The 144,179-nt window shown below is 45.9% G+C and overlaps 2 protein-coding genes across 3 annotated transcripts in view; both read left to right on the top strand.

Moving 5' to 3' along the window:
* The window catches only part of LOC144893223 (xanthine dehydrogenase/oxidase-like), a 268,917-nt gene extending 215,345 nt beyond the window's left edge, over positions 1-53,572 (top strand). The window contains exons 24-37 of the mRNA XM_078782951.1: positions 8,300-8,387; positions 10,955-11,041; positions 26,375-26,566; positions 26,701-26,846; positions 27,359-27,440; positions 35,975-36,070; positions 36,451-36,579; positions 42,643-42,717; positions 42,950-43,002; positions 43,152-43,266; positions 45,646-45,711; positions 46,415-46,603; positions 50,349-50,516; positions 52,693-53,572. Coding sequence (XP_078639077.1) covers positions 8,300-8,387; positions 10,955-11,041; positions 26,375-26,566; positions 26,701-26,846; positions 27,359-27,440; positions 35,975-36,070; positions 36,451-36,579; positions 42,643-42,717; positions 42,950-43,002; positions 43,152-43,266; positions 45,646-45,711; positions 46,415-46,603; positions 50,349-50,516; positions 52,693-52,743 — 1,537 coding nt within the window. The 3' untranslated portion in view covers positions 52,744-53,572. The remainder of the gene's footprint in view (positions 1-8,299; positions 8,388-10,954; positions 11,042-26,374; positions 26,567-26,700; positions 26,847-27,358; positions 27,441-35,974; positions 36,071-36,450; positions 36,580-42,642; positions 42,718-42,949; positions 43,003-43,151; positions 43,267-45,645; positions 45,712-46,414; positions 46,604-50,348; positions 50,517-52,692) is intronic.
* A 47,022-nt stretch (positions 53,573-100,594) lies between these two features.
* Positions 100,595-127,124, top strand: LOC137432194 (tetraspanin-18-like). 2 transcript variants are annotated; one of them, XM_078782950.1, is made up of 5 exons: positions 100,595-100,715; positions 105,849-105,947; positions 106,051-106,230; positions 115,965-116,048; positions 126,297-127,124. In XM_078782950.1, exons 2-5 carry the CDS (start codon positions 105,882-105,884, stop codon positions 126,342-126,344), a joined length of 378 nt encoding a protein of 125 aa, XP_078639076.1. In that variant the 5' UTR covers positions 100,595-100,715; positions 105,849-105,881; the 3' UTR covers positions 126,345-127,124. The 2 variants fall into 2 exon arrangements, with proteins under 2 accessions (XP_078639076.1, XP_078639075.1); XM_078782949.1 differs by lacking the exon at positions 100,595-100,715 and having other exon boundaries at positions 105,824-105,947.
* Positions 127,125-144,179: the final 17,055 nt, after the last annotated feature.

Here is a 144,179-nt window from a genome sequence, read left to right as displayed (position 1 = left end):
GGGACTCGCATCTCCCTACCGAACATCAACAAGGCGGGGTTGCACCGAGTGGTCGCATGCTGCGCGGTCCGGTATGCCATCAGTATAAAGGGGAGGTGCTCGTCCCAATCCTCTTGGTTTTCAGATGTAAAGAGGGCCAATTGTGTGAAAAGGGTCCGGTTAAACCTCTCCACCATCCCATCCGATTGAGGCCTAAGAGGGGTCGTCCTGGTCTTGTGAATTTGGAGGATCTTCTTACATCGACCGCAGGAGAGCGGATTCAAAGTTCCGGCCCTGGTCGGTGTGTAGCTCCCTGGGAATGCCAAATCGGGAGAAGAATCCCTCAACTAGTACCCGAGCTACCAGCCGGGTTTCCTGGTTGGGCAATGGGTAGGCTTCTGGCCACTTGGTAAAGTAGTCCATTGCCACCATAATGTACCAGTTCCCTTGGCGGGTGACTGGCAGGGGCCCCACCACATATACTGCCACCCGCTCAAGTGGTGCTCCTACGTTGTACACCTGGAGCGGGGCCTTGCACGCACTCTTCTTACCGCGGCAGAGGTCGCAGGATCTCATCCAATCTTGAATATCCCTGCCTGAATTCACCCAGTAGAACTTCTGCCGCAATTTGGACAAAGTTTTGGCCACGCCCAAATGTCTCATTGTCCTAGTCCCATGTATGTGCCCCATAACCACTTCCTTCAATTTGTTTGGTACAATTATCAACCAGGAAGCTACATCGCCCGTTGGTGTGACCCATTTCCTATACAAATGGCCATCTTTCAACCCCAACATCTGCCACTGTGCCCAATAGGCCTTTACCTGTGCCCCGAGTGGAGCAATCTCCTCCCAAGAAGGGCTTTTGTCCTCCTCTAGCCAATGGAAAAGGGCCCCCAAAACAGGATCCTCCCTTTGACTCTCTTGCCAATTCACATCGCCCAATTCAGGTGAGGGTTGTGGCAAAGTTCGCCTGGTCATTCTCGCTGCATATAGGCATGCATCAATTTGGTCCTGCCCAATTGAATACTTGGCTTCCTGCCTATTCCAAAATTTGCACTGTGCCTCCAAACAGGGGCGCCGAGAGAGAACGTCTGCATTGGCATGTGCTTTGCCAGGCCGATGTTGCACAGTGAAATTATACTGCTGCAGCCTCTCAAGCCACCTTGCAAAAGGTCCCTCTGGCTCTTTGAACCGAAGAAGCCATTGCAAGGAGGCATGATCCACTCGGATCACAAACTCCCTCACATAAAGGTAAGGGTGAAAGTGTCCAACTGCAGACAGTAGGGCCAATAGTTCTTTGCAGGAAACGCAATAATTTCGCTCAGGCCTCGAAAGTGCCCGACTGTAATACGCAAAAATGCTCTCGACTCCCTGTTGCATTTGTGACAACACAGCTCCCAATCCTTCCTGGCTCGCATCTGTGTCCAGGATGTAATCGCCATCATCCGTCGGGTATGCCAAAACTGGGGCATCTACCAGACGTTGTTTTAAGTGACTGAATGCCTCGATGCAGCTCTCTGACCAAATAAATCGGGCTCCTTTCTCTGTCAATTTGTGCAAGGGTCTTGCAATTTCTGCGAAATTTGCCACAAATCTCCTGGAGTAAGAGCAGAGGCCCAAAAATCCTCTGACCTCCCTTACATTTTTGGGGGCGGGCCACTCTTTTATCGATTTTACTTTTCCAGGGTCAGTGGCCACGCTGCTCTCGCTAATTACGTGACCCAGGTAAGTCACCTCTCTCCTGAAAATTTCACACTTGCTTGGATTCAATTTCAACCCAGCACCCCTTAACCTCTCAAATACCTCTGACAAATTTTTAGCAGCATGTTCAAATGTGGGAGCGTGGACCAATACGTCATCCAGATAGACAAGGCATGACTGCCATGGTAAGCCAATTAAAACACGTTCCATCAGACGCTCAAACATAGCAGGGCCATTGCACAATCCAAAAGGCATGATTACAAACTGCCAGAGACCCTTGCCTGTGGTGAACGCTGTTTTCTCTCTCGCCTCTTTATCCATCTACACCTGCCAATAAATCACCAATGGTAGATGCCACCGCCAATGTAGAAAACAATTTTGAGCCAGAAACGGCATTGAGGGTGTCATCAATCCTTGGCAGGGGTATGAGTCTTTGAGTGTCACGTGATTGAGCTGGCGATAGTCCACACAGAAACGAGTGGTCCCATCCTTCTTTTTCACCAGCCCAATGGGTGACACCCAAGAACTCACCGAGAGCTCGATAAATCCGGCTTTTCCATTTTGCTCACCTGTTCTTCTGCCTCCTCTTTCTTAGCGAAAGGGAGCCGCCTCGGCGGTTGGCGAACAGGCAGAGCCTCACCAGTACTAATTTGGTGCCTGACGAGGCTCGTGCGTCCAACATCCTCGGGAGAGAGAGAAAAAACATCCAAGTTCTTACCAACCAAATTGTGCAATGTCTCTACCTGCTCTGATGTTAGGCCCTCTTCAGAGCATGTCATCATGTCCCGCACTCCCTCTGGCCAATCACATTTCCCCAAATTTTCCCCTCTTTCCGGTTGTACTGGCAAGCATGTGGATACACTTCCTCCGGTGACCTCTACTACACAACTGCATTTGGATACGATGGCTCCACCCCTTACAGTGCGAGGGCTAACGGACAAGTTGAGCAGCCTAACTGCCAACATAGGCCCACGGGTGTCTCCAAGGGTGCAACCCACCATCAATCCCTCGGTCCCCTGCGAGGACCACGACTCCACTAGCCCCAGCTGGCCAATGGGTTGAGCAACTGCTGCTAACTCCGTCATCACCACTGTCTCAGACCTGGGAGGCACGGTCACAGTGCATGGCACCTCTAGCCACGTTCCCTGCACCTCCTCGTCATCCCCCAGTCCAACCAACTGCAGCCTCTCAGTGCCCAACCACATATGACCACGCCCGAGGTCTAGTTGGCAGTCGTGTTCCACCAGGAAACTCAATCCCAGCAAACACTGATCGCACACCTCCGCCACCCATGCCACCATGTTGACCTCTGAACCACCCATCTCCATCCTCACCACTCAGCGTCCCAATATTGGTGCCATCGCCCCTGTAGCCAGTTGGAGGCCGTGTCCTACTACCCTATCAATTTTATCCCAGCCTCCAACACTCTGGTCTAGCACACTCGGATTGATAATGGTGTCACTGCCTCCAGTATCCACCACGGCCTCACAAAACTCTCCTTCAATTTTGCATTTAACCCTTAGATTACCCGTGCCAATTTTTCTGCAATTCACTACTTTCACCAAAGGAGGGCGCTTCTCCACACACTTGCCAGCCGAGCATGGCCCCGTATGCTCGGCTCATTCTAGTTTCCCAAACACTATTCCGACAGGCCCAGGCCTAGGTAGTGGTCCTCTTTCTGGCACCTGTGCACCCACTGGGGACCCCCTCCTTTCTGGGCTGTGAAGCCTGTTAGGAGGTGGTTGCCAAGGTGGTTGTCTACAGTCCCTCTGCATGTGCCCTCTTCTCCCACATCTAAAACACGTTCCCATTTACGGACCCCTCTGGTACCCAGGTGGAGCACCCATTACTCCCGGCCCAACCCGATGAAAAGCAGGCCGTCCTGATGGCAAACATGGACCAAACTGCCATGACTCACCCACTGCAAATTTACCCCCGGTCAAACGTGTCAGATGGTGGCTGATCGGACCCCTTAACATTCGGCCTATTACATAATCTGACTTCTCCTCCTGATCCCGCACCTCTGCCTGCCATACCGTCACAGGTGCCCTCTCTGATGCGCGGTTCGACCTCCTCAAAAAGGTCAATCTCGCCGCGCATTCCGCCGCCCGGTGCACCGTGGGCGGGTCCTGCAACTCCACCAGCGTCCGGACGTCAGGGTCAGGAAGAGCAGCCATAATTTTCTCTATCGCCAGCTTGTCCCACGCCTGTGCTGGTAGGTCCTGGTATGCTATCTTCAGACTGGTAAATATCCTGGGCCATCTCCTGCATCGTCTTGTTAGGCTTTTGCCTGCGATGCAGCAGCTGTGCCCTGACCAGGTCGCACCTTGCACCTGTCCCATACCTGTTGGTCAAGGCCTTGCAGATGGCCTTGCTGGTCAATATTTCCTCTGGGAATACGTTTAGCACGTCTGCGGCTGACCCCCGCAGTCGCCACCAGATTCCCCATGCGCTCCCGCTCCCTCCAACCATTGATCTGAGACACGCACTTGAATTGTGTCAGGAAAGCCTCTAGACTCCCTGATCCATCAAAATGTACGAGGGAGATTGTTTTTCCAGAGACTCTATTCCCCGATTCCTCCCTGTCCAAATCCAGCCCGGGGCCAAAACACCCCCCCCCCCCCCTTCCTTCCCTGGTATTCAGTTTTGGAGCCTCTGGTGTCCAAATGTGGCTCGTGGTGAGGGTCTCCTGGGTCACCTTAATCTCGTCCTGGAGATGCTTAACGGACCAACTCACCTCTTCCCTTAGGCTTTCTTGGACCCGAGCCAGCTCTGCCTTGATGGTATTGTCCCAGGTCTCCAGTCGCTCCTGCATCAAATCACTCACTCGTTCATTATCCATTTGCGGTCCCCACAGGCCTTTTTCAATTAACCCCCGCTCCTGCTCGGTTACGCGGGCTTCCAGCCCCATTACCTCTTCAGCCAATTCACCCCCCTGTTGTTTAAGGAGTCCCCATTCCTCACTCTGTTGCCGCATTCTGGCATCCACGTGGCCCCGATAGCCCTCCAGGTCTCCATTTAACCACCTTTAGAGGCCATTTTTCCCCGCAAAGCGGGGGTTGGCCTTTTTCGGGAACCGTGGTTGTTGTTGTTTTTTTTGGTCCCCTTTTTGAAGCAATGTTTTACGACCGGATGCCCTTCCTGACGCCAACCCTTTTTGCCGCCTTTAACGACAAACAGGGAATTACCAGTGAACTGGTACTCAATTACCCGACCTCGGAAGGATGACAGGCTGAGTCAACCCCCCTGGCGTTAAATTCAGCAATCGACCGGGATTCGAACCCAGGATCCTAGGATCCTAAGCCGGCACCCTAGCCGCTAGCCCAACACCAGGGATCTCCATTTGCTTTATCAATTCTGGTATTCGTGGCCCCAATGCTATCTTCCAACTTTTCCCCCATTCGGACATCCTGGGTCATGCCCTCCTCTATTCTTGACATTAATTCTACCCGTTTAAATTCAATTTCCACCCCCATGGATTTTTCCATCTCCCCCACTTTAGTTTCTACTTTCGCCTCAAATTCCCCCAGTCCGTCCGTAATTTGGTTTTGCACTCTCCCTTCTATGCCATCAATTCGTTCCCCCAGCTGCTGTGCCATTTCCCCAATTTTTCCTTCCAATTGTTCATTCCTTTCCTCAATTTCATTCCCTTGTTCATTCATTTGCTCATTCATTCCCTCCATCTTCCCCTCCAATCCATCAATTTTATTTACCATTCCTTTAATTTGTTCTTTCAATCCCTCCTTCAATCCATCAATTTGCTCCTCCAATTCTCCCTTCAATCCTTCAATTTTGTTTTCCGTTCGCTCACTCCGAGCATCCATTTTGTTTTCCAGCCCCTTCATGTCTCCCCTCAATTAATTTTTCATTTCTCCCATCTGCTCACTCTGAGCATCCATTTTGTCATTCATTCCTCCCCTCAATTCATTTATATCTCCCCTCATTTGGCCGCTCAATTCATTACTCATTGTATCCATTTTATTTTCCATTCGCTCACTGCGGTCACTCTGAGCCTTTAATAAATTTACTATGGTCTGGAGATCTATCGGGACCATCTCGGTAGCGAGGGAAGTTCCATCCCTATGCCCCTCCCCATCGACAATCGGCTCACTTCGAACCTCGGCATTTCCCTCACGCGCGTCCAGGTCGGCATCCGCCATTACCCTGCTGGCTAACAAGCTTCCTGTTCGCGTATTTTACCTCAGGAATAAGACAAGAATTTAAATTTTCGAACCGCGATTTTGCGTTTCACACACTCCAATCGACTATTAGCAATTTTTAGTGCCTCCAAATTTGCGCCCGAATGCCGAGCGCGCAATGTATGCCCGACTGTGTCGATCTCCCGCCGCGGACAAAAAAATTGTCCGTCGGGCCCAAATCCTCACTTCCTGACACCAATTGTCGTGCGGACGCTCTGTGAAGACAGAACGTCCACGGATGGAATCGAGCTTAATGAGGTAGCAATCAAATCAATGGCAGATCATACACGAGAAGGGGAGTTTGGGGGAAATGCCGCGGCTTACCTTCAGTATTCACGGCCCCGACCATGTCTTCCCCTGTGGAAGTTAAACTCACACGAAACGGAATCTATGTGCGAAAGAACAAGGCTTTATTACCACGGATGCCAATAACAAGAACGCGCCGGTAATTAAATGTCCTAAATCGAGACGTCCCCACACCGACTTCAGATACAAAACAATGGAGGAATGAAACAAAGAAAACCTCGTGTTTGCGTTCGTGTTTGGGCTTATCTGTCTGGATGTGGTCGTCAGGAATTGTCCGGGATGGTCAGCTCCAAGAGCAGTCGTCCGACCGCGCTCCGGTTGGCGCGAACCGCTCGGGCATTGGCGCGAACACCCCTCGCTGCACGGTCCGTCCCGCATCACACAGCACAGCGCGCAGGCACCAGGAGAAAGAACAACAGGGGAGGATGATTGTCGGCGCTGGTCTCTCCACCAAAGTCCAAAGGCAAGAACAGGTCCAAGCGCAAAAGACGGCAAGGAGGGAAGAGAGGCAGAGGCGAAGAGAGAAATGTCGGTCTCCACTCTCTTTTATCGGATGTCCTCCGACTTCCCTGGCGTTTCCTCCTCCAACCAGTGCGTCGTTTATTGGTAGTCTTTCGCGCCTTCCGCCCTGATTGGCCATGGTGTCATCGGTTGGTGGCCAATCAGTGTGTCGCTCCTTCACCTTCCTTACCCCCAATAACGGGGAAGCTTTTTGTCCCTTCCCTGCCCAATCACACGTCCCTCCCTGCTCTGCCAATCGGTGGCCTGCTCTTTGCTTGCCCCTCCTTTGGCCAATCACGAGTTCTCCTGGGCGTGGCTCTCAGCCTGCCTGGTCAATGTGTGTTGCTATGCCAGCTGGAGATGTGGCTGGCTGCGGCCCCATCGGCGGTGCCCCGATCTGGCTTCCTGCCTCTTCTTCCTGTAACGTAAGTCTTATTGTGGGAGAGGGAAATTAATTAATGTGTGCAGCTCAGGGCCTAGCTAAGTGTGTCTATAAGAGTGCGTTGCCATACGGGACAATGGATTGATCACCAGGTCTAACACACAGGGGAGTTATCTTAGTCGCTATTCTACCTATCACCGGATCATCCTCGTATGATCACAGGTACACACCTGATCCGACAAACAAAGCTAACACTAACAGGACTTATTACATTGAGATCGTTCTAACTCGACAGACGAAGCATGATACCTATTCAGATCTACCTAAATCTATATATTCCCCTACCCCAAAATTAATCACATTATTATATATGTGTATGAGGGTGTACATCATGTTATTACAGGTGTATGAGGGTGTACATCATGTTATTACAGGTGTATGAGGGTGTACATCATGTTATTACAGGTGTATGAGGGTGTACATCATGTTATTACAGGTGTATGAGGGTGTACATCTTGTTATTACAGGTGTATGAGGGTGTACATCATGTTATTACAGTTGTATGTGGGTGTACATCTTGTTATTACAGGTGTATGAGGGTGTACATCATGTTATTATCAGTGTATGATAGTGTACATCATGTTATTACAGGTGTATGAGGGTGTACATCATGTTATTATCGGTGTATGATGGTGTACATCATGTTATTACAGGTGTATGAGGGTGTACATCATGTTATTACAGGTGTATGAGGGTGTACATCATGTTATTACAGGTGTATGAGGGTGTACATCATGTTATTACAGTTGTATGTGGGTGTACATCATGTTATTACAGGTGTATGAGGGTGTACATCATGTTATTATCAGTGTATGATAGTGTACAGCATGTTATTACAGGTGTATGAGGGTGTACATCATGTTATTATCGGTGTATGATGGTGTACATCATGTTATTACAGGTGTATGATAGTGTACAGCATGTTATTACAGGTGTATGAGGGTGTACATCATGTTATTACAGGTGTATGATGGTGTACATCACGTTATTACAGGTGTATGATAGTGTCTAGCACGTTATTACAGGTGTATGATAGTGTGCATTACATTGTTACAGGTGTATGATAGTGTACATCATGTTATATGTGTATTACAGGCGTTATTACAGATGTTTTTACACCTGTAATGACCCCACAATGTATGATACATGATAATATTGATTTATGTTTCAGACTTGGTTGTCCAGTCCGCTGTGAACTGGAAAGGGATGTGGATATGGTCGTCACTGGAGGCCGCCACCCGTTTCTGGCCACATACAAGGTAGAGTGTACCTGCTGTTTACAATGTAGAACAAAAATCATCTTGAGACAGTTGTGAGAATAATTTTTTTCACGGTGAGGATAAATTGTGTGAAAAGATCTCCAAAAGAAATGTATATTGTTATGAATTTTGGGGTAAAGTGATATATAGATCAGGTAGATCTGTGTAGGTATCATGCTCCGACTGTCGTGAAGAAGAAGATTCACCCCATGTAATAAGTAGAGGACCTGTTTAGCCCGAATGTCGGATTAAGTGTTTATTCGTCCCCATCACGAGGGGGCGGAGCTTGTTAACTAGATTAGGCTTAGGGCATAAGGGTAAATTATCCTTTGTAATAATTCTTATCCTATGTGATCTATCCTTTGGCTCTTTTGGCACTGCACCATAGACACTCGTGAGGAAGGCCCATTAACTACAACATAAATAATAATAAAACTCACCGGAAGTGCAGGCAGGAAGCGCCCACGCATTGCGCCAAGATGGCGATAAAACATCGAGCAAGCAGGCAATAGACACGCCCAGAGGAGCAGCGATTGGACGAGACACCACAAATAGGGAGACGAGGCAGGATGAAGCCAGCCGATTGGTAGAGGGAGGAGCAAGAAGTGGCTCGCTATTGGGCGTGAGTTGACCAATGGGAAGGGCGGAGTAAGGAAGGACTTGTGATTGGCCAGGGGCAGAGCAAAGACCCAACCCGCTGATTGGTAGGATGAAGCGACGGACTGATTGGCCACCGACCGATGGCATGAGAGAGAAGTGACGTGGCCATTGGTGGAGAGCTGAGCCTGTGATTTTGGCCAGCAGGGATTGGCAGAGAGAGAGAGAGAGATGACGTCACGAGGGGGTTGATACAAAGTGGAGAGAGACCGACATTTTCCCTCTGGTTCTGGATCCCTTCGCGCCCGGATGTCCTTCTCCTCGCCTTGGACTCTCTTCCCTTCTATCTCGATTGCCCCTTACGCCTTCCTCAGCCATTGACTCTCTCCTCTTGGTTCCGGACACCACGAGTGAATGCACGTGGACGAGGGCGGCTTGCCGCTGTAACACCACAAGGCCGGGGTGAGCGGGACGCCCGGTGAGGCCTAGCAGCGTGCGAACGAGGCGGATTGAGGCCTACTTCCCGCCAACACCGGAGTGCACGCTCTGACTGGACGATCGCTGCCAAGGTGCCAATTGAGCTGAGTGCACGATAACTTACACATTTATTTTCATTCCTTTTATTTTCCCTTCGTCCGTGTGATACGTCTGGTGTGGGAGCGCTCCAAATAGGAACCTTATTATTTACTGTGTTTCCTTTGTCCCGGCATTCCGTTGTAAATAAACCCTTATATTATTTTCCCCTATACATTTTACATCGGTTTTCGCTTGAGTTACTTTGCAGGATTGAATGCTGCCGTGCAGGACCGTCAGGTAAAAGCTGCCAGCTTCTTCTTCTTCTTTATTCTGCCCGCGCTTGTATAATGAGTCCGTATTTGATCGTCACCTCAAAGTAACGCTCGATTGTTATCCGTGATTTCCCGGTCTTCACTGAGGGGGATCACGCGACAATATGTATGTGGAGTGCAATTGATGTTTGGTGGAACATTTGCTCCTTTATACTCTGTCAAGTGCCCGAAACGTATGAACATGGATGATGCACCCTGAAATCAGGCAACATCACTGCATTAGATAAAAAGGTACAAGGCCCAATCCCTTTAACTGTTTAACTGCTGACTTATCAGCTTACTACCAATCATAAGAAAAGTCATGAAATCCATCATCGCAGTTTATATGAAATCCTTCCTTTTCTCCACCAACCTCATCGCAGATCACCAATTTGAATTTAGACCTGGTCACTCTACCTTGGACATGCTACTTTTCTCCCAGTAATTGATGGAGGCCTGCATCCCCCCTTGTTTTCCAAACTGTCTACCTATGGAATCCAAGGCCAACTCCCCTCTTGGATTACTGACTTCCTCCACTCTCGAAGAAAACATGTGGCTCTCAACGGAATCCTATCGTCTCTCCTTGTCAATGCTGGAGTATCCCAATGCAGTGTTCTCGGCCTCCTCCTATTCCTAATCTTCATCAATAATTAATCTCTCTGACTCTCTGGAAAATCCTCTATCACTTTGATAATGACTCCACTCTCTGCCAGTGACATCCTTCATCTTTCTGGCAGACAGATATCAGACTCTTCACCTCTCCTCCGATTTTGACAAAATCACAAACTGGTCAAACATTTGGAATATGTCTTTCAAACCTGACAAATCTCACACTTACACTATCTCTCTCTTCCCCGTAAGGACCATATGGCAAACACTCCCATCTACTTTCTTGACATTCCTCTTGAGGAGTGTTTGTCTCTCAAACTCCTGGGTCTCACTATCAGCCATGATCTTTCTTGAGCAAACCCCCCTTTAACCCCAACCTCCAAGCCCATCTCCTTTAAAATCTGCACTTTTTCCTTCATAAGAGTTTGCTTCTGTATCCATTTTGTCCACGTCTGTATTCATGCCCATTAAAAGCAAAAATTATATGCTTTTGAAGGGATGGCCCGTGACTAACTGCTTACTTCACCCTGTTAGGTTGGTTACCAAGGCGATGGACGAATTACTGCTGTCAACATTTCCCTGTACAACAATGGCGGAAACACGCTTGATATGTCCAGCAGTGTAAGAACGTGTTTATTTATTTATTTATTTATTTATATTATTACTTGGCTGATTACTGATGCCATCAGTCACCACTGTTTCAGAACCACTTCAATTTTGGTTTGTATAACCTTTCCGCATACAAGTTTGAGCTCTCATGTGCACACCAGAAACATGGTGAGATCGGAGTGGTGAGGGGGTGGCGGTGTTTGTCCCCTGGACATGTGGCTGTGGAGGATGGGTCCAGAGGATGAATTCCCCTACACCCACTTATTTTCACGAATATTTTCCAATTTTGAATTTATTTCCACTTAATTCAACGCGAATTTATACTTTATTATCCAACATATTTGCTCGTAAAGTATTTGTTTATTTATTTATTCAAAAAGTAAGTGTGAACCCCCACTGTTCCCCACACCATCTCCTCCTGGGTCTGCCTTTAAAATATTGTTTATGTCAAATCAAATCAAATTTCTGTTTAAATGAAAACACACAGAACAATTTGTCCAAGGACTAAAATAGTTCTGTTCTATCAAAGTGAAATACAATTAAATCGTAAAAAACGAAAAAATAGATACAAATAAGAATTGAGGAATCACATCCAAATGCAAATAACAATTGAGTATATACAAGACCGCTACAAATAAGAATCACACAATAAAATCAAACAAGAGGTAATATATTATAGTAAATGATTTAAACTATACACTAATCTAAAAACAAGCATCTAACAGCTGAACCATACAAGGGACAGTTGCTTGTTTGTATATCTGAGTTCTTATTCGAGCCTAATGTAGTTGTTGGAAGTTTCTGAGACTGCAACCGGACATAAGTCGACATTGGGGTCATTCCTCCCTTACAGTTGAGCAAGGATTTAGCGAAGCGGATGGAAACAAGTACAGATACATTCAAAGTACACCGCCCCTGTAGGAGGATGAAATCACTCCCCCTAGGATGAAATCACTCCCCCTAGGATGAAATCACTCCCCCTAGGATGAAATCACTCCCCCGAGGATGAAATCACTCCCCCTAGGATGAAATCACTCCCCCTAGGATCAAATCACTCCCCCTAGGATCAAATCACTCCCCCTTGCAGGATCAAATCACTCCCCCTAGGATGAAATCACTCCCCCTAGGATGAAATCACTCCCCCTAGGATGAAATCACTCCCCCTAGGATGAAATCACTCCCCCTAGGATGAAATCACTCCCCCTAAGATGAAATCACCCCCCCCCCCCCCTAGGATGAAATCACCCCCCCTAGGATGAAATCACTCCCCCTAGGATGAAATCACTCCCCCTAGGATGAAATCACTCCCCCTAGGATGAAATCACTCCCCCTAGGATGAAATCACTCCCCCTAGGATGAAATAACTCCCCCTAGGATGAAATCACTCCCCCTAGGATGAAATCACTCCCCCTAGGATGAAATCACTCCCCCTAGGATGAAATCACCCCCCCATAGGATGAAATCACCCCCCCTAGGATGAAATCACCCCCCCCCCTTGGATGAAATCACTCCCCCTAGGATGAAATCACTCCCCCTAGGATGAAATCACTCCCCCTAGGATGAAATCACTCCCCCTAGGATGAAATCACTCCCCCGAGGATGAAATCACTCCCCCTAGGATGAAATCACTCCCCCTAGGATGAAATCACTCCCCCTAGGATAAAATCACTCCCCCTAGGATGAAATCACTCCCCCAAGGATGAAATCACTCCCCCTAGGATGAAATCACTCCCCCTAGGATCAAATCACTCCCCCTAGGATGAAATCACTCCCCCTAGGATGAAATCACTCCCCCCAGGATGAAATCACTCCCCCTAGGATGAAATCACTCCCCCTAGGATGAAATCACTCCCCCTAGGATCAAATCACTCCCCCTAGGATCAAATCACTCCCCCTAGGATCAAATCACTCCCCCTTGCAGGATCAAATCACTCCCCCTAGGATGAAATCACTCCCCCTAGGATGAAATCACTCCCCCTAGGATGAAATCACTCCCCCTCGGATGAAATCACTCCCCCTAGGATGAAATCACTCCCCCTAAGATGAAATCACCCCCCCCCCCCTAGGATGAAATCACCCCCCCTAGGATGAAATCACTCCCCCTAGGATGAAATCACTCCCCCTAGGATGAAATCACTCCCCCTAGGATGAAATCACTCCCCCTAGGATGAAACACTCCCCCTAGGATGAAATAACTCCCCCTAGGATGAAATCACTCCCCCTAGGATGAAATCACTCCCCCTAGGATGAAATCACTCCCCGTAGGATGAAATCACCCCCCCTAGGATGAAATCACCCCCCCCCCCTTGGATGAAATCACTCCCCCTAGGATGAAATCACTCCCCCTAGGATGAAATCACTCCCCCTAGGATGAAATCACTCCCCCTAGGATGAAATCACTCCCCCGAGGATGAAATCACTCCCCCTAGGATGAAATCACTCCCCCTAGGATGAAATCACTCCCCCTAGGATAAAATCACTCCCCCTAGGATGAAATCACTCCCCCAAGGATGAAATCACTCCCCCTAGGATGAAATCACTCCCCCTAGGATGAAATCACTCCCCCTAGGATGAAATCACTCCCCCTAGGATGAAATCACTCCCCCTAGGATGAAATCACTCCCCCTAGGATGAAATCACCCCCCCTAGGATGAAATCACTCCCACTCGGATGAAATCACTCCCCCTAGGATGAAATCACTCCCCCTAGGATGAAATCACTCCCCCTAGGATGAAATCACCCCCCCTCGGATGAAATCACTCCCCCTAGGATGAAATCACTCCCCCTAGGATGAAATCACCCCCCCCCCCCCCCTAGGATGAAATCACTCCCCCTAGGATGAAATCACTCCCCCGAGGATGAAATCACTCCCCCTAGGATGAAATCACTCCCCCTAGGATGAAATCACTCCCCCTAGGATAAAATCACCCCCCCTAGGATGAAATCACCCCCCCCTAGGATGAAATCACTCCCCCTAGGATGAAATCACTCCCCCTAGGATGAAATCACTCCCCCTAGGATGAAATCACTCCCCCTAGGATGAAATCACTCCCCCGACGATGAAATCACTCCCCCTAGGATGAAATCACTCCCCCTAGGATGAAATCACTCCCCCTAGGATAAAATCACTCCCCCTAGGATGAAATCACTCCCCCAATGATGAAATCACTCCCCCTAGGATGAAATCACTCCCCCTAGGATGAAATCACTCCCCCTAGGATGAAATCACTCCCCCTAGGATGAAATCACCCCCCCCCCTAGGATGAAATCACTCCCACTCGGATGAAATCACTCCCCCTAGGATGAAATCACTCCCCCTAGGATGAAATCACTCCCCCTAGGATGAAATCACTCCCCCTAGGATGAAATCACTCCCCCTAGGATGAAATCACCCCCCCCCCTAGGATGAAATCACTCCCCCTAGGATGAAATCACTCCCCCTAGGATGAAATCACTCCCCCTAGGATGAAATCACTCCCCCTGGGATGAAATCACTCCCCCTAGGATGAAATCACTCCCCCTAGGATGAAATCACTCCCCCTAGGATGAAATCACTCCCCCTAGGATGAAATCACCCCCCCCCCTCTAGGATGAAATCACTCCCCCTCGGATGAAATCACTCCCCCTAGGATGAAATCACTCCCCCTAGGATGAAATCACTCCCCCTAGGATGAAATCACTCCCCCTAGGATGAAATCACTCCCCCTAGGATGAAATCACTCCCCCTAGGATGAAATCACTCCCCCTAGGATGAAATCACCCCCCCCTAGGATGAAATCACTCCCCCTAGGATGAAATCACTCCCCCTAGGATGAAATCACTCCCCCTAGGATGAAATCACTCCCCCTAGGATGAAATCACTCCCCCTAGGATGAAATCACTCCCCCTAGGATGAAATCACTCCCCCTAGGATGAAATCACTCCCCCTAGGATGAAATCACTCCCCCTAGGATGAAATCACTCCCCCTAGGATGAAATCACTCCCCCTAGGATGAAATCACCCCCCCCCCTAGGATGAAATCACTCCCCCTAGGATGAAATCACTCCCCCTAGGATGAAATCACTCCCCCTAGGATGAAATCACTCCCCCTAGGATGAAATCACTCCCCCTAGGATGAAATCACCCCCCCCCCCCCCTAGGTTGAAATCACTCACCCTCGGATGAAATCACTCCCCCTAGGATGAAATCACTCCCCCTAGGATGAAATCACTCCCCCTAGGATGAAATCACTCCCCCTAGGATGAAATCACTCCCCCTTGCAGGATCAAATGACTCCCCAGGATTATATCACTCCCCCTGTATATTTTGTGATTTAAACAATATTTATTGCATGGTAATGGCATAGAACCATGACAAAGTTAATGAATGTGAACATAAAATGATAAATGAATTGATAAACAGGGCAGAATGATGTCCTATGTAAACGTCTCTCCCGAAAAATAAAAATACATTGTCTAATCTAATAATGTCTAAATAATCTAATCTAATGTCTAATCTAATAATGTCTAAATAATCTAATCTAATGTCTAATCTAATGTCTAATCTAATAATGTCTAAATAATCTAATCTAATGTCCAATCTAATAATGTCTAAATAATCTAATCTAATGTCTAATCTAATAATGTCTAATAATGTCTAAATAATCTAATCTAATGTCTAATCTAATAATGTCTAATAATGTCTACATAATCTAATCTAATGTCTAATCTAATAATGTCTAATAATCTAATCTAATAATGTCTAATAATGTCTACATAATCTAATCTAATGTCTAATCTAATAATGTCTAATAATCTAATCTAATAATGTCTAATAATGTCTACATAATCTAATCTAATGTCTAATCTAATAATGTCTAATAATCTAATCTAATAATGTCTAATAATGTCTACATAATCTAATCTAATAATGTCTAATAATGTCTACATAATCTAATCTAATAATGTCTAATAATGTCTACATAATCTAATCTAATGTCTAATCTAATAATGTCTAATAATCTAATCTAATAATGTCTAATAATGTCTACATAATCTAATCTAATAATGTCTAATAATGTCTACATAATCTAATCTAATGTCTAATCTAATAATGTCTAAATAATCTAATCTAATGTCTAATCTAATAATGTCTAAATAATCTAATCTAATAATGTCTAATAATGTCTAAATAATCTAATCTAATAATGTCTAATAATGTCTAAATAATCTAATCTAATAATGTCTACATAATCTAATCTAATAATGTCTACATAATCTAATCTAATGTCTAATCTAATAATGTCTAATAATGTCTAAATAATCTAATCTAATGTCTAATCTAATAATGTCTAAATAATCTAATCTAATAATGTCTAATAATGTCTAATAATGTCTAAATAATCTAATCTAATAATGTCTACATAATCTAATCTAATAATGTTTAATAATGTCTACATAATCTAATCTAATGTCTAATCTAATAATGTCTAATAATGTCTACATAATCTAATCTAATAATGTCTAATAATGTCTACATAATCTAATCTAATGTCTAATCTAATAATGTCTAATAATCTAATCTAATAATGTCTAATAATGTCTACATAATCTAATCTAATGTCTAATCTAATAATGTCTAATAATCTAATCTAATAATGTCTAAATAATCGAATCTAATGTCTAATCTAATAATGTCTAATAATGTCTAAATAATCTAATCTAATGTCTAATCTAATAATGTCTAATAATGTCTACATAATCTAATCTAATAATGTATAATAATGTCTACATAATCTAATCTAATGTCTAATCTAATAATGTCTAATAATGTCTAAATAATCTAATCTAATGTCTAATCTAATAATGTCTAAATAATCTAATCTAATAATGTCTAATAATGTCTAATAATGTCTAAATAATCTAATCTAATAATGTCTAATAATGTCAAAATAATCTAATCTAATAATGTCTACATAATCTAATCTAATAATGTCTACATAATCTAATCTAATGTCTAATCTAATAATGTCTAATAATGTCTAAATAATCTAATCTAATGTCTAATCTAATAATGTCTAAATAATCTAATCTAATAATGTCTAATAATGTCTAAATAATCTAATCTAATAATGTCTACATAATCTAATCTAATAATGTTTAATAATGTCTACATAATCTAATCTAATGTCTAATCTAATAATGTCGAATAATGTCTATATAATCTAATCTAATGTCTCATCTAATAATGTCTAATAATGTCTAAATAATCTAATCTAATGTCTAATCTAATAATGTCTAATAATGTCTAAATAATCTAATCTAATGTCTAATCTAATAATGTCTAATAATGTCTAAATAATCTAATCTAATGTCTAATCTAATAATGTCTAATAATGTCTAAATAATCTAATCTAATGTCTAATCTAATAATGTCTAAATAATCTAATCTAATGTCTAATCTAAATAATGTCTAATAATGTCTAAATAATCTAATCTAATATCTAATCTAATAATGTCTAATAATGTCTAAATAATCTAATCTAATGTCTAATCTAATAATGTCTAATAATGTCTAAATACTCTAATCTAATGTCTAATCTAATAATGTCTAAATAATCTAATCTAATAATGTCTAATAATGTCTAATAATGACTACATAATCTAATCTAATGTCTAATCTAATAATGTCTAATAATGTCTAAATAATCTAATCTAATGTCTAATCTAAATAAAGTCTAATCCAATAGATTTAACTGATGTTAAATGTCTATGTCTTAACTCAACACTGACAATATTTATTGCATTTCCGGACTGTAAACGTCCCAATGTTTTAGTGCTCATTTCACTCATATGTATTTCATTGACATGTTTGCACTGTACATTTGTTTGCACCTGTGCTTTCATCAAATTGCATGGTGTACCTCACCAACTACAACGAACATTGTAATCGTGTAATACAGGCATAGTAATGTAATATGTGTAAGGATGGTATCTTTGATTCTTAATCTGCTAATCATTAATACAACCATAAAATTTAAATCAATGCTATTCGTAATAATCAATATGACAACCATGGTCTGAATGTGTCGATCATCGGTATGTCATTTCCTTGCAGTTGAGCATTGTATGCTATTGTGTTGATTGTCCCTTATTTTTATATGTTGACATCTTTGTCGCCATGGTAATACATTGTGTTGTTTAAACGACAATGTAAATATCTGTTTATACTACAGACCCATTCCATATTATATTTATACTAAGGCTTTGAGAAATCTTTACATATCACTCCAACTTATAAAGATCAGGGACACGAATTGTACTGTGTGCTATATGTACTTGTACATTGACGCGAGTGCTAATTTTTAACATGTTCATGTTATTATACAACTGGAGTCACATATTCCTATAAAATGTGCAGAGAAAATTGAGAAATCAAGTAATTTGATGTTGCAAATAGCCTCTCTCCTTGGCTTGTTCGAAGTTCATATCTATCACGTTAAAGGTTTAGCTGATTTAATTTTAATTTTCAAATGTCATCCTTTAGCAGTTGTATGATATTGTGTTGATTCTCCCCCATCTTCATATATATGAGGCACATGCTCACACGGTATACAACAAAATACATAGTAAAAGCTCTGTTGATCATTGCGACGATATTGAAGGAGCTGGGGCTCCCACGTCGATCGGAAGAATGGACGCGACAAAAAGCTGGAATTCATCCGAGTTGCTTTAATCAAACCAAACACTCAGGCACTCTGAAAACTCCGTTTATCGGGCAGCAATATATATACCTATCATCCCGGAGCGTTTGCCCAGGCCCGGCGAGAGGGAGCGTGGCCCAGCGTCCTGGCTGCGGCCTGGCAAGTTGAGGGCGAGCCTGCCCGGGCGTCCTGGACGAGCCCGGCATGGTGCTCGCTCCGCGTCCTTGATAGGTGCAAGGCGACTGTGAAAACCAGGCGGCAGCCGCTACACATGTCCCCCCAGAATCGACTTGCACCGGCAGGGTCAATTTGAGGGGGGTCCTGATGACCCGGCCGAAGCGACCCCTGGCGGGTCGTGGGAGGGGGTCCGGTGAGGTGGTGGGCGGTCGAGTGGGGGGCACCGTGGACGGGGGGCGGCCTCGCCGCGGCGGAAGGGCCACCCGTGGTGGGTGGTCGACGTCCACGTGCGCCGGCTTGAGGCGGTCCACCGCAATCCGGTCCGACCTGCCGCCGATGTCGATGATGAACGACTTGTCGTCCCGTCGCAGCACCCGGAAGGGCCCGTCGTACGGCGGCTGGAGTGGCCTCCGATGTGCGTCGTGACGCACAAAAACATACTCCGCTGTGCGAAGTGCTGGGGGGACGTAGGACTGGGGGTCACCGTGGTGGGATGTTGGCACGGGGGCAAACCGTCGGGCGGCCTCCTGGAGGTCCGAGCGCTGGTGAGCTGCGGACCAGGGACTGGTAGCGTCGGGCACGAATTCGCCCGGGACGCGTAGCGCCTGGCCAGAGACAAGCTCGGCGGTGGATGCCTGGAGGTCCTCCTTGGGCCTTCATGGAGCGGTGGAATCGCTCGCACAACCCGTTTGCTTGGGGGTGGTAGGCCATAGTACGGTGGAGCTTGACCCCCAGGTTGCGGGCGACCGCGCCCCACAGCTCGGAGGTGAACTGTGGTCCGCGGTCTGACGAGATGTCCGCCGGTGCGCCGAAGCGGGCGACCCAGGTGGCGATGAAAGCCTGCGCCACGTCGGCGGTGGTGGTGGAGACGAGGGGAACGGCCTCCGGCCACCTGGTGGTCCTGTCCACCATGGTGAGCAGGTGTGTGAACCCCCGTGACGGGGGGAGGGGGCCCACCAGATCCACGTTGACGTGGTCGAAACGTCGTTCGGGCAAGGTGAAAGGTGCCAGTGGGGCCTGGGTGTGTCGGTGGACCTTGGCCCGTTGGCAGGCCGTGCAGGTGCTGGTCCAATCGCGGACGTCCCGACGAAGGCCGTGCCAGACGAATCGCGCCGACACCAGCTTCTGGGAAGCTTTCCGGCCCGGGTGGGAAAGGCCGTGGAGGGAGGCGAAGATGCGGCGTTGCCAGGTGACGGGCACGATGGGGCGAGGCTGGCCTTGGGAGACGTCGCAGAGCAGGACAGTGTCCGCCCGGAGGGCTTGCACCGTGGTGTCGGTGGTTTGGTCCGCCGCCATAAGCGCAAAATCCACGCCCAGGTGGACCGCGTTCGCGCTGGCCCGGGAAAGACAGTCGGCCATGGCGTTGTTTTTGCCGGCGACGTGCCGGATGTCCGTGGTAAACTCCGACACGGCGGAGAGGTGGCGCTGTTGGCGGGCCGACCACGGCTCCGTGACCTTGGCCATGGCGTAAACCAACGGCTTGTGGTCGACGAACGCCGTGAAAGGTCGGCCCTCCAGGAGGTGGCGGAAATGGCGGACGGCCAGGTGTAGACCGAGGAGCTCCCGGTCAAACGTGCTGTATTTGAGCTCGTTCGGCCGGAGCTGCCGGCTGAAAAAAGCGAGTGGCTGCCAAACCCCGTTCACCCATTGCTCATGTACGGCGCCCACCGCGTAGTCGGAGGCATCCGTGGTGAGGGCGATGGGAGCGTTGAGCACCGGGTGAGCGAGCAGTGTTGCGTCGGCGAGGGCCCGCTTTGAGCGTTGGAAGGCCGCATCCATTGCTGCGGACCAGGCGATGTCGTGCTTGGCCGGCTTGCCCCGGAGGGCTTCGTAGAGGGGCCGCATGAGTTGAGCAGCGCGGGGCACGAAGCGGTGATAAAAATTCACCATTCCCAGGAATTCCTGCAGGGCCTTTATGGTGCGGGGACACGGGAACGTGGTGATGGCCTCGACCTTGGTTGGCAGCGGCACGGCCCCGTTCTTGGTGATGTGGTGGCCCAAAAAACCAACGGCCGTCGTGCCGAAGTGGCATTTGGCCGGGTTGACGATGAGGCCGTGCTCGCTGAGGCACCCGAACAGTGTTCGGAGGTGGAGGAGGTGCTCGGCCCGGGACGTGCTGGCGACGAGGATGTCGTCCAGGTAAACGAAAAGGAACGGCAGGTCACGCAGCACGCCGTCCATCAAGCGCTGGAACGCCTGAGCCGCGTTCTTGAGACCAAACGGCATTCGCAAGAATTCGAATAAGCCGAACGGCGTGATGACTGCCGTTTTAGGGACGTCGGCCGCCCTGACAGGTACCTGGTGATATCCCCGTATGAGATCAATTTTCGAAAAAATGACCCGTCCCGCCAGACGGGCGGAGAAGTCTTGGATATGCGGGATCGGGTACCTGTCGGGGGTGGTAGCGTCATTGAGACTGCGGTAGTCGCCACACGGGCGCCATCCACCCCCCGGCTTTGGCACGATGTGCAGTGGCGAGGCCCACGCGCTATCGGAGCGCCGCACGATGCCGAGGTGCTCCAACGCGTCGAATTCGGCCTTCGCCACGGCGAGCTTGGCTGGGTCGAGGCGGCAGGCCCTGGCGTAGACCGGCGGGCCCGTGGTTGGTATGTGGTGCTCGATCCCATGCCGTACTGCGACGGCCGAAAACGTCGGCCGTGTGAGGGCCGGGAACTCCGTGAGCAGGCGAGCAAACTCGTTCGCCGCCGGGACGGTGCATGCCAGCTCGGTCGGCGCGGAGCTGCTCAATGTGCATGCCAGGGAGCTGAAGGTTTTGGCGTTGATTAAACAACGCCGTTGGACGTCCACCAGCAGTCCGTGTGCGCAGAGGAAGTCGGCGCCTAGCAGAGCCATGGGCACGTTTGCGGTTACAAACGTCCAAGCAAAGCGTTGGCCGCCGAAGCAGAGGGTGACGTTGCGCGGGCCGAAGGTGCGGATGGTCGATCCGTTGGCCGCAACCAAGGAGGGGCCGCAAACCGCGGATTGCCTGTCCTGGTCAGAGGCGGGTATGACGCTCAGTTGGGCGCCGGTGTCGCACAGGAAGCGCCGTCCGGACGCTTTATCCGTGATGAACAGTAAGTTGCCCGTGTGGCCGGTGCTCATGGCTGGTAATGAACGCGGGCCCGGCCGTTTCCCGGCCTGCCGAAGGTGCCCGGTCGGCATGTCCGGGCCTTCTGTCCGAACCTGGCATGATAGTAACACCACGCTTGGTCAGGTGGAGGCCCCGGTCGTCGTGCTGGAGGTGGTCGGCTCGGTGTAGCGGCCGCCAATTGCGTCGGCAGTTCGGTCGTCGACCGTGCCGGGTGCTCGGGCGCCATGGGTGTTGCGTCGGACGGCGGTGGGTCCCATGTCGCCGCTGCGATGCGCTGTCCTGCGGCGGAGATCTTGTCGGCTTCTCTGGCAAGGGCCCGGGGATCTGTGATCGTCGTGCTTGCCAGGGCGAGGCGTACCGGGTTAGGCAGCTGACGGAGGAACAGCTCCCGGAACAGGAATGCCGGAGAGTGCTCGCCGAGCAGTGAAAGCATGTAGTCCATTCGCTCGGAAGGACGCGTGTCGCCGAGCTCAGGCAGGTCGAGCAGGCGCCGTGCGCATTCCGCCGATGGGAGGGCGAAAGCATCGAGGAGAAGCTTCTTAATCGCGCCGTATTTGTCAGCGGCTGGCGGGCTCTCGAGGAGGCTCAGGGCGCGGGTCGCGGTGGCCGAACCGAGCGCAGCTACCACATGGTGGAAGCGGGTGTCGTCGGCCGTGATGCCTCGCAGGGCGAACAGGGACTCCGCCTGTGCGAACCAAACCGCCGCGTGAGCCTCCCAGAAGGTAGGCAGTTTAAGGGCGACTGCCGTGTCCATGTCGGTAGGTCACCAATGAAGGAGCTGGGGCTCCCACGTCGATCGGAAGAATGGACGCGACAAAAAGCTGGAATTCATCCGAGTTGCTTTAATCAAACCAAACACTCAGGCACTCTGAAAACTCCGTTTATCGGGCAGCAATATATATACCTATCATCCCGGAGCGTTTGCCCAGGCCCGGCGAGAGGGGGCGTGGCCCAGCGTCCTGGCTGCGGCCTGGCAAGTTGAGGGCGAGCCTGCCCGGGCGTCCTGGACGAGCCCGGCATGGTGCTCGCTCCGCGTCCTTGATAGGTGCAAGGCGATTGTGAAAACCCAGCGGCAGCCGCTACAATATCTAACATCCTGCGAGTTATATTTCCAAAGTAACTAAATATATCTTTCCATTCTTTCTGTCTAACCCTGGTGTTGGGCTAGCGGCTAGGGTGCCGGCTTAGGATAAACCTAGGATCCTGGGTTCGAATCCCGGTCTGATCGCTGAATTAACGCCGGGGGGGTTGACTCAGCCTGTTCATCCTTCCGAGGTCGGCAAATTGAGTACCAGTTCACTGGTAATTCCCTGCTTGTCGTAAAAGGCGGCAAAAAGGGTTGGCGTCAGGAAGGGCATCCGGCCGTAAAACATTGCTTCAAAAAGGGGACCAAAAAAACAACAACAACCACGGTTCCCGAAAAAGGCCAACCCCCGCTTTGCGGGGAAAAATGGCCTCTAAAGGTGGTTATATATTTTTATATTCTTTCTGGGGGATTGACTTCATCCTAAAGGGGAGTGCTTTGATCCTGGAGGGAGTGTGTTGATCCTGACAGGGGGAGTGATTCTGTCCTAGGATAATTGCACTCTAGAGTGTGCCAGTCCTAGGATTAGTTCACTCTAGATTGATTTTATCCTAGGACAGAATCACTCTAGAGTGAGATTTTAGGGGAGTGAGAGAATCCTGCTACACCCCCACACCAAATAAATAAATAACATCCTCCAGCACGGTACATAGAGACTGTATTGTGTATTGGGAGGGAGACGTGTACAATGATTGACTGATTAATTGCATAATTAAAATCAATAAATACTGATCGTAAAATAATTTCATAATCAATTGGCTAATAGCATACCTCAACGACCAGTGTTTCATCTGAAGCTGTAACTTTTTGAAAAATAATTAAATAAGTCATTAATTAAATTTTAAAAATTGATTAATTGATTAATCAATAAATAATTCATCAATTAATTGATTGATGAATGAATCAAATATATCCTTTATATTTGAATAATCAAATAATCAAATATATCCAAATCACTTGGTCACTGTCGTGTCTGAATATGAGCTTAAGAGTTCAAAAGTTGCCTGAGATATTGCCCAGATGAGAAAGAAAATAAATAAGTGATTAATAAGGAAAATAAATAAACTATAATCGTAAAATATTTAAATTATTAATCAATTGGCTAATCGAATACCTAAACCACCACCATTCCATCTAAATCTCTAACTTAAAAAAATATTCATTAATCGAATTATTATTATTTATTTATTTTTTTGTATACAAGATCGAGGCTCGTGAAAGAGCAAACATTAATGACACAAAAAGTCAAACCGACACAAACCAACACATAAAACACAAAATAAGGGGAGCGGTAGACAAGATGGGGAGAGAGGGCGAAGGACACAAACACAACATTTGAGAGCAGGGACATCGAGAGAAATGTGGGAGGGAGAGGGCTTGCAAGGGTAGCAGTTAATGCTGCTCAATTAGCAGTTTAGCTCACAATCCATATGATGTGTGTTAGCCATTGTCCAAAAGAACGGATAGAAGAGGCACGAAAAGGCAAAAAGGAAACCTTACGAGGTTTAACAGATTGTATTCATTGATGTGGACAAAGAATGACAATATCATGATCACTCGTAGTAGATACCTGTGGAGCATGATCAATAGCATGATCACTGGTAGCAGATACCTGTGGAGCATGATCAATAGCATGATCACTGGTAGCAGATACCTGTGGAGCATGATCAATAGCATGATCACTGGTAGCAGATACTTGTGGAGCATGATCAATATCATGATCACTAGTAGTAGATACCTGTGGAGCATGATCAATAGCATGATCACTGGTAGCAGATACCTGTGGAGCATGATCAATAGCATGATCACTGGTAGCAGATAACTGTGGAGCATGATCAATATCATGATCACTGGTAGCAGATACCTGTGGAGCATGATCACTAGTAGCAGATACCTGTGGAGCATGATCAATAGCATGATCACTGGTAGCAGATACCTGTGGAGCATGATCAATAGCATGATCACTAGTAGCAGATACCTGTCTAGCATGATCAATAGCATGATCACTGGTAGCAGATACCTGTGGAGCATGATCAATATCATGATCACTAATAGCAGATACCTGTGGAGCATGATCAATATCCTGATCACTGGTAGCAGATACCTGTGGAGCATGATCAATATCATGATCGCTAGTAGCGCAGATACCTGTGGAGCATGATCAATATCATGATCACTGGTAGCAGATACCTGTGGAGCATGATCAATAGCATGATCACTGGTAGCAGATACCTGTGGAGCATGATCAATAGCATGATCACGAGTAGCAGATACCTGTGTAGCATGATCAATAGCATGATCACTGGTAGCAGATACCTGTGGAGCATGATCAATAGCATGATCACGAGTAGCAGATACCTGTGTAGCATGATCAATAGCATGATCACTGGTAGCAGATACCTGTGGAGCATGATCAATAGCATGATCACGAGTAGCAGATACCTGTGTAGCATGATCAATAGCATGATCACTGGTAGCAGATACCTGTGGAGCATGATCAATAGCATGATCACGAGTAGCAGATACCTGTGTAGCATGATCAATAGCATGATCACTGGTAGCAGATACCTGTGGAGCATGATCAATAGCATGATCACTGGTAGCAGATACCTGTGGAGCATGATCAATAGCATGATCACTAGTAGCAGATACCTGTGGAGCATGATCAATATCATGATCACTGGTAGTAGATACCTGTGGAGCATGATCAATAGCATGATCACTGGTAGCAGATACCTGTGGAGCATGATCAATAGCATGATCACTAGTAGCAGATACCTGTGGAGCATGATCACTGGTAGCAGATACCTGTGGAGCATGATCAATAGCATGATCACAAGTAGCAGATACCTGTGGAGCATGATCAATAGCATGATCACTAGTAGCAGATACCTGTGGAGAATGATAACAATCACCTAAATTGGTGAGAATCGTATCCAAAACAGCAGAACCCCTCGTGATCCTAACGATTTGTGACATTAAGGTGTGTTGTGTTAACAATCCCCTATCTAGGTCATTGAAATCACACATGATGATGAAAGAAACGTTATCCTGAGTGTTACGAATGTTATCATCCATTGAAATAATGTGATCAATTTGCTCATTTTATACTGAAACAAGGTGGTGAATAAAGAACACAAACAAAAATGCTTCTCAACAATCGAACAGAGCCAGAAGACCTTCGATGCACCCGCACCACACTCATACGTCTGCACCTGTGTTGGAAGCATTGTTAACCATCAAAGGTGTCACCATCTGTTTCTTCATTTGTGGACTTGGTTTTGAGTTGTTGTTTTTCAAACCGCCATCAGGTTATGCGAAGAGCTGTGGTTCACGTCGACAACTGTTACCACTTCTCCAACGTATCGATCTGTGGTCGTGTTTGTCGGACGAACTTGCCATCCAACACCGCCTTCCGTGGATTCGGGGCACCACAATCCATGTTCATCACCGAGACTATAATATCGCAGGTGTCTGCAGCCTGTGTGCTTCCACCGAAACAGGTAATATTGTTTGAACAGTGACTTGCTTTCTTCTCCAGAAGTAGCTTGGTCTGAGTATCAGAAAAGGCAGGATTGTCCAGCTTACCTGTTCCCAAGCCTTGCTTTGTCAAGCTAACCAGGTGTTCTACTTTCAGGTTAGAGAGATAAACATGTACGACGAGGGTGATCAGACAATCACTGGACAAGTGATGGAAAACTTTCCGATCCGCCGCTGCTGGGAGGAATGCCTGAAATCTTCAGATTTCTCTCAACGTCAAAATGCGGTCACAACCTTCAACAGGTAATCAGGCTTTTCGATAGGTAACATACTTGTTGATAATTATCTTATTTTAAAGCAATCCACACTTGATACACTATCTTTGTTCAAGTTATCGCTCTAATATAACCATTCCGACAATATAACCACAGCACTTGATTGCTTCTGCCATAAATTACACGCATTAACATTAAGAGTGGGAATAGTGCGTTTGGCCTGCTTTTCCCAAAATATATAAATGCGGGTGGGATTTTAGTGTGTGTGTGTGTGTGTGTGTGTGTGTGTGTGTGTGTGTGTGTGTGTGTGTGTGTGTGTGTGTGTGTGTGTGTGTGTGTGTGTGTGTGTGTGTGTGTGTGTGTGTGTGTGTGTGGTCGTGTGTGTGTGGTCGTGTGGTCATTCAAACCAATGATAAACTTATGTACTGCAATCCGACACCATTTGGCATAAAAGAGTATGCTGTATTAGAGGATTTCAAGGCATGTTTCTTCCTGATATAATAACAAATCTGTTGCCTTGTCAATCATCCTGACCTGCAGGCAGAACCGTTGGAAGAAACGCGGGATCAGTATAATCCCTACAAAGTTTTCTCTGGCCTTTAATGAATCCTTTCTCAATCAGGTACGATCAACTGTGGTGAATGATGCATATTACGAGGGTCAGCATCAGTTGGGATGAACCCAGAGCTGGGTTGGTGGGAATGAACAACTTATTGAGATATCCTGCTCTATATCATTTTTGGCCCTATCTTTCAATGGTGGAGAATCACTTTAAAATTATAGGATCCGGATCTTCCCCAAAATCCAATTAATTCGTCCTTGCCACACATCCAGTGTGTCCGCAAAATTTCTTCCGAATCCGCCCACAACCTTTTGAGATATCCTGCTCAAAGACAGACAAACAAGAAGGACGTGGTGCAGAGCACGGTACTTGCAAAATCCACCTCTTCCCCCCAAAAAAGTTGCCATTGATCCATCAAATTGTCCATTTCATTAAGAATAAAATTGAAGATCTTAATCAAAGCTGGGGTTAATCAGATTAAAATTGATGATGTTTCAGATGAAAATTGATATTAGAAGTTTGACCTTGAGTTAACCTTTGACCTTTTGACCTCAAAAGTAGTTGCTCTCCCAATTCAGTGATGCACTATGCAATTGCTTTATCATTTTCAGGTTCATCTGATGAAAATGGACGAATTTTCAGATGAAAATTGATGATTTTATCAGTTTGTCCTTGAGTTGACTTTTGACCTTTTGACCTCAAAATAGTTGGTTTCCCAATATAATGACTCAATATGCAAATGTTGTTCAATTTTATCGTCAATCGGATGAAAATGGCAATTTTATAAATTTGACCTCAAGCTGACCTTTGACCTCAAAATCAATAGGCATCTTCCTTATGACGAACTCTACCATCTGGTGAAGATTTGAGAAGATCGGTTTAAAATTGTGACCTGTAGGCGATTGATAAACAGACAAAGAGACAGACAGACAGAATAACGAACAAGACCAACCAATATACTTGAATAATCTTCGATTTTGCAAGTAACAAGAAAGAAGTACATTGCACGATACTTGTGAAATCTGAATAAACAATAGTTGCCATACAACAACAACAACATGCATTTTAAAGGCCATTTTCCCTGCTAGAGCGGGGGTTAGCCTTGCGGTCCCCATGACAATCTTCTCCATTTTGCCCTATTTTCTGCATCTCTCCTTGTTAACCCCCTTGCCCGCATTTCTTCTTCCACCATCTATAGCCAAGTCTTTCTCGGTCTTTCCCGTTCTCTACTTCCTTCTACAATAATTTCCATCACTCTTCTCAACCAGTCACTTTCATCCTTCCTCAACACATGACCAAACCATCTCAACCTGTTTCTCTTCACAGCATCCATCACAGGCTCTATTCCCATCATCTTTCGTAATTCATCATTTGTCTTCCTCTCTCTCAACGATACTCCACACATCCACCGAACCATTCGCATTTCCACCCTTTCCAGCCTTCGTTGCTGCTCTACGTTCATTACCCATGTCTCGCTCCCATAAATCATAACACTTCTCACACATGCAGCATAAACCTTTCCCTTCAGCTTCAACGACACTCCCCTCCTCATCAGCACGCCACTCAGTTCCCGAAACTTCTTCCGTGCACATCTCACTCCAGCAACCGTTGCCGAGTCTGATCCACCTTCTCCATTCAGCACGTCTGCGAGGTAGCAAAATGTTTTCACACCTTCCAGCTTCACGCCGTCTCCAAGATCCAACTCAACATTTCCTCCATCTGCAGCTCCCTCTGTGCACACCTTACACTTGAATATAGCTGCCACACTGGTTAATGACCCTCTCAGACCACTACATTTTTGATGAACCCACTCAGCGCACATTGTACATTGAATGGAGTTCACTCCGACACCCTTCCTACACACAGCACAGGGCCACTTCCCAGTTCTTTCCACCTCACCACATGCTTTACCACTTGCCGTCACCTTCGTCTTTCCGATATTCACCTTCAGACCTTTTGTCTCCATACATTCCTTCCACTTGTTCATCTTTTCCATCAGTCCATCCATACTTTCCGCAATCAACACCAGATCATCTGCATACAACAACTCCCACGGTAAACCGTCCTTTACGTTCTGAGCCAGCACCTCCATCACAGCTAGAAATAGTAGTGGACTTAGTACCGACCCCTGATGCACTCCCACCTTCACCTCAAACTCACCACTGTTCCCGTCCTTCGTCCTTACAGCTGTGCGCGCTCTTTTGTACATTGCCATCACTACTCTGATCAACCATTCCTCCACTCCTAACTTCCTCAATGCCCATGTCAATACTTTGCGTGGAACCCTATCGAATGCTTTCTCCAGATCAACAATCCCAAGAAACAACTTCTTCCTCTTCTCCATGTACTTCTCCTGCAACTGCCTCACAATGAAAAGCGTGTCTGTCGGTCCTCTTCCTGGCATAAATCCAAACTGCATTTCGTCGATCTTCACTTTCTTCCTTATAACATTTCCAGTTGCCATGGAAACAGCAATTTGTTAATTCGGAAAATTTAACCTCTGAAGTGTTTTACCTCATGGAATGTTGTGCATAACAAATTTGGTTGATACATTTTCTAATTTCCATCTAATAGGTGTTTTACATGTTTGGATGGCATTGACCTTGACCTTTGACTTATGTTACCCATATTTTACACACATGTACTACACATGCATACAAATAACATGTGTAAGTTTCAATCTGATATCTTGAAAAATTCCTTACGTTTGGCAATAATAAAATCACAAAATAATCCCTTTTGATTATAATGGGGAGGAATTGTCATGGATACCACTTTCTCTTTCAGTCCAGGGGCCTGTGTATTCCCTTGGGCCTGAAATGTTTATTTTGTTTCATGTGTATAAATATTTTATTTATAATGTCAGGTCAGGTATTCATGGCAGCGTGTCGCCGCATCCACTTTCCGATGGTACTCCAGGAGCCCCCTTCTCGCCATGCTCCAGGCTGATGCCTGGCCCATCCCTATCTCGTTGAGATACCGATCAAGTTTATAATTTTTATAATGTGGATAAATGAAAAAACATGGGTACCAATTTTTAAAAACTCATTCATGTAATTTTACTGTATGAAATTGACCAAAATGAAATCTAAATTCGATTACATAAGTAATCGAATTGTGAAAGATATTACACAAGTAATGTCAATATTGTGGGAAAATGAACTAGTACTACATACAATACTTAGTGATTTGGCTCAACAAGTGAATGTCAACATTCACTCTTCTCGACAATAAACAAACTCCTCCGCCCCCTGAACACCACCACCCAGTCATTCACAGTAGACAACTGCATCTCCTTCCTCTCTTTCTTCCAACGCAAAATTGACAACATCTACAACAGCTTGACCACCGCCGCACCCGCTCCCCCTCCAACCACCTGCCCCCCCTTGTCCTGCCATCCCCTGTCTCGGTTCTCCCCAATCTCTCCTACTGACCTCTCTGAACTCCTCATAAGAATGAAAACTGCCACCTGCACTCTTGACCCCATCCCCTCCAGCTTTGTCAAAGCCTCCCTCCCTGCTCTCTCTCCACTTATCATTGCAACAATAAACTCCTCCCTGTCTACAGGCATCGTCCCACCTTCCCTCAAAATTGCTGCTGTTACCCCCATTCTAAAAAAACCTGGTCTAAACCCTGACACCCTAAACAACTTCAGACCCATCTCCAACCTACCCTTTCTGTCAAAAGTTTTGGAACGCGCTGTAGCCACTCAACTCAAACATCATCTCTCTGCCAATAACCTGTATGAAACATTCCAATCCGGATTCCGCTCCAACCACAGTACTGAAACTGCTCTCCTCAAAATCACCAACGACCTTCTCCTCTCCTCTGACGCTGGCAACCTCAACATTCTCGTCCTCCTCGACCTCAGCGCTGCCTTTGACACCATCGATCACACTATCCTCCTCACCCGACTTGAATCCACCTTTAACGTCACCGGCACTGCCCTCTCTTGGATTAAATCATACCTCTCTGACAGACGCCAGTTCATCTCCATCAATAACTGCAAATCCCCCACTGCTCCCCTCCCCCAAGGTGTCCCCCAAGGTTCAGTTCTTGGCCCCCTCCTCTTCATCCTTTACCTGTCCCCGCTCGGTCACTTAATCCGCCGTCATGGTCTCCAATTCCACTGCTTCGCCGATGACATCCAGCTTTTCATCTCCACCAAGTCCGTCTCCACCGACACCCACTCTATCCTGACAAACTGCATCACTGAAATAAAATCCTGGCTTCAAATCAACTTCCTCAAGCTTAACTGTGATAAATCTGAAATAATCATCATTGGCCCAAAAACGCTCACAAAATCCACCCATAACTTTGCCCTCAACATCGACGGTATCCCAGTATCCACCTCCCCTCACATCCGGAATCTTGGCGTCATCTTTGACCAAACCCTTTCCTTCGACAAATACACTAAACAGATCACAAAGTCAGCCTTCTTTCACCTGAAAAACAATGCCCGTCTCCGCTCATCCCTCTCCTCCACGGCTGCAGAAACCCTCATCCACGCCTTCATCACCTCCCGTCTGGACTACTGCAATAGCCTCCTCTATGGTTCACCCTCAAAAATCACCAATAAACTCCAATACATTCAGAACTCCGCTGCCCGTCTACTCACTCATTCCCGGACCCGTGACCACATCACCCCCGTCCTTTACAAGCTTCACTGGCTCCCCATCCCCCAGAGAATCCAGTACAAAATCCTCCTCTTGACATACAAAGCCCTCCATAACCTGGCCCCATCCTACCTGGCTGACCTCCTCTCCAGACACACTCCCACCCGCAACCTCCGCTCTGCTGGTACCAACCTCCTGACCCCCTCCATCCGGACCAAATTCAGATCCTGGGGGGACAGGGCCTTCTCCATCGCTGCTCCCACCCTCTGGAACTCACTACCTCACACCATCAGAGACTCCTCCTCACTCACCACATTCAAAACATCACTAAAGACCCACCTGTTCAACGCTGCATTCAACATTCAACCCACAGCATTTAACCCCTGACTATCTCTTCTCCTTCTCCCTCCTTTTGCTTTAAATATTTCCCTATTGATTCTTGTCTTTTTGCAATTGTTGTTTTCATGTATTGTTATGCATTATGTTTTCCACTCTGTCAAAGCGCCTTTGGGCTTCTGGAAAAGCGCTATACAAAATAAATGAATTATTATTATTATTATAACATTAGATCGGCAGATGTACAAGCTCAAAGATTGTTTAAATGACCGTCAAATATCGAAAGCATCGGTGTTACGGGTCTTTCAACGACACAGTATGTATAGGCTTCATGCCTTCATGCCTCACCTTCAGGCCGCTTCAGACAAATTAGCCCAGGTTTCTTAATACAGTACCATCGTCTTCATAATAACAAGGAAGAGCAATCGGAGATTGCAGACCCTCGCCAGGACGTGTTTTTAGTGGTTTTTAAGGCTTTTGTGTTAAAACAAATATGGCGGCCGAACCACGTGACCCATGACGTCATCATTATTGTTTTTCTTCACCAATTTATCCAAAGATGATGCTCAAGAAATTTCATCTTGATCGGATGAAGTTTTGTACTTGTCGAATTATGACATCATAATGGAGGCACCTATGACATCATCATTAACATATGTTATTCCACATGGAGAGTTCTTTACAATGAGCCATAATAATAATAATAATAATGCATTTATTTTATATAGCGCTTTTCAGGAAGCCCAAAGACGCTTTGACAGAGTGCAAAACATAACGCATAGCGATTTTTTGTCTCGATTTTTTGTCTCCATGTCTCGATTTTTTCCTTGCAGCGCTTTCGGAGATTTTTTTTGTTTTTTGCTTCGGATAAGTTTTTCTGTTTTTCCAAAATGGTGCCTGTACCACGTGACCTATGACGTCATAATTGTCATTAAACCATTTTACAGGAGGAGGTGCACCTATGGTGAAAATTTCCCGTCAATCGGACCAACGGATGCAGAGAAAATCATATTTCTTCTGTGCGGACAAACAAACGGACAGACAGACAAAGAAACAAACAAATGCAATACAGTCTCCTCTGGCGAGGGTAAAAATAACGTTAATAATAATAATATCGTAAATATAATCGTAACGCTGCAATCTCTTTGTCGTGACTGCAAAGTTAGTGGATTGAAGCGGTGTATGGTTGGTTCATTGTTGACTCAATGTAGAATAAACCAGTGTCTCAATACAATATGTTCGTTTCCATGGTGACAGACAGATTGGAGACTTAAAGTACTTCGAAAATATTAATACTTACATTATTTGCTAACTGGTATCCTCACCCAGGTCACACTGTCCTCTTCAACTAAAGTATAAAACAAGGCTGGCTACGCCGCTCTTAGACTTTCGGTCTTGTTTTTGTAAATCTTGGGTGGTGGTGTCCTCTGATATCTCACCGTCGATCAGTCCTTGGTTGACTCTTCCAAGTAACTCTTTTTTTGTCTTTTATATATTTTAGGACATCAACATTGGGATCACATAAATATAGCAGATGGGCAATTAGTGTTTCCCAGATGGGGGCATGAGGAAAACGGAATCCACAACTTCCATTGCACCTGCAGGTGGCAGAATGCACATGGCTTTGAAGTTTGGTTGACTCTTCCGTGACTTCACATGTCTGATATCGGTCAATAAATTGACAGATTTCCTCATCAGTATTTGTACCAATGTGTGGTGCATTCTTCACCGAGATGGTATGGGCGTGTGGAGATCCTCTGGCCTGGAATTCAATCCGGATGAAGTAATCACTGACGTCACCCAACGGGCTGGCCTTGCCACACACATATTCATGGAGGAATGTGTCAAGGCGGTATTGGAATTGTCAGGCTGCGGTAACTGGATTAGTTCGCAACCACCTAGATTGAGTAGATCTAGCCATGTTGACGGGCAATGCTCTGTATAATTTCTGGACACGGCATGTCTGCTGCTGACAGTCAAAAACTGATGCTGATGACTCCACTCTCTGCCGCTCCATACCTCATCGCTCAAATCGGCAGTCTGCAGCCTCCTCACTCTCTGCAGACCTTGACCAAATCACAGACTGGTCAAACAAGTGGAACATGTCTTTCAATCCTGACAAATCGCACACTCTTACTATGTCTCTCCGAAAAGACCATCTGGAAAACCCTCCCATCTACTCTCTCAACAATCCTCTCCAAGAAGTTCTGTCACTCAAGCTTTTGGGTCTCACGATCTGCCATTATCTCTCCTGGGAAAACAACATGTCCAAGCTGGACTTCAAAGCCAGTCAGCGACTGGGCATCCTCCGTCGTCCTTTCTGGGCACACCTGGGCTCCTCACCACCTGCAAGGCTTTCATCCACAACTCAATGGAATACTGCTCTCCTCTCTGGGCTGGTGCTCATGCCTCACACCTAGCTCGGCTTTACGCTGTAGAAATCAAGGCTTTCAGGATCATTGAAATCTCCCGTGATTAAGCTGATTCTGAGGGTCTTTCACTCGCTCACCGCAGACAGGATGGTGGACTTTCTGTCTTCTACTGACTCCTCTCCGTCCTTGCTCCTCCTGGTCTCCCCTAAAAGTCTGGGCTCTGTCCCCCAAATACTCCTAAAGGACGCACAAGATCTGCCTGCAACCCTCTTCTGGTGAAATTGCCAAAATCAAGACTCTCTGCTCACCTTCACTCTTTCATTCCTCTTTTCTCCCGCCTCTGGAACAAACTCCCTCACTCTATTCAATCCCACTCCACCTTCCAGGTCTTTAAAACAGTTGTTCACCACCATCTCCCCCATCCAAAACCTTGATCTTTTCTACCCCTTTTAATGCTCCCCAAATGCACCTCCTTCAAATTCCATTTTCTTTCCTGAAAGTCTTAGTAGTGTCCATCTTGTTTATCCCGTGTACCACTGCCCAGCGCTCTCCCTTCCATAGATCTCCCGATGTCCCTGTTCTCTATTATTGATGTGCTTCCCTCTCTCCCCCCATATTGTCTACCGCTCTCTTTATTATATTTTCTATGTGTTCACTCTTATAAGAGCCTCGACTTAATACACCAAAACACCCTCGTTTCCATAGCAGGGTTTAACATATTAAAAAGTTCACTTCACTTGACTGACCCCCATATAATGACTCCCATATACTGACTCCCATATACTGACTCCCATATACTGACTCCCATATACTGACTCCCATATACTGACTCCCATATACTGACTCCCATATACTGACTCCCATATACTGACTCCCATATACTGACTCCCATATACTGACTCCCATATACTGACTCCCATATATTGACTCCCATATACTGACTCCCATATATTGACTCCCATATACTGACTCCCATATACTGACTCCCATATACTGACTCCCATATACTGACTCCCATATATTGACTCCCATATACTGACTCCCATATACTGACTCCCATATACTGACTCCCATATACTGACTCCCATATACTGACTCCCATATACTGACTCCCATATACTAACCCCCCTATATTGACTCCCATATACTAACCCCCCTATATTGATTCCCATATACTAACCCCCCTATATTGACTCCCATATACTGACTCCCCCCATATTTGGTATTTCTGATGTTGAGGAATCATTTTACTCTTTGTGTTCCATTTCAGGGTGGTGCTCTTGTTCACATTTACACCGACGGATCGGTCCTTTTGGCCCACGGAGGAATAGAAATGGGACAAGGACTCCATACCAAGATGATTCAGGTAGATGGTGCTAATTGAATTATTCAATGTGTGCAATTCCTCAACCTTCAATAAAACTGTCAGTGTTGCTTCCTTTTTTTATATCTACCTTCCCCCATTAACAAGTAACAAGTCGAAGGAAGTGCAACAAAAGGTGCAAATCTGAAGGAATGACCAGACATGACCCTATTTGAATACAATGTGCATCAGGTTTTACGTAGGAGCTACGATTGTGGTGGAGCCCTACCTTTTGTATGAGATGCACCTGTTTTCTTCCTCAGGCAGAGCCCAACGCTAAGGAAATGCAGCTGTTTTTCTTCACTAAGTGTGCATCATAACAGTTATACCTGGTAGGTAGGCAGCAAATGTTACCTTCATCATTTCGTTATCCACCCATTCAGGTAGCTGGGCGCTGTCTTGGATTACCTGTGAGTCGCATCCGGATTGCAGACACGTGTACAAATTCTGTTCCCAATGCCTCACCATCAGCTGCCTCCTTCAGTACTGACCTCTATGGAATGGCCCTCATGGTACTTTTATATTTTTGTGCTGCTAAGGTGAAACGAATGTTTAAAGTGTTGTGTTGTGGTTTAAAATCAGGAATGCTGAATACCTGACTCGTACATTTTATTAGCCCCGTTAGATTAGTCCGAAACGGGGGCTTATTGATTGGGCCTACTCCGTCCATGTGTCCGTGCGTCCGCAACCATATCTCGGAGATGTATGGACCGATTTCCTTCATATTTGGCATAAAGACAATACATGATGGTATGCATAAGCACATCATGTTGTTTCGTGATGCGATCAAAGATGGCCGACTGGCGGCCATTTTAGTTGTAAAAAAACCTGATGTTGAACACATCCTCAACCATTTCTCGGACATGCATTTACCGAACCTGTTCAAACCTGCAACTCAGACGAGGAATAATAGCTTACATATGCACGTAATTCTTTTTCCAAGATGATCTTTTAAATCTTTTAAAATTTAAAGCAAAAGTTCAGATCCAAGATGGGCGACTGGCGGCCATTTTGTTATTTAAACGTGTCCCCAACCATTTCTCTGCATGCCAGAACCTATTTTGTTCAAACTTGACACAAAGACAAAACATGAGAGTGTACATATACAGAAGATTTTGTTATGTAATCCGATCAAAGATGGCTGATTTACAGCCTTTAACTCTACAGCAAAATTACTAAAACCACAGGTGCTATGACGTTTTATTTATTTTTCGTTCTGTTATAATAGATGTAACAGACATTACCATATGCACCGAACATTCACATTTCTCAGAAATCCGTCTAGTCTAGAGATGCAATGAGGGGAGAGTGAAAGAGAGGGAGAAGGTGTGAGAGGAGGAGGGAGGAGTGAGAGAGGAGGGACACATAAATATTTTGTTATTGTGGCGGACACGAAAGCTCACTGGCGTTAGGGCATCATTCCACGCACCAAGTGGGCGGCGGCCACGCCCGAGGGGTAGGCGTGGCCGCGTGATATACACCGGGCGCGCGGCCCGGAGCGCGCCAGTGCTACAGTTGAGCTCGTTTAATAAAGACTCTTAAACTCACCGCGTTGTCCGCTTCCTTCTTATTGTACAAGCAAGCGCGCATAGCACCACGCTTCATTGGTGACTCCGACGTTCTGGTCAGCCTTCGCTGACCACCCGAATATGCCAACGCAATGGCAAACAACGCGGTCCAAATGAAACTCCCCGAGTTCTGGGAGACGCAAGCCGAAGTCTGGTTCCTGCAGGCAGAAGCCCAGTTCCGACTTCGAGGCATCACGGTGGATGAGACCATGTACTGCCACGTGGTCGCTTCTCTCGGGCCCGGCATGGCCGCCTGTGTCCTGTCGGTCCTGAGGAACCCACCGGCCGACGGCAGGTACGAGGCGATCAAGCGTCTCCTCCTCGCCACGTTCGGCCTCACAGTGGACGCACGGGCCGACCGCCTCCTGGACATCCCCGAGCTCGGTGACACGCGACCGTCGGTCCGCATGGACCACATGCTGTCATTGATGGGCGACGAAACCCCGAACGCTCTTTTCCGGGCGTTATTTCGACGCCAGCTGCCGGCACGAGTCCGCCTCGCGTTGGCCTGTTCTGTGACGACGGAACCCCGAGCGCTCGCTGCCGAGGCCGACAGGTTCTTCGCGGCTTTGGACGCGCAGGCGAGTTTTGGCGCGGCCGCCGCGCATCCCGAGGCTGACCCTGATGCTGATGCACCACACCTCGGGGATCCCGAGGCTGACGAACGCCGCGTGGCCGCCGCCACGCCCACCACCACCGCGAAAACCGTGGCCTCCGCCTTCACCGCAAACCTGGTGCCATTTCCACGCCAGGTTTGGCCACAAGGCGAGGAATTGTTGCCCGCCGTGCTCCTTCGGCAAGTCGGGAAACTACAAAGCCGGCGCTCGGTAGCGGCCCTGGGCGTCGGCCATTCCGGCAGCCTTCTTTTTATAACGGACACCTTGTCCGGGCGCCGTTTCCTATGCGATACGGGAGCACAGGTGAGCGTTATCCCTGCCTCTACGTCCAACAAGCACACCGCGGGCCGGGGCCCCGCGTTGCTTGCCGCGGACAGAACACCCATACGCACATTCGGGAAGTGCTGCCTCTCCCTGCGGTTCGGAAGGCAATGCTTCGAGTGGACGTACGTAACCGCTCGTGTCCCCATGGCACTACTCGGTGCGGACTTCCTCTGTGCACACGGGTTGTTAGTAGATGTGAAGAACAGACGTCTCGTCCAGGCTGAAACGTTCAGCTCGCTTGCTTGCGCGCTGAGCAGCTCGTTGAGCGGCTCACTGAGCGGCTCACCGAACGGCTCGCCAAGCGGCTTGCTGAGCGGTTCAGTCCCGGCGAGGTTAGTTTGCATGCTTCCGGCAGTGGACGACTTCACCCGCCTCCTCGCCAGCTTCCCGGCCCTTACGCGGCCCACCTTCTCGGCGGGGGCCGTCAAGCACGGGGTGGAACACCACATTCCCCACCGCCGGGCCACCGGTCTACGCCCGGGCACGCCGCCTCGAGCCGACGAAGCTCGCGGTGGCTAAAGCGGAGTTCGCTATGCTGGAGCGGCTCGGCATCGTGCGGCGCTCCGAGAGTGCTTGGGCGTCGCCGCTTCACATCGTGCCAAAGCCCGGCGGGGGATGGCGACCATGCGGGGACTACCGGCGCCTCTCATTATAACCATTTTCTTGTTCAGTCTTTAAATTATCAAAGAAAAATAAGTTCTTGAAGAAGCTCTTTTTTTTTTGTACAAGATCGAGGCTCATGTAAGAGCTCACATTAATCACAAAAAAAAACCGACACACAAAACATACAATAAAGGGAGCGGGAGACAAGATGGGGAGAGAGAGGGAAGTACACAAGTACAACAGCAAAAAACAGGGACATCGTGAGATCTGTGGGAGGGAGAGGGTGTGGGGGGAGAAGGCATGGGAAGGAGGTTTGGGGGAGGTGGGAGAGGTAAAAAAGGAAAAAACACCGAGACACTGCAAGGACTTCCAGGAAAGAAGTTGGTATTTCAAAAAAGTGTATCTGGGGTGAATTAGCGGGGGTAGAAAAGATCAAGGTTTTGGATGGGGGGAGATAAGAGATGGTGGTGAACAGCTGTTTTTAATACCTGGATGGAGGAGTGGTATTGAAGAGAGTGAGGGAGTTTGTTCCAGAGGCGGGAGAAAAGAGGAATGAAGGAGTGAAGGTGAGCAGAGAGTCTTGATTTTGGCCGTTTAACCATAAGAGGGTTGCAGGCAGATGTTGTGCGACCTGTAGGAATATTGGGGGGACAGAGCCCAGAGAGAGCTGGGTGGGGGGCGGGGGGCAAGGCCGGAGAGGAGGCGGTAGAAGACAGAAAGACCACCAACCTGCCTGCGGTGAGTGAGTGAGAGGCCCTCAGAGTCAGCTTCATCGTGGGAGATTCCAATGATTCTGAAAGCTTTGGTTTCAACATCGTGAAGCCGAGCCAGGTGTGAGGCAGGAGCACCAGCCCAGATGGGAGAGCAGTATTCCATTGAGCTGCGGATGAAACCCTTGTATGTGGTGAGGAGCTCAGGTGTGTCAAGGAACTCTGAACTCTTTTGATCGTTTCCCTGCCGAGAAATAAACACTTTACAGGTAGAGGGCCTCCACTCCATGTTCTTTGCCCATCGTACCTCCCCAGGCTAATATGGACTATTTATAGTTACTTTGACTTTGCCCTTTCACATTTTGACCCAATTATTAAATATTTTATTTTTGACCAGCAATACCTCTCTCAATTTCTCTCAAACACCTGCAGCAATACGAGCAGACATTTCAGGGCTATCAAGGTGCTATGATTGCATCAACTGAGAAAGGTCATTGAATAAGTGATAGTTGGGGAGACACTGAAAACGTGATTCAATATGAGCAACAGGCATTTTAATGTTTCAATGGGTAAAGCAACAGAATGCCAGGAATTGGTGATAGGCCTGGTCGAGAAAACCCTGAGGAGCGGCTGAGAGAGACCGGAAGGACCTTCTACATTAGAAAGGAGGAAATGCCGAGGGGATCTGATCGAGATGTTGAGATGACGAAAGGTAGAGACAAATGAAGTGCAGAATGGACACTGACAGGACAACGGAGCACAGGTTAGGAAGAAAGAAGAGTTAAGAAGAAAGGTCGTGACGGTGGTGAAGTAGAGGTCTGTGGTGTCCATGTCCAGAGACTCAAACTAAGAGAGTGATAAATGCATGGCATGATCTCCCTGCAGGTGTAGTGACAGGTGAGTCAGTAGATAGTTTTAAGATTGAGTGGGATAGGTATATGGAAGTAGTGAGGATGAGGTGTGGAGATATGAACATGTTGGCACGATTGCGCAGGGTTAATGTGCCTAATGGCCCCCTTCCTGCTTCCTGCTGCTTCGCCTAATTCCTGCTTCCTGTGGCTTCTCCTCCTTCCTGCTTCCTGCTGCTTCTCCTTCTTCCTGCTTCCTGCTGCTTCTCCTCCTTCCTGATTCCTGTGGCTTCTCCTCCTTCCTGATTCCTGTGGTTTCTCCTCCTTCCTGCTTCCTGCTGCTTCTCCTCCTCCCTGTTTCCTGCTGCTTCTCCTCCTTCCTGCTTCCTGCTGCTTCTCCTCCTTCCTGCTTCCTGCTGCTTCTCCTCCTTCCTGCTTCCTGCTGCTTCTCCTCCTTCCTGCTTCCTACTCCTTCTCCTCCTTCCTGCTTCCTGCTTCCTACTCCTTTCTGCCTTCCTGCTTCCTGCTGCTTCGCCTCCTTCCTGCTTCCTGCTGCTTCTCCTCCTTCCTGCTTCCTGCTGCTTCTCCTCCTTCCTGCTTCCTGCTGCTTCTCCTCCTTCCTGCTTCCTACTCATTCTCCTGCTTCCTGCTGCTTCTCCTCCTTCCTGCTTCCTGCTGCTTCTCCTCCTTCCTGCTTCCTGCTGCTTCGCCTCCTTCCTGCTTCCTGCTGCTTCGCCTCCTTCCTGCTTCCGGCTGCTTCGCCTCCTTCCTGCTTCCTGCTGCTTCGCCTCCTTCCTGCTTCCTGCTGCTTCGCCTCCTTCCTGCTTCCTGCGGCTTCTCCTCCTTCCTGCTTCCTGCTGCTTTGCCTCCTTCCTGCTTCCTGCTGCTTCACCTCCTTCCTGCTTCCTGCTGCTTCGCCTGCTTCCTGCTGCTTCGCCTGCTTCCTGCTTCCTACTCCTTTCTGCCTTCCTGCTTCCTGCTGCTTCGCCTCCTTCCTGCTTCCTGCTGCTTCGCCTCCTTCCTGCTTCCTGCGGCTTCTCCTCCTTCCTGCTTCCTGCTGCTTTGCCTCCTTCCTGCTTCCTGCTGCTTCACCTCCTTCCTGCTTCCTGCTGCTTCGCCTGCTTCCTGCTGCTTCGCCTGCTTCCTGCTTCCTACTCCTTTCTGCCTTCCTGCTTCCTGCTGCTTCGCCTCCTTCCTGCTTCCTGCTGCTTCGCCTCCTTCCTGCTTCCTGCTGCTTCTCCTCCTTCCTGCTTCCTGCTGCTTTGCCTCCTTCCTGCTTCCTGCTGCTTCGCCTCCTTCCTGCTTCCTGCTGCTTCGCCTCCTTCCTGCTTCCTGCTGCTTCTCCTCCTTCCTGCTTCCTGCTGCTTCTCCTCCTTCCTGCTTCCTGCTGCTTTGCCTCCTTCCTGCTTCCTGCTGCTTTGCCTCCTTCCTGCTTCCTGCTGCTTCGCCTCCTTCCTGCTTCCTGCTGCTTTGCCTCCTTCCTGCTTCCTGCTGCTTCTCCTCCTTCCTGCTTCCTGCTGCTTTGCCTCCTTCCTGCTTCCTGCGGCTTCGCCTCCTTCCTGCTTCCTGCTGCTTTGCCTCCTTCCTGCTTCCTGCTGCTTCGCCTCCTTCCTGCTTCCTGCTGCTTCGCCTCCTTCCTGCTTCCTGCTGCTTTGCCTCCTTCCTGCTTCCTGCGGCTTCGCCTCCTTCCTGCTGCTTCCCCTCCTTCCTGCTTCCTGCTGCTTCGCCTCCTTCCTGCTTCCTGCGGCTTCTCCTCCTTCCTGCTTCCTGCTGCTTCTCCTCCTTCCTGCTAAACACTTGTATATCCGAGTATTGTTGCTATTATATATTAATTACAGTAACTTTTTTTGAATGGCAGTTTGAGTAATATTCCAGATAACGTGATGTGGATTATTTTTTTCCCAGAATGCTTGCAATAAACTCATGAAGAATCTGGAGCCGTTCAAGAATGCAAATCCGACTGGGAAATGGGAAGATTGGGTAAGAAATAGGAAGTGGAATTACATTCGTGCAATATTTAGAAAGATTATTCCCATCAAAGTGGCATTTTCCAGTTTTTGCGAAAGACGTTCTTCCAGACTAAACAAAATGACTCCGCACGTCCTACTGTTGATCTTTGTAGTGATTAATAAGAATATTTACAAAATGTTATTTTTTCTGGATATCTTCATAATTTGCCCAAACTGCCGTTAACATCCTTTCCCGTGTGCAGGTAAATGCAGCTTACCTAAGCTGTGTAAGTTTGTCTGCAACTGGATTCTACAGGTCAGTCTGTCCGTCTGGTTCCGCTCTTCTTCCTCTCTTTACCTGTATCGTCACACCTTTCTGCATTTGCTTGATTTTGACCGTACATTTGACCTTTAACTGTATATTGCATGACCACATTTGAGGCTGCCATTCCTCTTTCTTCGCAGCGATCCTGAGCTTATGCAAAGAATGAAGGAGTGTTTTGGCAAAACCTGCCATTATTTTTCTTGTGGGGCTGCATGCTCGGAAGTTGAAATAGACTGTCTTACCGGTTCCATCAAGGTAACGCAGTCGGGTTCTTCTCCTGAATCGGGTCTGATAGGATCGTGCATAGGTAGCGCACTCACCTTAGTGCTGTCTCATCTGGTTTTATTCCAAATTCCACGATAAATTTCCGGATTGATGTTAAAATTCCCAACTCGATGATAGATTGGCAGTGTTGCATCACAAGGTGTCCCTTCCCTCAGAAGAATGTCAAGGTGGGGTCCAGTCTGCTACCTGCGGTTTGTGGACGTTATGGATCCCACGATGTCTTTCATGAAGAGTACTCGGACTATCACCAGCATTATGAGCGTCCCAAATTCCCAGCCAAAGCACCTTCAGTCAAACGGCAGGGCTGGCCTTGTGGTTCTTGAAAGACTTGGAACAAAATTTTTCCTGGCCGACAGCATAATAATGTGGGAACAATCATGATGGTTAAAGAAGTGAAGTTGTTCTGGCCCAAACAGCAAGTTAGTAAAATATAACACGGTATCTATATGTTTGATTTATTTATTTATTTATTCATGTTGTATTCAAAGTCGAGGCTCGTGTAATAGCTAACACATAAAACACATAAAACAGAAACAGAAACACACATGAAACATATAATAAAGGGGGCGGCAGACAAGAGGGGGGAGAGAGAGGGAAGCACAACAACAGTACAGAACAGGGACATCGGGAGATCTGTGGAAGAGAGAGGGCTGGGGTGGGGAACATGGGATAAACAACATGGACACTACAGGGATTTTCAGGAAAGAAAACGGTATTTGAAAATTGTGGATCTAGGGTGCATTAACGGGGATAGAAAAAATCAAGGTTTTGCATCCTGGAAGATAAAACATGGTGGTGAACAGCTGTTCTAAAGACCTGGAGGGTGGAGTGGGATTGAAGTGAGTGAGGGAATTTGTTCCAGAGGTGAGAGAAAAGAGGAATGAAGGAGTGAAGGTGAGCAGAGAGCCGAGATTTTGGCAGTTTAACCATAAGAGGGTTGCAGGCAGATCTTGTGCGACCTGCAGGAATATTTGGGGGGCAGAGCCCAGAGAGAGCTGGGGGAGCAAGGCCGGAGAGGAGTCGGGCGAAGACAGAAAGACCACCAACCTGCCTGCGGTGAGTGAATGAAAGGCCCTCGGAGTTAGCTTCATCGCGGGAGATTCCAATAATTCTGAAAGCTTTGGTTTCAACAGCGTGAAGACGAGCTAGGTGTGAGGCAGGAGCATCAGCCCAGAGGGGGGAACAGTATTCCATTGAGCTGCGGATGAAAGCCTTGTATGTGGTGAGGAGCTCATGTGTGCCAAGGAAGGATTTCGCACGACGGAGGATGCCCAGTCGGCGACTGGCTTTGGAGGCCAGCTTGGAAATGTGGTTTTCCCAGGAAAGATCATGGCAGATAGTGAGACCCAAAAGCTTGAGTGACAGAACTTCTTGGAGAGGATTATTCAGAAAGTGGATGGGAGGGTTGTCCAGTCGGTCTTTTTGGAGAGACAAAGTGAGAGTGTGAGATTTGTCAGGATTGAAAGACATGTTCCACTTGTTTGACCAGTCTGTGATTTTGTCCAGGTCTGCAGAGAGTGAGGAGGCTGCAGACTGCCAATCTGAGGGATGAGGAATAGAGCAGCAGAGAGTGGGGTCATCAGCAAAGAGATTGAGAGAATTTTCTAGAGAGTCGGACAGATCATTGATTAAGACCAGAAAAAGCACAGGGCCCAGAACACTACCTTGGGGAACTCCAGCCGCAACAGGAAGGGGGAGATGAGAGAAATCCATTCAGGGCCACACGTTGACTGCGCCCAGAGAGGAAATCCGCAAGCCAAGCGTGGAGATTTCCATGGATACCATTGGAGGAGAGTTTGGTGAGCAGACCGGGGTGCCAAACCATATCGAAGGCACGTGATATGTCAAGGGAGACAGCTCTGATTTCCTGTTTGACATTGAGGACCTCCATCCATTGTTGAGAAAGCAGAAGCAGCATGTCCAGAGTAGAGTGACCAGGTCTGAAACCAAATTGATGATCGGAGATCAAGCCATTGGAGAAGAGGAAGGATTTGATATCCGAAGCGATGATGGATTCCATGACTTTGCTGATAATTGGGAGCAGGCTGATTGGTCTGTCGTTGCAAGGATCTGTTTTTGCACCTTTTTGTGTAAAGGGGTAATGTTTGCTGATTTCCAAGATTATGGCAGATGACCTTGAGCAAAAGAGAGGGTGAAGAGAACAGAGAGAGGGAGTGAAACAGCGACAGAGCAGGATTTTAGGACCCGTGGGCTGATGCCGTCAGGTCCAGTTGTAGAATCAGAGTCGAGGTTTGACAGAAACTTCTGCACCTTGTTTATGCGAGGTTAACCTACTTATCAATTGGTTTTATTCCTGTGATGCAATGATTCAGTTTTTGTACCCAACAGGCACTTGGTACACACATCGTGATGGATGTTGGCTGCAGTATCAATCCAGCTCTGGACATTGGGCAGGTGAGAGATCTTGAAATCCTCAGAGAGATCTTTATCTCCAAACCTATTTTATAACTACAATTCGCAATTGTATAAATGTACCCAATATATATATTGCTTGGGTGCTTGTTTATAGTTGAATGAAACTTCAGTTTGCTGTTCGACTGCATAAATTAATCATTATTTCATATATTTTATCATTGCTTTCATGTCAATGTCTTGCCAACATTATTTCCCTCACCATGCTTTTTTTTAACGGATACAATGCTCATGGTGGAGCTGCCACGCATACATCTCACATACAGAGACATGCAGACGAATACATGAGACACAACACGGGACTGTTAGATAAGACAAACACAGGCACTAAGCTTGGGGGAAGTGACGTCACTTTCTGGGGCACTCTGGGTACCACCGAACCCACAACAATGGCGCCGCCTTTCTCACCACAATTAGCGCATCATTTCTGAAGGAGGAATTTTCTCCTCCCTACAGATGTCAACATATTGGAATTGGTCGTGGTGCTCTTATCGTTTTAAATTGTGAAATTCAAGCAAGGAAGCGACACGTACAATTTTAATAGGCTTCGGTATGACTCGTCCGGAGTTTGCTCAAATACTCAGAGCAGACCTACTCAAACCATTACACCACCGCGTGTGGTATTATTTAAGCCTCCCCTATAGGATAGGGGAAGACTTATTGCTCTTATCGGGTTTGTTTCCAGGTTGAAGGTGCCTTTGCCCAAGGTTTTGGACTCTTCCTGCTTGAGGAGCTGCAGTATTCTCATCTTGGTGAACTGCGCAGCAAAGGGCCAGGGATATACAAGATTCCTGCTGCTGGAGACATCCCCAGGGAACTACACGTGTCTCTTCTCAGCAAATCAGAGAATCCCAAGGCTATTTTCTCTTCCAAGGTTCAAAAAATTGGATTTTGGAGATTCCTATCTTTAAAATATCAGATCATTTTAATATATATAAGAGGTCTCTGGGTTGCTTTCCTCTCACGTATTTAAACTGTACTAGCTGAAAGCACCCGGCGTTGCCCGGGTTATTTTTGAATGAATTTACTACTATAATTCAGCTTTTACTCGCCGCTGTTGAAGATTGACTACTATAATTCAGCTCAGCTTTTAATTGCGAAATGGGCCCAGCCCGGCCGATGCGGCCTCGACCAGTCTCGCCACCTAGCCTATAACCTTCCCGGGGCCCGTCCCGACATTTTTGGTTCTTTTTGAATGAATTTACTACTATAATTCAGCTTTTACTCGCGGCCATAGACAATTGACTACTATAACTCAGCTCAGCTTTTAATTGCGAAATGGGCCCAGCCTGGCAGTAGCGGCCTCAACCGGCCTCGCCACCTAGCCTAAAACCTTCCCGGGGCCCGTCCCGACATTTTTTGTATTAGAGGTTTCCTCCTATCTTTCACCGTTCAGGAGATTAGCGCGTGCAGACAAACAAACAAAAACTTTCTTTTATAATATAGAGATATACAGTGCCTCTAGAAAGTCTACACCCCCTTTCAAAATTATCACCTTTTGTTGCCTTATACCCTGGAATTAGATTTTATTAAATCAAGGCTTTTAAACCTTTATTTACACATCGTAACCCACAACTTCCAAGTGAAAAACAAATTCTACAAATTTCAGAAAATTAATTAAAACTACAAAACTAGAATATCTTGGTTGAATAAGTGTCCACCCCCCTTGAGTTAATACCTGGTGGAAGCACTTTGACAGCAATTACAGCTGTGAGTCTGTTGGGATAGGTCTCTACCAACTCTGCACACCTTGATTGGGTAATATTTGCCCAATCTTCTGTACAAAACTGTTCAAGCTCAGTCAGGTTGTGTGGGGAACGTCGATGGACAGCAATCTTCAAGTTGTGTCACAGATTTTCAATTGGATTTAGGTCGGGGCTCTGCCTAAGCCAATCAATGACATTTATCTTTTTGTACCTTAGCCACTCCAGTGTAGCTTTGGCTGTGTACTTCAGGTCGTTGTCTTGCTGAAAGGTGAACCTCCGTCCCAATTTCAGCTTTCTTGTAGAGGGCAGCAGGTTTTCTTCTCGGATTTTGCTGTATTTTGCTCCATCCATTTTCCCTTCTATCCAGACAAGTGCCCCAGCCCCTGCTGATGATAAACATCCCCATAACATGATGCTGCCACCACCATGCTTCACAGTAGGGATGGTGTTCTTTGGGTGATGTGCTGTGTTGGGTTTTTGTCAAACATAACATTTTGCATTTAGGCCAAAAATTCCATCTTGGTTTCGTCAGACCACTAAACTTTTTGCCACATGGCTTCAGAATCTCCGGAGTGATTTTTCGCATACCTCAAAAGGGACTCAAGGTGGGCTTTTTGAGTAATGGCTTCCTTCTTGCCACCCTACCGTACAGGCCAGACTTGTTCAGTGCTTGGGATATTGTTGTGACATGCCCACAGAGACCACTCTTTGCCATAAAGGCCTGTAGCTCTTTCAAAGTTGCCATTGGCCTCTTGCAGGCCTCTCCGATCAATCTCCTCCTTGCTTGGTCATCCAGTTTGGAGGGATGGCCTGGTCTTGGCAGGGTCTTTGTGGTACCATACGTCTTCCACTTCTTAATGATTGTCTTCACTGTGCTCCATGGGATATCCAAGGACTTTGAAATATTTTTATACACATCCGCTGATCTATGTATTTTCCACAACTTTATCCCTGGGGTCTTTTGAAAGCTCCTTGGAGCTCATGGTTGAGTCTTTGCTGTGAAATGCACGACCCAGCAGAGGAAACCTGCAGGATCAGGTGATTTTATTCTGAAATAATCAGAATCACTACACATTAACACCGCTGGAGGCCAATGAACTTGGTGTGTGATTTTGAAGGTGATTGGTTACACCTGAGCTAATTATCCTCACCAGAGGAGAGGGTATTGCATTTGAGTCCGTTTGTTTGTCTGTCTATTTGTTTGTCTGTCTGTCTGTTTGTCCGCACAGAATAAATATGATTTTCTCTGCAACCGCTGGTCTGATTGACAGGAAATTTGGACCATAGGTACAGCTCCTGTAGAATTTTTTAATGATAATTATGACGTCATAGGTCACATGATACGGACGCCATCTTGGAAAAACCAAAAACTTTTGCATCTCTTTATCTCCGAAAGCGCTTCATAGAAAAAAATGAGTCATGGCTCATTGTAAAGAACTCTCCATGGGGAATAGCATATGTTAATGATGATGTCATAGGTGCCTCTATTATGACGGTATAAATCGACAAGTACAAAACTTCATCCGATTAGATGAAATTTCTTGAGCATAATCTATGGATGAATTGGTGGAGAAAAAAAATAATGATGACGTCATCGCTCACGTGGTTCGGCCGCCATATTTGTTTTAACACAAAAGCCTTAAAAACCACCAACAACACGTCCTGGTGATGGTCTGCAATCTCTGATTGCTCTTTCTTGTTTATAATTGCTATTATACAGGGGGGTGGACACTTATGCAACCAAGATAATCTTGTTTTATTTTCTAATTAATTTTCTGAAATTTGTAGAATTTGTTTTTCACTTGGAAGTTGTGGGTTACGATGTGTAAATAAAGGTGGAAAGTCAGATTTTATGCATTTTAATTCCAGGCTAAAAGGCAACGATGTAGAAATAGTATGGAAAATGATGATGTCATCAGTCACGTGGTTTGGCCGCCATCTTGAATTTAAGCTAAAAAATAAATAATCTTTTCTCTAGAACTGCTCAACAGATCAATCCAATACTTCAGATGTATAATCGACTACGAATGGGGGAAATTTTTTTTGCAAACTATGACATCATCAGTTGTGTGGTATGGTGGCTTGGATTTAAGAAAAACCTTTCAACATCTTTCTCCAAAACTGTGAAATGGATCAATGCAAAACTTCATATATATGATCAACTCCCCATGAGGAAAAATGGTTCTGAACTATGACATCAGTCACATATGGTGACCATCTTGGATTTAAGGAAAAAATATTTGAAAATCTATAACCATCAACTCAGACTGATCAATCTGAAACTTCATATGTATGATCGACTACCCATGAATAATTATTTTGGCAAACTATGACATCATTAGTCATATGCTATGGTGGCCATCTTGGAATTTTTAAATAACTTTAAAAACCCTCTTCAAAACCACTTAACCGATCCATACCAAACTTTAAAGATATGAACGATTACCCATGAGGAAAATTTATTGAAAATGATTCCAATAAAACGTCATCAGTCACTTGGTATGGCAGCCATTTTGGATTGAAGGAAAATATTTTTTTACATATTTCTCTGAAACTTCTGAACCGATTGATGCGAAACTTGAAACATATGATTATGTACTCGTGTGGACAATGTGGAAAGCAATGACATCATCAGTCACGTGGTTTGGTAGCCATATTGCCTGGAAGCCTATCATCACTGCTCGCAGTTCTAGTTTTTAACTTATTATCCCCAATGGTAGCCAACAAAAATATTTTCCTCACAGTTCTTTTTGCATTCTCATCTTCCTTCTCCAACTCCATCTATAACTTTATGTCACCATAACGTGAAAAATTGGTCTGTTCATTGCTTGAACAATGAATGACTCACTTGATTGATATTTTAACTAAATTTTGACTGAAAGTTTTTGTTTGTTTGTTTTTTTTTCCTCCCAGGGTGTTGGAGAGCCACCACTTTTCCTGGCTGCCTCTGTCTTCTTCGCAGTCAAAGCAGCAATTTTATCTGCTAGGGAGGATGCTGGGAAGTCTCGTCAATTCCGGCTGGACAGCCCAGCAACAGTGGAACGAGTTCGGTTAGCTTGTCAGGACAACATCACAGACAAAGTAAACAAAAAATTAAATACTTTTTATTACCTCCACCACCAAAGGTGGATGGAGGTTATGTTTTCACCTCTGTCTGTCTGTTTGTCTGTCTGTCTGTGAACAGGATATCTCAAAAATTTGTTGACGGATTCAGCCAAAATTTGGCAGAGGTGTAGTGTATGCGATTAGGACGAAATGATTAGATTTTGGTGAAGATTCGGATTCGGATCCGACTACTAGAATTTTTTAAAGTGATTCTTCACCATCTGGAGATAGAGCCAAAACCGATACATAGCACAATATCTCAAAAAGTTGTGGACGGATTTGGACGAAACCTGGTGGAGAGGTTGTGTGTGTGACAAGGACTAATCGATTCGATTTTGGTGAAGATCTGAATATGGATTCGGATGCAAGAATTATTGAATCTTTAAGTGATTCTTCACTATTGAGGGATCGGGCGAAAAGCAATATATAACATGATATTTTTAAAAGTTATGGACGAGATCATGACCAAACTAGATGTTGGTTAGGTGACGAGAACAAGCCGATTGGATTTTGATTCAGGTCCGAATCCAGATCCGGCCTATCATTGGGATACAAAACAAACTGTTCAGCCTGGAGGAGGTATGCTCTCTACCGAGTGCTGTTCTAGTTATTCAATGTGAAAGCATGAGTTGAATATTGTTACGTGTGTGGGGGTAGGTAACGAAATACCTTAGTCCAGATAAAATTGTGTAGGTTTAGAATACTCCAATGATGCAAAGAAGAAGAAGCCCAATTTCATGTAACTAAGTAGGGAACCCGGTAGGCCGAATGTCCGTGGAAGCATTTGTGTGTCTCCATACAAGGGGTGGGGCTATGCTAATTAGGTAGGGATTAAGAATAATCCCCAGTGTGTAATTGCCCCTGTGATTTTTCCCTTTGTTCGTATAACACTCACTCGGCCAGTCATGCAATCGGCACATAATTACAACCACCATAATCGCCGACAGTACCCAGACATTACGACTCCCTGTGTGTACCCCGATTGTGTAGCGAGGGGGTGGTGTGTAGCGATGGGGTGATCTGCCCAGCCGAACGTTCTCGATGGGCATCAAGAATGGCCATGAGGTCACGCCGCGAATGAGTATTGGTTGAGGAGCGATGGGGTGATTGAATTGTGCATGGTGATTGGAGCAAGTGTGACGTCAGAGGGAACCTTCGAGAACGGAAGAAGAAAAAGCGAACGTCCTGCAATTTTCTCTCTCTCTGGTGCTGGCTGCTTGGCGGACGGTCGCATATTGCTCTCCCTCTGGCGGTTGCATTTTCCTGGCTCGTGTGCACTCGAGTGCACTTGTGAAAGAAAAGGCTGGACAAGAGCGGTTCGGGATGGAGTCTGTATCGCGAGGGGAGCTTTCTGGAGCGTGGAACCATCGGATGGTGCCATGTGGCGATTCGTGCCATCTTGTGCACTCCCTCGCGGAGACTTGGGGACCATCCGCGCTTGTCCTCGTTGGAACAGGCTGAGTATCAGCCACCTCACCACACCATTATCTTTTATTTTCTTTCTCCCTGTGTCTGTATATGAGTCCATATGGAGGGTCCCTCATTTAGGAATTTTAGTTTACCGTGCAGTCATTTTTATTGCGAGCATTATTTTCATTAAATTCATTATTTATTGCATTTTTTTGTCGTGCCTGTCTTGTACGTTATTTGTTCGTGGGTTCGGAAAACCCCCCGTCATGTCCGTCCGTGCAGGTAAGGACCTCGGTATCCCTCCCCCGCGTGTGCCAAAGAGATAACACCGCCATATTATGGGGTATATGCCTCAGAGTTTTTGGGAAATTGGCACCTATTATAGCCTCTCGTTCTGTGGGTCAAATCATGAGACCAGTCATTCTGAAGCCCATAAGGCGATTGGTGGCGGCCTCCACTTGAAGGAGGGACTTCATGGTGAACACTCATTGAGGAGGAATTTGAAGAGGAACTCTCATTGAGGAGGAACTCGTAGTGATGAATAACTTAGTTAGAGGCTTTCACTAACAAATTGAGGAAGGACTTGGTGAGCAGAGATATCAAAAGGAATTGTGAGTAAAAGGGAGATTGCTTTATTTCAACAATTTTGAAAGATGTCTTCAGCAAACTTGAGAAAAGACATAAAATATGACAATTAACCTTGTTTTGAGTCCCTTTTCTGTTTTTGGGGGTTTTTTTCCAGATTCTGGAACCAAATCCTGAAAGCTTCACTCCGTGGTCTGTGCGGGTTTGAATGCCACCGTCTCAGGGTCGCCTCATCATGTTCACGACCGAATGAGGACCCCAACAATCTTCATTGAACAATAGATTTTAACTGTGGATCGATTAACTTTTGCTGCAATCACTGTTCCACCAATAATTATGCAGTAAATGTTGTTGTGATTTTGCCTCTAATGGAATAGTTCTTAAAGCAATTGTTTTCTTTGGTATACAAAGTCAAGGCTCATGGAAGAGCTGGAATACAGAACTGGCCAGAACATAACAAACCAAGAAATAGTCGACAAGGGGGAAACACATCAACAGTAAGGTAGACGGACACAACAGAGGGACACTTGGAGGCAGAATGGGCATGGGGAAGGATTACAACAACAGGAAATGGAGGAGGATGTTTGGGCAGTGAACAAACTGGATACAAGCTCAAGCTTGGCAAGAAGAGGAATGGAAAAACTAGAAATTAAACAAATGAAATAAAAATTACTATGCATGGAAGGTGACTTCCGGGGTCTCTGTCCGGCCTTCCAGGTGTGAGCTCCTTGGACGTTGGCTTCCTATCAGTTCATCAAAGCTAGTTTTTCTTGACCAGATCTATCCTGTCTCTCTGTGATCGTTTTGTCCCTGCATTGTTGTTGGAGTTTCATCATTCTGTGTTTAAATGACTGACATACTCGTCAAGGCCTTCGCTAGTGGATGTGCCAATTCTGTCTCTGCTCCGTTTGCTTCATTCCACTTTCTTTATCTGAAGTGTTCTCCTATCACGTTCTTCAAACTTACGTATCTCATCTCCCCCTCCTCGCTTCAAAAAAAACTTTTTTTTTCACTTCAAATAAAATGAGCTCATTCTGCCTGTTATTTCCTTCATTTATTCATTCTTTTTCTCTTCCTCTCAAAATACCTCCCAATTAAAGAATCCTCCTCATTCTCCAAATTGAATTAATTTGCTTCTTACTATGAAAGCTTTTTATAATATTTTAACATGTTAAACGCTCGGTCCATCGACCATCCCCACAACTTTCCTCCCTGCCTTCAACAACTCTCGTTCCACTGCTCCGGTGATGTCTGTCTCTGTGGATCTAATTTGGGGATCATGAGAAGTCCGGTTTGCAGAGCATGCATATACTCGACATTCAACACCAACACCCTTTGCGTCATATTCCCTCGTATGCCTCATGTCATATGCCTTCATATGCCTCATGTCATATGCCAATATGTCCTCATATGCCTCAGGTCATATGCCAATATGCCCTCGTATGCCAATATGCCCTCATATGCCTCATGTCATATGCCCTCATATGCCTCATGTCATATGCCAATATGCCCTCGTATGCCAATATGCCCTCATATGCCTCATGTCATATGTCCTCATATGCCTCATGTCATATGCCAATATGCCCTCGTATGCCAATATGCCCTCATATGCCTCATGTCATATGCCCTATGCCTCATCTCATATTCCTCATATCATATGCCAATATGCCCTCATATGCCTCATGTCATATGCCAATATGCCCTCATGTGCCAATATGCCCTCATGTGCCAATATGCCCTCACATACCTCATATCATATGCCATATGCCTCATGCCAATATGCCCTCATATGCCAATATGCCCTCATGTGCCAATATGCCCTCATATGCCTCAGGTCATATGCCAATATGCCCTCGTATGCCAATATGCCCTCATGTGCCAATATGCCCTCATGTGCCAATATGCCCTCATATGCCTCAGGTCATATGCCAATATGCCCTCGTATGCCAATATGCCCTCATATGCCTCATGTCATATGCCCTCATATGCCTCATGTCATATGCCTCATCATATGCCAATATTCCCTCACATGCCTCATGTCATATGCCAATATGCCCTCATGTGCCAATATGCCCTCACATACCTCATATCATATGCCTCATGCCAATATGCCCTCATATGCCTCATGTAATATGCCAATATGCCTCATGTCATATGCCAATATGCCCTCATATGCCAATATGTTCTGCCTACCTAGTCCTTTCCTGCACGCCCTCCCAAACCCTCCCTTTCTCAGTGTCCCTCAACCTCATGTGCCTCATTTCTGCTGCCTCTCACCCTACACGCTACCATCCTCCTCTCCTATCCTTCTCCAATCCCCTCCCCTCACCCAGCCATCTCACATCTTCCTCCTCGCCCCCATCCCCTCACAGGTTCCCCCTCGCACCACCCCATCCCACCTTGCCACTCGTGACGCCCCTCAACCCCACCCACACAGCACACCCTCCCAGCTTACCCCTGTGATGTTTGATGACTTCCAAGGAGATGTAAGATGACCTCCAGGAATGACAGGGCGAACCGACCAGAAGGCGGAAGTGCAACCGCAGCAGAGCAGATATTGAGGACACATTCTCTGATGTCGTCTGGGCTGTTTCAGAATTAGAGTCGAGGGTTCCCAGAAAATAAACTTCTCCATATTCTCAGGTGAAAGAGAAACAGAGTCCAGGAGCAGTTGGGTGCGACTGAGTAGGTTGGGTACTGATACCTTGGGGTTTGGCACACAGTCTTTGAAAGCAAAACAGAATTGAGGTATTCGGCCTTCTCACGAGCAGAGAGAGTCAGTGAGCTGTGGTACCATTTGAAGTGAGGAAAGGGATGGAGGGTGAGTCAGTGAGCTGTGGTACCATTTGAAGTGAGGAAAGGGATGGAGGGGGAGTCAGTGAGCTCTGGTACCATTTGAAGTGAGGAAAGGGATGGAGGGGGAGTCAGTGAGCTGTGGTACCATTTGAAGTGAGGAAAGGGCTGGAGGGGGAGTCAGTGAGCTGTGGTACCATTTGAAGTGAGGAAAGGGATGGAGGGTGAGTCAGTGAGCTGTGGTACCATTTGAAGTGAGGAAAGGGATGGAGGGGGAGTCAGTGAGCTGTGGTATCATTTGAAGTGAGGAAAGGGATGGAGGGTGAGTCAGTGAGCTGTGGTACCATTTGAAGTGAGGAAAGGGATGGAGGGGGAGCTTGCAGAGTCATTGAGCTGTGGTACCATTTGAAGTGAGGAAAGGGATAGAGGGGGAGCTTGCAGAGTCAGTGAGCTGTGGTACCATTTGAAGTGAGGAAAGGGATAAAGGGGGAGTTAGTGAGCTGTGGTACCATTTGAAGTGAGGAAAGGGGTGGGGGGGGAGTCAGTGAGCTGTGGTATCATTTGAAGTGAGGAAAGGGTGGAGGGTGAATCAGTGAGCTGTGGTACCATTTGAAGTGAGGAATGGGATGGAGGGGGAGTCAGTGAGCTGTGGTATCATTTGAAGTGAGGAAAGGGATAGAGGGGGAGTTAGTGAGCTGTGGTACCATTTGAAGTGAGGAAATGGATGGAGAGGGAGCGTCAGTGAGCTGTGGTACCATTTGAAGTGAGGAAAGGGATGGAGGGGGAGTCAGTGAGCTGTGGTATCATTTGAAGTGAGGAAAGGGATGGAGGGGGAGTCAGTGAGCTGTGGTACCATTTGAAGTGAGGAAAGGGATGGAGGGGGAGTCAGTGAGCTGTGGTATCATTTGAAGTGAGGAAAGGGATAGAGGGGGAGTTAGTGAGCTGTGGTACCATTTGAAGTGAGGAAAGGGATGGAGGGGGAGTCAGTGAGCTGTGGTATCATTTGAAGTGAGGAAAGGGATGGAGGGGGAGTCAGTGAGCTGTGGTATCATTTGAAGTGAGGAAAGGGATGGAGGGGGAGTCAGTGAGCTGTGGTATCATTTGAAGTGAGGAAAGGGATAGAGGGGAGTTAGTGAGCTGTGGTACCATTTGAAGTGAGGAGAGGGAGCGTCAGTGAGCTGTGGTACCATTTGAAGTGAGGAAAGGGATGGAGGGGGAGTCAGTGAGCTGTGGTATCATTTGAAGTGAGGAAAGGGATGGAGGGGGAGTCAGTGAGCTGTGGTATCATTTGAAGTGAGGAAAGGGATGGAGGGTGAGTCAGTGAGCTATGGTACCATTTGAAGTGAGGAAAGGGATGGAGGGGGAGTCAGTGAGCTGTGGTATCATTTGAAGTGAGGAAAGGGATGGAGGGGGAGTCAGTGAGCTGTGGTACCATTTGAAGTGAGGAAAGGGATGGAGGGGGAGTCAGTGAGCTGTGGTATCATTTGAAGTGAGGAAAGGGATAGAGGGGGAGTTAGTGAGCTGTGGTACCATTTGAAGTGAGGAAAGGGATGGAGGGGGAGTCAGTGAGCTGTGGTATCATTTGAAGTGAGGAAAGGGGTGGAGGGTGAGTCAGTGAGCTGTGGTACCATTTTAAGTGAGGAAAGGAATGGAGGGGGAGTTAGTAAGCTCTGGTATCATTTGAAGTGAGGAAAGGGATAGAGGGGGAGTTAGTGAGCTGTGGTACCATTTGAAGTGAGGAAAGGGATGGAGAGGGAGCGTCAGTGAGCTGTGGTACCATTTGAAGTGAGCGAGGGATGGAGGGGGAGCTTGCAGAGTCATTGAGCTGTGGTACCATTTGAAGTGAGGAAAGGGATGGAGGGGGAGTCAGTGAGCTGTGGTACCATTTGAAGTGAGGAAAGGGATGGAGGGGGAGTCAGTGAGCTGTGGTATCATTTGAAGTGATGAAAGGGATGGAGGGTGAGTCAGTGAGCTGTGGTACCATTTGAAGTGAGGAAAGGGATGGAGGGGGAGTCAGTGAGCTGTGGTATCATTTGAAGTGAGGAAAGGGATAGAGGGGGAGTTAGTGAGCTGTGGTACCATTTTAAGTCAGGAAAGGGATGGAGAGGGAGCGTCAGTGAGCTGTGGTACCATTTGAAGTGAGGAAAGGGATGGAGGGGGAGTCAGTGAGCTGTGGTATAATTTGAAGTGAGGAAAGGGATGGAGGGGGAGTCAGTGAGCTGTGGTATCATTTGAAGTGAGGAAAGGGATGGAGAGTGAGCTGTGGTACCATTTGAAGTGAGGAAAGGGATGGAGGGGGAGTCAGTGAGCTGTGGTATCATTTGAAGTGAGGAAAGGGATAGAGGGGGGAGTTAGTGAGCTGTGGTACCATTTGAAGTGAGGAAAGGGATGGAGGGGGAGTCAGTGAGCTGTGGTATCATTTGAAGTGAGGAAAGGGATGGAGGGTGAGTCAGTGAGCTGTGGTACCATTTGAAGTGAGGAAAGGGATGGAGGGGGAGTCAGTGAGCTGTGGTATCATTTGAAGTGAGGAAAGGGATAGAGGGGGAGTTAGTGAGCTGTGGTACCATTTGAAGTGAGGAAAGGGATGGAGAGGGAGCGTCAGTGAGCTGTGGTACTATTTGAAGTGATGGAGGGGGAGTCAGTGAACTGTGGTACCATTTGAAGTGAGGAAAGGGATGGAGGGGGAGTCAGTGAACTGTGGTACCATTTGAAGTGAGGGAGGGATGGAGGGGGAGTCGGTGAGCCATGGTACCATTTGAAGTGAGGAAAGGGATGGAGGGGGATTCAGTGAACTGTGGTCCCATTTGAAGTGATGGAGGGGGAGTCAGTGAGCTGTGGTACCATTTGAAGTGAGGGATGGAGGGGGAGTCAGTGAGCTGTGGTACCATTTGAAGTGAGGTAGGGATGGAGGAAGAGTCATTGAGCTGTGGTACCATTTGAAGTGAGGAAAGGGATGGAGGGGGAGTCAGTGAGCTGTGGTACCATTTGAAGTGAGGAAAGGGATGGAGGGGGAGTCAGTGAGCTGTGGTACCATTTGAAGTGAGGAAAGGGATGGAGGGGGAGTCAGTGAGCTGTGGTACCATTTGAAGTGAGGTAGGGATGGAGAGGGAGCATCAGTGAGCTGTGGTACTATTTGAAGTGATGGAGGGGGAGTCAGTGAGCTGTGGTACCATTTGAAGTGAGGAAAGGGATAGAGGGGGAGACAGTGAGCTGTGGTGCCATTTGAAGTGAGGGAGGGATGGAGGGGGAGTCAGTGAGCCGTGGTGCCATTTGAAGTGAGGAAAGGGATGGAGGGGGAGTCAGTGAGCTGTGGTCCCATTTGAAGTGAGGGAGGGATGGAGGGGGAGTCAGTGAGCTGTGGTCCCATTTGAAGTGAGGGAGGGATGGAGGGGGAGCATACATTAGAGCAAACCTGAGAATGTGCCACCATGTTTTCGAGGAGGGAGACGAGTTTGAAAGTTGAGTTTTGTGTTTGGCCAGATGGTATTTCTGCTTCTCCTGAGTCCAGTTGATTACGACTCCAAACTTTTCAGATTTTGAGGAAAAACTTTGCTTTGCTGTGAATTCTGATGTGAAATATCATTTGGTCCACACTCATCTGCAAACAATAAACGATTGTCTTTGTATCGTTTGTTTTGTTCTGGAATCTCGGCCAGTTAAAAGAATCCACCAGCAGTAAGATCATTCATAGAAATACCATTGTGATTGTGATGGACATCAAAGAGCATAGCAGTAGAATTCATAATAAAAAGGATGCGAGCCAAAACACACCTTGCTTTACACCTGTTGTGATTGAAATGATATTCGAATCTTTCCCATTTTTTGAACATAAGCAAGCACACCATCGTGTAATTACCTGACCATGTTGATAAACTTCTCTGGACAGACAAATTTAGACATTCATTTTCATGGAGCCGTCAGGAGCAAACACCATGTCATTTGTACCGCGATACTTGCTGAAGCCACATTGGCTCTCTGGACGGAGACCATTCTCTGGATGGAGACCATTCTCTGGATGGAGACCATTCTCTGGGCGGAGACCATTCTCTGGACGGAGACCATTCTCTGGGCGGAGACCATTCTCTGGGCGGAGACCATTCTCTGGACGGAGACCATTCTCTGGACGGAGACCATTCTCTGGGTGGAGACCATTCTCTGGGTGGAGACCATTCTCTGGATGGAGACCATTCTCTGGGTGGAGACCATTCTCTGGATGGAGACCATTCTCTGGGTGGAGACCATTCTCTGGATGGAGACCATTCTCTGGATGGAGACCATTCTCTGGGTGGAGACCATTCTCTGGACGGAGACCATTTTCTGGACGGAGACCATTCCCTGGACGGAGACCATTCTCTGGACGGAGACCATTCTCTGGACGGAGACCATTCTCTGGACGGAGACCATTCTCTGGACGGAGACCATTCTCTGGACGGAGAGCATTCTCTGGACGGAGACAATTCTCTGGATGGAGAGAGACCATTCTCTGGACGGAGACCATTCTCCTCCATATACTGCACAAGATGGTTTCACAAAATTCTCGCTAAAAATACCTGCAACAGCTAATAAAGAGATACCTCGATGATTGTCGATAAATTGAGGTTTCCTTTATTTTTATACGAATTGAGTAATTGATGTCTTGGTACTTCTTGAGGTATTGACTCTTTATATTATATTTATTATATTATGATTAAATATTAATATTATATTAAATTATAATTCTTATTAATTATTAATTATTATTATTAAATATAATATTAACTAGAACTGCCACTTTAAAACTGCTGGCAGTGATGACCGGTTTACTCGCACCCACTTTTGATACAACCCCACTTTTGATACAACCCCACTTTTGATACAACCCCACTTTCATTGGACATGCTTTGACACAACCCCCTTGGATACAACCCCGACACACACACACACACACACACACACACACACACACACATACACACACACACACACACACACACACACACACACACACACACACACATCCTCCCTACCCCCACCCACATACACACACACACCCCTCCCCCCCACACGCACACCCCTCCACACACACACACACACCCCCCCCCCCTCCACACACACACATCCCTCACCTCCCCACACACACACACATCCCCCCTTACACACACACACACAAACACACCCCACCCCCAACACACACACACACACACACACACACACACACACACACATATATATCCACACACACACACAAACACCCCCACACCCCTCCCCCATACGCACACACATATCCACACAAACGCACATCCCCTCCCCGCCCCCCCCCCCACCCCCCCAAGACATCTCCACACACATCCCCTCACACACACCTGCACACACACACACACACACACACACACACACATGCACACACATCCCCACACACACACATGCACACACATCCCCACACACACACACATTCCCCCTACCACCTCCCCCCCCCCCCACCCCCCATACCCCCACACACACACAGACATCCACACACACATAGACATCCACACACACATAGACATCCACACACACACAGACATCCACACACATGTACATCCACACATCCACACATCCACACATACACACACACACACACACACACACACACACACACACACACACACACACACACACACACATGCAAACACATCCTGTGGCGCACCTGTGGTGAAAGTTTCATGTCAATCCGTCCAATGCCTGCAGAAAAAGCGATTTTTAAAAGCAGATAAACCTGAAATTGCAGACACAATTATTTATTTTATCTGAGAAGCCAAACGAGGCTTCTTCTTCTTTATTTCCCAACTCTTTGTCAAATGCGATCGAGTTAAAAAAAGTCAGAATTTGACCAAATCTGTTTTATTCGTTTGTTAATATACCTCAGCTGTTGACAAATCTTCAATTATAATTTTATTTGAGGTTAAAATAACCGCGAGAGGTCGTGTGATCGTGATCATGGCCTGGAAGGACAAAATGGTGCGTTTCTTCTTCTTTCAACAATAAAGACATAGCTTCGAGACCGTACATCCAATCATTTTGAAATTTTGCACACTTGTTCCGCTTAATGAGAGCGACATGGCATTAAAGATTCAGCTCGATCAATACAGTGGTTCAAGAGTTGGAAGCTTTTTAAAATTTACCTTCCATTTTTTTTTGCGGCCAAACCATGTGACTTATCAAAACGTCTCAAGTAACATTGAAACATCCCCACATGAGGAACATTTGTGTAAAGTTTCCACTCGATATCTTCACAAATTATGGAGGTGATACCATTTCTAGTTTGTGCTTAAAAACGTCATAACTCTGAAACCATGTGTCGGATGATGTCGTGCTCGGTTTGTCATGGGTATCCGAATATGCATGCTAAGATTGGGCTCGATCCGTTCAGGCGTTGCGGAGAAAAATGGGTTTTCGTGGTTTTCACGTAAAACAAGATGGCGGCCGAACCATGTGACATATGACTTCGAAATTTTTTTGCATACTGAGTTTTTTTTAACTAAGCATCTGGAAAAAAATCTCGTTTTCGGCAGAGAAAAAAATTTGTTTGACGAATTCTAACCTCTTAACGTTAGCATTTTTTATATACTCGATACACATGTCTTTTGTTCCCATTGAAGAGTTCTTTAGAATGAGCCATTCCTCAAATTTCTCCATTGAGCCGTTTTGGAGATAGAGGGGCAAAGTTGAATGTGTTTTACAAGATGGCGCCCATACCACGTGACCTATGACGTCATAATTAGCATTAAAAATTATAGGAGCCGAGACGATCATTTGGTGAAAATTTCCTGTCAATCCGACCAGCGGTTGCTGAGAACATTAATTATGAAGTTTTCGGAGGTGCCAAATATGGTGGAAGAAGAATAATAAGAAAAACTTTGGGAAGTCTCAACTGAGGAGCCTATTGATTTTGAGGTCAAAGGGCATCTTGAGGTCAAATGTGTAAAATCGTCATTTCCACTTCCGATTGACTTGAAAGTTGAACAGCATTTGCATATTGAGTCAATTAATTGGGGAAACAACTATTTTTTAAGGTCAAAGGTCAAACTTCTAAAATGATTAATTTGTCATGTGATTCATGTGTCATGTGTCATTTGTCATTTGTCAATTAATTGTCATGTGAAAAATCGGCAATTTTCATCCGATTAACTTGTGAATTAAACAGCAATGGCATAGTGCATCTCTGAAATGGGAAACCAACTATTTTTGAGGTCAAAGGTCAACTCAAGGTCAAACCTCCAAAATCATCAATTTTCATCTGAAAAATCATCATTTTTCAGCCGATTGATCTGAGCATCGATTAAGATCGTTGATTTTAATTTGTATTACCCAGAAGTAACCCTGAAGACCTAAACGACCCCGAAAACCCAAAATACATCAAGGACCCTGAACACCCGGAGGCCCAGAAGACCCAAAACACCCGAGTACCCAAAATGCCCAAATGACCCAGAGGGCCCAAAAAGACCCAAAAGAAGAGTAATTATTACATTGCTTCTATTGGAATTGTAGACGGTGGCTTGCAAACCAAGCCTCAAGGGCGGTGTACAAACGTGTTTTTAAAATAACAAAAATACAATGCGCATGGAGGTGAAATTCACTGCACGTGATGTGCAAAGTGCGCAGAGTAAACGGAGTGTTCATTTACATCCGTAGGATGTCTCATAAATAAAGAAGATAGAAGCACACCTGACATGAGGCCGAGGCTTCAGACTTTGGCACGCTCATGATGCTGCACCGTCGTGCCAGAAGATAAAGAAAATCGAGCCACATTTGTAAACTTGCTTTAATATAACGTTTTTTCTTGCTACAAAACATCATATCTCTCAGTTAGTACGGCAGATGGGTGAAATATTTGGGAGAATTGTGCCTTTGACGATACAAGCACGAGAGTTGGCACACAGTTAGAGTATGCCCTAAGGAAGATATTTGGCTATAGGGCCATCGCAGATTTGTCCTGTGACAACAATGGCGGCCATTTTTCAAAATGGCCTCCATTGCTTGTTATTTTACATATATTTGGTACATTACTGTCTACTAGCAACGGTACCCACCCTATGGGCGGGGCTTCAATTGGGAAGCCCAAATGAAAAGACAAAATATCAGAAATTGAAGGCTTTTTTTTATTTTAAACGATTTATGTAAACATCCGTTGAATCATATCACACCCAAGTCATCAAAATCTAAACAGTACATGGCATCCATTTTGAAAAGAGATTGAATTCTGCAAAACGGAAGCAGCCGCTACACGTCTTTCTCAGTCGCACGTTTATGTGTGACGAGTGCGCGCCGAATCCGTAACACGGAAGCGGCCGCTACACCTGTTTCTCAGTCGCTTTGCACACGCTGCCGTGTTACTTCTGAGCCACACGTTTATATCAGAAGAGTTCGTCAGGAGTCGATCTACTCTCTCTTGGTACGTAGAATTTCAACAAAAGTCACATCACTGTTCATATCGGTAAATATTATTCCATCGTGTTTGGGAAAATTGGAAAACTTGGAAAAATTGGAAAAACAATATAGCCTATTTTACTCCAGGGGGTCCTAGGATTACGCACCCAAAATATCGTTGCGATTGGTTCAGCCGTTTTTGCAGTACCTTCGAATGGACAGACAGACAGACGGACATTTGGTGAATTATAGTAAGATAAACTGTTGTTGTGGTCATACAAGCTTGACATTTGGCACATAATTAAAGACCGCTAACTATAGGGTTATCATATATTTGTCCTGTGACAACAATGTTTTTAAAATGGCCGCCATTTATATGGTATTGTGGCGGACACAAAAGCCCACTGGCGTGGTGACATCATTCCGCGCACCAAGTGGGCGGTGGCCACGCCCGAGGGGTAGGCGTGGCCTCATGATATACACCGGGCGCGCAGCCCGGAGCGCGCCAGTGTTACAGTGAGCTCCTGAAATAAAGACGCTTATAAGTTACCGCTTGTCCACTTCCTCCTTGCTCGCAAGCAGCGCGCGTAACGCCGCGCTTTACTGGTGACCCCCTTGACGTTGGATCTGCCGGAGCGATCCTTCCACACGCGACGCCATTGCCATGGCCAACTTCATCAAACTTCCCGAATTTTGGGAGGCTCAGGCCGAAGTCTGGTTCGTCCAGGCCGAAGCCCAATTTCAGCTTCGGCGCCTCACCGGCGATGACACGCGCTATTGCCACGTCGTCGCCTCCCTCGGGCCCGGCACGGCCGCTCGAGTTGTGTCCGTCCTTCGCCACCCACCGGACGGCCACAAGTACGAGGCACTCAAGCGGCTACTCCTAGCCACGTTCGGCCTCACGGACGACGCACGGGCCGACCGCCTCCTCGATCTCCCCGAGCTCGGTGACACGCGCCCGTCGGTCCGAATGGACCATATGCTGTCACTGTTGGGCGACGAAGCCCCTGGTTCTCTATTCCGGGCACTTTTCCGTCGCCATCTTCCAGCGCAGGTTCGCCTCGCATTGGCCGGGACCGGGCTAACGGAACCCCGAGCATTGGCAGCCGAGGCGGACAAGTACTTCGCCGCTTCGGACACGCGGGCGAGAGTCGGCGTGGCCGTCACGGCCCTCGTGGCTGATGCTGCTGATGCTGCTGCTGATCCACAGCATCAGCTTATACAGCATACGCAGCATGCTGATACGCACCTCGTGACCGCCGCCACGCCCCGCCCACCGCCGCGGCGAAAACCGCCACCGCGGGGAAACCCGCCAACTCCACCGGCCTGGCGGAGCCAGCCGCGCTCCTCCAGCTCCACCACCTGGTGCTGGTTCCACGCCAAGTTCGGCCACGAAGCTCGGCAGTGTCATCCGCCATGCTCCTTCAACAGGTCGGGAAACGCCTGGGCCGGCGCTCAATAGTGGCGATGAGCGCCGGCCGTTCAAGCAGCCTGCTGTTCATAACGGAAACCTTCTCCGGGCGCCGTTACCTGTGCGACACGGGAGCGCAGGTGAGTGTCGTTCCCGCCGGCACGTCAGACAAGCACGCCGCGGGTGGGGGCCCCGCGCTGCTTGCCGCGAACGGGACGCCCATCCGTACGTACGGAAAACGCTGCCTCTCTCTGCGGTTCGGAGGGCAGGTTTTCCGATGGACGTTCGTCACCGCCGACGTGCCCATGGCACTGCTTGGCGCAGACTTCCTGTGCGCTAATGGGCTCCTGGTCGACGTCAAGCGCAGACGTCTTGTCCAGGCCGAGACGTTCAGCTCGCTCGCTTGTGCGTTGCCCAGCTCAACGAGCGGCTTGCCAAGCGGCTTGCCGAACGGTTCGGTTCCGGCTACGTTGGTCTGTACGCTTCCGGCAGCGGACGCATTCACCCGCCTCCTCGCCGGCTTCCCGGCCCTCACGCGGCCCACCTTCTCGGCGGGGGCCGTCAAGCACGGGGTGGCCCATCACATCCCCACCGTCGGGCCACCGGTCTACGCCCGGGCACGCCGCCTCGAGCCGACGAAGCTAGCGGTGGCAAAAGCGGGGTTCGCTACCCTGGAGCGACTCGGCATCGTTCGGCGCTCAGAGAGCACTTGGGCGTCGCCGCTGCACATCGTGCCGAAGCCCGGCGGGGGATGGCGACCGTGCGGGGACTATCGCCGTCTCAATGACGCCACGACTCCCGACCGCTACCCCGTCCCCCACATTCAGGACTTTTCCGCCCGTTTGGCGGGCATGTCCTTCTTCTCGAAGGTGGACCTCATACGCGGCTACCATCAGGTCCCCGTCAGGCCGGAGGACGTCCCGAAGATGGCGGTCATCACACCATTCGGACTCTTCGAGTTCCTGCGCATGCCCTTCGGTCTGAAGAATGCGGCTCAGGCGTTCCAGCGACTGATGGACAGCGTCCTGCGTGACTTGGATTTTGTCTACGTCTACCTGGACGATATCCTCGTCGCCAGCGCGTCCCGCGAAGAGCACCTACGCCACCTCCGCACGCTCTTCGAACGCCTGGGCCAGCATGGCCTGATTGTGAACCCCGCAAAGTGCCGGTTCGGCACCACCATAATCGATTTTCTGGGGCACCGTGTCACCAGGCACGGAGCCGTCCCCCTGCCGGCCAAGGTGGAGGCGGTGAAGGGGTTTCCGCGCCCCTGCACGATCAGAGGGCTGCAGGAGTTCCTGGGAATGGTGAACTTTTACCATCAGTTCCTGCCCCGTATCGCCCAGCTCCTGCGCCCCCTGCACGAAGCTCTCCGAGGTAAGCCGGGCAAAGGCGACGTTACCTGGACCGAGCAGATGGACACGGCGTTCACGGGCGCGAAGCTCGCCTTGGCTAACGCCACCATGCTCGCGCACCCGGCGCCCGATGCACCGATCGCCCTCACCACCGATGCCTCGGACTACGCGGTGGGCGCGGTGCATGAGCAATGGGTGCGTGGAGCTCGGCAACCGCTGGCGTTCTTTAGCCGGCAGCTTCGCCCGCCCGAACGCCGTTACAGTACCTTCGACCGCGAGTTGCTCGGGCTTCACTTGGCGGTCAGGCACTTCCGCCATCTGCTCGAGGGCCGTGCGTTCACTGCCTTCGTCGACCACAAGCCGCTGATCTTCGCGATGGGCAAGGTCACCGAGCCATGGTCGGACCGGCAGCAGCGTCACCTCTCAGCCGTGTCCGAGTACACGACGGACATCCAGCACGTCGCGGGGAAGGACAACCCGGTGGCGGATTGCCTTTCCCGGGCCGTCGCCCACGCAGTCCACCTCGGCATCGACTATGCCCGGATGGCAGCGGACCAGGCCGCTGACCCCGACGTCCAGGCCTTGCGGACCACCGTCACGGGCCTCCGCATCACCGAGGTGGCTTTCGACGGCACGGGCGCGGCCCTCTTGTGCGACGTCTCCCTCGGGCGTCCTCGCCCCATCGTGCCCGCGGGCTGGCAGCGCCAGGTGTTTGACGCCATCCACGGCCTGTCCCACCCGGGCGCGAGGGCCTCCCAAAGGCTGATCGCCGACAAGTTCGTCTGGCATGGCCTCCGGAAGGCCGTCCGTGGCTGGGCCAGGACGTGCCTCGCGTGCCAGCGCGCCAAGGTGCACCGGCACACCCAGGCCCCGTTGGCCCCATTCACGGTGCCGGAACACCGGTTTGACCACGTCCACGTGGACCTGGTGGGACCTCTGCCCCCCTCGCGCGGTTTCACCTACGTCCTCACCATGGTGGACCGCACCACCCGGTGGCCGGAGGCCGTGCCCTTGGCGTCGACAACGACGGCCGATGTCACGCAGGCTTTCGTCGCCACCTGGGTCGCCCGGTTCGGCGCCCCCTCAGACCTCTCGTCCGACCGTGGCCCCCAGTTCACCTCGGAGCTCTGGGGGGCGGTCGCGCAGGGGCTCGGGCTCCGGCTGCACCGAACCACGGCCTACCACCCCCAGGCTAACGGCCTGTGTGAGCGATTTCACCGCTCATTGAAGGCCGCGCTCCGGGCCACCCTCCGCGATGGCGGCTGGGTCGACAGGCTCCCCTGGGTCCTGCTGGGCCTCCGGACGGCGCCCAAGGAGGACCTGCGCGCATCCGCGGCGGAGTTGGTCTTCGGGCAACCGCTGCGGGTGCCGGGCGAGTTCCTCCCCGACTCCAAGGCACAATGGTCCGCGGCACAGCAGCGCTCCGCTCTGCAAGAGACCGCCCAGAGGTTCGCCCCGGTGCCAACGGCATGCCACGGGCACCCACCGACGCACATCGCCCCGGAGCTTCGCACGGCGGAGTACGTCTTCGTCCGCCACGATGCCCACCGGACACCACTGCGGCCCCCGTACGACGGGCCTTTCCGCGTGCTGGAGACCGGGGCGAAGCACTTCACCCTGGACATCGGCGGTACTCCTGACCGTGTTTCGGTAGACCGCCTCAAGCCGGCCCACCTCGACGTGGACCATCCACCGCCAGTGGCCCGACCCCCACGTCGGGGCCGCCCCCCTGCGGGCGGACCCCCAGCGCCCCGCCGCCACGCCGCCCCCCGGTCCTGCACCCATCCCAGGGGCAGCCAGGGGCATCCCACCTGGCATCCCTGCACCCCGGACGCCGCCGATCGCCAGGGGGCGCTTCGGCCGGGTCATTCGTCTGCCCCGCAAACTGGCCCTCCAGGTGCGCGGGAATTCTGGGGGGGCGCGTGTGGCGGACACAAAAGCCCACTGGCGTGGTGACATCATTCCGCGCACCAAGTGGGCGGTGGCCACACCCGAGGGGTAGGCGTGGCCTCATGATATACACCGGGCGCGCAGCCCGGAGCGCGCCAGTGTTACAGTGAGCTCCTGAAATAAAGACGCTTATAAGTTACCGCTTGTCCGCTTCCTCCTTGCTCGCAAGCAGCGCGCGTAACGCCGCGCTTTACTCCGCGCTTTAGTATATTATGGTATATGGTATATAGTAAATGGTATATTAATTTGTATAAACTGTTTGTTGAATCATCCAAGCGTGGTATTTGGTACACAGTTAAATATTCTGACGATTAGAGTCATCACAGATGTGTTCAATAAAAATGGCGCCCAATTTTTAGTACGACAGATAGGTGAAATATTTGGGAGAATTGTGCCTTTGATGATACAAGCACGAGAGTTGGCACACAGTTAAAGTATGCCCTAAGGAAGATATTTGGCAATAAGGCCATCGCAGATTTGTCCTGTGACAACAATGGCGACCATTTTTCAAAAAAGGACAAATCTGTGATGGCCTTATTGCCAAATATATTTCTTAGGACATACTCTGACTATGTGCCACATGCCATGCTTGTATCATCAAAGGCACAATTCCTGCACCTATCTGCCATACTAAGTCTCCTTGAAACTGAAAAATGAACACTCAACCTTGAACATCGACACTTGTACCTTGTACCTTGAACACTGAACCTTGAACAATGAACACAAACTTGAATATTGAACACTCAACCTTGAACAATTAATACTAAACATTGAACACTGAACCTTGAACAATGAAGATTGAACATTGAACACTGAAGCTTGAACATTGAACACTCAACCTTGAACAATGAACACTGAACCATAAACACTGAACCATAAACAAACACTGAACCATGAACACTGAAACTTGAACACTGAACCTTGAACAATGAACACTGAACATTGAACACTGAACATTGAACAATGAACAATGAACTTTGAACAATAAATACTAAACATTGAACCCTGAACCTTGAACACTGAGCAATGAACCTTGAACAATGAATACTAAACATTGAACACTGAACCTTGAACACTAAACAATGAACCTTGAACAATGAATACTAAACATTGAACACTGAACCATGAACACTGAACATTGAACACTGAACATTGAACAATGAACACTGAACATTGAACCCTGAACCTTGAACACTGAGCAATGAACCTTGAACAATGAATACTAAACATTGAACACTGAACCTTGAACACTAAACAATGAACCTTGAACAATGAATACTAAACATTGAACACTGAACCTTGAACAATGAACACTAAACATTGAACACTGAACCTTGAACACTGAACCTTGAACACAGAACCATGAAAAATGAATGCTGAACGTTGGACATTGAACACTGAGCAATGAACAATGAACACTGAACCATGAACACTGAACCTTGAACAATGAACACTGAACACTGAACCTTGAACAATGAATACTAAACAATGAACACTGAATATTGAACAATGAACCTTGAACGATAAACATGGGTCCTTAAACACTGAACCTTAAATATTGAACGCTGAACTCTGAACCTTGGTTATTGAATACTGAACATTGAACACTAAACAATGAACACTGAACCTTGAACAATGAATACTAAACATTGAACCCTGAACCTTGAACACTGAACATTGAACCTTGAACAATGAATACTAAACATTGAACCCTGAACCTTGAACACTGAGCAATGAACCTTGAACAATGAATAGTAAACATTGAACACTGAACCGTGAACACTAAACAATGAACCTTGAACAATGAATACTAAACATTGAACACTGAACCTTGAACACTGAACCTTGAACAATGAACACTAAACATTGAACACTGAACCTTGAACACTGAACCTTGAACACAGAAGCATGAAAAATGAATGCTGAACGTTGGACATTGAACACTGAGCAATGAACAATGAACACTGAACCATGAACACTGAACCTTGAACAATGAACACTGAACACTGAACCTTGAACAATGAATACTAAACAATGAACACTGAACACTGAACATTGAACAATGAACGTTGAACGATAAACATTGGTCCTTAAACACTGAACCTTAAATATTGAACGCTGAACTCTGAACCTTGGTTATTGAATACTGAACATTGAACACTAAACAATGAACACTGAACCTTGAACAATGAATACTAAACATTGAACCCTGAACCTTGAACACTGAGCAATGAACCTTGAACAATGAATACTAAACATTGAACACTGAACCTTGAACACTAAACAATGAACCTTGAACAATGAATACTAAACATTGAACACTGAACCTTGAACACTGAACCTTGAATACTGAACCTTGAACACAGAACCATGAAAAATGAATGCTGAACGTAGGACATTGAACACTGAGCAATGAACACTGAACCATGAACCCTGAACCTTGAACAATGAACACTGAACACTGAACCTTGAACAATGAATACTAAACAATGAACACTGAACACTGAACACTGAACATTGAACACTGAACCTTGAACACAGAACCATGAAAAATGAATGCTGAACGTAGGACATTGAACACTGAGCAATGAACAATGAACACTAAACCATGAACCCTGAACCTTGAACAATGACCACTGAACACTGAACCTTGAACAATGAATACTAAATAATGAACACTGAACACTGAACACTGAACATTGAACAATGAACCTTGAACGATAAACATTGGTCCTTAAACACCGAACCTTAAATATTGACCGCTGAACTCGGAACCTTGGTTATTGAATACTGAACATTGAACACTAAACAATGAACACTGAACCTTGAACAATGAATACTAAACATTGAACACTGAACATTGAGCAATGAACGTTGAACGATAAACATTGGTCCTTGAACAGTGAACGTTGAACATTGAACACTGAGCCTTAAATATTGAACGCTGAACTCTGAACGTTTGTTATTGAAAACACTGAACATTGAACACTAAACAATGAACACTGAACCTTGAACAATGAATACTAAACATTTAACACTGAACCTTGAACACTGAACCTTGAACGATAAACATTGGTCCTTAAACACTGGACCTTAAATATTGAACACTGAACCTTAAATATTGAATGCTGAACTCTGAACCTTGGTTATTGAATACTGAACATTGACCACTAAACAATGAACACTGAACCTTGAACAATGAATACTAAACATTGAACACTGAACCTTGGACACTGAACATTGAACAATGAACGTTGAACGATAAACATTGGTCCTTGAACAGTGAACGTTGAACATTGAACACAGCCTTAAATATTGAAAGCTGAACTCTGAACCTTGGTTATTGAACACTGAACATTGAACACTGAATATTGAACACTGAACCTTGAACACTGAACAATGAACCTTGAACAAAGAATACTAAACATTGAACAATGAACCTTGAACACTGAACCTTGAACGATAAACATTGGTCCTTAAACACTGAACCTTAAATATTGAACGCTGAAATCTGAACCTTGGTTATTGAACTCTGAACATTGAACACTAAACAATGAACACTGAACCTTGAACAATGAATACTAAACACTGAACACTGAACCTTGAACACTGAACCTTGAACTATAAACATTGGTCCTTAAACACTGAACCTTAAATCTTGAACGCTGAACCTTAAATATTGAACGCTGAACTCTGAACCATGGTTATTGAACACTGAACATTGAACACTGAACATCGGTCATTGTACACTGTAGCTTGAACAATGAACATCAAACACTGAACACTGAACATTCAAACACTGCCCATTTCTCATCCAATGTACAAATAGAGGGAAGGTTTGTTCGTACTATAAGCTGGGAAATCTTCCCTCGTATTTCCGATTTATTAACATTCTCGTTTGACAAATGATCAAATGTACATATCAGATTAAAGTAAGAATACTTCAAATCAAGGACTGATAGAAAAGAACCAAATTGCTATAAACATGAAACTGTTTCCTTCAAAAGTACAATCTTTGGATTTCTTTACGGGCCAACATTTTGGAATTCTTACTCCATTTCAATTAGTCTTCCATCACTGTCCACAAATACTTATAATACTCACAAACATGTTCAATACTTTGGTCATCAATAATCAAAGAGTCATGGGCACATGCTAAGCGGTGAAACTCAAAAATCATTTCCTTTGTCTTGTTCACTTCAAGAACTAAACTATGACGTCACACCAGTCCATAAAAACTTCTGTACTTCCTCCACATCCATAGAGATCCGCACACTCACCTCCAAACTCGCTTCTGGGTTTGAATCCCGACACAACTATAAACGGTCATCCTGGTGTTTCACACACTTGGGGAATCATCAATGTGTGTCCCTCGGATGGATGTTAAACTGGCATCCTTCGGATGGATGTTAAACTGGCATCCATCGGATGGATGTTAAACTGGCATCCTTCGGATGGATGTTAAACTGGCATCCATCGGATGGATGTTAAACTGGCATCCTTCGGATGGATGTTAAACTCGCATCCCTCGGATGGATGTTAAACTGGCATCCCTCGGATGGATGTTAAACTGGCATCCCTCGGATGGATGTTAAACTGGCATCCTTCGGATGGATGTTAAACTGGCATCCCTCGGATGGATGTTAAACTGGCATCCCTCGGATGGATGTTAAACTGGCATCCCTCGGATGGATGTTAAACTGGCATCCCTCGGATGGATGTTAAACTGGCATCCCTCGGATGGATGTTAAACTGGCATCCCTCGGATGGATGTTAAACTGGCATCCCTCGGATGGATGTTAAACTGGCATCCCTCGGATGGATGTTAAACTGGCATCCCTCGGATGGATGTTAAACTGGCATCCCTCGGATGGATGTTAAACTGGCATCCTTCGGATGGATGTTAAACTGGCATCCATCGGATGGATGTTAAACTGGCGTCCTTCGGATGGATGTTAAACTGGCATCCCTCGGATGGATGTTAAACTGGCATCCTTCGGATGGATGTTAAACTGGCATCCCTCGGATGGATGTTAAACTGGCATCCATCGGATGGATGCTAAACTGGCATCCCTCGGATGGATGTCAAACTGGCATCCTTCGGATGGATGTTAAACTGGCATCCTTCGGATGGATGTTAAACTGGCATCCCTCGGATGGATGTTAAACTGGCATCCCTCGGATGGATGTTAAACTGGCATCCCTCGGATGGATGTTAAACTGGCATCCCTCGGATGGATGTTAAACTGGCATCCCTCGGATGGATGTTAAACTGGCATCCCTCGGATGGATGTTAAACTGGCATCCCTCGGATGGATGTTAAACTGGCATCCCTCGGATGGATGTTAAACTGGCATCCCTCGGATGGATGTTAAACTGGCATCCCTCGGATGGATGTTAAACTGGCATCCCTCGGATGGATGTTATGCTGGCGTCCTTCGGATGGATGTTAAACTGGCGTCCCTCGGATGGAAGTTAAACTGGCGTCCCTCAGATGGATGTTAAACTGGCATCCCTCGGATGGATGTTAAACTGGCATCCTTCGGATGGATGTTAAACTGGCATCCTTCGGATGGATGTTAAACTGGCATCCCTCGGATGGATGTTAAACTGGCATCCCTCGGATGGATGTTAAACTGGCATCCTTCAGATGGATGTTAAACTGGCATCCTTCGGATGGATGTTAAACTGGCATCCTTCGGATGGATGTTAAACTGGCATCCCTCGGATGGATGTTAAACTGGCATCCCTCGGATGGATGTTAAACTGGCGTCCTTCGGATGGATGTTAAACTGGCATCCTTCGGATGGATGTTAAACTGGCATCCCTCGGATAGATGTTAAACTGGCGTCCCTCGGATGGATGTTAAACTGGCATCCCTCGGATGGATGTTAAACTGGCGTCCCTCGGATGGATGTTAAACTGGCGTCCCTCGGATGGATGTTAAACTGGCGTCCCTTGGATGGATGTTAAACTGGCATCCCTCGGATGGATGTTAAACTGGCATCCCTCGGATGGATGTTAAACTGGCATCCCTCGGATGGATGTTAAACTGGCATCCCTCGGATGGATATTAAACTGGCATCCCTCGGATGGACGTTAAACTGGCGTCCCTCGGATGGACCTTAAATGAGTGTCCCTTGGATGGATGTTAAACTGGCATCCCTCGGATGGATGTTAAACTGGCGTCCCTTGGATGGATGTTAAACTGGCGTCCCTCGGATGGATGTTAAACTGGCGTCCCTCGGATGGATGTTAAACTGGCGTCCCTCGGATGGATGTTAAACTGGCGTCCCTCGGATGGATGTTAAACTGGCATCCTTCGGATGGATGTTAAACTGGCATCCCTCGGATGGATGTCAAACTGGCATCCTTCGGATGGATGTTAAACTGGCATCCTTCGGATGGATGTTAAACTGGCATCCCTCGGATGGATGTTAAACTGGCATCCCTCGGATGGATGTTAAACTGGCATCCCTCGGATGGATGTTAAACCGGCATCCCTCGGATGGATGTTAAACTGGCATCCCTCGGATGGATGTTAAACTGGCCTCCCTCGGATGGATGTCAAACTGGCATCCTTCGGATGGATGTTAAACTGGCATCCTTCGGATGGATGTTAAACTGGCATCCCTCGGATGGATGTTAAACTGGCATCCCTCGGATGGATGTTAAACTGGCATCCCTCGGATGGATGTCAAACTGGCATCCTTTGGATGGATGTTAAACTGGCATCCTTCGGATGGATGTTAAACTGGCATCCCTCGGATGGATGTTAAACTGGCATCCCTCGGATGGATGTTAAACTGGCATCCCTCGGATGGATGTTAAACTGGCATCCCTCGGATGGATGTTAAACTGGCATCCCTCGGATGGATGTTAAACTGGCATCCCTCGGATGGATGTTAAACTGGCATCCCTCGGATGGATGTTAAACTGGCATCCCTCGGATGGATGTTAAACTGGCATCCCTCGGATGGATGTTAAACTGGCATCCCTCGGATGGATGTTAAACTGGCATCCCTCGGATGGATGTTAAACTGGCATCCCTCGGATGGATGTTAAGCTGGCGTCCTTCGGATGGATGTTATACTGGCATCCCTCGGATGGATGTTAAACTGGCGTCCCTCGGATGGATGTTAAACTGGCATCCCTCGGATGGATGTTAAACTGACATCCCTCGGATGGATGTTAAACTGGCATCTCTCGGATGGATGTTAAACTGGCATCCCTCGGATGGAAGTTAAACTGGCGTCCCTCGGATGGATGTTAAACTGGCGTCCCTCGGATGGATGTTAAACTGGCATCCCACGGATGGATGTCAAACTGGCGTCCCTCGGATGGATGTTAAACTGGCATCCCTCGGATGGATGTTAAACTGGCGTCCCTCGGATGGATGTTAAACTGGCATCTCTCGGATGGATGTTAAACTGGCATCCCTCGGATGGATGTTAAACTGGCGTCCCTCGGATGGATGTTAAACTGGCGTCCCTCGGATAGATGTTAAACTGGCGTCCCTCGGATGGATGTTAAACTAGCATCTCTCGGATGGATGTTAAACTGGCATCCCTCGGATGGAAGTTAAACTGGCGTCCCTCGGATGGATGTTAAACTGGCGTCCCTCGGATGGATGTTAAACTAGCATCTCTCGGATGGATGTTAAACTGGCATCCCTCGGATGGAAGTTAAACTGGCGTCCCTCGGATGGATGTTAAACTGGCATCCCTCGGATGGATGTTAAACTGGCGTCCCTCGGATGGATGTTAAACTGGCATCCCTCGGATGGACGTTAAACTGGCGTCCCTCGGATGGACCTTAAACGAGTGTCCCTTGGATGGATGTTAAACTGGCATCCTTCGGATGGATGTTAAACTGGCGTCCCTCGGATGGATGTTAAACTGGCGTCCCTCGGATGGACCTTAAACGAGTGTCCCTCGGATGGATGTTAAACTGGCGTCCCTCGGATGGACCTTAAACGAGTGTCCCTTGGATGGATGTTAAACTGGCATCCTTCGGATGGATGTTAAACTGGCGTCCCTCGGATGGATGTTAAACTGGCGTCCCTCGGATGGACCTTAAACGAGTGTCCCTCGGATGGATGTTGAACTGGTATCCTTCGGATGGATGTTAAACTGGCATCCCTCAGATGGACGTTAAACTGGCATCCCTCGGATGGACCTTAAACGAGTGTCCCTCGGATGGATGCTAAACTGGCATCCTTCGGATGGATGTTAAACTGGCATCCCTCGGATGGACGTTAAACTGGCGTCCCTCGGATGGACCTTAAACGAGTGTCCCTTGGATGGATGTTAAACTGGCATCCTTCGGATGGATGTTAAACTGGCGTCCCTCGGATGTATGTTAAACTGGCGTCCCTCGGATGGACCTTAAACGAGTGTCCCTCGGATGGATGTTAAACTGGCATCCTTCGGATGGATGTTAAACTGGCATCCCTCGGATGGATGTTAAACTGGCGTCCCTCGGATGGACCTTAAACGAGTGTCCCTCGGATGGATGCTAAACTGGCATCCTTCGGATGGATGTTAAACTGGCATCCCTCGGATGGACATTAAACTGGCATCCCTCGGATGGACCTTAAACGAGTGTCCCTTGGATGGATGTTAAACTGGCATCCTTCGGATGGATGTTAAACTGGCGTCCCTCGGATGGACGTTAAACTGGCGTCCCTCGGATGGACCTTAAACAAGTGTCCCTCGGATGGATGTTAAACTGGCATCCTTCGGATGGATGTTAAACTGGCATCCCTCGGATGGACGTCAAACTGGCGTCCCTCGGATGGACCTTAAACGAGTGTCCCTTGGATGGATGTTAAACTGGCATCCGTCGGATGGATGTTAAACTGGCATCCCTCGGGTGGACTTTAAACAAGAGTCCCTTCTGCAGTGGCCGCTCCCATTGGCAGTGGGTCTTTCTCGGTACGTACTTAAAACTTGAGAATAATAGCTGTAGTTGTGTTGTGCTTCCTCCCATGGTGTGTAAAAAAATAATTTAGCTGCATGGTATTGGTCTTGCTGAAGACTCCGTTTCTTTCATTTATGAATGTCCATCCTCCTCACATTTTTGATTGGCCATCCACTTCACATTTTTGATTGGCCATCCTCTTCACATTTTTGATTGGCCATCCACTTCACATTTTTGACTGGCCATCCTCTTCACATTTTTGATTGGCCATCCACTTCACATTTTTGATTGGCCATCCTCTTCACATTTTTGATATCGCCAGCCTCTTCACATTTTTGATTGGCCATCCTCTTCACATTTTTGATTGGCCATCCTCTTCACATTTTTGATTGGCCATCCTCTTCACATTTTTGATTGGCCATCGTCTTCACATTTTTGATTGGCCATCCTCTTCACATTTTTGATTGGCCATCGTCTTCACATTTTTGATTGGCCATCCTCTTCACATTTTTGATTGGCCATCCTCTTCACATTTTTGATTGGAAATCCACTTCACATTTTTGATTGGCCATCCTCTTCACATTTTTGATTGGCCATCCTCTTCACATTTTTGATTGGCCATCGTCTTCACATTTTTGATTGGCCATCCTCTTCACATTTTTGATTGGCCATCGTCTTCACATTTTTGATTGGCCATCCTCTTCACATTTTTGATTGGAAATCCTCTTCACATTTTTGAATGGCCATCCTCTTCACATGTTTGAATGGCCATTCTCTTCACATTTTTGATTGGCCATCCTCTTCACATGTTTGAATGGCAATCCTCTTCACATTTTTGATTGGCCATCGTCTTCACATTTTTGATTGGCCATCCTCTTCACATTTTTGATTGGCCATCCTCTTCACATTTTTGATTGGCCATAATTTTCACATTTTTGAATGGCCATCCTCTTCACATTTTGAATGACCTTCCTCTTCACATTTTTGATTGGCAATCCTCTTCACATTTTTGAATGGCCATCATATTCACATTTTTGAATGGCCATCCTCTTCACATTTTTGAATGGCCATCCTCTTCACATTTTTGATTGGCCATCCTCTTCACATTTTTGATTGGCCATAATTTTCACATTTTTGATTGGCAATCCTCTTCGCATTTTGAATGACCTTCCTCTTCACATTTTTGATTGGCAATCCTCTTCACATTTTTGAATGGCCATCATATTCACATTTTTGAATGGCCATCCTCTTCACATTTTTGAATGGCCATCATCTTCACATTTTTGATTGGCAATCCTCTTCACATTTTTGAATGGCCATCATATTCACATTTTTGAATGGCCATCCTCTTCACATTTTTGAATGGCCATCCTCTTCACATTTTTGAATGGCCATCATATTCACATTTTTGATTGGCCATACTTTTCACATTTTTGAATGGCCATCCTCTTCACATTTTTGAATGGCCATCCTCTTCACATTTTTGAATGGCCATCCTCTTCACATTTTTGAATGGCCATCATATTCACATTTTTGAATGGCCATCCTCTTCACATTTTTGAATGGCCATCATATTCACATTTTTGAATGGCCATCCTCTTCACATTTTTGAATGGCCATCCTCTTCACATTTTTGAATGCCCATCCTCTTCACATTTTTGAATGGCCATCCTCTTCACATTTTTGAATGGCCATCATATTCACATTTTTGAATGGCCATCCTCTTCACATTTTTGAATGGCCATCCTCTTCACATTTTTGAATGGCCATCATATTCACATTTTTGAATGGCCATCCTCTTCACATTTTTGAATGGCCATCATATTCACATTTTTGATTGGCCATCCTCTTCACATTTTTGATTGGCCATCATATTCACATTTTTGATTGGCAATCCTCTTCACATTTTTGAATGGCCATCATAATCACATTTTTGATTGGCAATCCTCTTCACATTTTTGAATGGCCATCATATTCACATTTTTGAATGGCCATCCTCTTCACATTTTTGAATGGCCATCATATTCACATTTTTGATTGGCAATCCTCTTCACATTTTTGAATGGCCATCATATTCACATTTTTGAATGGCCATCATATTCACATTTTTGAATGGCCATCCTCTTCACATTTTTGAATGGCCATCATATTCACATTTTTGAATGGCCATCCTCTTCACATTTTTGAATGGCCATCATATTCACATTTTTGAATGGCCATCCTCTTCACATTTTTGAATGGCCATCATATTCACATTTTTGATTGGCAATCCTCTTCACGTTTTTGAATGGCCATCATATTCACATTTTTGAATGGCCATCATATTCACATTTTTGATTGGCCATACTTTTCACATTTTTGAATGGCCATCCTCTTCACATTTTTGAATGGCCATCCTCTTCACATTTTTGAATGGCCATCCTCTTCACATTTTTGAATGGCCATCCTCTTCACATTTTTGAATGGCCATCCTCTTCACATTTTTGAATGGCCATCCTCTTCACATTTTTGAATGGCCATCATATTCACATTTTTGATTGGCCATACTTTTCACATTTTTGAATGGCCATCATCTTCACATTTTTGAATGGCCATCATCTTCACATTTTTGATTGGCAATCCACTTCACATTTTTGATTGGCCATCCTCTTCACATTTTTGATTGGCCATCCTCTTCACATTTTTGCTTGGCCATCCTCTTCACATTTTTGATTGGCCATCCTCTTCACATTTTTGATTGGCCATCGTCTTCACATTTTTGATTGGCCATCCTCTTCACATTTTTGATTGGCCATCGTCTTCACATTTTTGATTGGCCATCCTCTTCACATTTTTGATTGGCCATCGTCTTCACATTTTTGATTGGCCATCGTCTTCACATTTTTGATTGGCCATCGTCTTCACATTTTTGATTGGCCATCCTCTTCACATTTTTGATTGGCCATCCTCTTCACATGTTTGAATGGCAATCCTCTTCACATTTTTGATTGGCCATCGTCTTCACATTTTTGATTGGCCATCCTCTACACATTTTTCATTGGCCATCTTCTTCACATTTTTGATTAGCCATAATTTTCACATTTTTGAATGGCCATCCTCTTCGCATTTTGAATGACCATCCTCTTCACATTTTTGATTGGCCATCCTCTTCACATTTTTGATTGGCCATCGTCTTCACATTTTTGATTGGCCATCCTCTTCACATTTTTGATTGGCCATCCTCTTCGCATTTTGAATGACCATCCTCTTCACATTTTTGATTGGCCATCCTCTTCACATTTTTGATTGGCCATCCTCTTCACATTTTTGATTGGCCATCCTCTTCACATTTTTGATTGTCCATCGTCTTCACATTTTTGATTGGCCATCCTCTTCACATTTTTGATTGGCAATCCTCTTCACATTTTTGAATGGCCATCCTCTTCACATGTTTGAATGGCCATCCTCTTCACATTTTTGATTGGGCATCCTCTTCACATGTTTGAATGGCAATCCTCTTCACATTTTTGAATGGCCATCCTCTTCACATGTTTGAATGGCCATCCTCTTCACATTTTTGAATGGCCATCCTCTTCACATGTTTGAATGGCAATCCTCTTCACATTTTTGATTGGCCACTGTCTTCACATTTTTGATTGGCCATCCTCTTCACATTTTTGATTGGTCATCCTCTTCACATTTTTGATTGGCCATAATTTTCACATTTTTGAATGGCCATCCTCTTCGCATTTTGAATGACCTTCCTCTTCACATTTTTGATTGGCAATCCTCTTCACATTTTTGAATGGCCATCATATTCACATTTTTGAATGGCCATCCTTTTCACATTTTTGATTGGCAATCCACTTCACATTTTTGAATGGCCATCATATTCACATTTTTGATTGGCAATCCTCTTCACATTTTTGAATGGCCATCATATTCACATTTTTGAATGGCCATCATATTCACATTTTTGATTGGCAAGCCTCTTCACATTTTTGAATGGCCATCATATTCACATTTTTGAATGGCCATCATATTCACATTTTTGAATGGCCATCATATTCACATTTTTGAATGGCCATCATATTCACATTTTTGATTGGCCATACTTTTCACATTTTTGAATGGCCATCATATTCACATTTTTGAATGGCCATCATATTCACATTTTTGAATGGCCATCCTCTTCACATTTTTGAATGGCCATACTTTTCACATTTTTGAATGGCCATCCTCTTCACATTTTTGATTGGCCATCCTCTTCACATTTTTGAATGGCCATCCTCTTCACATTTTTGAATGGCCATCCTCTTCACATTTTTGATTGGCAATCCTCTTCACATTTTTGAATGGCCATCCTCTTCACATTTTTGAATGGCCATCCTCTTCACATTTTTGAATGGCCATCCTCTTCACATGTTTGAATGGCAATCCTCTTCACATTTTTGATTGGCCACTGTCTTCACATTTTTGATTGGCCATCCTCTTCACATTTTTGAATGGCCATCCTCTTCACATGTTTGATTGGCCATCCTCTTCACATTTTTGATTGGCCATCCTCTTCACATTTTTGATTGGCCATCGTCTTCACATTTTTGATTGGCCATCCTCTTCACATTTTTGATTGGCAATCCTCTTCACATTTTTGAATGGCCATCCTCTTCACATGTTTGAATGGCCATCCTCTTCGCATTTTTGATTGGGCATCCTCTTCACATGTTTGAATGGCAATCCTCTTCACATTTTTGATTGGCCACTGTCTTCACATTTTTGATTGGCCATCCTCTTCACATTTTTGATTGGTCATCCTCTTCACATTTTTGATTGGCCATAATTTTCACATTTTTGAATGGCCATCCTCTTCGCATTTTGAATGACCTTCCTCTTCACATTTTTGATTGGCAATCCTCTTCACATTTTTGAATGGCCATCATATTCACATTTTTGAATGGCCATCCTCTTCACATTTTTGAATGGCCATCATATTCACATTTTTGATTGGCAATCCTCTTCACATTTTTGAATGGCCATCATATTCACATTTTTGAATGGCCATCATATTCACATTTTTGAATGGCCATCACATTCACATTTTTGATTGGCCATACTTTTCACATTTTTGAATGGCCATCATATTCACATTTTTGAATGGCCATCATATTCACATTTTTGAATGGCCATCCTCCTCACATTTTTGAATGGCCATACTTTTCACATTTTTGAATGGCCATCCTCTTCACATTTTTGATTGGCCATCCTCTTCACATTTTTGAATGGCCATCCTCTTCACATTTTTGAATGGCCATCCTCTTCACATTTTTGAATGGCCATCCTCTTCACATTTTTGAATGGCCATCATATTCACATTTTTGAATGGCCATCCTCTTCACATTTTTGAATGGCCATCCTCTTCACATTTTTGAATGCCCATCCTCTTCACATTTTTGAATGGCCATCCTCTTCACATTTTTGAATGGCCATCATATTCACATTTTTGATTGGCCATCCTCTTCACATTTTTGATTGGCCATCATATTCACATTTTTGATTGGCAATCCTCTTCACATTTTTGAATGGCCATCATAATCACATTTTTGATTGGCAATCCTCTTCACATTTTTGAATGGCCATCATATTCACATTTTTGAATGGCCATCATATTCACATTTTTGAATGGCCATCCTCTTCACATTTTTGAATGGCCATTATATTCACATTTTTGAATGGCCATCATATTCACATTTTTGATTGGCAATCCTCTTCACATTTTTGAATGGCCATCATATTCACATTTTTGAATGGCCATCATATTCACATTTTTGATTGGCAATCCTCTTCACATTTTTGAATGGCCATCCTCTTCACATTTTTGAATGGCCAACATATTCACATTTTTGATTGGCCATACTTTTCACATTTTTGAATGGCCATCATCTTCACATTTTTGAATGGCCATCATCTTCACATTTTTGATTGGCAATCCACTTCACATTTTTGATTGGCCATCCTCTTCACATTTTTGATTGGCCATCCTCTTCACATTTTTGATTGGCCATCCTCTTCACATTTTTGATTGGCCATCCTCTTCACATTTTTGATTGGCCATCGTCTTCACATTTTTGATTGGCCATCCTCTTCACATTTTTGATTGGCCATCGTCTTCACATTTTTGATTGGCCATCCTCTTCACATTTTTGATTGGCCATCGTCTTCACATTTTTGATTGGCCATCGTCTTCACATTTTTGATTGGCCATCGTCTTCACATTTTTGATTGGCCATCCTCTTCACATTTTTGATTGGCCATCCTCTTCACATGTTTGAATGGCAATCCTCTTCACATTTTTGATTGGCCATCGTCTTCACATTTTTGATTGGCCATCCTCTTCACATTTTTGATTGGCCATCTTCTTCACATTTTTGATTGGCCATAATTTTCACATTTTTGAATGGCCATCCTCTTCGCATTTTGAATGACCATCCTCTTCACATTTTTGATTGGCCATCGTCTTCACATTTTTGATTGGCAATCCTCTTCACATTTTTGATTGGCCATCCTCTTCACATTTTTGATTGGCCATCGTCTTCACATTTTTGATTGGCCATCCTCTTCACATTTTTGATTGGCAATCCTCTTCACATTTTTGAATGGCCATCCTCTTCACATGTTTGAATGGCCATCCTCTTCACATTTTTGATTGGGCATCCTCTTCACATGTTTGAATGGCAATCCTCTTCACATTTTTGATTGGCCACTGTCTTCACATTTTTGATTGGCCATCCTCTTCACATTTTTGATTGGTCATCCTCTTCACATTTTTGATTGGCCATCGTCTTCACATTTTTGATTGGCAATCCTCTTCGCATTTTGAATGACCTTCCTCTTCACATTTTTGATTGGCAATCCTCTTCACATTTTTGAATGGCCATCATATTCACATTTTTGAATGGCCATCCTCTTCACATTTTTGAATGGCCATCATATTCACATTTTTGATTGGCAATCCTCTTCACATTTTTGAATGGCCATCATATTCACATTTTTGATTGGCAAGCCTCTTCACATTTTTGAATGGCCATCATATTCACATTTTTGAATGGCCATCATATTCACATTTTTGATTGGCCATAGTTTTCACATTTTTGAATGGCCATCATATTCACATTTTTGAATGGCCATCCTCTTCACATTTTTGAATGGCCATCATATTCACATTTTTGAATGGCCATCATATTCACATTTTTGATTGGCTAGCCTCTTCACATTTTTGAATGGCCATCATATTCACATTTTTGAATGGCCATCATATTCACATTTTTGAATGGCCATCCTCTTCACATTTTTGAATGGCCATACTTTTCACATTTTTGAATGGCCATCCTCTTCACATTTTTGATTGGCCATACTTTTCACATTTTTGATTGGCCATCCTCTTCACATTTTTGAATGGCCATCATATTCATATTTTTGATTGGCCATACTTTTCACATTTTTGAATGGCCATCATATTCACATTTTTGAATGGCCATCCTCTTCACATTTTTGAATGGCCATACTTTTCACATTTTTGAATGGCCATCCTCTTCACATTTTTGATTGGCCATCCTCTTCACATTTTTGATTGGCCATCCTCTTCACATTTTTGATTGGCCATCCTCTTCACATTTTTGATTGGCCATCGTCTTCACATTTTTGATTGGCAATCCTCTTCACATTTTTGATTGGCCATACTTTTCACATTTTTGATTGGCCATCCTGTTCACATTTTTGATTGGCCATCGTCTTCACATTTTTGATTGGCCATCGTCTTCACATTTTTGAATGGCCATCCTCTTCACATTTTTGATTGGCCATCCTCTTCACATTTTTGATTGGCCATCCTCTTCACATTTTTGATTGGCAATCCTCTTCACATTTTTGATTGGCCATCGTCTTCACATTTTTGATTGGCCATCCTCTTCACATTTTTGATTGGCCATCTTCTTCACATTTTTGATTGGCCATAATTTTCACATTTTTGAATGGCCATCCTCTTCGCATTTTGAATGACCATCCTCTTCACATTTTTGATTGGCCATCGTCTTCACATTTTTGATTGGCAATCCTCTTCACATTTTTGATTGGCCATCCTCTTCACATTTTTGATTGGCCATCGTCTTCACATTTTTGATTGGCCATCCTCTTCACATTTTTGATTGGCAATCCTCTTCACATTTTTGAATGGCCATCCTCTTCACATGTTTGAATGGCCATCCTCTTCACATTTTTGATTGGGCATCCTCTTCACATGTTTGAATGGCAATCCTCTTCACATTTTTGATTGGCCACTGTCTTCACATTTTTGATTGGCCATCCTCTTCACATTTTTGATTGGTCATCCTCTTCACATTTTTGATTGGCCATCGTCTTCACATTTTTGATTGGCAATCCTCTTCGCATTTTGAATGACCTTCCTCTTCACATTTTTGATTGGCAATCCTCTTCACATTTTTGAATGGCCATCATATTCACATTTTTGAATGGCCATCCTCTTCACATTTTTGAATGGCCATCATATTCACATTTTTGATTGGCAATCCTCTTCACATTTTTGAATGGCCATCATATTCACATTTTTGATTGGCAATCCTCTTCACATTTTTGAATGGCCATCATATTCACATTTTTGAATGGCCATCCTCTTCACATTTTTGAATGGCCATCATATTCACATTTTTGATTGGCAATCCTCTTCACATTTTTGAATGGCCATCATATTCACATTTTTGATTGGCAATCCTCTTCACATTTTTGAATGGCCATCATATTCACATTTTTGAATGGCCATCCTCTTCACATTTTTGAATGGCCATCATATTCACATTTTTGAATGGCCATCATATTCACATTTTTGAATGGCCATCCTATTCACATTTTTGAATGGCCATCCTCTTCACATTTTTGATTGGCCATCCTCTTCACATTTTTGATTGGCCATCCACTTCACATTTTTGAATGGCCATCCTCTTCACATTTTTGATTGGCCACTGTCTTCACATTTTTGATTGGCCATCCTCTTCACATTTTTGAATGGCCATCCACTTCACATTTTTGAATGGCCATCATATTCACATTTTTGAATGGCCATCCACTTCACATTTTTGATTGGCCATCCACTTCACATTTTTGATTGGCCATCCACTTCACATTTTTGAATGGCCATCCTCTTCACATTTTTGAATGGCCATCCTCTTCACATTTTTGATTGGCCATCCTCTTCACATTTTTGATTGGCCATCCTCTTCACATTTTTGATTGGCCATCCTCTTCACATTTTTGATTGGCCATCCTCTTCACATTTTTGATTGGCCCATCATTGGCATATGCCCCATCATTTTACACACACACCGCACACTTGCGCTAAACGTTTATTAATGACATCACTGGTCTGTTTTACACCTGTTACCCACCGATCACCATTCCCACCGATATGTTTATAAAAATAGTTTCCTTTAACTTGACCATGACCATGGTTCGTGTGGCGGAGCGACAGATGGGGGTTTGCCATTGCTCGTGTGTCTGACCAGGCCCTAACTTTTTCTACTATATGAGATTTTGTCATCAACATTTTAATAAACCGTTATTATGAGAATCTAGAGAATAAAAATGAATAACGTTGAAGTGGCAAAGTCACAGTAACTACAAATAGCCCTTATTAGCATGTCCGGAGCGAGACGGCCGGCCTTTCTAATCACTTCCGGGTTTGCTTATTTTGTGTCCTTGCATTTGAAGATGCTTTCTAGTTTACCATTAAATGGTTTACCAAATTTTGAGCTTTTGTTATCAAATTTTCGACAAACGTTTATTATGAGAATATGGAGAACATTAATTAATAAATGTAACTTTTTTGTTTCACCTGTTGTTTTCTTCAAGTTTAGTACAAAAATGAAGTGGACGGGCCTTGCATTTTCATATTTTCTACTTTATTTTGTACTGAATTGGGTGTTTGGGGACTGGCTGGTTAGGCCAGGGATTTGCGCTGTGCACACGAGCCTCTGAGCTGCCTGACCCCGCAAGAAGGTGACAATAATTGAGCAGCTGACCCTGCACAAAGGTGACAATAATTGAGCAGCTGACCCCGCAAGAAGGTGACAATAATTGAGCAGCTGACCCTGCAAGAAGGTGACAATAATTGAGCAGCTGACCCCGCAAGAAGGTGACAATAATTGAGCAGCTGACCCCGCAAGAAGGTGACAATAATTGAGCAGCTGACCCCGCAAGAAGGTGACAATAATTGAGCAGCTGACCCCGCAAGAAGGTGACAATAATTGAGCAGCTGACCCTGCAAGAAGGTGACAATAATTGAGCAGCTGACCCCGCAAGAAGGTGACAATAATTGAGCAGCTGACCCCGCAAGAAAGTGACAATCATTGAGCAGCTGACCCCGCAAGGTGGCAATAATTGAGCAGCTTACCCTGCAAGAAGGTGACAACAATTGAGCAGCTGACCCCGCAAGAAGGTGACAATCATTGAGCAGCTGACCCCGCAAGAAGGTGACGATAATTGAGCAGCTGACCCTGCAAGAAGGTGACAATAATTGAGCAGCTGACCCCGCAAGAAGGTGACAATCATTGAGCAGCTGACCCCGCAAGAAGGTGACAATAATTGAGCAGCTGACCCCGCAAGAAGGTGACAATAATTGAGCAGCTGACCCCGCAAGAAGGTAACAATAATTGAGCAGCTGACCCTGCAAGAAGGTGACAATAATTGAGCAGCTGACCCCGCAAGAAGGTGACAATAATTGAGCAGCTGACCCTGCAAGAAGGTGACAATAATTGAGCAGCTGACCCTGCAAGAAGGTGACAATAATTGAGCAGCTGACCCCACAAGAAGGTGACAATAATTGAGCAGCTGACCCCGCAAGAAAGTGACAATCATTGAGCAGCTGACCCCGCAAGGTGGCAATAATTGAGCAGCTGACCCTGCAAGAAGGTGACAATAATTGAGCAGCTGACCCCGCAAGAGGTGACAATAATTGAGCACCTGACCCCGCAAGAAGGTGACGATAATTGAGCAGCTGACCCTGCAAGAAGGTGACAATAATTGAGCAGCTGACCCCGCAAGAAGGTGACAATCATTGAGCAGCTGACCCCGCAAGAAGGTGACAATAATTGAGCAGCTGACCCCGCAAGAAGGTGACAATAATTGAGCAGCTGACCCCGCAAGAAGGTGACAATAATTGAGCAGCTGACCCTGCAAGAAGGTGACAATAATTGAGCAGCTGACCCCGCAAGAAGGTGACAATAATTGAGCAGCTGACCCCGCAAGAAAGTGACAATCATTGAGCAGCTGACCCCGCAACGTGGCAATAATTGAGCAGCTGACCCTGCAAGAAGGTGACAATAATTGAGCAGCTGACCCCGCAAGAAGGTGACAATCATTGAGCAGCTGACCCCGCAAGAAGGTGCCGATAATTGAGCAGCTGACCCTGCAAGAAGGTGACAATAATTGAGCAGCTGACCCCGCAAGAAGGTGACAATCATTGAGCAGCTGACACCGCAAGAAGGTGACAATAATTGAGCAGCTGACCCCGCAAGAAGGTGACAATCATTGAGCAGCTGACCCCGCAAGAAGGTGACAATAATTGAGCAGCTGACCCCGCAAGAAGGTGACAATAATTGAGCAGCTGACCCCGCAAGAAGGTGACAATCATTGAGCAGCTGACACCGCAAGAAGGTGACAATCATTGAGCAGCTGACACCGCAAGAAGGTGACAATAATTGAGCAGCTGACCCTGCACGAAGGTGACAATAATTGAGCAGCTGACTCCACAAGAAGGTGACAATAATTAATTGAGCAGCTGACCCCGCAAGAAGGTGACAATAATTGAGCAGCTGACTCCGCAAGAAGGTGACAATAATTAATTGAGCAGCTAAACCCCACAAGAAGGTGGAAATAATTGAGCAGCTGACCCCGCAAGAAGGTGGCAATAATTGAGCAGCTGACCCCGCAAGAAGGTGGCAATGATTGAGCAGCTGACCCTGCAAGAAGGTGACAATAATTGAGCAGCTAACCCTGCAAGAAGGTGACAATAATTGAGCAGCTGACCCTGCAAGAAGGTGACAATAATTGAGCAGCTGATCCCGCAAGAAGGTGACAATCATTGAGCAGCTGACCCCGCAAGAAGGTGACAATAATTGAGCAGCTGACCCCGCAAGAAGGTGACAATCATTGAGCAGCTGACCCCGCAAGAAGGTGACGATAATTGAGCAGCTGACCCCGCAAGAAGGTGACAATCATTGAGCAGCTGATCCCGCAAGAAGGTGACGATAATTGAGCAGCTGACCCTGCAAGAAGGTGACAATAATTGAGCAGCTGACCCCGCAAGAAGGTGACAATCATTGAGCAGCTGACACTGCAAGAAGGTGACAATAATTGAGAAGCTGACCCTGCACGAAGGTGACAATAATTCAGCAGCTGACTCCACAAGAAGGTGGATATAATTGAGCAGCTGGCCCTGCACGAAGGTGACAATAATTGAGCAGCTGACTCCACAAGAAGGTGACAATAATTAATTGAGCAGCTGACCCCGCAAGAAGGTGACAATAATTGAGCAGCTGACTCCACAAGAAGGTGACAATAATTAATTGAGCAGCTGACCCCGCAAGAAGGTGACAATAATTGAGCAGCTGACTCCGCAAGAAGGTGACAATAATTAATTGAGCAGCTAAACCCCGCAAGAAGGTGGAAATAATTGAGCAGCTGACCCCACAAGAAGGTGGAAATAATTGAGCAGCTGACCCCGCAAGAAGGTGGCAATAATTGAGCAGCTGACCCCGCAAGAAGGTGGCAATGATTGAGCAGCTGACCCTGCAAGAAGGTGACAATAATTGAGCAGCTAACCCTGCAAGAAGGTGACAATAATTGAGCAGCTGACCCTGCAAGAAGGTGACAATAATTGAGCAGCTGATCCCGCAAGAAGGTGACAATCATTGAGCAGCTGACCCCGCAAGAAGGTGACAATAATTGAGCAGCTGACCCCGCAAGAAGGTGACAATCATTGAGCAGCTGACCCCGCAAGAAGGTGACGATAATTGAGCAGCTGACCCCGCAAGAAGGTGACAATCATTGAGCAGCTGATCCCGCAAGAAGGTGACGATAATTGAGCAGCTGACCCTGCAAGAAGGTGACAATAATTGAGCAGCTGATCCCGCAAGAAGGTGACAATAATTGAGCACCTGACCCCGCAAGAAGGTGACGATAATTGAGCAGCTGACCCTGCAAGAAGGTGACAATAATTGAGCAGCTGACCCCGCAAGAAGGTGACAATCATTGAGCAGCTGACCCCGCAAGAAGGTGACAATAATTGAGCAGCTGACCCCGCAAGAAGGTGACAATAATTGAGCAGCTGACCCCGCAAGAAGGTGACAATAATTGAGCAGCTGACCCTGCAAGAAGGTGACAATAATTGAGCAGCTGACCCCGCAAGAAGGTGACAATAATTGAGCAGCTGACCCCGCAAGAAAGTGACAATCATTGAGCAGCTGACCCCGCAACGTGGCAATAATTGAGCAGCTGACCCTGCAAGAAGGTGACAATAATTGAGCAGCTGACCCCGCAAGAAGGTGACAATCATTGAGCAGCTGACCCCGCAAGAAGGTGCCGATAATTGAGCAGCTGACCCTGCAAGAAGGTGACAATAATTGAGCAGCTGACCCCGCAAGAAGGTGACAATCATTGAGCAGCTGACACCGCAAGAAGGTGACAATAATTGAGCAGCTGACCCCGCAAGAAGGTGACAATCATTGAGCAGCTGACCCCGCAAGAAGGTGACAATAATTGAGCAGCTGACCCCGCAAGAAGGTGACAATAATTGAGCAGCTGACCCCGCAAGAAGGTGACAATCATTGAGCAGCTGACACCGCAAGAAGGTGACAATCATTGAGCAGCTGACACCGCAAGAAGGTGACAATAATTGAGCAGCTGACCCTGCACGAAGGTGACAATAATTGAGCAGCTGACTCCACAAGAAGGTGACAATAATTAATTGAGCAGCTGACCCCGCAAGAAGGTGACAATAATTGAGCAGCTGACTCCGCAAGAAGGTGACAATAATTAATTGAGCAGCTAAACCCCACAAGAAGGTGGAAATAATTGAGCAGCTGACCCCGCAAGAAGGTGGCAATAATTGAGCAGCTGACCCCGCAAGAAGGTGGCAATGATTGAGCAGCTTACCCTGCAAGAAGGTGACAATAATTGAGCAGCTAACCCTGCAAGAAGGTGACAATAATTGAGCAGCTGACCCTGCAAGAAGGTGACAATAATTGAGCAGCTGATCCCGCAAGAAGGTGACAATCATTGAGCAGCTGACCCCGCAAGAAGGTGACAATAATTGAGCAGCTGACCCCGCAAGAAGGTGACAATCATTGAGCAGCTGACCCCGCAAGAAGGTGACGATAATTGAGCAGCTGACCCCGCAAGAAGGTGACAATCATTGAGCAGCTGATCCCGCAAGAAGGTGACGATAATTGAGCAGCTGACCCTGCAAGAAGGTGACAATAATTGAGCAGCTGACCCCGCAAGAAGGTGACAATCATTGAGCAGCTGACACTGCAAGAAGGTGACAATAATTGAGAAGCTGACCCTGCACGAAGGTGACAATAATTCAGCAGCTGACTCCACAAGAAGGTGGATATAATTGAGCAGCTGGCCCTGCACGAAGGTGACAATAATTGAGCAGCTGACTCCACAAGAAGGTGACAATAATTAATTGAGCAGCTGACCCCGCAAGAAGGTGACAATAATTGAGCAGCTGACTCCGCAAGAAGGTGACAATAATTAATTGAGCAGCTAAACCCCGCAAGAAGGTGGAAATAATTGAGCAGCTGACCCCACAAGAAGGTGGAAATAATTGAGCAGCTGACCCCGCAAGAAGGTGGCAATAATTGAGCAGCTGACCCCGCAAGAAGGTGGCAATGATTGAGCAGCTGACCCTGCAAGAAGGTGACAATAATTGAGCAGCTAACCCTGCAAGAAGGTGACAATAATTGAGCAGCTGACCCTGCAAGAAGGTGACAATAATTGAGCAGCTGATCCCGCAAGAAGGTGACAATCATTGAGCAGCTGACCCCGCAAGAAGGTGACAATAATTGAGCAGCTGACCCCGCAAGAAGGTGACAATCATTGAGCAGCTGACCCCGCAAGAAGGTGACGATAATTGAGCAGCTGACCCCGCAAGAAGGTGACAATCATTGAGCAGCTGATCCCGCAAGAAGGTGACGATAATTGAGCAGCTGACCCTGCAAGAAGGTGACAATAATTGAGCAGCTGACCCCGCAAGAAGGTGACAATCATTGAGCAGCTGACACCGCAAGAAGGTGACAATAATTGAGAAGCTGACCCTGCACGAAGGTGACAATAATTCAGCAGCTGACTCCACAAGAAGGTGGATATAATTGAGCAGCTGGCCCTGCAAGAAGGTGGAAATAATGGAACAGCTGACAACGCAAGAAGGTGACAATCATTGAGCACCTCACCCAGCAAGAAGGTGGCAATAATGGAACAGCTGACAACGCAAGAAGGTGACAATCATTGAGTGGCCAATCCCACAAGAAGGCGACAATAATTGAGTGGCCAATCCCACAACAAGGTGGCAATAATTGAGTGGCCGATCCCACCTCAAGGTGGCAATAATTGAGGTCATTAAACAAGGAGAAACAGAATTGGTGTCAGTCACTCACAAGTCTCATGCCACTTTAAGTTGCTCAAAATGATTGTTACACAGTTTTTACCATATGACGAATTCACACATGAATCACCTTTGTAATAATAAAGCTGATTTATTGAATACATGCAACATTTATGTTTTCATTTTGTTTGCATCAACATTTAGTAACAATAATTAGTTTGTGGAAGCAAAAGCCTTTATTGAATGACTAATAACGTCAAATCGAATTGCCTGGGAAATTCAAAGTTAGCAGTAAAAGTGTTATCTGTTTAATGAAATCATGTTCAAGATCATTGGATAACTAAGTTGTGTAACATAGCAGTAAAAACAGTGAACTGGTGAGTTATTATTGGATAACTGAGTTGTGTAACGTAGCAGTAAAACAATGAACTGGTGAGTTATCATTGGATAACTGAGTTGTGTAACGTAGCAGTAAAACAATGAACTGGTGAGTTATCATTGGCTCACCGAGTTGTGTAACGTAGCAGTAAAACAATGAACTGGTGAGTTATCATTGGATAACTGAGTTGTGTAACATAGCAGTAAAACAGTGAACTGGTGAGTTATCATTGGATAACTGAGTTGTGTAACGTAGCAGTAAAACAATGAACTGGTGAGTTATCATTGGATAACTGAGTTGTGTAACGTAGCAGTAAAACAATGAACTGGTGAGTTATCATTGTATAACTGAGTTGTGTAACGTAGCAGTAAAACAATGAACTGGTGAGTTATCATTGGCTCACCGAGTTGTGTAACGTAGCAGTAAAACAGTGAACTGGTGAGTTATCATTGGCTCACCGAGTTGTGTAACGTAGCAGTAAAACAGTGAACTGGTGAGTTATCATTGGATAACTGAGTTGTGTAACGTAGCAGTAAAACAATGAACTGGTGAGTTATCATTGGATAACTGAGTTGTGTAACGTAGCAGTAAAACAATGAACTGGTGAGTTATCATTGGCTCACCGAGTTGTGTAATGTAGCAGTAAAACAATGAACTGGTGAGTTATCATTGGCTCACCGAGTTGTGTAATGTAGCAGTAAAACAATGAACTGGTGAGTTATCATTGGCTCACCGAGTTGTGTAATGTAGCAGTAAAACAATGAACTGGTGAGTTATCATTGGATAACTGAGTTGTGTAATGTAGCAGTAAAACAATGAACTGGTGAGTTATCATTGGCTCACCGAGTTGTGTAATGTAGCAGTAAAACAATGAACTGGTGAGTTATCATTGGCTCACCGAGTTGTGTAATGTAGCAGTAAAACAATGAACTGGTGAGTTATCATTGGCTCACCGAGTTGTGTAACGTAGCAGTAAAACAATGAACTGGTGAGTTATCATTGGCTCACCGAGTTGTGTAATGTAGCAGTAAAACAATGAACTGGTGAGTTATCATTGGCTCACCGAGTTGTGTAACGTAGCAGTAAAACAATGAACTGGTGAGTTATCATTGGCTCACCGAGTTGTGTAATGTAGCAGTAAAACAATGAACTGGTGAGTTATCATTGGCTCACCGAGTTGTGTAACGTAGCAGTAAAACAATGAACTGGTGAGTTATCATTGGATAACTGAGTTGTGTAACATAGCAGTAAAACAATGAACTGGTGAGTTATCATTGGATAACTGAGTTGTGTAACATAGCAGTAAAACAGTGAACTGGTGAGTTATCATTGGATAACTGAGTTGTGTAACATAGCAGTAAAACAGTGAACTGATGAGTTATCATTGGATAACTGAGTTGTGTAATGTAGCAGTAAAACAATGAACTGGTGAGTTATCATTGGCTCAACGAGTTGTGTAATGTAGCAGTAAAACAATGAACTGGTGAGTTATCATTGGATAACTGAGTTGTGTAACGTAGCAGTAAAACAATGAACTGGTGAGTTATCATTGGATAACTGAGTTGTGTAACATAGCAGTAAAACAGTGAACTGGTGAGTTATCATTGGATAACTGAGTTGTGTAACATAGCAGTAAAACAGTGAACTGATGAGTTATCATTGGATAACTGAGTTGTGTAACATAGCAGTAAAACAGTGAACTGGTGAGTTATCATTGGATAACTGAGTTGTGTAACATAGCAGTAAAACAGTGAACTGGTGAGTTATCATTGGATAACTGAGTTGTGTAACGTAGCAGTAAAACAATGAACTGGTGAGTTATCATTGGATAACTGAGTTGTGTAACGTAGCAGTAAAACAATGAACTGGTGAGTTCGGCATCTCAGTTCATCCTCCAATATGGCAGCCACCAAGGATTTGATGACGTTCATTTGCTTAAAGGAAATCTCAGACAAAAGAAGTGTTCAATATTGGTGTGTAAATAAGTAAGCTAACTCCGCAGCACACACAAAGTATTCAAAGTGTGCATACACAAGTCCATTCACTGCATAACCCAACATGCGACATGTAAGGCAGCTTGTAACATGGAATTTCCAGGTGATGGCTAGTTAAGGGAGCTTGTGACATGGAATTTCTGGGTGATGGCTAGTTAAGGGAGCTTGTGACATGGAATTTCTGGGTGATGGCTAGCTAAGGCAGCATGTAACATGGAATGTCTGGGTGATGGCTAGCTAAGGCAGCATGTAACATGGAATGTCTGGGTGATGGCTAGCTAAGGCAGCATGTAACATGGAATGTCTGGGTGACGGCTAGCTAAGGCAGCATGTAACATGGAATGTCTGGGTGATGGCTAGTTAAGGCAGCATGTAACATGGAATGTCTGGGTGATGGCTAGTTAAGGCAGCATGTAACATGGAATTTCTGGGTGACGGCTAGCTAAGGCAGCATGTAACATGGAATGTCTGGGTGACGGCTAGCTAAGGCAGCATGTAACATGGAATTTCTGGGTGATGGCTAGTTAAGGCAGCATGTAACATGGAATTTCTGGGTGACGGCTAGCTAAGGCAGCATGTAACATGGAATGTCTGGGTGATGGCTAGTTAAGGGAGCTTGTGACATGGAATTTCTGGGTGATGGCTAGTTAAGGGAGCTTGTGACATGGAATTTCTGGGTGATGGCTAGCTAAGGCAGCATGTAACATGGAATGTCTGGGTGACGGCTAGTTAAGGCAGCATGTGACAATGTGACATGGAATGTCTGGGTGACGGCTAGTTAAGGCAGCATGTGACATGGAATGTCTGGGTGACGGCTAGTTAAGGCAGCATGTAACATGGAATGTCTGGGTGATGGCTAGTTAAGGCAGCATATGACATGGAATTTCTGGGTGATGGCTAGTTAAGGCAGCATATGACATGGAATTTCTGGGTGACGGCTAGTTAAGGCAGCATATGACATGGAATTTCTGGGTGACGGCTAGTTAAGGCAGCATATGACATGGAATTTCCAGGTGATGGCTAGTTAAGGCAGCATATGACATGTAATTTCTGGGTGATGGCTAGTTAAGGCAGCATGTGACATGGAATTTCTGGGTGATGGCTAGCTAAGGCAGCATATGACATGGAATTTCTGGGTGACGGCTAGTTAAGGCAGCATGTGACATGGAATTTCTGGGTGATGGCTAGCTAAGGCAGCATATGACATGGAATTTCTGGGTGATGGCTAGTTAAGGCAGCATGTGACATGGAATTTCTGGGTGATGGCTAGCTAAGGCAGCATATGACATGGAATTTCCAGGTGATGGCTAGTTAAGGCAGCATATGACATGTAATTTCTGGGTGATGGCTAGTTAAGGCAGCATGTGACATGGAATTTCTGGGTGATGGCTAGCTAAGGCAGCATATGACATGGAATTTCTGGGTGATGGCTAGTTAAGGCAGCATGTGACATGGAATTTCTGGGTGATGGCTAGTTAAGGCAGCATATGACATGGAATTTCTGGGTGACGGCTAGTTAAGGCAGCTTGTAACGTGGAATTTCTGGGTGTCAGCTAGTTAAGGCAGCATATGACATGTAATTTCTGGGTGATGGCTAGTTAAGGCAGCATGTGACATGGAATTTCTGGGTGATGGCTAGTTAAGGCAACCTGTGACATGGAATGTCTGGGTGACGGCCAGTTAAGGCAGCATGTGACATGGAATTTCCGGAAGATGGCCAGTCAAGGGAGCTTCTAACATGGAATTTCTGGGTGACGGCTAGTTAAGGCAGCATGTGACATGGAATGTCTGGGTGACGGCTAGTTAAGGCAGCATGTGACATGGAATGTCTGGGTGACGGCTAGTTAAGGCAGCATGTGACATGGAATTTCTGGGTGATGGCTAGTTAAGGCAGCATGTAACATGGAATTTCTGGGTGATGGCTAGTTAAGGCAGCATATGACATGGAATTTCTGGGTGATGGCTAGTTAAGGCAGCTTGTAACATGGAATTTCTGGGTGTCAGCTAGTTAAGGCAGCATATGACATGTAATTTCTGGGTGATGGCTAGTTAAGGCAGCATGTGACATGGAATTTCTGGGTGATGGCTAGTTAAGGCAACCTGTGACATGGAATGTCTGGGTGACGGCCAGTTAAGGCAGCATGTGACATGGAATTTCCGGAAGATGGCCAGTCAAGGGAGCTTCTAACATGGAATTTCTGGGTGACGGCTAGTTAAGGCAGCATGTGACATGGAATGTCTGGGTGACGGCTAGTTAAGGCAGCATGTGACATGGAATGTCTGGGTGACGGCTAGTTAAGGCAGCATGTGACATGGAATTTCTGGGTGATGGCTAGTTAAGGCAGCATGTAACATGGAATGTCTGGGTGATGGCTAGTTAAGGCAGCATGTGACATGGAATTTCCAGGTGATGGCTAGTTAAGGCAGCATATGACATGGAATTTCTGGGTGACGGCTAGTTAAGGCAGCTTGTAACATGGAATTTCCAGGTGATGGCTAGTTAAGGGAGCTTGTGACATGGAATTTCTGGGTGATGGCTAGTTAAGGCAGCATATGACATGGAATTTCTGGGTGATGGCTAGTTAAGGCAGCTTGTAACATGGAATTTCTGGGTGTCAGCTAGTTAAGGCAGCATATGACATGTAATTTCTGGGTGATGGCTAGTTAAGGCAGCATGTGACATGGAATTTCTGGGTGATGGCTAGTTAAGGCAACCTGTGACATGGAATGTCTGGGTGACGGCCAGTTAAGGCAGCATGTGACATGGAATTTCCGGAAGATGGCCAGTCAAGGGAGCTTCTAACATGGAATTTCTGGGTGACGGCTAGTTAAGGCAGCATGTGACATGGAATGTCTGGGTGATGGCTAGTTAAGGCAGCATGTGACATGGAATGTCTGGGTGACGGCTAGTTAAGGCAGCATGTGACATGGAATTTCTGGGTGATGGCTAGTTAAGGCAGCATGTAACATGGAATGTCTGGGTGATGGCTAGTTAAGGCAGCATGTGACATGGAATTTCCAGGTGATGGCTAGTTAAGGCAGCATATGACATGGAATTTCTGGGTGACGGCTAGTTAAGGCAGCTTGTAACATGGAATTTCCAGGTGATGGCTAGTTAAGGGAGCTTGTGACATGGAATTTCTGGGTGATGGCTAGTTAAGGCAGCATATGACATGGAATTTCTGGGTGACGGCTAGTTAAGGCAGCTTGTAACATGGAATTTCTGGGTGTCAGCTAGTTAAGGCAGCATATGACATGTAATTTCTGGGTGATGGCTAGTTAAGGCAGCATGTGACATGGAATTTCTGGGTGATGGCTAGTTAAGGCAACCTGTGACATGGAATGTCTGGGTGACGGCCAGTTAAGGCAGCATGTGACATGGAATTTCCGGAAGATGGCCAGTCAAGGGAGCTTCTAACATGGAATTTCTGGGTGACGGCTAGTTAAGGCAGCATGTGACATGGAATGTCTGGGTGACGGCTAGTTAAGGCAGCATGTGACATGGAATGTCTGGGTGACGGCTAGTTAAGGCAGCATGTGACATGGAATTTCTGGGTGATGGCTAGTTAAGGCAACCTGTGACATGGAATGTCTGGGTGACGGCTAGTTAAGGCAGCATATGACATGTAATTTCTGGGTGATGGCTAGTTAAGGTAGCATATGACATGGAATTTCTGGGTGATGGCTAGTTAAGGCAACCTGTGACATGGAATGTCTGGGTGACGGCTAGTTAAGGCAGCATGTGACATGGAATTTCCGGAAGATGGCTAGTTAAGGCAGCTTGTAACATGGAATTTCCAGGTGACGGCTAGTTAAGGCAGCTTGTAACATGGAATTTCCTGGTGATGGCTAGTTAAGGCAGCTTGTAACATGGAATTTCCAGGTGATGGCTAGTTAAGGCAGCTTGTAACATGGAGTTTCCGGATGATGGCTAGTTAAGGCAGCATGTGACATGGAATTTCCAGGTGATGGCTAGTTAAGGCAGCTTGTAACATGGAATTTCTGGGTGATGGCTAGTTAAGGCAGCTTGTAACATGGAGTTTCCGGATGATGGCTAGTTAAGGCAGCATGTGACATGGAATTTCCAGGTGATGGCTAGTTAAGGCAGCTTGTAACATGGAATTTCCAGGTGATGGCTAGTTAAGGCAGCTTGTAACATGGAGTTTCCGGATGATGGCTAGTTAAGGCAGCATGTGACATGGAATTTCCAGGTGATGGCTAGTTAAGGCAGCATGTGACATGGAATTTCCAGGTGATGGCTAGTTAAGGCAGCTTGTAACATGAAATTTCTGGGTGTCAGCTAGTTAAGGCAGCATATGACATGTAATTTCTGGGTGATGGCTAGTTAAGGCAACCTGTGACATGGAATGTCTGGGTGACGGCTAGTTAAGGCAGCATGTGACATGGAATTTCCGGAAGATGGCCAGTCAAGGGAGCTTCTAACATGGAATTTCTGGGTGGTGGCTAGTTAAGGCAGCATGTGACATGGAATTTCCGGATGATGGCTAGTTAAGGCAGCATGTGACATGGAATTTCCGGATGATGGCTAGTTAAGGCAGCATTTGACATGGAATTTCCGGATGATGGCTAGTTAAGGCAGCATGTAACATGGAATTTCCGGATGATGGCTAGTTAAGGCAGCTTGTAACATGGAATTTCCGGATGATGGCTAGTTAAGGCAGCATGTGACATGGAATTTCCGGATGATGGCTAGTTAAGGCAGCTTGTAACATGGAATTTCCGGATGATGGCTAGTTAAGGCAGCATGTGACATGGAATTTCCAGGTGATGGCTAGTTAAGGCAGCTTGTAACATGGAATTTCCATCACTGTGCTTTATTAGTTTCTGGGTTGCTGATATGGGTTTCCTCCCAGTTCCAGAGTAACATGCGTGGTTCATTACACCAACATGCTCTACTTTCCCGAACCACGCTTGGTTATCACGGGCCCAGCTGTTCCCTTCCCGGGCTGCAGATTCAGCTCGTCGTACGTTGCCCGATCATTTGCTCGAAATACCTGGTAGTCGCCGGTCGCCTGCGCACGCGATGACTGCGTTACACTGTAGGGATCTTCGGTTTTGAAATCCATGTACAAGTTTTTGTCCACCTTTTCCTTTCTCCTCACGTAATGGACCAGTGCCATGATAATGATGCCATGCACCGCTAGGAAGGCATACAAAACACTCTGTGACACGATGACCCAAGGGCAGAAACCCTGGCACTCAATCTCTGAGTTTGACAGGAATGCAATAACCCGGTTTTTGAGACGATCAGGGGAGAAACAACGAGCCTGGAAGATAAACGTATCCTTTGCTGCAAATTTCATCAACCATGAACGAAGGTACTTTATGTCGCAGTCACACACCAGTTGCTTTGTCCGTGAAGATGTGCATGTAAAAATAAATAGTGCAGAGTTTTATCAAGGCCAGTCATTATCCTTTTGCTTAGTATCCTGAGATGAACTCACTGGTTAGGATGAACATGTGTTTTTGACGTACTTATTTCCTTTATAAGATCAGGGCTCACGGAAGAGCAAGGTGATGGAGAGTAAAAGGGAACGACCAAATTTGGACAGTATGGTCACAGTTGGATTCAATAAGCAAGGGAACAAGCTAACGACGAATAAGAGAGGAGGGGAGGAAACAATAAACTGTAAGAGGTTTGGGTTAGGTAGGGTTAATGGGGGTAGAAAATATCACAGGTAAGGATGGTAGAAGACGTAAGAGTCTAGAGTCCGTGTTGGTAGTGGTGCACCACTAGCTTGAAGCCCTGGATGGAGGAATGGGATTGAACAGCCTCATGAAAGCCATTCTCCAAATGGTAGAAAAGAGGAGCAAACAAAAAAAGAGTTCCTCTTTTCTCCCATTTGTAAGGCTGGATTATGGTTCAGCAGGGTGAGGTGACTGGAACAACATGAGCATCCTGAAGTTACTGGGAGGGTCAGAGTACTTTGACAGCAAAAGGAGGTCGACCAAAGGAGAGCTGGTAAAAAAAACCAAAAAAAAACCAGAGGAACCCGCCCTGCCTGTGATATGGAGTATCAGACCTTGTACTTTGGTCTTATCATGTGAGATTGCTCACCTTGCTTTATTAGGATTCGAATTGCTGTGGATGATTTAGATTAGTTACTCATGATTACATTACTCATGTGCCCCATGAGACACAATGAATAGTGAATGTACACATAATGAAAATGGGAGAGCAAAGGTGGAAGGAACTGTGGTGGGCTGTGGGGGAGAGGGGGAATTGTAAAAAATACTGTTTACCGAAATGGAATGGAAGGGGAGCGGAAGTAAGGTATAGGTTGTGGGAGCATTTATAGGAGGAAGGGAGGTGATTGGAGGAAATGTTAGACAGGATGCCCAGTTTTGTATCACCTCATCCCTTCACCTTTCTATAGCTTTCCCAGTTTACATTCTTCCAGAATCACACACCTGGGAATACCCCTTCCCCCACTTTAAACTGAGCACTCACCTCCACTCTTTCATCCCACTATTTTACACCGCTCCTTTCATATTCCGTCGCCAGGCGCTGCATAAAATAATCGCCGGACACTGAAGGGGACCCGGAAATGACACGCGCTGAAAGGAAGCGCTCGGTTTTCACTCTGGTTTAGTTTTCTTGTGCGTTTCTTATTTGGGGAAAAATAAATTTTTGAAAAGTATGTTGATCACTCCCGTTTGTGTGTTTGTCTGTCCGCTCACTTATACTTGCTTACAGGTCACAATTTCAAACTGATCTTCACCAAACTTCACCAAATGGTAGAGTTCGTGGTCCAACAAAATCCTATATATTTTTGAGGTCAAAGGTAAACATAGGCCAAAGGTCAACCACTTTCTCAAATTTCTAAAATCCTCAATTTTCATCCGATTGACTTGAAATCTGAATAGGATTTGCATAACAGCTTACTGAATGAAACCCACCACCAACTATTTTTGAGGTCAACATAGGCCAAAAGGTCAACATAGGCCAGATTTCTAAAATTGTCAATTTTTATCCGTCACTGAATTCAACCACTAATTATTTTTGAGGTCAAAAGGATGCTCGACTGAGTGCCATTCTACTTTGTTTTCTCAGGACCGAACTCTCTTATCTGTCTCCCTCTTCCAAATCCTGGTGGCGTCTGGTCAAATCTGTTTCTGGTGTTTGTTCCCCCTCCATTCCCTCCCTCACCTCAAATGGCTACACGGCTGACTCCGCACGTGAAAAAGCTGAATGCCTCAACTCTGTGTTTGCCTCTAAATCTTGTGTCCCAAACCCATCCCTCTCTGTACCCACCATACCCAGTCGTACCCAGCTGCTCCTGGATTCTGTGTCCTTTCCTCCTGACAAGGTGGAAAAGTTTCTGTCAACCCTCGACTCTGATTCTGCAACTGGACCTGACGGCATCAGCCCACGGGTCCAAAATCCTCTTCTTCCGCTCTTTCACTCCCTCTCTCTGTTCTCTTCACCCCCTCTTTTGCTCAAGGTCATCTTCCATCTGCTTGGAAATCTGCCAACATCACCGCTTTGCACAAAAAAGGTGCAAAAACAGATCCCAGCAACTACAGACCAATCAGCCTTCTCCCAATTATCAGCAAAGTCATGGAATCCATCATTGCTTCAGATATGAAATCTTTCCTCTTCTCCAATGGCTTGATCTCTGATCATCAATTTGGTTTCAGACCTGGACACTCTACTCTGGACATGCTGCTTCTGCTTTCTCAACAATGGATGGAGGTCCTCAATGCCAAACAGGAAATTAGAGCTGTCTCCCTCGACATATCACGTGCCTTCGATACGGTCTGGCACCCCGCTCTGCTCACCAAACTCTCCTCTTTTGGTATCCATGGAAATCTCCATGCATGGCTGGCGGACTTCCTCTCTAGTCATAGTCAACGTGTGGCCCTGAATGGGTTTCTCTCATCTCCTCTTCCTGTTCAGGGTGGAGTTCCCCAAGGCAGTGTTCTGGGCCCTGTGCTTTTTCTGGTCTTCATCAATGACCTCTCTGACTCTCTTGAAAATCCTCTCTATCTCTTTGCTGACGACTCTACTCTCTGTCGCTCCATTCTTCATCCCTCAGATCGGCAGTCTGCAGCCTCCTCACTCTCTGCAGACCTGGACAAAATCACAGACTGGGCAAACAAGTGGAACATGTCTTTGAATCCTGACAAATCTCACACTCTTCCGATGTCTCTCCGAAAAGATCGACCGGACAACCCTCCCATCCACTTTCTGAATAATCCTCTCCAAGAAGTTCTGTCGCTCAAGCTTTTGGGTCTCACTATCTGCCATGATCTTTCCTGGGAAAACCACATTTCAAATCTGGCCTCCAAAGCCAGTCGCCGATTGGGCATCCTCCGTCGTGCGAAGTCCTTCCTTGGCACACCTGAGCTCCTCACCACATACAAGGCTTTCATCCGCAGCTCAATGGAATACTGCTCTCCCCTCTGGGCTGGTGCTCCTGCCTCACACCTAGCTCGTCTTCACGCTGTTGAAACCAAAGCATTCAGAATCATTGGAATCTCCCGCGATGAAGCTAACTCCAAGGGCCTCTCACTCACTCACCGCAGGCAGATTGGTGGTCTTTCCGTCTTCTACCGACTCCTCTCTGGCCTTGCCCCCCAGCTCTCTGTGGGCTGTGTCCCGCAAATATTCCTACAGGTCGCACAAGATTTGCCTGCAACCCTCTTATGGTTAAACTGCCAAAATCAAGACTCTCTGCTCACCTTCACTCCTTCATTCCTCTTTTCTCCCACCTCTGGAACAAACTCCTTCAATCTCTTCAATCCCACTCCACCCTCCAGGTCTTTAAAACAGCTGTTCACCACCATCTCTTATCTTGCCCCATCCAAAACCTTGATCTTTTCTACCCCCACTAATTTCACCCCAATTCCACAGTTTTGAAATACCAACTTCTGTCCTGGAAGTTCTTGGTGTCCTTGTGTTTTATACTTCTCCCTCCCCCCCCCCCACCCCCCACCCCCTTCCCACCCCTCCTCCCCCCAAGCCCTCTCCCTTCCACACATCTCCCTGCTCTCAAATGTTGTGTTTGTGTGCTTCCCCTTCTCTCCCCATCTTGTCTTCCGCTCCCTCTTTTTATATATTTTGTTTGTCTGGTTGATTTGTTTGTGAAGTAAATGTTAGCTCTTTCACGAGCCTCGATTCAGTATACAAAAAAAAAAAAAAAAAACTCTGAGTGATTTTTCATGTGTTTGTTTGTTTGTCCGGGCGATATTTCAGCCATCCTTTGAGATAGCAAGCTGAAATTTTGGCACAATAGTGAGCACGTGCTTTGGCTAAAACGCTATTTTTTATTTTTTGAATATATAATCAATTACTTGATTAATTACTTCATTATTATCGATTAAGTAAGTACTTATTTATTTCCTTTCTCTTCTGGGCAATATCTCAGGCACCTTTTGAGTTAGGAAGCTGATATTTGGACATGACAATGACCAAGTTATTTGGCTCTAAAGGCTGTTTTTGATTTATTGATTAATCAATTAATTATTTAATTATTCGATTCATGACTTCTTTTTTTAAGTTACCGATTCAGATGAAACAGTGGTGGTTTAGGTGTTCTATTAGCTAATTGATTAATAATTTTATTACATTACCATTATTATTTATTTATTTTCATTATTAATCACCTGTTTATTTTCTTTCTCATCTGGGCAATATCTCAGGCACCTTTTCAGCTAGGAAGCTGATATTCGGACACAACAGTGACCAAGTGATGTGGCTATGAAGAATATTTTTTATTTATTGATTAATTAATTGATGGATTTATTATTTATTGATTAATTAATCTAAAACAAATTTCGATTAAAGACTCATTTAATTTTCACAAAGTTACAGCTTCGGTTGAAACACTGGTGTTTGCGGTATGCTATTAGCCAATTGATTAAGAAATTATTTTATGAACAATATTTATTGATTTTATTTCCGCAATTAATCAATCAATTATTGTACACCTCTACCTCTCAATACCGTCTCTATGTACTGCACGGCAGTATCGCCGGGCGCATGAGGCACCCCGGCTATGCCGCGCTCGATGATATTTATTTATTTCGCATGGGCGCAGTGTACTTTGAATGTATCTGTACTTGTTCTTTTTATTCTCTGAGGAGGAGGAAGAATAAGAATAAGCAGACCAAAGATTCTGTTAATTTGTGTGCCTAATAAATACACGTAGATGTCCCCAATTTCTAATCTTTCACATGAGTAAATCATTGGACTGGTACTAAAGTGTAATAAACCCTGCCAAAGATTATTTAAATAGCTTATTGTGACTTCACTAAATTTCTGTTTGTTAAATTTTCACTAAGTTGATGTAAATTGCAATTCAAAAGGCAAGTGAAGGGCATCCAGATACTGAAAACAAAAACGGATGTTATAGCATAAATGACATTTTCCTGTATCTGAGTTTCTTTGTAACTATTTCATCATACACAGGTGGGTTAAACTTGATGTGAAAGTTTTTCTTTAACAGGTAAATAAGGAGAATGCTGCAGAGCAATTGCATATGCGATACAAGGGGGACAATGCAACAGACATGCTGTCCAGCTTCTGGAATACTGCAATGGTTGTGGTGAGCAATGATAATGACAAGGAATAACACTGATTTCTCTTTTTATTGTCTGCATGGCGTTGATCATCATGAGGACGTGCCCCCTTTCTCTCTCGTACCTCAGCTGGATTGTTGCGGTGCACGAGGACCCCAAGATTTTGGGTCTGGATCACTGTTCAGTGAAAAATTTCCTGGCCAGGCAGTTCCAGTGGCATGCTGCAGAAAACATGAACATCATGCCAATGCAATGACCTCACATCATCAGCAGTGCGTTCAGGGATTGGTTGATTGGGTAAACAGCCAGGTGGGTGTCCACCATATCATTTCAGACATCGTGCTTGTGGCACATTATATCTTCAGATAACCTCTCCTTTCATTGACTTGTTTCCTCTTACAATTCCCACATTGCAAAAAATTTTAGAAAATATTGGAATTTATATTTGTGTTATTATATATCAGAGTACAATGCCACTGAGAAAGCTGGATTTTTATTTTTTCAGAGTCTAAGGCTCGTGGAAGAGTGACAACACAGACCTTAACTAGACCGGCACTCGGAAGAGCGCACATACCTCCAGCAGGATGAACAATTTACATTTTGAATCCACTGATAGGTAGGATCTGGATTCGCTCATGAACAAATATCTAATCGGCTTGTTCTTGTCACCTAACCAACTCATGGACCAAGTTTTGTTATAAACCGTCCACAACTTCTTGAAATGTCATCTGCTAAATATCGTTTTTAGCCTTATCATTGAATGGTAAAGAATTACTTTAAAAATTAAATAATTATTGTATCGGAATCTTCACCAAAATCGAATCATTTCGTCCTTGTCACACACCCAACCTCTTTACTAAATTTCGTCCAAATCCGGCAACAACTTTTTAGAGATATTCTGCCGCGATCAGTGTTGGTGTGGTGCACTTCGCACTTTAAATGTCGAGGGTCAAGCAAAGAATCAGCACATGCAACGACGAATCAGCACATGCCTTTTTGACGAAGCATGCATGCAATGACGAAGCAAATAAGAAGAAGCAAACTTCCAGACACAGACACAGAGATGCGTGAACCATAATGCTACTGATTCTGGTAAATGATGATAACTTGTGTCTAACAAGTACCATTCTTTCTCCAGAAAGAGGGAGAGGGTGTGTTGCGGCAGCAGATATCTGACTGATGAATCTCAGGTTCTGGATGAATCTGTGTGATGGTGGTTTACCTTTACCTTCCATTATGCGTGTAGACAGGAATTTGGCCAAGGTACCAACACTTAATGGTCCACTATGTTTCCTTACTGGGAAGGAAATGGCAAACCACCCAGTATAACCTTTGTCAATAAATCACTTTGGCAACACTGATGCTCTGTAGCAGAGTATGAAACATCAAAATCAAAACAATGTTTCCATAAACGAGGAAGAGTAAGTAGATGGGCCAAGCATTTGAAATCCCTCCATCCACAAAACCGCAAACAGAATACTGATGGAACTAGCCGAAACCCATGGAACATCCACGGAAGGGAGGATGTGGTGTATGGATAGAGTGTACCATTATGGATGGCATAGGGGATTTGCTTGTCCGAGTAAGAGTTAGGAAGAAAGATGAGAATGAAGAGTGCGTATATGAACAACGTATTTATTGCAATCTACTTAAATGACAACGCTACGATATACTTTTGAAAAATGAATGGATTCGTAATAGGAATCGGCATAGCACCACTCTGGGATTGTCCACTCAGTGGACGGCTTGCTGTCGCCTTCGACTGTCGAATCAGCGGACGGCTTGCTTCGCCTTCACCCAGCAGACGCCAATAAGATGGCGTCGTAAGATGGCATCGTATCGGCAGTTAATCGGATGCTTTTGGGCCCCAACGTCGGCTAATTCAGATTTTTCGAGTATGGCTGTACGTGATAAACAAAGAGCGCGGTTCGTAGATCGTAAATCCATTAGTGCCGTGGGCATCGGGTCACTGGGTGCGGCGTAAAAGGGATAACAAAGTCGAGTCCTTACGCTATTATTATATAGATGTTTTCCACCCTTTCGAGGTTGGGGTAGCCCGAGGCAGCATTATCAGCCTAGTACTCTTCCCTGCTTACAGAAGTATCCTTTTGACATCCCTTATAAACTACCGGTATAATTCTGATGATAACTTCATTTTACGCTGCTATTTCATCATCAAGACAAACGGTCCACAGGGGACGTTGTTTGAAAGGGAAAAAAAATACTGATTTTGGCAAAATAAACTTCAAAAAATACTGATATTGATAAAATAAATATCAAAAAATAATGATAAGTATACTACTGATTTTGATAAATAAACTTCAAAAAACACTGATTTTGACAAAACAAAATTGAAAAAATAGTGATAAAAACTACTGATTTTGATAACATAAACTTCAAAAAATACTGATAAAAATAGGACTGATTTTGATAAAATATACTTTATAAAAATACGGATTTTTACAAAATAAACTTCAAAAAATTCTGATATTGATACAACAAACATCAACATGCATTTTAACACCATTTTCCCTGCTAAAGCGGGGGTTAGCCTTGCGGTCCCCATGACAATCTTCTCCATTTTGCCCTATTTTCTGCATCTCTCCTTGTTAACCCCCTTGCCCGCATTTCTTCTTCCACCATCTTTAGCCAAGTCTTTCTTGGTCTTCCCCGTCCTCGACTTCCATCTATATTCATTTCCATCACTCTTCTCAACCAGTCACTTTCATCCATCCTCAACACATGACCAAACCATCTCAACCTGTTCCTCTTCACAGCATCAATCACAGGCTCTATTCCCATCATCTGTCGCAATTCATCATTTGTCTTCCTCTCTCTCAACGATACTCCGCACATCCATCGAACCATTCGCATTTCCACCCTTTCCAACCTTCGTTGCTGCTCTACGTTCATTACCCATGTCTCGCTCCCATAAATCATAACACTTCTCACACATGCAGCATACACCTTTCCCTTCAGCTTCAACGACACTCCCTCTTCGTCAGCATGCCACTCAGTTCCCGAAACTTCTTCCATGCACATCTCACTCTAGCAACCGTTGCAGAGTCTGATCCACCTTCTCCATTCAGCATGTCTCCTCAGTAGCAAAGTGTTTTCACACCTTCCAGCTTCACGCCGTCTCCAAGATCCAACTCAACATTTCCTCCATCTGCAGTTCCCTCTGTGCACACCTTACACTTGAATGTAGCTGCCACACTGGTTAATGACCCTCTCAGACCACTACATTTTTGATGAACCCACTCAGCGCACATTGTACATTGAATGGAGTTCACTCCGACACCCTTCCTACACACAGCACACGGCCACTTCCCAGTTCTTTCTACCTCACCACATGCTTTACCACTTGCCATCACCTTCGTCTTTCCGATATTCCCCTTCAGACCTTTTGTCTCCATACATTCCTTCCACTTGTTCATCTTCCCCTTCAGTCCATCCATACTTTCTGCAATCAACACCAGATCATCTGCATACAACAACTCCCACGGTAAACCCTCCATTACGTTCCGAACCAGCACCTCCATCACAGCGACAAATTGTAGTGGCCTTAGTACCGACCCCTGATGCACTCCCACCTTCACCTCAAACACACCACTGTTCCCGTCCTTCGTCCTTACAGCTGCACGCGCTCTCTCGTACATTGCCATCACTACTCTGATCAACCATTCCTCCACTCCTAACTTCCTCAATGCCCATGTCACTACTTCATGTGGAACCCGATCGAATGCTTTTTCCAGATCAACAAACCCAAGAAACAACTTCTTCCTCTTCTCCATGTACTTCTCCTGCAACTGCCTCACAATAAAAAGCGCGTCTGTCGTTCCTCTTCCTGGCATAAATCCAAACTGTATTTCGGCGATATTCACTTTCTTCCTTATCCTCCTCTCCAACACCTTTTCCAATACCTTCATTCCATGCTCCAATAACTTTATCGCTCGATACCAGCCACAGTCCAGATGATCATCTTTCCCCTTGTATAGAGGGACGAGGGTACTCAGTTCCCAATCCACTGGAATGCGGCCTTCTTTCACCACCAGATTGCAGATCTCTGTCATTCTCTTCACACCCCAACTTCCTGCTGCCATAAACATATCTCCCACAACTCCCGTCGGCCCTCTCGCTTTTATACTCTTCATTGCTTTTATCGCTTCCTCAACTTCCTTCTCAGTTATCTTCTCTGCCGGTCCTAAAACTGGGTTACTCTCTATGTTGCCATCCCATTCATTCTCTGCATTCAACAGTATTTCCATATATCTTTTCCATCTTCCTTTAATTCCATCTGGGTCCACAACGATTTGTCCCACTTTATCCTTCAAGCAACTCACCCCCATCACATCACACCTCTCTTTCGCTATCTGCTTTGCAATCCTGAATACCGCTCTCTGACCCTCTTCCAAATCCAAGCGTTCTCCGAACATTTTCCTCCACGCCTCCTGCGCCTTTGCTACCTCTTTGTTTGCAGCCTTCTTGGCTGCCTTATAACTTTCATGTTCTGCCTTTTCTGCCCCCGTACCCTTCGCCTTCTGCCACTCCTTGAACTTCTTCCTCTTCTCGTCAATCCTCTTTCCAACTTCATCATCCCACCACCATGTTTCCGAGTGCCTCGGTGGTCCTTTTGTCCATCCACATACCTCACCAACGGCTCCCAACAGACTAGCTTTCATTGACATCCAACCACTTTCAAGCTCAACCACATCATCCTCGACCCTACTCAGCCTCTCTTTTAATGCCTCCCTTACTGTCACCTCTTTCAACCTCCACACCTTCATTCTCGGTTGGTACTTCACCCGCCGAGCTCTCCTCGCACCTTTCACCCTTGTGTCACAGACAACCAAGTGGTGCTGTGAAACAGCCTCCTCCCCCGGGATCACCTTTGTGTCCCGGAGGTGCCCCCTATCTCGCCTACGCACCATCAGGTAGTCAACGGTTGTCGTAGACCCACCTGAATTGTGTATGTAACAAACATTTAAAAAAATAAAATAAAAATAAAAACCTTTCGAGGCCATTTTTCCCCGCAAGCGGGGGTTGGCCTTTTTCGGGGACCATGGTTGTTGTTGTTTTTTGAAGCAATGTTTTACGGCCGGATGCCCTTCCTGCCGCCAACCCTTTTTGTCGCCTTTTTACGACAAACAGGGAATTACCAGTGAACTGGTACTCAATTTGCCGACCTTGGAAGGATGAACAGGCTGAGTCAGTGAGTCAACCCCCCTGGCGTTAATTCAGCGATCGACCGGGATTTGAACCCAGGATCCTAGGTTATCCTAAGCTGGCACCCTAGCCGCTAGCCCAACACCAGGGTGTAACAAACATAGATATTGATAAAACATATTGATAAACATATTGATAAAATAAACATAAATACTGATAAGTATGCTACTAATTTTGATAAAAGAAACATCAAAAAATAGATTTTGATTCAAAAAAAACTTTTTAAAATAGTGATAAAGCGACAGATTTTGCTAAAATATACATCAAATAATACTGATTTTGCTAAATAAATAAACTTTAAAAACAGTGATAAAAACATTGCTGCTTTTGATAAAAGAAACTTTAAAAAATACTGATTTTGATGAAATAAAGATTAAAAATACTGATATTGATAACATAAACTTCAAAAAATACTGATAAATATACTACTGATTTTGATAAAATAAACTTTGAACTAGAACGGCACTCTTTGACGTCACGACATCGACTGATATACCTCCGCCCACATTATTACATCATTATAATACTTGTATCAAGTTTGATTTGAATCCATTCAGCTGTGCCCAAGTTAGCACGTTTTTACCTGACATGACCTCTGACCTTTGACCTATTGAGCCCAAAATTTAATCCTTTCATGTTTGCATCATTATACATACCTGTGCCAAGTTTAAATTTAAATCCCTTCAGCTGTTTAGAAGTTCTCACATTTTTACCTGACATATCCTCTGACCGTTGACCTCAGGACCTCCACAATCTAATCAGTTAATCTTTACATCATTATACATATCTGTACCAAGTTTTAATTTTATCCCTTTAGCCCCATTCTCAAGTTACATACCTATTACATTATTTGACCTTTAATCTTTGACCTCTTGAAACCAAATTCGAATCAGCTAATCTTTACATCATTATGCATACCAGTACCAATTTTGAATTAGATCACTTCAGCCATTCTCGAGTTATAGACCTTTTTACAAACTTGGACCTTTAATCTTTGACCTCTTGAACCCAAATTCGAATCAGTTAATCTTTACATCATTATACATACCTGTACCAATTTTGAATTAGATCACTCATAGCCATCATATGTATTGCTCATAGCCTGGTGTTGGCTGAGCGGTTAGGGTGCCGGCTTGGGATCCTAGGATCCTGGGTTCAAATCCCGGTCGATCGCTGAATTAACACCAGGGGGGTTGACTAAGCCTGTCATCCTTCCGAGGTCGGCAAATGGAGTACCAGTTCACTGGTAATTCCCTGTGTGTCGCAAGAGGCGACCGACAGGGTTGGCGGCAGGAAGGGCATCCGGCCGTAAAACATTGCTTCAAAAAAGGGGACCATGTGCCAGTAAAAGGCCAACCCCTGCTCTGCTGGGAAAAATGGCCTCTAAAGGTGGTTCATTTGATGCAAGTGACATTTTCATTGTGCTTTCTTAAATAGTATTATTATTGTGCATGTTAGAGTTATTAATACAATTACTTGTTTTGTTCTATAATTGCATTGGTGTGGTTTTACTATGGTTTATTAGAACACTCAAAACACCAAACCTTTCTGACGTGTTCCCGCTCCAGACTCTGAGGTGCACCGTAACCAGGGTTTGGGGAGGTAATACATAACAATACCTGTACCAAGCTTGAATTTGATCACTTCAGCCCTTCTCAAGTTATAGACCTATTACAGATTTGGCCTTTGACCACAAAATCTAATCACTTAATCTTTACATCATTATGCATACCTGTACTAAGTTTGAATGAGATCACTTCAGCCGTTCTCAAGTTATAGACCTATTAGACTGACCTATTAGATTTTTTTTTTTTTTTGTATCCAGAATCGAGGCTCGTGAAAGAGCTAACATTAATCACACAAAAAAAAATCAAACAGACACACAAAGTATATAATAAGGGGAGCGGTAGACAAGATGGGGAGAGAAGGGGAAGCACACAAACACAACATTTGAGGGAAGGGACATCGGGAGATCTGTGGGAGGCAGAGGGCTTGGGGGGAGGAGGTGTTGGAAGGGGGGCGGGGGGTGGGAGAAGTATAAAACACAAGGACACTGCAAGGACTTCCAGGAAAGAAGTTGGTATTTCAAAAAAGTGGATCTGGGGTGAAATTAGCGGGGGTAGAAAAGATCAAGGTTTTGGATGGGGGAAGATAAGAGATGGTGGTGAACAGCTGTTTTAAAGACCTGGAGGGAGGAGTGCGATTGAAGAGATTGAGGGAGTTTGTTCCAGAGGCGGGAGAAAAGAGGAATGAAGGAGTGAAGGTGAGCGTGGAGTCTTGATTTTGAGAGTTTAACCATAAGAGGGTTGCAGGCAGATCTTGTGCGACCTGTAGGAATATTTGGGGGACAGAGCCAAGAGAGAGCTGGGGGAGCCATGCCGGAGAGGAGTACTACTGATTTTGATAAATAAACTGATAAAAATACAACTGATTTTGATAAAATAAATTTTTAAAATACTGATAGAAATACTACTGATATTGATAAAATAATCTTCACCAAATAGTGATAATAAAAATGAATGAATGATCGTTTTAAGGCCATTTTCCCCGCTAAAGCAGGGGTTAGCCTTGCGGGCCCCATGACAATCATGGTTCCCTGTTTGAGGCAATGTTTTTATGGCCGGATGCCCTTCCTAACTGGATGGTATTCATATAATACTTACCCTGCGCAGTCAACCCGCAAAGGTTTTTTAAATTTGATCCAGTATGGCTGCCAGACCATGTGACCGATGGCATTATAAATTTACATTCTCTAATATAATTGTTGCGTAGATCCCACTCACATCATTTCAAATTGATCGGACTAAGTGTTGTACGTGTCGAATTATGACGTCATAATTAAGGCACCAATGACGTCATCGTTAACAACACTTATTCCCCCATGCTCAGTTCTTTACAATGAGCCACGTATGATTTTTTTTTCCATGGAGCGGTTTCGGAGATATAGAGGTGCAAAGTTTTTCGGTTTTTCCAAGATGACGCCTGTACCACATGACATATGGTGTCATAATTATCATAAACAATTATGCAGGAGGAAGCGCTCCTGTGGTGAAAATTTGTCCATCGGACGAACAGGTGCAGAGAAAATAAAACTAATACTGATAAGATCAAGCATTGTATTTGTTGAATTATGACATCATAATAAAGGCACTGATGACCTCATCATTAACATATCTTATTCCCCATGCTATATTATATATTAAGCTATATATCGCTTTTGGCGGTACATCTCAATTGCGAAAAATCACTTAAAATAATATTAAATAACTCTGTATCCAGATCCGTATTTGAATCGTCACCAAAATCGAAACGATTCTTCCTCGTCACAAACCCAACCTGATCAAGTTTCGTCCGAATACGTCCACAACTTTTTGAGATATCGTGCTCTATGTCATTTTTTACTTTATCTCTCAATGGTGAACAATTACTTTAAAACTTCTTGGATCCAGATCCAGGTCCGGATCTTCACCAACATCTATTTGTTTCGTCTGTGCCACATCCACAACCTCTTCACAAAATTTCAGCCAAATCTGTGCACAGCTTTGTGAGATATTTTGTTCACATAAAACACACACATATATATATATATATATACACATAACACACATGCATACACAACACACATACACATAACACACATGCATACACATAACACACACACACATAAACATAACGCACATAAATACACATACACATAACGCATACACATACACATAACGCACATACATACACATAACACACATAAATACACATAACACACATGCATACACATGCACATAACACACACACATAACACACAAACGTACACATAACACACATACACATAACATACATATACATAACACACAAAACACATACATACACATAAAACACATACATCTAACACTTATCAAAGCTGATATTATGAAAGCTTGGCTGGAAAACAAATTTAGGCACCTTTTGGGCCTCCCGTCTGAGGGTAGATCACCAAAGTTCTTTCCATACATTCAGTCCTCAACCTTCCCCTCTCTTTATACAACCCCGGAGCTTTAATTTCAGCAATTTCCATTTTTTTTTATTTTCTCACAGGATTTCATTCCGGTTTAGCATTTGATGATCCATGGGTCAGTAGTTTTTGATTCACGTTTCTTCATCGGTTTCAATTCGAGATATCAGTTTGGATTCATCAAACCCAACCTGAAAACACAAGCCACCTACGGGGGCCGAGTCATAAAAATTGAGCAATTTGCATTTGCGCATTTGAAGTATAAACGAATGCAAATGGAATTTATTGCTTTCAGTTACAAACACACGGATTCAATGAGAAACCAAGAAACTCTCACGGGAATGTTGTGCGAAATGTAGAGCTTTGTGTTCATTGTTTTGTAAAAGTTTGTTTTAGTTTTGAATTCTTTGTCAAAACAAGTATAAAAACACCAATCCTTTTGAAAAGGAGGTTGTTGTTTCAGTTGTGCAATTGTTGGTTTTGGTGTTTTTGACAACGGTTTCATTCACATTGATTTAGCAATCAAGAAAAAGTGTGATACGAGTTTGGAAGGAAGAGACTCCTCAAATTCCCAGCAATGGCTTCGACTGGCATTGCGAGGAGAGCTTGCTGATGCTCACGTAAACGTCGACATGGGCTTTAGGGCTTTGTAGGATCGGTTTACGTAGTAATGTTGATATGGTCTAACTGTTATTAGGTGTTTACACCCCCTTATCGATGGCCGAACCCCTTATGTTTAATTGAGTTCCACGAACACCTGCAACAACACGTGGTTGTTATCGATGTGCCATTTTTTGCCAATCCCATAACGGTCTCCATCATTCTCCACCAGGGATGCTTCCATCAGCTCGTGCACACCTTGCGTCCTTACATCTTGATTGTTGGTGGGGTCTTCATAAGTTTACAGGTTCTGCAGGTAAATCATACTGTTTTTATGCCGATTCAACTTCTGCAGGTAGTTAACCCCACTCAGGTAATTTGGTCAGGATAAGCAGCACACAATAGACCACTATTTCTAGTGTCAATGACAACCTCATAGCATACCGAACAGCCGGCTTTGCATCCCCGTCTGAAAGACCAGGTATTCATGATGTCTGAGCTCCTCACTGCCACCACACCAGAATGGCAGTTTGTAGTCTGACTTTCCGGATGTAAACCTGGACTGAACAGCGAGCACACTGCCAAGTGATTTGTCCTGCCACCTGAATTTGCACAATGACAAATATATCTACATACATATTTGGAATGAGGCAAATACTCGTATAGTGGAAAAGCAATTACATCCAAATCAGAATCCATCACAAATGTCAAATCATCATTTCACTTTTTTGTTGAATACCTGCTGCTGAATGTACCGTCGATCACGTTTCTGAGTTAAGTGTGATGACGTCAGGAAGAACTCCTTCCAGGAAAGAAAAAGTCGGTATTTTAGGGGGGAAAAAATTAAAGGTGGATTTGGGGTGAAATTAGCGGGGGTAAAAGAGATCAAGGTTTTGGATGGGGGAAGATAAGTGATGGTGGTGAACAGCTGTTTTAAAGACCTAGAGGGAGGAGTGGGATTGAAGGGAGTGGGGGAGTTTGTTCCTGAGGCGGGAGAAAAGAGGAATGAAGGAGTGAAGGTGAGCAGAGAGCCAAGACTTTGACAGTCTCACAAGAAGAGACCACTATTTTTAGTGCACCACTCCTCTCCGGCCTTGCCCCCCCCCCCCAGCTCTCTCTGGGCTCTGTCCCCCAAATATTCCTACAGGTCGCACAAGATCTACCAGCAACCCTCTTATGGTCAAACTGCCGAAATCTCGGCTCTCTGCTCACCTTCACTCCTTCATTCCTCTTTTCTCCCGCCTCAGGAACAAACTCCCCCACTCCCTTCAATCCCACTCCACCCTCCAAGTCTTTAAAACAGCTGTTCACCACCATCTCTTATCTCCCCCCATCCAAAACCTTGATCTTTTCTACCCCTGCTAATTTCACCCCACATACACTTGTTGAAAATTCCAACTTCTTTCGTGGAAGTCCTTGCAGTGTCCATATGTTTTATACCTCTCCCACCTCCCCCCAAGCCCTCTCCTTCCCACATTTCTCTCGATGTCCCTGCTCTCAAATGTTGTGTTTGTGTCCTTCCCCCTCAGAAGGAAGGACACAAACACACTATCTCCCCACACGATCTCTCCCCATCTTGTCTACCGCTCCTCTTATTTTGTGTTTTATGTGTCTGTTTGACTTTTTCTGTGATTAATGTTAGCTCTTTCATGAGCCTCGATCTTGTATACAAAAAAAAGGAGGGTTTGCTGGCAGATCTTGTGCGACGTGTAGGAATATTTGGGGGACAGAGCACAGACAGAGCTGGGGGAGCAGGGCCGGATTGGAGTCGGTAGAAAACAGAAAGACCACCTCCTGCTTGCGGTGAGTGAGTGAAAGACCCTCGGAGTTAGCTTCATCGTAGGAGATTCCAATGATTCTGAAAGCTTTGGTTTCAACAGCATGAAGCCGTGCTAGGTGTGAGGCAGGAGCACCGGCCCAGAGTGGAGAACAGTATTCCATTGAGCTGCGGATGAAAGCCTTGTATGTGGTGAAGAGCTCAGGTGTGCCTAGGAAGGACTTCGCACGACGGAGGATGCCCAGTCGGCGACTGGCTTTGGAGGCCAGCTTGGAAATGTGTTTTTCCCAGGAAAGATCATGGCAGATAGTGAGACCCAAAAGCTTGAGCGACAGAACTTCTTGGAGGGGATTGTTGAGAAAGTAGATGGGAGGGTTGTCCAGTCGGTATTTTCGGATAGACATCGTAAAAGTGTAAGATTTGTCAGGATTGAAAGAAATGTTCCACTTGTTTGACCAGTCTGTGATTTTGTACAAGTCTGCAGAGGGTGAGGAGGCTGCAGACTGCCGATCTGAGGGATGAGGAATGGAGCGGCAGAGAGTGGACTCATCAGCAAAGAGATCGAGAGGATTTCCAGAGTCGGAGAGATCATTGATGAAGACCAGAAAAAGCACAGGCCCAGAACACTACCTTGGGGAACTCCAGCCTGAACAGGAAGGGGAGATGAGAGAAATCCATTCAGGACCACACGTTGACTTCGACCAGATAGGAGGTCCACAAGCCATGCGTGGAGATTTCCAGGGATACCATAGGAGGAGAGTTTGGTGAGCAGAGCGGGGTGCCAGACCGTATCGAAGGCACATGATATGTCAAGGGAGACGGCTGTGATTTCCTGTTTGGCATTGAGGACCTCCATCCATTGTTGAGACAGCAGAAGCAGCATGTCCAGAGTAGAATGACCCGGTCTGAATCCAAATTGATGATCAGAGATCAAGCCATTTGAGAAGAGGAAGAATTTGATATCCGAAACAATGATGGAATCCATGACATTGCTGATAATTTGGAGCAGGCTGATTGGTCTGTAGTTGCAAGGATCTGTTTTTGCTCTTTTTGGTGTAAAGCAGTAATGTTTGCTGATTTCCAAGATGCTGGCAGATGACCTTGAACAAAAGAGAGGGTGATGAGAACAGAGAGAGGATGAGATAGCGCGGCACAGCAGGATTTTAGGACCCGTGGTCTGATGCCGTCTGGTCCAATTGCAGAATCAGAGTCGAGGTTTGACAAAAACTTCTCCACCTTGTCAGGAGAGAAGGACACAGAGTCCAGGAGCAGTTAAGTTCGACTGGGTAAGGTGGGAACAGAGAGAGATGGGGTTGGCACACAAAATTTTGAGGCGAACACAGAGTTGAGGCATTCGGCTTTGTCACGTGCGGTGTCAACTGTGTAGCCATTTGAGGTGAGGGAGGGGAGGGAGGAGGAACAAACACCAGAAACGGATTTGACCAGATGCCACCAGGATTTGGAGGAAGGAGACAGGTTTGAGAGTTCAATCTTGAGTGTGGAGAGATAGTGCTTCTTGGCACTCCTGTGGGTATACACACACTTGTTCCGAGCTTGGTGGAAGGAACTGAGATTGCCTACAGTTGGATTTGCCTTCCAAGAGGCAAAGGAAAGTTGTATCAGGGCAACTGCCTCACCACAAGATTCACGGTACCATGGACGGGAGGAAGGGTAAGACAACTGAAGATGATATGGGATAAATCTGTGCATGAGAGAGACCAGTTTGCTTTGGAAGATTTCCCAGGAAGAATTGATGTCAGAGGCAGTAGAGATGGGAGACCCGTCCAGATGATTGATGGCTGCTTGAAGACTGTGCCAGTCAGCCTGAGTAAACGCCAGACTCGTCGGCGCTGAGGAGGCTCTCTGAAAATGGCCAGAGAGGTGTCCACTTTAACAAGCACATGATCAGTAGAACCGATTGGAGCAGAAGAAGAGCATCAGACATTTGCAGGGAAGTTTGTCGTAACAAGTCTAGAAGAGAAGATATTCCATTGACTGAGATCCTGGTCGGGAAATTGATAGATTGTGTCAGTCCCAGTGAGTCGCATAAGTCCTTTGCTGAGGTGCCATGGCTGGTGAGAGAGGAACCCACACCAAGCCAGCTGGCATGATGACGGTTGAAGTCGCCACATATGAGGAAGAGAGCGTTGGGATGAGTGAATAGAAGTTGGTCCATGTTGTCAGACAGCGAAATGTAAATGGAGTCATCACTGTTTGGAGGATGGTACAGAACACATATGAACAAAAGGTGGGAGCAGAGAGGAAGCCGTAGCGAGAGGTACTCCTGGGGGTGAGGTGGAGAGAGGGCAGTGCAAGGAGAGTGAGGAAGAGAGTTTTTGATAAAGATAGCAACCCCACCACCAGGACGGGGCTCAGGTCTATGATACCGGAGGAGGGAATAATCAGGAAGAGATATTAAGGAATCAGAGACATCTTGAAGGAGGAAAGTTTCTGTTAAGCAGATCAAGTCTGGATTGTCAGAAGCAACCTGAATGGAGAGATCAATCAGGTTTGAGCGAATGCCCCGGATGTTTGAGGTCCATACCGTTAATGAAGAGAGAGGGGGAGCATCGGGTGGAGTACAGGCGAGGGGAGGGGTAGGGTCAGATAAAGGATGAGAGGGTGAGGTAGGGAGAGCATTTGGTAGTGTGTCAGAGATTACAGAAGAGTTACAGGAAAAGGAAGGATGAGGAGGACAAAAGGCTTGATGATGATGGGATAAGGTACAGTGAGGGGTTGTTTGAGGGGGGGGGGGGCAGAGGAAAGTAGAAGGTTGGGGGAGGTGGAGGTATGAGATAGAAGGGAGACGAAGTGGGGAGGAGGCAGATTTGTGGAGGTGGGGGGAGAATTGGAGAGGGATAGTTGGGGGTTAGATTTGAAGGGGAGGAGTGAGGGGGGAGTTTTGAAGGGGAGGGTGAGGGGGGAGTTTAGGAGGGGAGGGGCAAGGGGGGAGTTTAGGAGAGGAGGGGCAAGGGGGAGATTTGGAGGGGAGGGGCGAGGGGAGAGTTTAGAAAGTGGACGATTCATGAAAGACGAACATTTATAACAAATTGGGTTTATTGTGATTTTCAAGTTAGAGATCCGTTTGAGAACGACAGAGGAGGGGTGGAATAAATGTGAATTTAGAGCATGTAGTGACGAAGAATTGTACGAGATTGAATTTTTTTTGAAGTGAAATGAGTTGTAGAGGAAATTGAAAAAAGCCTTTTAAATAGGAAGAAAAACAGCGTGCTGTAATGTACCACTGAATAAAACACTGCAGGGGAAAGTTTAAACATATTGAAACAGAACTGTGAAGAACAATCTAATGTTCACAAAAATACCAACGGGGAGAGGGAGCCTTGAGGGACAACCACGAGTCACGTGAACAGGGCAAAAGGTGGAAGGCAAAGAGATAATGGGGGCGGGGCGAGACAGCGCACGTGAACAGAAGCACACGATGACACAAACAGCACACGTGTTGAAAGGGAAATAAACGTTTGTTTTTTTGTTTTGTTTTTTGTTTTTTGGGGGGAGGGGGAGGATTTAAAATGTTAGACAAAGAGTAGATGTTTGGGGAAGTTCGGGGGAGAAGGGAAAAATCTAAAAACCAAGCAAAACAGCGAAGGAAGGAACTTAAGTGAACAAACTTAGAAGGGGGAAGCTTCAAGCTACAAGGCTACAAGGCCACGCATGTGGAGCAAACAGAAAACGATTCATTTATTACTAGTTACAGGAAATTCAAACCAAAACGAACTAATAACAAACAATAACGCATAGACGATAAAATAACAAGTGGACAAACACACAAATGGAAAACTAACAACTTTTGATGCCCGGAGAGAACAAAAGTCGCCACCTCGATCGAGGAACCGGAAGCGGAAATTCAACATCACTTTGACCTTTTACATCACTTGGACCTTTTCTTAATTATTACAAATCAATTACAAAGGATGGAGATCTCGAATGGAGAATCTCGAATGGAGAATTACAAAGGATGAGATGGAGATCTCGCGAGATCACGGCGAGGTCACGTCTTTTCGAAGCTGCTCCATGCGCTCACGCTCTCGAAGCTAAGTGATCTATCACAATCGTGTTTTTGTCGAGACTGTATCTATCTTTCGGTGTGTGTACCTATAGCGTATCTTTTGGAAAATTTTCGGTGCTAATTTTTCGTACATGTATACACAATCGTCGGTTAATGGTATCGAGTATTCTGCGGCCTAGTAGTGTAGTACTCGTAGGCTTAGACTACCGTACCGTCTCCGACCTTGTGGTTTCGTTTTTCTCTCAGCGATTCGTCGAATGCGCTGAAATTATTTTTCGTTCTCTGTTTCGTACCAGTCGTTCACCCCGTACCTCCTTGTTTAATATCTGTACTCACACAAAAAAAAAAAAACCCCCAAAAAAATATTTCCTTCCCAGGTCTTATTCGTTTATTTGTTGTTCTTTTTGTTCGTTCGTTCTTCGTTCACGATCACGCGGTTGGAAATGTATAATCTCTCCCCTGAACAACTATTTTCTCTCATATATTATAACACCCTTTTCTTCTTTTCCTACAAAAGGATGCTTTCGTCTTGCTCACCAAATCTATTCATTCCAAAAAATATATATAATACCATCTCTTACAGTTCCTCCCTTCTACATTCCCTAAACTATCCAGAACTCCACCCCTCCTCCAGTGTCCTCAAACGTATTTTTGACTCGAGGGTCTCAAACTCATTTTGCAAAAAATGTTCGTTTCCCATGAATCGTACACTTTTCAAAATCCAATCTCACCCCTCCCCTCCAAATCCTCCCCATCACCCATCCCTTTCAAATCTCCCCCCTTGCCCCTTCCCTCCCCTCCCTCCTAAACTCCCCCCACACCCCTCCCCTCCGAGACTCTCCCTCGCTCCTCCCCTCCTAGACTCCCCTCTCACCCCTCCTCCTCAAAGCATCCTCCCTGCTTCTTCCCCCTTCCAACTTTCACCTTCATCTCCCCAAACCTTCTGCCTCGCTCTTCCCCCTCCTCAAATAACACCTCACTGTGCCTCACCCAATCTCCATCAAACCTTTTGTCCGCCCCATTCTTCCCTTTCTCCAAGCTATTCTGAAATCTCTGAAATCTCTGACACACCTTCAACAGCTCTCCCTACCTCTTCCTCCTCTTCCACATCTTACCCTACCCCTCCCCCCCTGTTCTGGACCCGATGCTCCCCCTTCCTCTTCATTAACGGTATGGACCTCAAACATCCGGGGCCTTCGCTCAAACTTGACTGACCTCTCCATACAGGTTGCTTCTGACAAACCAGATGTGATCTGCTTAACAGAAACTTTCCTCCTTCATGATGTCTCTGATGCCTTGGTATCTCTCCCAGGTTACTCCCTCCTCCGGTATGATAGACCTGAGCCTCGTCCTGGAGGTGGGGTTGCTATCTTTATAAAAAACTCTCTTCCTCACTCGCCCTCCACTGCCCTCTCTCCACCTCACCCCCAGGAATACCTTTGGCTACGGCTTCCCCTTCGCTCCCACCTTTTGTTCATATGTGTGTTGTACCGTCCACCAAACAGCGATGACTCCATCTACATCTCACTGTCTGATAATATGGACCAACTTCTATCTACCCATCCCAACTCTCTGTTCCTCATATGTGGTGATTTCAATTGTCACCATGCCAGTTGGCTGGGTGTGGGTACCTCTCTCACCAGCCATGGCTCTTCAGCAAAGGACTTCTGCGACTCACTGGGACTGACACAATCTGTCAATTTCCCGACCCGGATCTCAGTCAACAGAGCATCTTCTCTTCTGGATTTGGTTATGACAAACTTCCCTGAAAATGTCTGCTGCTCTTCTTCTGCTCCAATCGGCTCATCTGATCATGTGCTTGTCAAAGTGGACATCTCTCTGACCATTCTCAGAGAGCCTCCTCAGCGTCGACGAGTCTGGCATTTCACTCAGGCCAACTGGCACAGTCTTCAAGCAGCCATCAATCATCTGGACTGGTATCCCATCTCTACCGCCTCTGACATCAACTCATCCTGGGAATTCTTTCAAAGTAAATTGCTCTCTCTCATGCACAGATTTATACCATCTCGTCTTCAGTTGTCATACCCTTCCTCCCGTCCATGGTACACGGAATCTTGTGGTGAGGCTGTTGCCCTGAAACAACTTGCTTTCGTCTCCTGGAAAGCAAATCCAACGGAAGGAAATCTCATTTCCGTTCACAAAGCCCGAAACAAGTGTGTGTCCACCCTCAGGAGAGCCAGGAAACAATATCTCACCATTCTCAAGACCGAACTCTCTTATCTGTCTCCCTCTTCCAAATCCTGGTGGCGTCTGGTCAAATCTGTTTCTGGTGTTTGTTCCCCCTCCATCCCCTCCCTCACCTCAAACGGCTTAACGGCTGACTCCGCACGTGAAAAAGCTGAATGCCTCAACTCTGTGTTTGCCTCTAAATCTTGTGTGCCAAACCCATCCCTCTCTGTACCCACCGTACCCAGTCGTACCCAGCTGCTCCTGGACTCTGTGTCCTTTCCTCCTGACAAGGTGGAAAAGTTTCTGTCAACCCTCGACTCTGATTCTGCAACTGGTCCTGACGGCATCAGCCCACGGGTCCTAAAATCATGTTCTTCTGCTCTTTCACTCCCTCTTTCTGTTCTCTTCACCCTCTCTTTTGGTCAAGGTCATCTGCCATCTGCTTGGAAATCAGCCAACATCACCGGTTTGCACAAAAAAGGTGCAAAAACAGATCCCAGCAACTACAGACCAATCAGCCTTCTCCCAATTATCAGCAAAGTCATGGAATCCATCATTGCTTCAGATATTAAATCTTTCCTCTTCTCCAATGGCTTGATCTCTGATCATCAATTTGGTTTCAGACCTGGTCACTCTACTCTGGACATGCTGCTTCTGCTTTCTCAACAATGGATGGAGGTCCTCAACGCCAAACAGGAAATTAGAGCTGTCTCCCTTGACATTTCACGTGCCTTCGATACGGTCTGGCACCCTGCTCTGCTCACCAAACTCTCCTCCTTTGGTATCCATGGAAATCTCCACGCATGGCTGGCGGACTTCCTCTCTGGTCGTAGTCAACGTGTGGCCCTGAATGGGTTTCTCTCATCTCCTCTTCCTGTTCAGGCTGGAGTTCCCCAAGGTAGTGTTCTGGGCCCTGTGCTTTTTCTGGTCTTCATAAATGATCTCTCTGACTCTCTTGAAAATCCTCTCTATCTCTTTGCTGACGACTCTACTCTCTGTCGCTCCATTCCTCATCCCTCAGATTGGCAGTCTGCAGCCTCCTCACTCTCTGCAGACCTTGACAAAATCACAGACTGGTCAAACAAGTGGAACATGTCTTTCAATCCTGACAAATCTCACACTCTTACAATGTCTCTCCGAAAGGACCGACTGGACAACCCTCCCATCTACTTTCTCAACAATCCTCTCCAAGAAGTTCTGTCGCTCAAGCTTTTGGGTCTCACTATCTGCCATGATCTTTCTTGGGAAAACCACATTTCCAAGCTGGCCTCCAAAGCCAGTTGCCGACTGGGCATCCTCCGTCGTGCGAAGTCCTTCCTTGGCACACTTGAGCTCCTCACCACATACAAGGCTTTCATCCGCAGCTCAATGGAATACTGTTCCCCCCTCTGGGCTGGTGCTCCTGCCTCACACCTTGCTCGGCTTCACGCTGTTGAGGCCAAAGCTTTCTGAATCATTGGAATCTCCTGCGATGTAGTCAACACCAAGGGCCTTTCACTCACTCACCGCAGGCAGGTTGGTGGTCTTTCTGTGTTCTACCGACTCCTCTCCGGCCTTGCTCCCCCAGCTCTCTCTGTGCTCTGTCCCCACAATATTCCTTCAGGTCGCACAAGGTCTGCCTGCATCCCTCTTATGGTTAAACTGCCAAAGTCTAGGCTCTCTGCTCACCTTCACTCTTTCATTCCCCTTTTCTCCCGCCTCTGGAACAAACTCCCCCACTCCCTTCAATCCCACTCCTCCCTCCAGGTCTTTAAAACAGCTGTTCACCACCATCTCTTATCTTTCCCCATCGAAAACCTTGATCTTTTCTACCCCCGGTAATTCACCCCAGAGTCCTTGCAGTGTTCATATGTTTTATTCCTCTCCCACCTTCCCCCAAGTCCTCCCGATGTCCCTGCTCTCAAATGTTGTGTTTGTGTCCTTCCCCCACTTCCCCCTCTCTTTTGTGTCCTTCCCCCTCTCTCCCCATCTTGTCTGCCGCTCCCCTTGTTTTTTGTGTTTTGTGTGTCGGTTTGTCTTTTTGTGTGATTAATGTTAGCTCTTTCACGAGCCTCGATCTTGTATCCACAAAAAAAAAAAAAAAAAAAAAGGAACAATATCACAAATATTACAAATACATTTGTACAAAAGAGATGTTTGTATTATGATTGGTGTAAATCATGATAACATAACAACTCAAGCTCAGTCAGGTCATTATCCTCAGTTTGAACAAACCCGTGCCTCTGCAGCGACGTGTGGTGAGATGAGCGTAGCGAGAAGATCCACACAAGTCCATAATATAAAACCACATAAAACAAGTCTGGCGATGGTAATCAATGTTTGATTGCTCGTTCTAGTTTGCATTTGTTTTTGACTGACCATTGTGCTTTTTGGGTGAGGGAGTTGCTTTACAAATCCATCACAATCCAGTGGTCATGTTGCTCGTGCAGACGAGACATAAATGTCTGTTTCATTGAATCTGAAATCCAATTATATCGATTCAATTTGGTACAGTAATGTTTGATTTCTAATTACTATACAGTACAGCAAATGCATTTTCAAAAATTAATATACAATGTTTTCTTCTGCAGTTGCTGGCAATGTCACTTACCATGTCTCTCTTCCGGATGATTCTCTAAGGCTACTTGCTCACAATGGTGGCGGTGGACATGAATATGATGTAATAACTGTACCTTCAGTAAGAATCAAAATTGTTGTTTCAATAAATATCAAAATAAATGGTGAGAAAGTGTGAATTTTGAGATGAAATATAAATTCTGAGTTCTGAACATGATTACATGTGATCTGTGACGTAATAAAAGAATGATGAAATGAGGATTACATCATGCATGGAATGGAATATAGGCAAAAAATCTTGACAAATAACTATTTATAGCATTATTGGATGGTATTCCCATTGGGTTATTGAAATGGGTGTTGAATTGCCTTCTGCTTGTGTAAGAAACTCCCGACAATCTTTTGTAATTGTGATTGTATGAGAGCTTATTCCAGAATTTATTTTCTACAATCCCTACACTCCCTTGACCTCCTGCACTTCTTTCCTCTTTTTTCTTTATAATCGGTTTAATTAAAGTTGTACATACATTGTTTAAGATTTGCAATAATACTGTTTTTTGTTTTCAAATATGAACAAATTACCACATCGCTACCGCTGGTGTTTTCTTCCCTCATTAACCCAACTTAACCAAATCCTGTAACTTACTTTCAGGTTACTCTATTTCCTCCAAAGCTCGCTCCCCTTTCCCCTTTTCCTGTTTGTTTTTTCTGTCCAACTGTTGCCCCACTGCCCCACTATCAAAACGTTTTTACCTTCGCTCATCCTGCTCGCTCTTCCATGATCCTCAATCTTGCATACAAAATAAAAACAAATCATTATTACAATGTTTTCAGACATATCATTTATGTTTTCTCCTCTTTGTATCATCTTTACTATAAGAAGGATGTTTGTTTGTGTGTCGCCATTTTTCTCAGAGATGGCCGAACGGATCTTCATCAAACCATCATTATTTCATTTTAATGATGTGTATATATCCACAACAAAGAAGATAATTGGTTTTGGGTCTCATGGGCACTTGCCAGCTGCAATTCCACGTGGTTTTTGCAAATCTCGTGGGATTGAGAGCTGGACAAGTGAACATGACTGGCCATGACTTTCGATCGTGGTTTGTATGAGTTGTTTCGATCACGGTTTCTGTGAAGTCGGTGATAGCATGATAGGGGAGGGAAAAGTTATTATTCCTCTGTTTCAATGTGAGAATGCCCATTTGCTTTTATGAGCAGGGGAGGGTGAGTAAGGGAGGATAGATTTGGGGTTGAGGTGGGGGTGAGAGCAAAAATTGCAGGGAGTTGTGAGGGGGGAGTTGAGGCTTTATGAGGGGGTGGGGGTTGAGGACTTTATGTGGGGGGTAGGGGTTGAGGAGTTGTGGAGGGGTGGGGAGGAGGTCTTAATCTTGGAATGGGGGGATTGATGCCTTAGGGTTGAGAAGAGCGGGGTGGGGGTTGAGGACTTTCTGCGGGAGGGAGGGGGTTGGGGGTTGCGTTCTGGTTGGGGAGGGGTAGGAAGGAGGTCTGAATTCTTGGAATGGGGGGAGTCCTGCCTTAGGGTTGAGAAGAGTTGGATGAGGACATGGGGTTGAGGGGGTGTGGGAGAGAAAAAAGGAGATAACGTTGTGAGGGGGAGGTTGAGGCTTTGGGGGTGGGGTGAGGACTTTCTGTCGAGGTTGAGGCACTGCAATAATATGCTGAGGTCACCGGAGATCGAAATTACTATGATTTTACATTTGTTATGGATTTTGATTTGGATGCAATTATTGTTTTTCAATTATATTTTCCCTCATACCGTTTGCTCCTGCTCCATTGGGAGCAATGGGCTTATGGGTGGGAGGTCAAAAAGGCCATGAGGGAAGACTCCACTGTGCCCCTTGATAGTTCTTCCCCATTATTGTCCTCCAGGGATACAGGGGTATCTAACCACTCTAGACCCACCTGATCCTGCTCGCTTTGGTCAGACATAGCACTGCCCGCTATCAATTTCTCCCCAACTCACTCCTTTATTTATTTAGAGGTACGATTGCTTCCACCTCAGGTCTGAATTCCAATCCTGACACCAATGTGACAGATGTCACCTCTGGATACCTTCAAGAGGACGGCGTGTTTTGAACATACAACAGACGCCATTTGCATCACTTACCTCTGGTCATATCCTTGTGCCCAAGGTCGGTTTACCATACTGGTAAGATAAATAAAGCCATGGAGAACCATGCAGGCGACTATGCGGTGGCTAATTAATTGGCTGAGTGAACCAATGCCGCATATTGCATCATGTGGGCTACAATAAAGTACCATTGTGAACTCAGACCAATCACCCCCCGAGCGCTACCCCAGATCGAATGCGAGCAGGATAAGTCAGGACACAAATCAACACATTCATGAATTCATTTACACAGCAAGGAAGTGAAAGAGCAGAAAATAACTGGAGGAATAGGGAACAGTGAGGGGATATTTAAAACAGAAAATGGCTGGAGACATTCAGAAGAGAGAAAATGGCTGGAGAATTCAAATACGAACGAGAAAGAGCAATCAGAGATTGCAGACCCTGACCAGGATGTGTTTTTGGTGGTTTTTTTTAAGGCTTTTGTGTTAAAACAAATTTGGTGGCCGAACCATGTGACCAATGAGGTCATCATTATTATTTATTTTTTTCTCCAATTTATCCATAGATGATGCTCAAGAAATTTAATGATGAAGTTTTGTACTTGTCAAATTATGATGTCATAATGGAGGCACCTATAACATCATTAAGGTGCACTGTGGCGTAAAATAGCATGTTTCACGTGCCATCAATAAATTGAAATTATCAGTCTTTCCAGTGAAGCTACCCCCCACAAACCATATACTGCTAGAAAGCTTAGAGTATGAGGAATCCAAAAATACAGACACAAGTCAATTTCGGATACAAATAAACATGTGAGCTTTAATTTTCTAGACACATTCAAAAATATGTTTTTTTGGTTGACATAATTGAAACTGGAACTACTGCTAACTGCCTCAGTCAATCTGTTATTTACCCCTTTGGGCAGTTAGTATGGGTATATCCAAAGAGACCAGTGATGGCTTTTCAGTAAATTGTAATGATAATTACACAAAATATTTTTTCTTTGTTTTTAAAGAAAAATACAAGGATTTTTTTCACAACTCAATTTGTAGTAGGGGTATCTTAAAAAGCCATCATTAATTCATCCAACATGTTAAGATGATTATTAATGCCAAATTTCATTCAATTTGGATGATTAGTTTTCAAGTTATTTCAACTTATTTCTTTGGAAATAAGTACCAATCAAAACAGTTTGATTCTGAAAATATATACTTCAAAGAACACTTTGACATGAAAAACAACAATGTTTTTTATTTTATTTTTTTTTATTTTTTTTTTTTACCCCCACTGTGCACCTTACCAATATGTTATTCCCCATGGAGAGTTCTTTACAATGAGCCATGTCCCCAAATTTTTCTATGCAGCGTTTTCAGAGATTATAGAGGTGCAAAGTTTTTCGGTTTGTCCAAGATGGTGCCCGTTCCAGGTGACCGATGACGTCATAATTATCATTTTTAAAATGTCTTCAGGAGGAGGTGCACCTATGATGAAACTTTCCTGTCAATCGGACCAACGGTTCCAGAGAAAAGCATACTTATTCAGTGCGGACAAACAAATTGACTCAAATGCAATACCCTCTCCTCATTAAGCAGCAGAAAATAGCGTGAAACGTTAAGCACAACATCACAATCAATTCAAACACCTATAAAACGCATTTCATTACGATTATACCAGATCCTGATGCTGTGCGGATTCTGCTTCCCTGCTGATGGACTTCTGGTAGCTTGTAAATGTTGCTGCGTTTTTGCCTGAGGAAGTAATGCTGAAATCTATCTCTCTGGTTTCCTCCCAACATTTTGCTAGGACTGGGAGCTAGGGCTAGGAGTTAGGGCCAGGCATTAGGGCTTGGAGTTGGAGCTAGGAGTTAGGGCTACGAGTTGGGGCTAGGCGTTATGGCTAGGAGTTTGGGCTAGGAGCCGGGGCTATGAGTTGGGGCTAGGCGTTCTGGCTTGGAGTTAGGGCTACGAGTTAGGGCTACGAGTTGGGCCTAGGAGCTGGGGCTTGGCGTTATGGCTAGGAGTTAGGGCTAAGCGTTAGGACTAAGAGTTGGGGCTAGGAGTTAAGGCTAGGAGTTAGGGCTACGAGTTGGGGCTAGGAGTTTGGGGCTAGGCGTTCTGGCTTGGAGTTAGGGCTACGAGTTAGGGCTACGAGTTGGGCCTAGGAGCTGGGGCTTGGCGTTATGGCTAGGAGTTAGGGCTAAGCGTTAGGACTAAGAGTTGGGGCTAGGAGTTAAGGCTAGGAGTTAGGGCTACGAGTTGGGGCTAGGAGTTTGGGCTAGGAGTTACGGCGAGGTGTTAGGGCTTGGAGTTGGGGATAGGCGTTAGGGCTAGGAGCTGGGGATAGGCATTAGGGCTTGGAGTTAAGGGAAGGAGCTACGGCTATGAGTTAGGGATCTTTGTATCTTTCACATTTCTACGCCCCCCCCCCGCCCCTCCCCTTTTGTTATGACGTGCTGGTTGCTGGGTTTCACCTCCCTCTCACTGGTTGTCACTCCTCATTGGCTTTTTGGGGTGCTGCATTAGCATCATGCTAATGGGGGGGGGGGGGGATGGGGACGGGGCCAAGGGGGTGGAACTTGCGAGTGTTTTCCTGTGGATTATGTTATGTGTCCGCGTCTATTGCACTGTGGCCATGGCTGCTGCTCTGCCAGCAATCAAGAGAGCGGGATTGCGAGGTGGGCAGCAGTTCAGAAGTGAGGTCCTGAAAGAGGATAGAGAGTTTGGAAGAGAATAGAGATAGGTTCAGAAACATTATGTCGTTTGAATGTGGGATCAATGTGGAGGAGAGGGGTTGAGGTGGTGGAGATGATGCCAAGAAGGAGGTTGGGAGTGTCGTGTGTGCAGGAGACCAGATGAAAATGGGACAGGGTGAGGAGGTTGCTAGGAGGATACTAGATGTTGCATGCGGGTGGGGATGGAAGGGTGTACTTGTGGTGATATGAATCCACAAACTCCTTCCAAATAGTGAGCTTTATTGAAATCAAATCTTCCACGTCATCTACAAAGAGGATAACACATATTAGCGAACGGCCATATAAAAAACCATATAAAAGCAAGCCGTATAAAGAAGCGACAATTATGCTTACCAGCTTGGATCGTCACAGAGTACAGGCAGTTTCCTCGCACGCATACCCAACCGCTTATAAGGCATTGCTTATCTCATCCGCCAGGGAGGAACTACAGCAGATCACAACCATTATTTCATTACATTATCCCTCCAATAAAGAATTTCAGCGAAGGACGTGGATATGTAAATCGTACTACTGCATATAAGGCACACAGATAAACATCGTACATCAGCAGAGAACCCATCTACAACCCCAAACGAAGTGGCTTCCGACTCACTCGTCCAGCTTCAGTACGATAGCCGACAGAACTGATCTCAGAATCTACAATGTTGGGCTCAGCCAGACTAGTGGAATCTACCTCTGGCCTCGGGGGCTCCATACGGATCGGAACGCCATCAGGCAATCAGGACCCCGAAGAAGAATCCGCTACCGGAGATCACAACGCAGGTGTGTTAAGTGCATTCAGCCCCTCCCCATGTCCCTCACTCATACCAGGACATGAATCAGCACCACAAGGAGTTAAATGCCAAACCGATATGGTTGCCGTGTGTCCGTCCGCCATCTGAACCTAAGCGTATTACGGGTTTGCCTCCAGCACGTGTACCTGATCAACCAGTGGTTTGTATTTACTATGACGGACCATCCGCTTCAAGAAAGCGGGTCCGGGTTCTGAAAGCCAGCCTGGCAGCTAGCGCTACACCTTTGATAACGAAACAATCGATCGTGTGGAGTTTCATTTGTAGTGGTACATAGGAGAGTATGGATGGCGTGTAAGGCTTCTGCCAACACTAACCCCCACTCATTAGAATTCAGGCCACGAGTTTTCAGAGCCATTTCCACGGCCTTCCAGACTATGCCATTAAATCGTTCGACCTGTCCGTTCCCCTGCGGATGATACGGTGTGGTCCGGCTGGCGGCGATGCCCCGTTCCAGGAGGAAGGTCCTCACCTCCTGAGACATGAACACAGCCCCCCCCCCTATCAGAATGCAAGAAAGCAGGGTATCGAAACAGTAAAAACAGTTGATGCAAGCAGTGGATGACTGTAGTAGATGACATGTCAGGGCAAGGGAATAGAAATGGGAATCGCGAATACTCATCTACGACGGTGAGCATGTAACGGTGCGGGCCCGACTGTGGTAAGTGTCCCTTAAAATCGATACCCAATCTCTCCCAAGGATGGCCGGCTTGAATCAAAGTCCTCATCGGTGGCTTGTAGAAACGACATTTCATTTCAGCGCACACCGAACATGAACGGCACAAGCGTCTGATGTCATCTACCGAGAAAGGCAAATTACGACAGCGAACAAAATGCATGAGACGCACCACCCCAGGATGGCATAGAGATTCATGAATCACTCTCAAATCATCAGACGTCATGCCTGCACAACTCAGGTCTAGACAAGGCATCGGCCACCAGATTATCGCGTCCTGGATGATAGTCTATGTCGAAGCAATACTCGGCCAATTTGATTCACCATCTCGATATCTTTTAATTCTTAATGCGTTGTGCATGCCGATGGTCGTACATAAATGCCACAGACTGCTGATCAGTCATGAGTTGAAACTTTTTGCCCAATAGAAAGTGATGCCATCGCCTGATCGACTCAACGATAGCATAGGCTTCCTTTTCGATAGCAGAGTGTTTACGTTCACTGTTGCACAGGGTGCACGAAAAGAATGCCACAGGCTTCCATCCCCCCCCCCCCCCCGAGTTAGTGTTGCAGTGATCGCAAAATCTGAAGCATCTGCTTCAACTAGGAAGGGTATTGTCTTGTCAATGGAGGTCACGCAGGCGCCTGCTATGTTCTATTTCAGCTGCTGGAATGCGGCCTTGGCACCCATCATTAGAGGGAACGCCTTGCAATCCACGAGAGGACAAATCTTTTCCGAGTAGCCTTGGCCCCACCGAGAATAATGTGCAAACAGACCCAAGGCACGACGCAGAGATGCACGGTCACACGGAGCCGCCATATCGAGCAAAGGGTGGTCTCTCAGCATCCTATTTTATCTCGCCTCCGGTCACTGTGTACCCGAGAACATCTAGCGCCTGGGCCGAATATTTACATTTCTCCTCATTGAAAGTCAAATAGTACTGTTGGGCCACCAACAGAAATCTGTGCAAATTGGCATCATGGTCTTCTTGATTGTGGTCGCAAACTGTCACATTGTCAACGTACACAAAAATGTCTTTCAATTGCTCTTTTGCAATAATGTCATAATTGGCACGCTGGAAACAAGTTACACCGTTTGTTACTCCGAAAGGTATGCGACACAATTGATAGAGCCTTTGGCCAGATTCAAACCCAGTATAGGGTCTGTCAGACTCACGTATCTGATGGTACGCACTTCTTAGATCCAAGGTGCTGAATACACGGTACTTAGACACGTCACATACCATATCATCCAATTTGGGCAATGGATATGCGTCAAGCTGTGTGAATATATTAATAGTCTGCAAATAATCCGCGACCATGCGCTTGCGATGATTTGCCATATGCACCACGAGCACCTGGGCCCTCCACGGAGAACTACTAGGCTCTATAATGCCCTCCTGTAGCAATCGTTTAGTCTCATCAGCGATTAACTGTGTGTGGGTGTGAGTGTACCGCCTAGACATTATGGTCTGGGGTCTACAATCGGCAGTTAAGCTAGGAAAGAGAGCAGGGGGCTCGATAGCCATCTCGGCCAGACCGCAAACAGAAAGGGTATTCTCCCCGGCTCCGAACTGCATTTCCAACCACCCATGTCTATGCAAAAAGTCATGGCCCAGCAACACACCGGCGCATAAGTTGACACCATCATGAGTTTTACATCAGGATACACAATATCATTGACAACCAGATTAACTATGCACATCCCCTTCGTGCACGTCCACAGGCCTGAAGATGCCAAGTAGATTTGCTTCATAGCTGGGCCAACTGTCCACCCGTGCCGTTTAACCAGCACTCGACAGACATAACTTGCGCTGCTTCCCGTTTTGATCAGGGCATCTGCAGCTTTCCCCTCGACAAGTACAGGTAGCACCATGCTGGAAAGGCTCCGTGACAGAGCCGGCTCCACGGAGTGGGTTTGCCGCGAAGTGTTAGTTCCCGCGAGGGTAGTACGTCACGTTTATCGAGCGACAAATCTTCGCAAAGTGTCCTTTTTCCCCGCAAGTATGACACAGCGCATCATTGGCGGGACAAAGAGCCCATGCATTCCATCGCTTTCTACAAAAGTAGCACTTTGCATTCTCGGAAGGAGAAATCACAGCCGTTGTATCCTGGGATTCTTCTTCGGGCGTCGGTGGAGCATCGATAGCTCCCGGAGTGGCCGCAGCGCCCGCAAGGGGTCGCTCGGCATGACTGGCTAGCTCCATGTAAGCTTTAGCAGTAGCTCCTGCTGTTATGTAAGGTATGCCTGGAGCGAGTTTGTGTGAGCTGCAAGACGCGAGCTTTATCGTAAGCATCTTGGAGCGTCATAGCTATTTTCTCCAGTAAACTTAGCCATATCGCGAGGGACGAGAGGCCAGTTACGAAGGCGTCTCCCATCAAATCATCTGCTGTCTCAGCGGCCATTCGAGACTCTGTCATGCAGTCCTTCCCGAGTTTCTTCAATTCCTGAAGATAACATTTGAGAGATAACATAATGGTGTTGGACACGTGACAGGTGAGCACAGACAATTTTTGCTCATCGGTCATGTCTGGCATCGTGGCTGTATAATTAGTCAAAGCCCGAAGCCAGCATTCCCATTGGGTCAAATAATCCGTCACCTAAGGGTCCCCATTGAACATTTTGAGTTGCAGTAACCTGTCCATGTTGACTCCGAGCTAAAAGATTGATTTCAATAAAAATGTGGTGATATGATTCCACAAACTCCTTCCAAATAGTGAGCTTTATTGAAATCAAATCTTTCATGTCATCTACAAAGAGGATAATCACATATTAGCGAACGGCCATATAAAAAACCCTATAAAAGCAAGCCTTATAAAGAAGCGACAATTATGCTTACCAGCTCGAATCGTCACAGAGTACAGGCAGTTTCCTCGCACCCATACCCAACCGCTTATAAGGCATTGCTTATCTCAACCGCCAGGGAGGAACTACAGCAGATCACAACCATTATTTAATTGCAGTACTGACGTAGGAATAATAGTATCGGAAGAGATCAGCAAGCAGGTGGTTAGAGAGTAAAAGTGAGAGGGTTGGAGAGTTATGGCATAGATGGTGATACAGAGGAAAACGGTGTGTGTTTTGTTGGTGTATGGGCCACTAACGGAAAGTACTGTGGGCGGAGAAGCAGGAATTCAGGGATGCACTGGAGAGGATGATGGGTATGTTGAGATGGATGTGATGCATTGCAAGGACTAGGGGATGTTGAGATGGAGACTTTACCGCACATTTCAGAGTAGCAGAGCCGGGTGAAGAGGAATGTGTTGGTAAATTTAGTTTGTGAATGAGGAATAAGGTCAAGAGCTGGTGGGGCTGGTGGCGAGAAATGAGATGGCCATAGCTGGTTCATTCTTTCAAAAGCGGGAAAGCCACACGATTACCTATAGGAGTGGACAGCATAGAATCAAACTGGATTTGGTGATGGTACGGAAGCGACATTTGAGGGTTAAGGATTGTAAGGCAGTGGCAGGAGAACTTGTTACCACTCTGTGGTGTGGTGTTTATAGTGAGTATGAATAAAAGGAGGACGGTTAAGAGCAGGATTCGGAATGTTATTAGGTGGGGGAAGTGTAGAGGAAACGTCGTCGAAGAGTACAAGTAGAGGATGAGGGCCAGGTATGAGCAACCGAAGTAGAGGAAGGTTTGGAGTTGGAATGGAAGAGGTACGGCGAGGCCTTTAGATGAATTGCAGAAGTGTAGTGTTGGAAGGGTGTTAGGAAAGGGCGCATCGTCAAGGCATATAATCCAGGTATGGTGGATGGAGGAAGAAGCGAAGGCAGTTGATGAAAAGAAGGAGGTTTGGAAGAGGATAGAGAAGATCAAGGATAGAGGGAGGCAGCCAGATATGTGGTCGCTGCACCTGTATGGGCAGAAGAACGACGCAGCAAGGAGAGCTGTGGATAAGGTGAGGAATGATATGGAAGAGGAGGTGTACAACAAGTTGGAAGAGAATGGCATGAGGAAAATGATCTATAAGTTGGCTTGTGACAGGGTTGAGGATAGGAAGAAATTGAAGGAGAGGAACGGTGATTAAAGATGGTGGTGGGAGGCTAGTGACGGAGAGGGGTGCAGTATTGAAGGTGTGGGAAGGATATTTCAAAAAGCTGTTAAACTGGGAAGGAAGCATTGGTGAGCTTGAGCTACTGAGTTGTGTGGTAGGGAAAGTGGTGTTGGCGGAGACCACGGAAGAGGAAGCGCAGGTGCCATTGAAGAGGATGAAGAAGGGAAGGGCACCAGGCATTGATGAGTGTACAGAGATGATAATTGCAGTGGGAGAAGTCAGAGTCAGGTGGAGGAAGAAGTTGTTGAATGTACGTTTGAGAGATGGTTCAATTACGGAGTAGTGAAGGACAGGGTTAGTTTGCCAATATGGAAGGGGAAGGGGGATGATGAAGATGCAGGGAAGTACAAGGGCATTACACTCCTTAGTCATGTCATGAAGGTGGTGGAGAGGGTTCTGGATAAGAGGATAAGGAAGAGTGTGGAGAAGGAGATCGGAGAAGAGCAGCAAGGATTTAGAAAGGGTAGGGGAATAACGGATGAGACATTCACATTGAGAAAGCTGATGGAGAAGAGGTTGAAGTTGCAAGGTCAAAAGGCATTGGGATCTGTGGACCTGGAGAAGGCCTATGACACTGTTCCAAGAGAGATGGTGATGGCAACACTGAGATGGATGTGAGTGCCGGAAGCAGAAGTGAGGTTGGTGGAAGGGATGTACGAGGGAATGAAGGGAAGAATTTTGGTTGGTCCTCGGATGTTGGAGGAGTTCAGTGTGAACATCAGTTTGAGGCAGGGAAGCGCTGTCAGCTCGCGCATGTGTATCATGGTGATGGAGCTGTTAAGCAGGAAGGTAAACATGAGGGGGAGATAGTATGGGGAGGATGTTGTATTGTTGCATGTGGACAATCAGGCTGTTGTGGTGGAGAGTGGGCCGCAGATGCAGGAAGTACTTGGGGAGTGGAAGGAGGAATTTGATAAATATGGGCAGAATATGAGCATTGAGAAGAAGGACGTGATGTGGGTCGGGCAGCAGAGAAAATAATTAATATCAGGTTTGAGGGGAAGGAGATCAGACAAGGAAATAGGTTTGAGTATCTGGGTAGAACAATGATGGGGGATGGTAAGTCAGAGGTAGAGGTGCGGAGGAGGATTCAGATGGGTGTGAAGGTGATGGTGTGGAGTTGAGTGGAGGGTGTAATAATGGCTGACATAAATATTTCAAGGAGATTGACAGGAACGGTTCTGATTTTTTAAAAAAAATTGGATACAAGATTAAGGCTCATGTAAGAGCTAGCACATTGAACACACATTAGCACATAAAACACAAAAAACATAAACAGACACATAAAACAATAAAGGGAGGGGGAGACAAGATGGGGAGAGAGAGGGAAGCACACAAGCACAACAGTAGTGGACAGGGACATCGGGAGATCTGTGGAAGGTAGAGGGCTTGGGAGGAGGTTGGGTTACACGGTATAAAACAAATTGCATGAGAGAGAGCAACAAATTGACACTACTAGGAATTTCAGGAATGAAGACAGAGATTGAAAGAGGTGGATTTGGGGTGAATTAACGGGGGTAGAAAATATCAAAATTTTGGATGGGGGAAGATAAGAGATGGTGGTGAACAGCTGTTTTAAATACCTGGAGGGAGGAGTGGGATTGAAGGGAGTGGGGGAGTTTGTTCCAGAGGTGAGAAAAAAGAGGAATAAAAGAGTGCAGGTGAGCAGACAGTCTTGATTTTGGTAGTTTCACCAGAAGAGGGTTGCAGGCAGATCTTGTGCGTCCTTCCCTTGTAGGAATATTTGGCGGACACAGCACAGACAGAGTTGTGGGAGCAAGGCCGGAGAGGAGCTGGTAGAAGACAGAAAGACCACCGACCTGCCTGCGGTGAGTGGGTGAAAGGCCCTCAGAATCAGCTTCATCGTGGGAGATTCCAATGATCCTGAAAGCTTTGTTTTCTACAGTGTGAAGCAAGCCTACCTTTATGGTCTGGAGACGATGGCACTGACGGAGAGACAAGAACAGAGGCTGCAGGTTTGTGATAACAACTGAGTCAGCAGGATTGAGGAAGTGAAGAGGATGGATCGAAGGAGAATGGATGAACTGAGGGAGGAGATTGGTTTGCAGATGAGCGTGACAGGGAGATTGGTGAAATGCTGCCTGAGAAGATCTGGACATTTGGTGAGGATGAGGGAAGATATAATGGCAAAGAGAGTGGATAGGTTGAGGGAACAAGGTAGGAGGAAAAGAGGTGGACCATGGATGAGATGGGAAGATTGTGTGAACAGGGATTGTGTAAGTTGGGGGTGGTTGGAGGGAGGACAGAGTTGGCTGAACTCCAGAGCGGAGAATCGTGGTTAAGGCAGGGCAGGAGATTGGTAGCATTGTACTTCATCCCTCACAAACGGAAGAGGAGAAGAATAAGATGTTGTGAAGTTAACATCATTTACAGAAATAATTTGAATTAAAATATTATGTTTGTAATATATTTACAATAACTATATTGCAATATTATGTTATACATATATATATATATATACAGTCACGCAAAAAAGTAAGTACACCCCATGTAAAGTTTTGACTTTTTCAACATATTTCAACATGCAGCTATTTGATCTTCATTTCAACAATATTGATAGGTAAAGGTGATATAATATAACAAATATCATGAAACATTTACATTTTGTAGTCCATTGTATAATTTAAATAAACATAAATGCAAATTTCACATGTGGAAAAAGTAAGTACACCCCTACATTTATCACTACTTCAAATACCTAAAATTTGAATCAGGTGCACCAGCTCAGGTGCAAATAATCAGAACATCGTTAGAGAAGATATTGGAGGAACCTGTCATATTTAAACCTCAGACATTTAGTTTGGTTTGCTCTTTGTTGTTGAAGTGTGCGGTGTCACCATGCCGAGATCAAAATAGCTCTCTGAGGCCTTCAGAAAGAAGGTTATAGATGCCTACGAGTCTGGGAAGGGATTTAAAAAGATCTCCAAACAATTTGAAATCAATCATTCGACTGTCCGGAAGATCATCTACAAGTGGAGAAGATTCCAAACAACTGCCAACTTGTTCAGGCCAGGCCGCCCCAGCAGGTTCAGCCCGAGGGCAGACCGCAAGATGCTGAAAGAAGTCTCCAAGAACCCCAGAATGTCATCACGGGACCTGCAGGTAGCTCTTGCCACTGTTGATGTCAAAGTGCACGAGTCTACCTTTAGAAAGAGGCTGCACAAATTTGATCTACATGGGAGGTGTGCCAGGAGGAAACCTTTGCTGTCCAGAAAGAACATCAGGGCAAGACTAAAGTTTGCCAATGAACACCTTTTTTTTTCTTTTTTCTTTTTTGATACTGAATCGAGGCTCGTGAAAGAGCTAACATTTATTTCACAAACAAATCAACCAGACAAACAAATTATATGAAAAGAGGGAGCGGAAGACAAGATGGGGAGAGAAGGGGAACACACAAACACAACATTTGAGAGCAGGGAGATGTGTGGGAGGGAGAGGGCTTGGGTGGAGGTGGCGTGGGAAGGGAGGGGGGTGGGAGAAGTATAAAACACAAGGACACCAAGGACTTCCCGGACAGAAGTTGGTATTTCAAAAAAGTGGATTTGGGGTGAAATTGGCGGGGGTAGAAAAGATCAAGGTTTTGGATGGGGGAAGATAAGAGATGGTGGTGAACAGCTGTTTTAACGACCTGGAGGGTGGAGTGGGATTGAAGAGAGTGAGGGAGTTTGTTCCAGAGGCAGGAGAAAAGAGGAATGAAGGAGTGAATGTGAGCAGAGAGTCTTGATTTTGGCAGTTTAACCATAAGAGGGTTGCAGGCAGATCTTGTGCGACCTGTAGGAATATTTGGGGGACAGAGCCGAGAGAGAGCTGGGGGGGCAAGGCCAGAGAGGAGTCAGTAGAAGACGGAAAGACCACCAACCTGCCTGCGGTGAGTGAGTGAAAGGCCCTTGGAGTTAGCTTCATCGCGGGAGATTCCAATGATTCTGAACGCTTTGGTTTGAACAGCGTGAAGACGAGCTAGGTGTGAGGCAGGAGCACCAGCCCAGAGGGGAGAGCAGTATTCCATTGAGCTGCGGATGAAAGCCTTGTATGTGGTGAGGAGCTCAGGTGTGTCTAGGAAGGACTTCGCACGACGGAGGATGCCCAGTTGGCGACTGGCTTTGGAGGCCGGATTTGAAATGTGGTTTTCCCAGGAAAGATCATGGCAGATAGTGAGACCCAAAAGCTTGAGTGACCGAACTTCTTGGAGAGGATTATTCAGAAAGTGGATGGGAGGGTTTTCCAGTCGGCCTCTTTGGAGAGACATAGTAAGAGTGTGATATTTGTCAGGATTGAAAGACATGTTCCACTTGTTTGCCCAGTCTGTGATTTTGTCCAGGTCTGCAGAGAGTGAGGAGGCTGCAGACTGCCGATCTGAAGGATGAGGAAGGGAGCGACAGAGAGTAGATTCATCAGCAAAGAGATAGAGGTGATATTGTATTTTTTTTAACATTTAGGGTGCCAGGGTGCCAGAAAAAAAGGGTGCCAGTTTTTCCTTTAACATTTCGGGCCTCCATTTTGAATTTCAAAATGGCCACCACCAAAACTCAATTTCTTTAAAAAATATTTGCCAATTAACAATACTATTCACTCAAGTGTCATACAATATTTATTCCATTTCATCTAAACTCATATGTAGGGGTCAACAATTCATTGGAAACAAAATAAGAGCACGAGAAATACTCTAAATTAGCAAAAATCAAAGATGGCCACCAAATTTCAGACTTTTTTTTTTTTACGTAAAATACCATAACTTTTGAACCAGTGGACATAGGAAGATGTTTTTGGTGTCTAACCATATTGTTGCGGATATGAGGACTGTATATTTTTTTGATTGTGTGCTTTATTATTATTATTATTGTTTATTCTGCGCCCCCTGCCTCCGGAGCTGTGTAAAGGTCAAAGGGCATCCCATAATTAGTCCACAAGCATACACGTCAGCCAATAATAGAAGACCCCTGTTCGATAGTTATATCTTATTCTGTGTTTTAGGGTAAGGCTGTGTCTCCCATTAATTGAAGTACTCCATTGCACCAGTGACAGGGAATAGATCCCCTTTCATTCCCATCCCCAAAATCTCCATTTCCTTTCACATCCCCTTTCGTCATTGCCAAGCCTCGATTGCCAATTACATCCACTCCAAAACCACCATTGAACATGTGCTCGGGTCGGGGAAGAGGGGCGTGCCCGCCCGTCGTCATCAAGGGCGGAGCCAGAGGGTCGCGTGACCAACCAGGGCCGAGGTGAGCACACCGATGGGCGTGTCCTGAAGGCCGGCGGCTTGATCGCCGGAGGCGCTATAAAGGCGCGCGCGCAAGAAGCGTGGGGTTGTCGGTGGTGAGGAGTGAGTGGACCAAGAGAGAGAAAGAGTGGTTGGACCAAGAAAGAGAAAGAGTGGTTGGACCAAGAGAGAAAGAGTGGTTGGACAGGGAGACGTGCAAGAGTGTTGTTGAGTTGAGGGTTTGGACCAGACGAGTCAGATGAGTCCTGGCAAAGCAAGTGGCGGCCACAGCAGCAACAACACCCAACAGCCGCTTGGGGCCTGGACGGCGGTTTTGAGCAGGGCCGCGAAGGAACGGCGGCTGCTAAACGCGCCGATCGTGCTGCAGGACCCCCTTGGACCTTCCTCTCCCTCCAGCCATCCACCTCCTGCCTTTCCACCCTTCTTGTGTACGTGAGTTTGTTCTGTGTGTCTTGTCCCTGGGTATTTAATTAAGTCTGTATAAGCTAGTATTTGCACTGTGTCACCTGCGTCTTATGTGTTGTAAATAAACGTGACTGCTTTCTTTTTGCTTGTGTGTATAATAAATCCAATTACTCTTCTGTCCGTCTTCTCGTCTTATTCCTTTTCCTCTTTGCATTTCGTCGTTTTAGTCTTTTCCAGATTGGGCAGCTGCGGTGCGATACGGCCAAAGTTCTGGGTGAATCGGGTGAGTCGGGGAACAACTGTTCGGTCGCGGAGCCTCCGCTTGGCAAACAACATCCTAAACCGCGTACTGTAACAATTGGTGTCGGGAAGTGGGATTGGACCCGAAGCGCGCTTAATGCGCTCAAAATTACGAGCTGCTGAAAAATTGTGTTTTAAAGAAATAAAACCCGAATTTTGAAATCGCGCCATGGCTGGTCAAGGCGATCGAATGCCGGTGGGTGAGTTAGAGGAGGGGTTAGGAGTAACCCAGGATCAAATGGAGGGGAGCAATGAGGAGGCGGTTGAGGGGGTATCAGACGCACAAAATGGCGCTCTCGCGCACGAGGTTTCAGGCGCGCAAAAAGGCGCCTCGCACGAGCGGGCGGTAGCCGGACCCGCAGTGCCAATGGACTGGGGCGTTTTGATGATGCATTTCGGTGCCTCTCTGATGGGTGACAGTAAGGGATTTGATGCAATGATGGCTACCCAGGGGATAGACATGGGAAAAGTGAGGCACGAAGCAAGGTACAACCCGGTTGGATTTCAGGAGCAAATGAACGCCACGGCAAAAAGAATACAGGAAGACATTGACTGCAGGTTGGGCGAGCAGGTCCCACAGGTGCACGAGGAGGTAACGCGGGTCGAGAAGCGCCGGTTGAACGAAGTTGAGAAAAGCACGGGTACAATGACAGGGGTAGAAATCGCGACCCGGGGTTTGGAAAAGCCGGCGACCGCTGAGGTAGAGGAGGGTGTTTTATTAAAGCCAGCGGTCGCCGAGGTGAATAAAGAAAAAGCAGTGCTGGGAATTAAAATTGAAGAGATGACGGAGGTAGCCCGGGAATTGCAGGGAGAAATGGAAAATGTACAAAGTCCCTGCTCACATCACGATGCTGTGCTTAACCCGAATGGAAGTTTGCAGGTTCGCGTGGAGAAAAGGATCCCCCAGGTGAGTCGTGCTGTATATTGTGCGGGTAGATTTTGCAGGAGGATGTTTGGCGACAAAAGAATTGTCGCGCGATTGGGATCGATATGGCACCCGGGCGTTGGTAAAGGGTCCCGTGTGAGTGGAAATGGCACGCGTGTGAGGAAAAAGTGTGCGTCGGCGAGTGGGTGTGTTATAAAGTGTGGGAGTGAAACCGAGTGCGAGCGAGAATGCACGTCGGGGTGTACGGAGTGTACGTGCGAGGGTGAGTGTGACACGGAGAGTAAGGTGGTGGTGGAACGTGTGCGAGAAAGCACACCTGAATTGGTGGTAGCGCGAGTGTGGGAGAGCCCATGTGAACGCGTTGGTGGGTGGATGCAAGAGTGCACGCCCATGGTGAGTGTTACAGAGGACGTAACGGAGGAGAGGTGTGGACCGAAGTGTGCGCAAGAGTGTGCGTGAGAGGTGTGGTGTGTAACAGAGAGAGCGTTGGTGGAATGTACGGACGGCGTTGGAACGCCGGGTTTGGTGAGGGTGAAAGGGGTAGTGTATGCGTGTGAGCATGCAGGTGAAGCATCGACGGTAACCGGGTTAGCGGTTAGGGCGACGGATAGCCGATGCGAGCACTCGGGGCACGGGGTGCTTTGTTGGGTGCGAGGCCCAGCGCGGGTCGATGCTGCGTCGCTTCT

This window comes from Myxine glutinosa, chromosome 8, assembly GCF_964187855.1.
Source record: "Myxine glutinosa chromosome 8, kmMyxGlut1.1, whole genome shotgun sequence".
NCBI lineage: Eukaryota > Metazoa > Chordata > Myxini > Myxiniformes > Myxinidae > Myxine > Myxine glutinosa.
Note: the sequence above shows the minus strand (reverse complement) of the source record. Positions and strands in the feature narration are given on the sequence as shown.

What these genes read in the sequence shown, in the direction of transcription:
- LOC137432194 (XM_078782950.1), top strand. Translation starts at nt 105,882, where the DNA reads ATGCGATACAAGGGGGACAATGCAACAGACATGCTGTCCAGCTTCTGG. An exon ending in TTGATTGGGTAAACAGCCAG is followed by an intron (nt 106,231 to 115,964) that starts GTGGGTGTCCAC and finishes ATTCTCCACCAG; the next exon opens with GGATGCTTCCATCAGCTCGT. An exon ending in TAAGTTTACAGGTTCTGCAG is followed by an intron (nt 116,049 to 126,296) that starts GTAAATCATACT and finishes TTTCTTCTGCAG; the next exon opens with TTGCTGGCAATGTCACTTAC.